Here is a 105,773-nt window from a genome sequence, read left to right on the forward strand (position 1 = left end):
GGTGTCATTTTTGCAAAAAATTATCATTTTCTCAGGCTCATATCTTGCAAACCGTTTTGAATTTTGATTTACTCTCGAGGCAAAGTTGTAGCCCTTGAAAAATAACAAAAATTGTGAACATATAAAATCAATAAAGCTTCATCTTCAAGTTGAAAAACGCAAAAAACTTTAAAAAATTCAAAATAAATTTAGAAATAAATTTGTTTAAAGCTGCCTAAAAGCATGCTTTAGTTTATAATAATTTATGGCCCAAAACACTTAATTCCTTTAGTTTTTTCTTACTAACGGTGTTAAGAATCATTCCTAGGAAGTTCATATGTTCTAGAAGGTTGTTTATTGAGATCTTAGGTACATTTTTGTAGTTGATTGTTTCCTTGAATTTTGAACAGTTTGCTATCTATTGACCTGAACAGGGAAAAAAAGACAAAAAAAAATTTTTTTGAAGTTTTTTGCGGTTTTGATCTTGAAGATGAAGTTTTTTTGATTTTATATGTTCACAATTTTTGTTCTTTATGACAAAGGCTACAACTTTGCCTCAGAGAATAAATCAAAATTCCGAACTGTTTGCAAGATATGAGCCTGAGAAAATTATCACTTTTTTGCAAAATGACACGGATGCCCAAATCTTTAGAGGGCCCATAAAACAAAGTGCATGACTTTGGGCCTTTTTTAGGTCTTTTATTACCTAGTGGTGTCCGTATATGATTATATTTCCATGACACAAAAAATTTGAATGTTTGTATGCAAATTTAAATGGATTTAAACATTAAATTTGTTACATTTTGTTTAAGTTATATGAATTATTTGGCCATTATGATATTTGTTGGTTATAATTCAATGTCTATTTATATAAAATATTATACAATTATGGCAATATTGTATTATTTTTCATTTAATTACTAGATATTCCTAAACAAATGTATAAACTAATTAGATAAATGTTGCAATAAATGATATTTTAATGTTGGAAAATTTAACGTGGGTTATGGCAGAAATTCTAAAGCAATTTGTAAATGTTTTGTGGCTATTTTAGATAATTAAGATCCTTAACTTATTTATTACAAATATTATAGTTTATTTCATAAATGTTTTACACAAAATATGTCATCAGCATCAGCCATCAACATTCTCTATACCTCCTCCGCATATTGCAAAATTTGCAATTATGTGCCTAGAATTTTTCTGATAATTAATTCATTCATTTATTTTCGTATAAATAAATAGCCAACAAATTTAGAAAGTGTGTAGAAAATAGCTTAAATTACCAAGGGAACCGTTAAATATTTAATTTTTTTTTTATAAAAATTTTACATAAAACGAATCAATTTTCTATAGTTCTTTTCAATTACCCAACATGTAACAGCTGCTGCAACATTATGACAATAATAAAACTGAATATCAAATGTGTTTTATTTAATAAACGAGCTAAAATAGCAAAAGTCTTTGTTTAAACTAAATTAAAAAAAACAAGTAAGAGAGCTATATTCGGCTGTGCCGAATCTTATATACCCTTCACCAAAGATAAATATTAAAAATTTTTTTGCCGAAACAATTCGCAGAGAAATTACTTAACGTAGTGCAATATTTTTGAAGGACGTGGCATTAAAGTGGCAAATTTGTGAATTTAATGAAGATATTGGCTTCAAATTTTGTTTGTAAAACCAAAAATTAACACGTCTAAACAAAACAAATAGTTCGGAATAAATGTGGATCAAATTGTTCCTAATATTTGCAATTCTATTAAAATTTTGATAAAAATTTTAGTTTTTGAAACTCAGTAAATATCACTGTGAGTCATGGAAATATAACCATATATGGATATCACTACGTGATTGGGACCCCAAAGATTTGGTGCCTCGGTGTCATTTTTGCAAAAAAGTGATCACTTTCTCAGGCTAATTTCATGCAAACAGTTCGGAATTTTGATTTACACTCTGAGGCAAAGTTGTAGCCCTTGTCATAAAGAACAACAATTGTGAACACTTAAATCAAAAAAAATTCATCTTCAAGATCAAAATCGCAAAAAACCTTAAAAAATTCTAAATAAATTTAGAAATACATTTTTTTTAAAGCTGCCTAAAAGTATGCTTTAGTTTATAATAATGTAATAGTTTATGGACCAAAACACTTAATTCCTTTAGTTTAAACGGTGTTAAGAATCATTCCTAGGAAGTTCATATGTTCTAGAAAGTTGTTTATTGATATCTTAGGTACATTTTTGTAGTTGATTGTTCGCTTGAATGTTGAACGGTTTGCTATCTATGGACCTGAACAGGGGAAAAAGGTAAAAAAATCTAATTTTTTTAAAGTTTTTTGCGATTTTGATCTTGAAGATGAAGTGGTTTTCATTTTATGTGTTCACAATTTTTGTTCTTTTTGACAAGGGCTACAACTTTGCCTCAGAGTGTAAATCAAATTTATATGTTAACAATTTGTGTTCTTTATGACAAGGGAGTGATGTACTGTGTAATCAATAATAAAATCTTTATTTATTAACAAAACTCATTGAAATTTCACAATGTTTTTAGAATTTGTTTTTCTAAATAATATAGTGTAAAAAACTTATCAAAATGTCAAAGGGTATTCCGCAATTCCTAAAAATTGGAGCGAAATTCCCAAAAAATTTAATTTTTTACAATTTTACCCATATGGTGCACATTTTCTTCAGGGCAAAGAAAATACTTTGGGGATAAATTGGAAATTCATCAAGGTTTCCAAATTTGCTTTTGGTTTTCTGATCACAGTTTTGGGATTTTAGAACATATGGCCAAAAGTTAAAATTTAAATAAAAACAAGTATGAAAGTATTGTCGGTCAAGCCCGACCATGTAATACCCTACACTAAGTAAAAGAGCAAAAACATTTTTCTTTTAAAATTTCAATAATTTATATTTTTGAGAGATTTTCGGAAGTGGGCTTTATATGGGGGCTATGACCAATTAAGGATCGATCTCCATGAAATTAGGTAGTGTGATTTATGTCTATATGAAAATTAACTATGTTGAATTTTGTGTGTATACCAACATTTTTAAGCGATTTATGCACGTTAAAGTGATTTTCGTAGAAATATGGGACCTATGACTAATTATGGACCGATCGTAACAAAATTTGGTGACATGAATTTTGTATATATAAAACTTATTTGGAGCCGAATTTGTGGAGATACATATATAAATTAAACATTTATGACCGATAAAGTGCAATTTCGGAAGGACATTTGTATGGGGGCTAGGTGAAATAATGGACCGATTTCAGCCAGTTTCAATAGGCTTCGTCCTTGGACTGAAAAAATAGTATGTACCAAATTTGATCGAAATATCTTCAAAATTGCGACCTGTACTCTGTGCACAAGGTTTACATGGACAGCCAGCCAACCAGACGGACGGACGAGCGGACATCGTTTAATAGGTGGGTGTTAGACTAATATTTTTGGGCGTTACAAACATTTGCACAAACGCATTATACCCTTCCCACTATGGTGGTGTAGGGTATAACTAGGTCAAATTCCAAAGGACGTAGGGGCGACATGTTCAAAAAGAAGGACATGTTTTTATACCCTTCACCTTCGTGAGAAGGGTATATATAAGTTTGTCATTCCGTTTGTAATTTCTACATTTTTCATTTCCGACCCTATAAAGTATATATATTCTGGATCCTTATAAATAGCGGAGTCGATTAAGCCATGTCCGTCTGTCTGTCTCTCCGTCTGTCTGTTGAAATCAATTTTCTGAAGACCCCAGATATCTTCGGGATCCAAATCTTCAATAATTCTGTCAGACATGCTTTCGAGAAGTTTGCTATTTAAAATCAGCAAAATCGGTCCACAAATGGCTGAGATATGAAGAAAAAACCAGGACAACCTCGATTTTTGACCTATTTTTTGTCATATATCTGGATTACTAAGAGATTAACATAGACAATATGGATATCTAATGATAGATATTTCGAAGACATTTGCAACGCGTTTCAACGGCGTATATAAGACAATAAGTAAGTTGGACCTACAATGGGTCAAAATCGGAAAAAAAATTTTGAACCCGAATTTTTTTTGTTCACCAAAAAAAGTTGAGAAAACAAAAAAAAAATTTAAAATTTAAAAAATTTTGTTTTTCCAAAAAATTAAAAAAACAACTTTGGAAAAAAAATTTTTGTTTACCTAAAAATATTTAAAATTTTTGTTTTGAAGTATAATTTGGTGAAGGGTATATAAGATTCGGCACGGCCGATTATAGCACTCTTACTTGTTTATACTAAAATGTTCTCCGTAAAATTGTTATATGTTCTTAAAGAAAGTTTTTTTAATAAAAAGAGTTAAGTCACCTTTTCGGGCAAAAAAACAGCAAAAATCTAAAATTTTTGGAATTTTTATATTGAAAATCGTTTATTTTTGGATCCATAATTGATATTGCTTTGAAATTTGTTGTATATAATTGGTAATTTAGTTTTCTAACTAGCAAAAGAAATTCGAGTCCTTTAGATTAAAAAGTACGACCTATATTTTTAAAAAATCGGACTAAGGTATTGCAAAATTTTAAAATTTCAATATTAAAAAACCCATAAAGACCTAGATGAACACTTTCCAATAATATAAAAATCATTGAAATCGGAAGGGAATCAAAAAAATGGCACGTGTTTAAAAATTTTACATATCGAAGGCACCCCACTTTGAGCCCTCATAGCGCCGCCCCTGAAGCATTTGCAGGGCCCATTTTAATAACTTAAACTTTAATACTCCTGGTCTATGCCTACAGACCAGCCGTTTGGAAATCCAACGTTTATTTCCAAAAAATTTTGATTCTGCCCCACTGTGCAGTGTTAATTTTCTCTTATTAACACATAAGGTAGACATGATATATATCAGTGGATAGGGAATTTTGTCTGTTTTCCAAAACTATATATAAATTTTGAAAATTACAAAATTCATGGAATACTTTTTTGAAAAATATTTCTATTCAGTTTTTGCAAAGATACACATTTTTCAAATTGAAATTAAATTTTTATTTATAAAAATTTTTTAATGAAATTTTTTTTGTTATATAGATTTTTCTATTGAAAATGGGAAAATAAAAACAAATTTTGAAATTTGTTATCAGGAATCCCGCTATTCCCAAAAAAGTTTTGAAAAATTCCAAAAATGGATTTTTTTAGTTTTTTTGCTATAATATTAATACCAGAGGCGGAATAATCGGATCCCTTTACAAAATAATTAAGAACATATTTAACCATCCAAAATGGGTTATTGTATTTTGAAAATGAATATTCGATTTGAGAATTTCTATCCTAAAATTTAATTTTACATAAAAAATATGCGTTTTTTGAATGGACCTGGTTTACCTAGGGGATCAAATATTTCAAATTTTTTTTCATTTAAAATATTTTGTGTAAAGTTAGCTTTTCAAAAAGTATAAATTCCTTATACATCTTCCTGGACACTTTTTAGATAACTTCAAAAGAAAAAAGTACTTTTTTCCAAAACTAGTAAAAAATCGTTTTTTTAATTTTTAAATTCAAAGGAATATAACTTTGGAGTCAGTCACGATTTGTAAACAACTCTTTTTTTTGACATCTACATTTGTTGTTAGTCCAATAAAAGAAAAAAATGGATAAAATCGGGTAACATTTGTAACCGCTGTTATCAAAAAACTGGAGTAGGGTGGGCAAAAATATTGAAAATTTAATTTTTAAAAGCGAATATCTCCTAAGTTATAAGAGATAATTGATAGCTATTTATATGTGTAATTTGGATCCATTACGATAACCCGAAGAGTAAGATATCATATGTGAAGCCCGGCCAACCAGCCGTAACAACAACAAAGCCAAATATCCATGGCGCTAAGTGTTTGGTGGGAGCAAATTACAAACTGAATGACAAACTTATATTTTTACCCTTAAAACTCATGATGTAAAGTATTAAAAGAAAAATAAAAACTAAAACGGAAATTAATATTGTCAAATGCACACATTATTGCAGCAGCATAGTTTATTCTCATGCCATGACAGCCAACATGACAGCTAATAAAGACAGTTTTACATAAAATTGAAAATTTTTTCTCTGGGAAAAGTGAAAGGATCTTAATGTCCTTTAATGCTCACACACATTTACAATATTTATGAGCTGTAAGGGAAAACATTTTGCTAAGGCCCAGCTCTGACTAGTCATTTATTTCAATTAACTCGAAGGACATACAGTTTTCTTTTTTTATTTAAAGCCAAGTCATTAAAAATTATTGACTACAAAGCAAAACATTAAAGAAAAAGGTTTGGTTACTATATTTTCCAACAAATAACCACACCATCCTTGTGGTATGCAACACATTTTCAATTGTTTCATTTATTTATGCCCCTAGAAACACACACTACTCTCCCAAACCTAATACCTGGAACATAACTAAAGAATATTGCATTCCTTAATAATAAAGCATGAAATAAAGGCTAAAAATATCACATATCCTGAGACATTAACTGGCTGGCATTATGAAAATCACGTACTAATTTTAAAACTCAATTCTCTACAAGGCTGAAATGAAGCTACATGCCAGGCATTATTTCTTGCAAAAACTTAGTAGCAGAAAGAAAGGATACCAAAATTTTGTGTCTGTATATTTCTTGTGGTTTTAGTTTGTTTATTTTTACATATACATATTAAATGTTGAAATGTAAATGTGTGAATATAATTTTTTATTTCTGCCATATTTTTTCGGTTTTGTCACTTGCCTTCTCTCCTTCCTCTCCCTGTAAATTTAAATGTAAAACACCTAAATATGTGGCATAATGTTATTTTCCTTTACACCTACAAACACACTTTTCCATTACACAAAGTGTGATTTTTTTATTTTCGGTTTTTGTGTGAAAATATCAGGACATTTTTGCTAAGCTTCTTGGGGATTTGCACTTTAGTATCTAATGTGGATGAATATATAAAAAAAACAGTAGAACAGTGGTAAATATAATTAAGCAGACTACGAAAAATCTATTTCATAAAGTAAAGGTTTTATTTATGGTAAATTTAGTTTTCTGTAGAGCATAAAATATGCCTCAGCATTTTGAAAAAACGTTCCATAGATCAGAAAATGTATCTCAACATGTTGAGTAGTATTCAAGAGAGTGGAAAATGTGTCGCAACATGTTGAGATGTTTTGTATAGAGTAGAAAATGTGTCTCAACATTTCGAGAAGTTTTCTATAGGGTATAAATTGTGTCCCAACATGTTTAGATGTTTTCTGTCGAGTGGAAAATGTGTCTCAACATGTTGAGATGTTCTCTATATTCTAAAAAATGTGCGTCAACATGTTGAGCCATTTTCTATGGATTATAAAATGTTTCTCAACAGCTTGAGATGTTCTCTATAGAGCAAATAATTAGTCTTGATATGTTCAAAGGCTTTTTATATACATGTTTTTGTAGAGCAGAAATATAATGGACATTGCATGGTAATGAAGTGGAATTGCCTAGATCTAAAAGAATGTAATTAATGAATACTTCCTATCAAAATTTGTTATCGAAGGTAAAATAATAGAGTTATTAGCGATTTTAAGTTAAATTTGAACTATTTTTTTTCATGCTAAATTTTTGGGGTAATAAATGCGAAATTAACCCTAAGCTCTCTTTTGTTGCGTCTTATTTCTAACTTTCTGGTTGAATTTTCCATTTTGGTGTATTCAGGGTATTTAGTAAAATTTCACGGATAATATTTTTGCGGAACATTTTAACCCCTTAAATGCCTGTTTTAATGGTGTTTTTTTAAAAGAAGGACAAAAAAGACCCATGCCTTGAGGATTTATAGGGTTAATATATTCTACAAAAATTTTCTCCGTAACATTTTACATAAATTTGCTGAACAGATTTTATACCTAAAATATAAGGATCACATGGTTTCTTATGCCGATTAACAATCTATATATATAAAAGAGTAACGTTACTGACTGACTGAATGACTGACTGACTGATTCATCATCGCACAGCCCAAACGGCTGAAGCTAGAATCACGAAATTTTAACTGTGGGTTCCTCCCTCCTCAAAACGATCCGATAAGAAGGGATTTTTGGAAATTCGAACGTTTAGGGGGTAAAAAAGGGTAAAAACGGGTAAATTCGGTAACCTTATATCTTCAAAACTAATAAAGATACAAAAAAACTTAAAATAGCATGTTACTCCATTTAAAAAATAAGCTGACAGGTGTTTCGTACTTTTTGGAAATTCGAAACCTTTAGGGGAGAAACGGGTAAAAACTGTATTTTGGTACTTTTTTTGCACCCTATGTATCTTTTAAACCAATAAACAAAGAAACAAATTTTAAATCGTATTCTTTAATTAACAAGAAATAAAAAATATAAGTTTGGTACTTTTTGGAAATTCGAACCCTTAAGGGATAAAAATTGTGTTTATTTTTGGTACTTTTCCATAAAATATGTTTTTCTATAATTTGACATAGACATACGAATATTTTATTATGAGCTCCCACCACGATACAGAAATTTATTTGAGTTAAATTTTACCAAAGCAATGGGGATAAAAAAGGTACCAAAAAGGGGATAAAATCGGGAAAATACATTTTATTGAAATTATTAAGCCAATTTTGATAATTTTTTAACATTGGTTCCTGGATTCGTACAAAAATTAACTAACAGGGTGTTATTTGGAACTCGAGTACCAAGGTGTATATTGGGCCAAATCCGGGTAAACAGTTTGGTACTTTTTTTAAAACATATTTTTTCTTGGGCACATTAACACAGATTTTAATATTTTGAGACATGTCTGTAGCATAAACAATTTTGGCAAAATGGAATATTTTTAAAGTTCGAACTTGATTGTTTCAAGGAAGAAAAGGGAAATTTGTACTTTTCTCCTAATGGTACTTTTTTTAATATTTTAAATTATTTCACTTATCGACATTAAAGTTAGCTGATATGTATCTGAGTGAAGTTTGTGTTAGGAATAGGGTACAATATTTAGGTACCAAAATGTGAGAACTGAACTATAGGTACTTTTTTATTCATCTAATGGTACTTTTTGAATTTTATATGACAATGGACTTAGAAACATGAAATTAAGTGAGTGTGAATTTTAGGGGTAGACTTTTTGGTACTTTTTCTTTAATCGAATGGTACTTTTTGTATTTTCTTCACCAATGAACCAAGAAACATGAAATAAAGCTTACATGGGCCAGAGTGGGTGGGAATCCACAAGTGTCTGCTTTTTGGTACTTTTTCTTTATTCTAATGGTACCTTTTTGAATTTTCTATAATAATGGACCTAGTAACATGAAATTAAGCGTATATGGTCCTAAGTGAGTGAGAATTCTAGGGGAGACTTTTTGGTACATTTTCTTTATTCGAATGGTACTTTTTGTAATTTCTTCACCAATGAACCTAAAAACATGAAATTAAGCTTATACGGACCGGAGTGAGTGGGAATCTACAAGTGACTGCTTTTTGCTACTTTTTCTATATTCTAATGGTACTTTTTGAATTTTCTGTAATAATGGACATATAAATATGAAGTTAAGCATATATGGTCCTAAGTGAGTGAGAATTCTAGGGGGAGACTTTTTGGTACTTTTTCTTTATTCGAATGGTACTTTTTGAAATTTCTTCACCAATGAACCAGAAACATGAAATAAAGCTTATATGGAACCGAGTGAGTGGGAATCCACAAGTGGCTGCTTTTTGGTACTTTTTCTATATTCTAATGGTACTTTTTGAATTTTCTGTAATAACGGACATAAAAATATGAAATTAAGCGTATATGGTCCTAAGTGAGGGAGAATTATAGGGAGAGACTTTTTGGTAATTTTTTTATTTCTAATGATACTTTTTTGAATTTTCTATAACAATAGACTTTTTGGTACTTTTTCTTTATTCGAATGGTACTTTTTGTAATTTCATCACCAATGAACCTAAAGCCATGAAATTAATCTTATATGGACCCGAGTGAGTGGGAAACCACAAGTGGGGGATTTTTGGTACTTTATTAATTTTTTGTAATAATGGACATAGAAATATGAAATTAGGAGTATATGATCCCAAGTGAGTGAAAATTCAAGGGCATACTTCGTGGTACTTTTTTTTATTCTCATGGGTACTTTTTTGAATTTCCTATAATAATGGACCTAGAGTTTCCAAAAAATCGAAGAATTTCAAAACCGCGGTTTCGGTTTTGTGATAATTTATTAAATATTATGTATTATAGAAACAAAATTAGTTGATAATATAGGAAATGATATACAAATCTAAAATTCAAACTTGACGTGTTATGGTTTAGTGAATGCGAATTTAAAAGTGATAATCAATGGTAATATTTCCTTATTGCAATGGTACTTTTTGAATATTTTATAATAATAAACCTAAAAATTTAAAATTAGGAACACATTTTGCATTTTCTATAATAATGGACCCAGAAATATGAAATTAGACATTTACAATTAGATTCACAAAGTGAGGCTTGATAGTACTATTTCTTTCTTCTAATTGGGGTGGCGAAGCGCACCGGGTCAGCTAGTAAACTTATAAAACGTATAAAACTCCGATACACGTGTCTTTTTTTTATATCCTCTATCAAAATTTATTGGTCGGGCCTTGTAATTTGGGAAAAAAAATTGATTTTGTTGTATAGTGTTATTGGGTGTATGACTTAAACGTGCATGATTTTCAATAGATGGCTTGTCTTTTTAACGCAGTTTTTGTTTTTAATAACTTATATGTCATTTTAAAGGTTACACATTTGTCATTTATTCTCACTTAGATATTGAACATAATAGTGTAAACAAAAAATTTGTATTTTGCTTAGAAAATATCGGACTTTGTACCAACAAAGCGTCATATGCGGGAAGTTTTGCATTACTTCTTTAATTTGAAAAAATCTTATATACCCTTCACCAAATTATACTTAAAAATTTTTTTTTTAAAAATTTTTAGGTAAACAAAATAATTTTTTTTTTTCAAAATAGTTTTTCAAAAATTTTTTTTCCAATTTGTTTTTTTAATTTTTTTTAAAAAATTAGGAAAAAGAATTTAACAAAAAAAAAATTTCTTGACAAAAAAAATTCGGGTTAAAAAATATTTTTTCCTTATTCTCAGCCATTTGTGGGCCGATTTTGTCGATTTTAAATAGCCGGAAGAATTTCCGATATATAGATGTATGAATCATGTATGTAAGTTATTTGGGGGCTACGGAAAATTAATTTCAACATACAGACGGACGGACGGACAGACGAATAGACGAATATTGCTATATCGAATTCGCTATCTATAACGATCTAGAATATATATACTTTATGGGGTCGCAAATGTACAAATTACAAACGGAATGACAAACTTATATATAACCTTGCCACTCATGGTGAAGGGTATAAAAAGTTCGAGCAGAATTATAAAAATAAATAAATAAACCTAAATAACTCTTGACCTAAAAGTGATAACCTACATATGTACATCTTTTTGTAGAACTTCTCCGGGAATATTTATGTTTTAAATATCAGCTCATTCTGATCATTGATAGATTTATGGAGATTTTTTAAAAAAAAATGTGAGACCCAAAGTGTCATTTAATTTTTCTAATTAACCGTAAAGAGCTTTACTTACAACTTTGGTATCCTTGTAGACCCTCACTGATATTTTTCGCAAAAATTTTCGTGGAATATTTTAATCCTTAAATGTCCTTTTTGAAAGGATTTTTTTTTGATTTTCTCGAAAAAGGGGTTAAATTGACCCCTACAGAGTTCCTCATAAAATTCCAGCATATAACTCTGACAATAAGAATTCTCTCAGACCTTAACCTACAACATTTTTTTCATTTAGTAAGATTTGACCCTCTGTAAAAAAAAATTCAGACAATCTGGACTATAAGATTATTCAACAAAAATTATCTATTCAACATGCCCTTTCAGAATTATAGGGTTGCTATTCTGTTGTAATCAAAAAGTCTCAATTTGTTGGACAGCGTAATTGGAGGCATTGCTCCATGAAGACTATTGTCAATCTCAACGAGAGCTTGCAAAATCATTGGATGTTATCATATTCTCTTTTACCTTTTAAAAACTATTATTTTTAAAAATGTACATTTTTAAAAATATAATTTTGAAAAAGAAACTTATTTAAAAATGTACTTTTTAGAAATACATATAATTTATTGTTAAAATATTATTTTTAAAATGACACTTTTGAAAAAGTACTTTTCATATAAAACATTATTGGTACTTTTTGACAAAAATTTTAATAAGTACTTTTAGTATTTAAACAAAAATAAAAAGATACTTTTTTAGAGATTCATTTTATTGAAAAATAAGTTTACATATTTTTAAATTGGTGTTTTTAAAAATATTATTTTTAAAAAGGTACTTTCATTGTAATAAAGGTACTTCTTATGTAATTTTTTAATACGTACTTTTTTAAAAATATTACTTTTTTAGAAATGTTATTTTTTGAAAAGGTACTTTTTAAAAATATTATTTTTAAAAAGACACTTTTGTTAAAATATTATTTTTAGAATGACACTTTTGAAAAAGTACTTTTCGTATAAAACATTTTGGTACTTTTTGACAATATTTTAAAAATAACTTTTAGTAAACATACTTTTTTAAAGATTCAGTTTATTGAAAAATTAGTTTATTTTTAAATTAGAACTTTTTAAAAATATTATTTTTGAAAAGGTACTTTCTTAAAAATATTCTTTTTATAGGTACTTTTTCAAAAATATTATTTTTAAAAGGTGCATTTTAAAAATATAATTTTTTAATAGGAACATACTTCTTAAAAAATATTATTTTTGAAAATGTACTTTTTTTTAAATATTATTTTTGAAAAGGTACTTTTTTAGAAATATTATTTTTAAAATGGTGCTTTTTTAAAAATAATATTTTTAAAAAGGGAAAAGCTACTTCTTTGAAAATATTATTTTTAATGGGTACTTTTTTAAAAATATGTATTATTTTTTAAAAGATACTTCTATAAAAATATAAATTTTAAAATGACACTTTTGTTAAAATATTATTTCCAAAATTATACTTTTGAAAAAGTACTTTTCATATTTTGGTACTGTTTGACAAAATTTTAAAAAGTATTTTTTGTATTAAAACAAATAAGAGAGCTGTGCGGAATCTTATATACCTTTCACCAAATTATACTTCAAAATAAAAATTTTAAATATTTTTAGGTAAACAAAATTTATGGTTTTTTTATCCAAAGTTGTTTTTTTTATTTTTTGGAAAAAAAATTTTTGAATTGTTTTTTTAAAATTTTTAAATCTAATAAATTTAAAACAAAAAAAATTTAAATTTTAAATTTTTTTTTTTTGTTTTTTTCAATATTTTTTAATATTTAGCAAAAAAAAACTTTTGGTGAAAAAAAATTCGGATGTAAAGGTGTTTGAAATATCTGTCATTAGCAGGGAAACCGGAAATATGCTCTAAAAAAAGCGTTTTAGGCGCTTTAAATATGCAGTAAAAACTTTAAAATATGCTCTTAAAATTTAAAAAATATGCTCTTAAAAAAACAAACTTTTACATAATTTTTAACCAAATTTACTTAAATTTTCAAATAAAAATCGTTGTCTATTGGATCTGAAAACATTTTTATACATAGAAAATGTTCTTTCGACATCAACTGATGTTACAGGAGCAAATTTAAAATACAATATTTCTTTAACACTTAGAACGGTTAAGTTTGAATTATTAAAATATTATTAAAATAGTGCTTATTTTATATTAAAACAAGTAAGAGAGCTATATTCGGCTGTGCCGAATCTTATATACCCTTCACCTAATTATACTTCAAAATAAAAAATTTAAATATTTTTAGGTGAACAAAAATTTTTTTTTAGTTTTTTAATTTTTTGGAAAAAAAATTTTTTTTTTTTAGGTGAACATTTTTTTCAGTTTTTTAATTTTTTGGATAAAAAATTTTTTCGAATTGTTATTTTAAATTTAAAAAAAAAAAATTTCGGTTTTTTTAATTTTTTTTTTTTGGTGAAAAGCCATCTATTTTTCAATTTTGAATTTTAAACAAAGGAAGTAAAAACCTGTAACTCAACAGCGAAAAATAAGTAAGACAATATTTGTTTTTGATAAAGTTTTGATAAAAAATATGCTATTAAAGAGTAAAATATGCTCTAAAAACGCAAAATATGACATAAATATGCTCTTAAAACAAATATATGCAAAAATATGTATTTAAGGGTAAAATATGCAAAAACATGCACTAACAAATCGATGCCAAAATAGTTAAATAGTTCTGAAACGTGTAAATATCTTATCCATGTGCTCATTAGACTCACCAGAATAAACATGCATTTGCATATTTTGGTTTCCCTGGTCATTAGATATCCATATTGTCTATTAATGATTCAGCCATTTGTGGACCGATTTTCTCGATTTTAAATAGCAACCGAGCCGGAAAAATTCCGGAGATATTGATGTATGTATCGTGTATGTAGGTTATTTGGGGGCTTCGGAAAGGTGATTTCAACAGACAGACAGACGGACGTGGCTTAATCGAATCCGCTATCTATAAGGATCGGAATGACAAACTTATATATACCCTTCTCACGAAGGTGAAGGGTATAAAAAAATAAAAAGATACTTTATTTTTATAATATAATTTTTAAAAAAAATCCCCTTATTCAAAAATTTTGTATTTGTACATCTTGCTTAATTTTCCTTTATCACCTGTCTGTTTACGAAATATTCCACTGTTGCTTAGAAACGTATACAAAACGTAAATTGAATACAAGAACATATTTACAAACCAGGTCTTAATCTTATGGGAAATTATTTAGTTACTACTGCTGCTCGCACTGACATCTGCACAATGTTTAAGTACATATTCGAACTTTAATATTAAAGACAATAAGAAAACAACATAGCCAAAAATAAACCACAAACAACAAATAGCTGTAATAATAAATAACTGGTTGCTGGTCTAAATAAAGAAATCTAAGAATAATAATACCATGGTAGCGTATGAGTGTTGTAAAATATGTTGGTAATAAAATATTACTCATACGCAAGTAGTTTATTTATTACTTAGTAGAATAAAAGCTGATGTTGATAAGCAATTGATATGGTCAAAACTGATCAAATTAAGGCTTATTTTAGTCAGTTTAACTTCAAGGCTGCAAGCTGAATATCTAAAAATCCATAAAACAAAATTAATGGCTTGATGAACCTTGAATATTAAATAAATAAATATTTATTTATTATTAAATTTGAACACTTTATTTTCATTTCTTTTTTTGTATTTTCCTGTGAGATAAAACAAAATTTCCAGTGAATTAAGCCTAAAGAATGGTAGGGATAAAAAGGAGATGGAAAAAAATCTGTAAAAATCACTTGAATTCATAGACTTTTGTTAAGCAGATTTCTTTTGTGGGCATGATATTGGTGAGGGTAAGTTAGCATTTCCTAGAAAATTTGTTGTGTTATTCTTAGGAAATAATTTTTGCCCTTAACTTCAATTTACTTACAACATTATTTTTCTAACGTTGCTATTATTTTTATTTTTTATTTTTTCTCTCCCCCCTTTTTCCCTTTAAAAACGGAAAAGCAACAGGATGTACACCAAGTGTAAAATGTGTTTTTATCAAACAACAATATTTCCCTCCGGCACTGCATAATAAAGAAAGCTTAACCGAACAAAAATAACCAAGAAATGTCTTGGAAATAATAGAAATAATTTCATTTTAACATTTTGTAGCCCCAAACCACAGCAACCAGCCAGTCGGTGGCAGTAACCATTCGAAGAAAGCTGAAACTGACAAAAACAGGCGTCACCTCAACTGGAGCAAAACAATACAAAGCAACACCACTTTTGCTATTTTTTTCTTTTTTTATTTCTTTTAGCCAAATTCATGTCTTAATGCCTGTAAACAGCTAAGGAAGTTGTAATTTTTTTTTTTGTTTTCAAATTGAAATACAATTTAGAAAAATCTTTTAAGGTAAAATGTTTTTAGCTTGCCAAGCAATAACATTAAGCCAGTAGAAATTATATACAATATTTTTTTCATTTTAATAAAAAACTGAAAATTGTTCTATTCTCCAAAGAAAATAAGCCATAAAAAAGGGGTAATTTTACGTGCATTATTAACAGCAATTTCATAAAATTTTACGACATCCTTGAGTACAGACTCTCTCTCTGTCTCATTCTGCGGCAAACATTCTCACTCACTAACACCAGTGAGTATGATTGTCTGTCTAAGTATTCCTACCATTTATATTAATATTTTGGTAATAAATTTCATATCCTGCAAACTCACACAGACTCCTCAACCCTTGTAAGCCCATATTAAAGTTTCATTGTGGTTAGCGTTTCTATTTTTCAACATGTTCCCAGCATGTCCCACTGTGTAATACTGCTGTAAGTATGTGAAATATTTTTATTACAAATATGAAAAATAATTTAATAGAAGCAAAGTGCAGCCGGGGATTTCCAAAAGCAAAACAATTTAAGAAAATTTGTCAGAAACTGACAAAATTTCTGGCACCAACAATTTAACAAAAAATGCTGTAATAACAGAAAATGTTAAGTCAAATTAAACACAATTTTTTAAAGAAAATCTCAGCTACATAAAGACTACACAAAATTGTTTATAGAAAATCGAAGCTAAATACAAACTGGATACAATTTTTTGGAGAAAATCCCATTTACATGAAAACTAGACAACATTTTCTTAAGAAATCTACCTCCACAAACAAAATTTCCTAAAGAAAATTCCATCGAAAATCAAAGCTAAGTAGAAACTAGACACAATTTTCTATTTAAAATCAAATTTGAATTTCTATACAAACAATATTCTCTATAGAAAATCGAAGCTAACTACAAAGTACACAAAATTTTCTACAGAAAATCGAAGCTAAATAGAAACTAGACAAGACTTTCTACAGAAAATCAAAGCTAAAAGCAAACTATTGGGTGTATGACTTAAAAATGCAGGATTTACAATAGATGGCGTAACTTTTGAACGCAGTTTTTGTTTTCAGATTTAATTTATTCAGAATAACAAAGTTTTCGAAAATTTCCAGAAGTTTGTACTTCATTAATTTGAACAAGTAAGAAAGCTGTATTCGGCTGTGCCGAATCTTATATACCCTTCAACAAATTCTACTTTAAAATACAAATTTTCAAAATTTTTAGGTAAACAAAAGTTGTTTTCAAAATTTTTCAAAAGTTTTGAAATTTTTTTTATTTTTGAAATTTTTTTTTAAATTTATTAGTAAAAAACAAATATGAAAATCATTAAGCTAAGTTTAACTCCTTATTTTTTTAGTTTACTTATTTTTTCATTTATCTTTGGCTTGTGTTGTCAATTCTGTATATTATTCTTTAAGAAATGTTAACTAAACTTAGATTTTTGCAGTTTAAGCTTAGTTTAACTAAGCTTAATTAAAGTTTAAGCATTTACATTAGCTACAAAGGTTTTTAGTTGATGTTGCTTAAACTTAGTTTTTTGCAGTTAAACTTAGTTTAACCAGGCTTAATTTATGTTTTAGCATTTACATAAGCTTCAAATTGAAAACCGAGCTAATAAAGATATCACTCAAAGGGGTTTAGTTTAACAAAGTACATCAAGAGTAATTAAGCTTAGTTTAACTTTTGTTTTTGGTGTTTATTTATTTTTTTCTCTCAGCTTATGGTTAGCTTTTTTATAATTTCTTTAGTTTTTTAAGTTATTTTGCTTAAATTTATTTTTTTGCAGTTTAAACTTAGTTTAACTAAGCTTAATTAAAGATTTAGCATTTACATTAGCTGCAAATTGAAAACCGAGCTAATAAAGATCTCACTCAAAGGATTTTAGTTTAACAAAGTACATCAAGAGTAATTAAGCTTAGTTTAACTTTTGTTTTTAATGTTTATTTATTTTTTTCTCTCAGCTTATGGTTAGCTTTTTTATAATTTCTTTAGTTTTTTAAGTTATTTTGCTTAAACTTAGTTTTTTGCAATTTAAGCTTAATTTAACCTGGCTTAATTTAAGTTTAAGCATTTATATTAGTATCAAATTGAAAACCAAGCTAATAAAGATATCACTCAATGGTTTAGTTTAACAAAATACTTCAAGAGCAATTGAGCTTAGTTCAAGTTTTGTCATTGTTGTTTTTTATAATTGCTTTAGTTTTATAGGTTATATTGCTTAAACTTAGTTTTTTTGCAGTTTAAGCTTAGTTTAACCTGGCTTAATTTAAGTTTAAGCATTTATGTTAGTTGCAAATTGGAAAGTGAGCTAATAAAGATATCACTCAAAGGTTTTTAGTTTAACAAAGTTCTTCAAAATAAATTAAGCTTAGTTTAACTTTTGTTTTTAATGTTTACTTATTTTTCTTTTAGCTTATGGTTAAGTTTTTTATTATTTCTATAGTTTTTAGTTTCTGTTGCTTAAACTTTGTTTTTTGCAGTTTAAACTTAGTTTAACCAAGCTTAATTTCAGTTTAAGCATTTGTGTTAGTTGCAAATTGAAAAGGGAGCCAAAATAATTATCACTCAAAGGTTTTTAGTTTTACAAAGTACATCATGAGCGATTAAGCTTAGTTTATCTTTTGTTTTTAATGTTTATTTATTTATTTATTTATTTTTTTTTGCTTATGATTAAGTTTTTTATTATTTCTATGGTATTTTGGGTTATATTGCTTAAACTTAGTTTTTTGCAGTTTAAACTTAGCTTAACTAAGCTTAATTTAAGTTTAAGCATTTACATTAGCTGCAAATTGAAAGCCGAGCTAATAAAGATATCACTTAAAGGTTTTTAGTTCAACAAAGTTCTTCAAAAGCAATTAAGCTTAGTTTAACTTTTGTTTTTAATGTTTATTTATTTTTTTCTTTTAGCTTATGGTTAAGTTTTTTATTATTTCTATGGTATTTTAGGTTATTTTGCTTAAACTTAGTTTTTTGCAGTTTAAACTTTGTTTAACCTGGCTTAATTTAAGTTTAAGCATTTATGTTAGTTGCATTTATTTTAGTTTGCTGATTTTAAATAGAAAACTTCTCGAAAGCATGTCTGGCAGAATTATTGAAACTTGGATCCCGAAGATATCTGGGGTCTTCAGAAAATTGATTTCAACAGACTGTCAGACAGACAGACGGACATTGCTTATTTTAGCATCAATCGTATATCTTTATACACGCATATTTTAGCTTCAATCATAGGTCTTTATACAGTCATATTTTAGCTTCAATCAGAGCTCTTTATACAGTCATATTTTAGCTTCAATCAGAGCTCTTTATACAGTCATACTTTAGCATCAATCGTAGGTCTTTATACAGTCATATTTTAGTTTTAATCGCAGGTCTTTATACAGTCATATTTTAGCTTTAGTTTTATGTTTTATACAGTCGTATTTTAACTTCAATAGTAGGTCTTAAGTAAGTCATATTGTACCTTAAGTTGTAGGTTTTATACAGTCATATTTTAGTTTCCATTATAGGTCCTTAGTGAGTCTTATTTTTCTTCAATTCTAGGTCTTTGCATAGTCTTACTCCCTTAACAAAATTTTAAAATCCACGTTAACCTTCTTTTAATATTCACTTTATAGCAATAGTATGGCTCAATTTAGTTTTCTCTATATATTTTAACATTATTTTTAATATAGCTTATAAATTTCCATGGAATTGCCCATAAATGTGTGAAAGAACACAATAAAAATGTTTGGTATAAAAACCTTTGTAATGAAAATTGTACAACTCTTCCAATGTTACCTTCACAAATTTAAACAAGTCGGTTACAAGATTCGTTGTTTATGGTCATGTTAAACATCTTCATTTTATATTTTGGTAATAAAAAACAGAGTTATATTCCTACATGCAATATTACACTCGGCCATTAACAAAAGGTCAAGATTATTATAGAGCAGAGAATAAATAAAGGGGTTTTAAAGAGGTAGGGGAATTAATAGAGGTTTTTAAATAAGACAAGTTGATTGTATAAAATGAGAAAATTAAAGAAAAAATTTTAAATTAAAATTCCACAAATCCACAACAGCGCCGCGCCTACAGACGGTATATACGGATCATATTTCTTCAAGAAATGATGTAGATAGTTACCGTACCATGATCAATGATTTTTTGTTTTAAAATATGGATTACATTGAAATCAAAATTTGGCAAGAAATGACCTGTCAATTGGCCTCCAAGGTTGAGCAATTTGACCATTCTCGATTATTTTCTGTGAGGCTAAGTGAAATCACTAGCTTATTCTGACAAATCAGCAACAATTGACGGCTTGGAGGTCAACATTGTTCTGTTTATTTTAGACATTTGGCCAGCATTGCACAGTGGGGGAATTGAAAAAAAAAAGTGGAAATAAATCTGTAACTTCTAAACGAATAGCACGATTTTAATAAAGTTCTTCATGGCTATAGAGGAGGTGTTGATAAGTTTTAGTTTTGAATTTGGGCTTATAACACCAAGGGGGGCCCGAGCCACAATGCCCCAAAGTGGGACACCTCGGGTATATCAAAAATTAAAAATGATGCCAAATTTTTGTTTGCGATCCGATTTGAAAGATTTTTATATATATGGAATGTACTAGACGAGATCTACAAAAAACATTGCTTTAGCCATATATTATCTCTTATAGTTATTCGCATTTGAAAAGTAAAATTTTATATAATTTAATTTACCCACCTTTTTCTGGTTTTTTGCTAATAACGGATCCAATTCTTTCCCCATTTTCTTGAAATATAATTTTTTGAATTAAAAATACATGTATTAATAATGGTAAGAAAGAATTGTTTAACACCTCTACTGAGTTAAAAGTTATGTGCATTGCTCGAAAAAGTGAGCCAACGTCGGACGTCCAGATCATCCCAAAATTATTTTCAAATTTAATTTTAATTTTTGATTAAAATTTACTTTTTTGTATAATTTTTTACAACATCAAGTTCAAGAATTTATCCGCTAAATAAGATAACAATCGATGTGCTTCGTTACACATCCATATTTGTAGTGAATATTACATAAACTTTTGAGCCTTCACTTAAGCAATTCATAATAAATTGTGGAATGCAAAGCTAATATACTCTTGATACTGCGCATGTCCTAAGAAAAGAGACTAGAATTCGGTAGAATTGGTCAAAACTGGTGTAGAACTAAACTAAACATGAAATATTTGGTTTAGTTAAGTTCTAAACCTGTTAAGGAATGCATTCAATCATTTTATAGAAAGCTTTAAGGAGTTATTCAAAAGTATGAAAAGAGTGTCTAGACTTGAATCAGCTAAGGTTTTTAAAAGAACTGATAGAAAAGAAAATGTTGCCAGTTTGTAACTATCTACAATTTTTTATGGAAAATGTTGACAGTTAGTTATTAGCTACACGTTTCTATAGAAAATGTTGCCAGTTTTTAACTATCTACAATTTTCTATAGAAAATTGTAGATAGTTAAAATGTTGCCAGTTTGTTGCCATCTACAATTTTCTATAGAAAATGTTGCCAGTTTGTTATTAGCTGCAAGTTGCTGTAGAAAATGTTGCCTGTTTGTAACTATCTACAATTTTCTATAGAAAATGTTACCAGTTTGTAACTAGTTACAATTTTCTGTAGAAAATGGTGTCATTTTGTTATTAGCTACAATTTTCTATAGAAAATCTATTTCTTAAATCGAAAAAATGTTGGAGGCTTTTTAAACCACTGCACTATTTTGATGTATTGCGATTCCAGTAATACAAAACTGGTAAAATTTTTAAATTCCATGAATAGATTTTTTTTAAAAAAATTTTTTTTTTCTAAAATTGTGAATTTTTTTAAATGTTTCTCCACATAATTTATGATAACTCAAAAACGGTTAGCCCGATATTATTGAGGTAAACTTCAAAATGTTCAAATTTACATAACCTTTAATCCGGTTATATATTGCGTTTTAATCGGCTCAGTAGTTTCGGAGTTATAACAACAAATTGAAGCAAAAAATATATTTTTTATGTAAAAATATCCAATTGTTTTGTTTTAAAAAAAATCATGAAAAATCGAAATTACAAAATTTTTTATTTTTTATTTTTCATTACAAATCAATTAACATAATTATTTAGTACTTTTTTTAATTTTTTAAAAAAGTAGTATTTCTACTACTATTTTTAAAACCTATGAAATTGAAATTTTTTCCTTGATTTTAATTTTTTTAAATGAATAAAAGTATTTAACTTATTTTTTCAGTGCTTTTTCCATAATTTAGAAATTTTACCTTAAAAAGAAGTATTTTTAGTACCATTTTGAAAGTAGCTTAAATTACAAAATGTATTATTTTTCATTTAAAAAAAAATTTGTATTTCTACTACTATTGAACTTTTGAAATTTAAAATTTTTTCCTAGACTTAAATTTGTTTAAATGAATAAAAATATTTAACTTATTTTTTCAGTACTTTTTCCATAACTTAGAAATTTTTTTTTTAAAAAGTAGTATTTTTCGTACCATTTTGAAAGTAGCTTAAGTTACAAAATTTATTATTTTTCATTATTAATCAGTTAACATTAATATTTAGTACTTTTTTTAATATTTAAAAAAAAATTATATTTCTACTACTATTTTTAAAACCTTTGAAATTTTAATTTTTTTCTTAGATTTAAATTTGTTTAAATGAATAAAAATATTTAACTTATTTTTTCAGTACTTTTTCCATAACTTAGAAATTTTTTCCATAAAAAGTAGTATTTTTAATACTATTTTGAAAGTAGCTTTAATTACAGAATTTATTATTTTTCATTATTAATCAGTAAACATTATTATTTAGTACTTATTTAAATTTTTGAAAAAAGTATTATTTCTACTACTATTTTTAAAAGCTTTGAAATTTTAATTTTTTTCCTAGATTTAAATATGTTTAAATGAATAAAAATATTTAACTTATTTTTTCAGTACTTTTTCCATAATTTAGAAATTTTTCTTTAAAAAGTAGTATTTTTAATACTATTTTGAAAGTAGCTTTAATTACAGAATTTATTATTTTTCATTATTAATCAATAAACATTATTATTTAGTACTAATTTTAATTTTTAAAAAAGTAGTATTTCTACTACTATTTTTAAAAGCTTTGAAATGGAAATTTTGTACGTGATGTAAATTTGCTTAAATGAATAAAAATTATTTTTTCGGTAATTTTTCCATTATTTAGGAATTTTTACACAAAAAGTAGTAGTTTTAGTATTATTTTGAATGAAGCTTAAATTAAAAAATTCATTATTTTTCAAAAGCTGAACATTAACTACTCAATTTTATGTATATCAAACAAAAAAGTTAAATTTTGTGAAAATGAGCGAATTCACTTAATTGTGAATACATTAAAAAATATTCAATTGATTTTTATCTTCAATACCTCATTTTGTTCCTATTATACGCGGCTTTACGACAAAGTAATAAGTCTGAACAATTTCTGCCGTTTTCGATTTTTCATGATTTTTTTAAAACAAAAAAATTGGATATTTTTACACAAAAAAAATTTTTTTTGCTTCAATTTGTTATTATATCTACGAAACTACTAAGCCGATTAAAACGCAATATATACGTAAAAGATTGTACATAGCATGGGGAAAATGTTTTCACTATTCATTCAATCGAAAAAAGAACATTAACTACTCAATTTTATATATATCCAACAAAAAACTAAAATTTTGTGAAAATGAGCGAATTCACTTAATTGTGAATAAATTCGAAAATAAAAAATCGATTTTTATAATCGATATCTCATTTTGTTCCTATTACATGTGGCATTGCTACAAAGCAATAAATCTAAATAATTTCTGCCGTTTTCGATTTTTCATGATTTTTTTAAAACAAAAAAATTGGATATTTTTATATAAAAAATATATTTTTTGCTTCAATTTGTTATTATAACTCCAAAACTACTAAGCCGATTAAAACGCAATATATATACGTAAAAATTTGTACATAGCATGTGGAAAATGTTTTCAACATTCAATCAATCGAAAGCTGAACATTAACTACTCAATTTTATGTATATCAAACAAAAAACTAAAATTTTGTGAAAATGAGCGAATTCACTTAATTCTTAATATATTCGAAAATAATCAATCGATTTTTATGATCGATATCTCATTTTGTTCCTATTACAGGCTGCTTTTCGACAAAGTAATAAATTTAAATAATTTCTGCCGTTTTCGATTTTTTATGATTTTTTTAAAACACAAAAATTTGCTATTTTCACGAAAAAAATATATTTTTTGCTTCAATTTGTTATTATAACTCCGAAATTACTGAGCCGATTAAAACTCAATATATAACAGGATTAAAGGCTATGTAAATTTGAACTTTTCTAAGTTTACTTCAATAATATCGGACTAACCCTTTTTGAGTTATGACAAATTATGTGGAGAAACATCTACAAAAAATTTAAAAAAAAATCTATCCATAGAATTAAAAAATCTTACCATTTTTGTAATTTTGTAATCCAATTTTATTTCAATAAATAAAACTCCTCCTTAACAGTTTTTTTTTTATTAAAATGATCTTTATTTTTATAATATTTTTTTTCTTTTGTTATTCTTTTATTCCATATAGATTTATTAATTGTTACTGTACATATTTTTTTATAATTATGACCACTTAGATATAAATTAGATTTGAAAACTTTTTCATTATTTCGGTTTGTAATAAATTTGTTTTTTAAACATGAAAAAAGCTTAAAAACTATGGCAGATTTAATTCAATTTATAATGTGTTTCATATTTTTTATATTTTTTTGTTTTAATTTAATATTTATTATATTAAATTTGGGGTTTTAAGAAGACTGTTTGACTTTAGACTTAGACTTTACATTACTATAATTTAAATATTTTGTTTTATTTATAAAATAAAATTAATTTTATATTTAAAATTAAATTAATAATACATAATGTTGGTTTTACTATAAACTTTAAAAGAAAGAAGAATTTTTCTTTCTTTATTTTATATTTGTTTTTTAAATTATACATTATTTTTTTATGAAAAAGTACAAAATAATTGCTGTTTTTTTATTATTAAAATACTATAAATGCTTCAACTGGTATGAATTGTATGGCCGCTTGTCTAGCTGTTGTTTTTCTTTAAGTGTATCTATCCATTTTATTTACAAAGTTTTAATGGCGGCTGTGCATGTTTTTGCATGTCTCTAATGAAGGGTTAATGTTTCTTAAAATTACTTTAATGAGTACTTGGTTTTATATGTAAATATTTTTTAGTTTATTAAATGGCGTCAATTAAATAGAGTTTGGAGAAAGTTAAAGTTGGCCTTTTTTGGCTTTTCTGGCCTTCTGTCGAGCAAATTTTCTATAGCAAATCTGGCCTTCTGTCGAGCAAATTATCTATAGAAAATCTGGCCTTCTGTCGAGCAAATTTTCTATAGAAAATCAGGCCTTCTGTCGAGCAAATTTTCTATAGAAAATATTACCTTCTGTCGAGCAAATTTTCAATAGAAAATATTGCCTTCTGTCGAGCAAATTTTCTATAGAAAATGTTCACTTCTGTCCAGCAAATTTTCTTAAGAAAATGTTCACTTCTGTCCAGCAAATTTTCTTAAGAAAATGTTCACTTCTGTCCAGCAAATTTTCTATAGAAAATTTTGCTTTCTGTCCAGCAAATTTTCTATAGAAAATGTTGCTTTCTGTACAGCAAATTTTCTATAGAAAATGTTGCTTTCTGTCCAGCAAATTTTCTATAGAAAATCTGGCCTTCTGTCGAGCAAATTTTCTATAGAAAATCTGGCCTTCTGTCGAGCAAATTTTCTATAGAAAATCTGGCCTTCTGTCGAGCAAATTTTCTATAGAAAATCTGGCCTTCTGTCGAGCAAATTTTCTATAGAAAATCTGGCCTTCTGTCGAGCAAATTATCTATAGAAAATCTGGCCTTCTGTCGAGCAAATTATCTATAGAAAATCTGGCCTTCTGTCGAGCAAATTTTCTATAGAAAATCTGGCCTTCTGTCGAGCAAATTTTCTATAGAAAATCTGGCCTTCTGTCGAGCAAATTTTCTATAGAAAATCTGGCCTTCTGTCGAGCAAATTTTCTATAGAAAATCTGGCCTTCTGTCGAGCAAATTTTCTATAGAAAATCTGGCCTTCTGTCGAGCAAATTATCTATAGAAAATCTGGCCTTCTGTCGAGCAAATTATCTATAGAAAATCTGGCCTTCTGTCGAGCAAATTTTCTATAGAAAATCTGGCCTTCTGTCGAGCAAATTTTCTATAGAAAATCTGGCTTCTGTCGAGCTAATTTTCTATAGAAAATCTGGCCTTCTGTCCAGCAAATTTTCTATAGAAAATCTGGCTTCTGTCGAGCAAATTTTCTATAGAAAATCTGGCCTTCTGTCGAGCAAATTTTCTATAGAAAATCTGGCCTTCTGTCGAGTAAATTTTCTATAGAAAATCTGGCCTTCTGTCGAGCAAATTATCTATAGAAAATCTGGCCTTCTGTCGAGCAAATTATCTATAGAAAATCTGGCCTTCTGTCGAGCAAATTTTCTATAGAAAATCTGGCCTTCTGTCGAGCAAATTTTCTATAGAAAATCTGTCCTTCTGTCGAGCAAATTTTCTATAAAAAATCTGGCCTTCTGTAGAAAATATTGCCTTCTATGAAACAAAACTTTTTACTTCTTTAAACCCTTTTTTAATTATGTTTTCTCTATCAATATGTTTATTTTTCATTATAATTTTAAAACATTTATTTAATATATCATGAAAAATGAAAAGTGTTAAACACGATTCGAATTTTTATTGTTAATTTTAAGTAAATACTAAATTTGTTTTATACACTGTAAGAAAATAGCTATGAAAACATTATTATATAAATATAGAGAACGTATTTGAAATAATGGCTTGAAAAGATTTCAGTTTTCTTACGAATTTTAAAACTTTTCTTTTCAAAGATAGAAAGATGTTGTAGATTAATAAGAAAGGCAGTAATTCTTCAAACTCGGTGCCTCTCTTAATGTTTGTTTGTCTTTGCTTAATTATAATAAATAAGTTTTTTTATTTTTTTTAATATTTAATTTAAATTTATATATAGATTTATGTAAATATGTAAATATTTTTATAATATTTATGATGTATTTTCTTTATATGTATAAATTTATTCGTTTATGTTTATGAGGCAGTAAAACTTAAGTAAAATTTTTGGCTTTTATTCTCTTTTTCGTTTTGTTTTTTTCACTAAATTTATAATAAATGCAAATTATTCGAAATAAATTACTAAATCTCACTCATTTTATTTATCCAGACTTTGTATGGCTTTGCTTAAAGCCGAACCCAATTGACTAAATGAGGGTCGTTCCTTGGGATTGACATTCCAGCAAGTGGTCTGTAAGAAAAGAGAGAAAAAGTAAATTATAAATTGTCTTTAACTATATTAAGCCTCTTTCTGAACTCACCAATATTTCCTTAAGACTATCGGGTGTATTCTCAGCACACTGCCACTCCAATTTACCCGTCTGACTTCGTTGTATCACCTCTTCGTTGCTCAGCTCTTCGAAGGGCAATTTTGTGGCCTGTGTAAAGAGTTCCCATACCACAACACCAAATGCATAAATATCACTCTTGGTAGTATATTCATCCTCTAGTATGCATTCGGGAGCCAACCATCTTACGGGCAGTAGGGTGTTGCGATGTTTAAAGTATTCACGATTGTATTTGTCTTTGCTTAGAGCGGGATATGAGACCTTAACAATGAAATCACTGGAAATAATGCAATTGCGGGTGGCCAAGTCTCTGCAAATGGGAGAGAAAATAAAGTGTTAATAAAACAAATAAATAAAAATATTATCTATAAAAAATTTAACCCACAAAAGGCCAGACATTCCACAGAAAATTTGCTTCACAGAAGGCCAGATTTTCCACAGAACATTTGCTTCACAAAAGGCCAGATTTTCTATAGAAAATTTGCTTCATAGAAGGCCAGATTTTCTATAGAAAATTTGCTTCACAGAAGGCCAGATTTTCTATAGAAAATTTGCTTCACAGAAGGCCAGATTTTCTATAGAAAATTTGCTTCACAGAAGGCCAGATTTTCTATAGAAAATTTGCTTCACAGAAGGCCAGATTTTCTATAGAAAATTTGCTTCACAGAAGTCAACATTTTCTATAGAAAATTTGCTTCACAGAAGGCCAGATTTTCTATAGAAAATTTGCTTCACAGAAGGCCAGATTTTCTATAGAAAATTTGCTTCACAGAAGGCCAGATTTTCTATAGAAAATTTGCTTCACAGAAGGCCAGATTTTCTATAGAAAATTTGCTTCACAGAAGGCCAGATTTTCTATAGAAAATTTGCTTCACAGAAGGCCAGATTTTCTATAGAAAATTTGCTTCACAGAAGGCCAGATTTTCTATAGAAAATTTGCTTCACAGAAGACCAGATTTTCTATAGAAAATTTGCTTCACAGAAGGCCAGATTTTCTATAGAAAATTTGCTTCACAGAATGCCAGATTTTCTATAGAAAATTTGCTTCATAGAAGGCCAGATTTTCTATAGGAAATTTCCTTCACAGAAGTCAATATTTTCTATAGAAAATTTGCTTCACAGAAGGCCAGATTTTCTATACAAAATTTGCTTCACAGAAGGCCAGATTTTCTATACAAAATTTGCTTCAAAGAAGGCCAGATTTTCTATACAAAATTTGTTTCACAGAAGGCCAGATTTTCTATACAAAATTTGCTTCACAGGAGGCCAGATTTTCTATACAAAATTTGCTTCAAAGAAGGCCAGATTTTCTATACAAAATTTGCTTCAAAGAAGGCCAGATTTTCTATACAAAATTTGTTTCACAGAAGGCCAGATTTTCTATACAAAATTTGATTCACAGAAGGCCAGATTTTCTATACAAAATTTGCTTCACAGAAGTCAATATTTTCTATAGAAAATTTGCTTCACAGAAGTCAATATTTTCTATAGAAAATTTGCTTCATAGAAGTCAATATTTTCTATAGAAAATTTGCTTCACAGAAGTCAACATTTTCTACATGAAATTTGCTTCATAGAAGGCAACATTTTCTACATGAAATTTGCTTCACAGAAGGCAACATTTTCTACATGAAATTTTCTCAACAGAAGGCAAGATTTTTTATAGAAATTTTATAAGAATATGCCATAACTTTATAAGTTTTTTTTTTATAAAAACCTCCTTTAACTTACTTGTGAATAAATCTTGCCCTATAAATGGCATCCATGCCTCTAGCTATTTGATAAGCTACAGCCAAAACCTGTCCTGTCTGCAATGGAGGTGGTGAGGAGGAATTTGTGGATGTATTAACCTTGCCGGCAGTGGCCAATAAAAATTGTTTCAGATCTCCCTAAAAACAAAACAAAAGCAACAATTAATATTGTTTCTTATATCAATCTCTAAACCAAAAACTCACCCAATCAGTGTATTCCATAACCATATAATGAGGATCCTTTTCCCGACACAAACCGTACAACCTCACCACACCCTTGTGCGTTAAAGTGCGGAACATTTCGATTTGCCGGCGAAACTCTAAACAAATATTATCATCCTTGACCTTATTTAAAGCCTTAACCATAACCAATTTATATTCATCAGCGTTGGCATTGCCTTGACCATCTCCCTCACTGCTGCAGGTTTCATGTTCCTCTTTGATTTCCTCTATGTCATCCATGGAGGTTTTAGATCTTCTCTTTTCCACGGTAGTGGAGGTGGTGGCCGCCGAACCATTGCCATTATCACTGTTGCTATTCTTCTCGGTATCGGTGTCTTTGTCATCGGTCTGTTTGATGAGCGATGCCTTAATTTTACCCACAAATACATCGCCGAATTCGCCGCGTCCCACTTGCAGCAGTTCACTTATGCCCGAACGGGGAAAACTTAATTGATCGTAGGCATTTGATTTTTTGGAGGCTTTCGAATGATTACTGCAAGCCGTATCATCAGATTTTTGGGCATCATGCCCTGAGGTGCCTTTGGAATTGATATTGCCATTCGTTTTGCGTGTTTTAACCGATTTATTCTCCGATAGGCAGGGTTCATTTTCAGCCAACTTATCAGCTTCACCAGCCTCGGGATTTGCTTCATTCAAGCGGGCTTTGCGAGCCTGGCGTCTGTAGCGGCACCAAATCATAAGACCCACTACCAAAATGATATAAGCAAAGGCCACAGACATGGTTATCAGAACCGCTCTAGTGATAAGGAAGCCTTCCTGTTCTCCTTCTCCCAAAGGATAGCCATCGGCAGCTGAAATTTATTTAATACAAAAGGAAAGTTAATATCGGCATCTTAATATCGTTAAAGCCGTTTTTACTTACGTTTCACTATAAATCTCACTTCATTTCTTTTAAGGCCCGCACTATTGCCTATAGTACAACCATAACTACCCTCATCTTCCATTTGAACATTGTGTATTTCCAAAGTGCCATTCTCCAGGAATCTAAATCTCTCACGATCTGTATTATTCTCACTCAGATACTCCAAATCCTTGTCCCATTGTATGGTGGGCTTAGGATCTCCCGTCGCCTGGCAATGCATAATGGCCACTCCGGACTCAACACTTTCTATGGGTCCTTCGGGTGCCACCAGGAAACGTGGTGCCACCACTACGTTTATGCTAACGGTGGCATTAATTTGTCCCTGGCCATTTGAGGCCACACAAGTGTAGTTGCCACGTTGTTCGGCCGAAACATTTTTAAATGTTAAAGTACCATTAATGTCCTCTAGAGAATCTGGTAAGTCATCTTTGAAATCCTAAGGAGGAGAAAAGAAAAGGATGAGCAAATGAAATATAATAAAAGTAAATAAAAGTTTGCAAAAAGTAAAAAAGAACAGTTGTTGAAAGTTACAAGTTGTAAACAAAATATGAAGTTAATAGAAAATCTTTCTACAGCTTATTTAAAATGTAAGGAAAAAAGCAAAGTGGTGGACGAAAGAAGGAATAAAAAAGATAATTAAACATTTTAAAGCTTCAGAAAATATGCTGGACTGAAGGACAGATTTTCTATATAAAAATTTGCTGGACTGAAGGCCAGATTTTCTATATAAAATTTGCTGGACTGAAGGCCAGATTTTCTATAGAAAATTTGCTGGACTGAAGGCCAGATTTTCTATAGAAAATATGCTGGACAGAAGGCCAGATTTTCTATAGAAAATATGCTGGACAGAAGGCCAGATTTTCTATAGAAAATTTGCTGGACTGAAGGCCACATTTTCTATAGAAAATTTGCTGGACTGAAGGCCAGATTTTCTATATAAAATTTGCTGGACTGAAGGCCAGATTTTCTATAGAAAATTTGCTGGACTGAAGGCCAGATTTTCTATAGAAAATATGCTGGACAGAAGGCCAGATTTTCTATAGAAAATATGCTTGACAGAAGGCCAGATTTTCTATAGAAAATTTGCTGGACTGAAGGCCACATTTTCTATAGAAAATTTGCTGGACTGAAGTCCAGATTTTCTATAGAAAATTTGCTGGACTGAAGGCCAGATTTTCTATAGAAAATTTACTGGACTAAAGGCCAGATTTTCTATAGAAAATTTACTGGACTAAAGGCCAGATTTTCTATAGAAAATTTACTGGACTAAAGGCCAGATTTTCTATAGAAAATTTACTGGACTAAAGGCCAGATTTTCTATAGAAAATTTACTGGACTAAAGGCCAGATTTTCTATAGAAAATTTACTGGACTAAAGGCCAGATTTTCTATAGAAAATTTACTGGACTAAAGGCCAGATTTTCTATAGAAAATTTACTGGACTAAAGGCCAGATTTTCTATAGAAAATTTACTGGACTAAAGGCCAGATTTTCTATAGAAAATTTACTGGACTAAAGGCAAGATTTTCTATAGAAAATTTACTGGACTAAAGGCCAGATTTTCTATAGAAAATTTACTGGACTAAAGGCCAGATTTTCTATAGAAAATTTACTGGACTAAAGGCCAGATTTTCTATAGAAAATTTACTGGACTAAAGGCCAGATTTTCTATAGAAAATTTACTGGACTAAAGGCCAGATTTTCTATAGAAAATTTACTGGACTAAAGGCCAGATTTTCTATAGAAAATTTACTGGACTAAAGGCCAGATTTTCTATAGAAAATTTACTGGACTAAAGGCCACATTTTCTATAGAAAATTTGCTGGACTGAAGGCCACATTTTCTATAGGAAATTTGCTGGACTGAAGGCCACATTTTCTATAGAAAATTTGCTGGACTGAAGGCCACATTTTCTATAGAAAATTTGCTGGACTGAAGGCCACATTTTCTATAGAAAATTTGCTGGACTGAAGGCCACATTTTCTATAGAAAATTTGCTGGACTGAAGGCCACATTTTCTATAGAAAATTTGAGGACTAAAGCCCAGATTTTCTATAGAAAATTTGCTGGACTAAAGCCCAGATTTTCTATAGAAAATTTGCTTGACAGAAGGCCAGATTTTCTATAGATAATTTGCTTCACAGAAGGCCAGATTTTCTATAGAAAATTTGCTTCACAGAAGGCCAGATTTTCTATAGAAAATTTGCTTCACAGAAGGCCAGATTTTCTATAGAAAATTTGCTTCACAGAAGGCCAGATTTTCTATAGAAAATTTGCTTCACAGAAGGCCACATTTTCTATAGAAAATTTGCTTCACAGAAGGCCACATTTTCTATAGAAAATTTGCTTCACAGAAGGCCACATTTTCTATAGAAAATTTGCTGGACTGAAGGCCACATTTTCTATAGAAAATTTGAGGACTAAAGCCCAGATTTTCTATAGAAAATTTGCTTGACAGAAGGCCAGATTTTCTATAGATAATTTGCTTCACAGAAGGCCAGATTTTCTATAGAAAATTTGCTTCACAGAAGGCCAGATTTTCTATAGAAAATTTGCTTCACAGAAGGCCAGATTTTCTATAGAAAATTTGCTTCACAGAAGGCCAGATTTTCTATAGAAAATTTGCTTCACAGAAGGCCAGATTTTCTATAGAAAATTTGCTCCACAGAAGGCCAGATTTTCTATAGAAAATTTGCTCCACAGAAGGCCAGATTTTCTATAGAAAATTTGCTCCACAGAAGTCCATATTTTCTATAGAAAATTTTCTCCACAGAAGTCCATATTTTCTATAGAAAATTTGCTTAACAGACGGCCAGATTTTCTATAGGAAATTTGCTTCACAGACGGCCAGATTTTCTATAGGAAATTTGCTTCCGAAAAGGCAACATTTTCTATACAAAATTTGCTGGACAGAAGGCCAGCATTTTCTATAGAAAATATGCTGGACAGAAGGCCAGCATTTTCTATAGAAAATATGCTGGACAGAAGGCCAGCATTTTCTATAGAAAATATGCTGGACAGAAGGCCAGCATTTTCTATAGAAAATATGCTGGACAGAAGGCCAGCATTTTCTATAGAAAATATGCTGGACAGAAGGCCAGCATTTTCTATAGAAAATATGCTGGACAGAAGGCCAGCATTTTCTATAGAAAATATGCTGGACAGAAGGCCAGCATTTTCTATAGAAAATATGCTGGACAGACCTCAGCTATTTATTTATAAAATAAAATCCTTTAACATTTTTAAATTCTTCACCACATTTACTTGCAACTCCTCCAATCTTTTTATAGCTTTAACCCTTTTTCTATGTTGATTTAACAGGACTACTTTGCCTGACCAAAAATAAAAAAATAATCCAAAGTAATATTAGGAATGTTATATGGTATTTTGCTTCTTTAAAATATATATTTTCTATTTTTTCACCATATTTCCTCTGTTTTCTAGTAAATAGTTTTTTGCTAAAATGCCCAGTGGTCATTGACTTTATTTGTTTGAAATAAAATTCCATTGCATACTTCAAGCACGAGAGTATTAGTATGTTTTTCACATAAGTGGAATAAAATACTCCACTAAGCTCTTTATTTTTACTTTTTTTTATTATTTTTTGTTCGAATTTTTTTGCCCGCTTCGAGTATTTTACATAATATCTTTAAGTACGTTGTTCAAATGAAACTAATTTTGTTAGATTTCTTTTTTTTCTGTTCAGTTGTTTGCAGTTTATTTGCCAAACTACCCTTAAGTAGTTTTCTATAACGGAGGGACAGTGGTGAGGAGGGACAAAAAGGAGCTCTTGCTTCTCAGACTCTTACAAAATTTTACAGTTATTTAAGGAAAAATCTCCTTGCGAAGCAATAACAATATTCTCTACAATCCTCTCTTCTCTCCATACTCGGAGAAATCCTGAATCTATTTCAAAAAATATACTTCCAAAGAGACAATGTCCAAGTACTTTAAATTTTGATCAGAATACTGATTTAACAAAGTTAAGATCTCCTCTCCTCCTTTATTTAGAGAGTGTAATCATTTCTTGAATCTCGGGAAAGTTCGTAGTTCCTTATAAAGAAACTCCATTAAGTGAATCAGTAGTTTGGTCTTATCTTTTATATCTAGACATCTTCAAACGAATTAGTTCAAGTATTTTGAAACGTATGGCTCTATAAATCCTTCTACTAAAATCTCTTTTCTCCTAAAGTTCTTAACAAACCACTGTCTATCTTACTTTCTTTCTCCTTCGCTTTATTGTCCAAGTGTTGTAATACAACAGGAGAAAAAAAAACAAGTATTAACTTTAACTACAACAAAAGACGAACTTTTTTTTGAATTCCATTCTACCATTTCACTTACCTTAAGCCATTTAACTTGTGGTGCTGGTGTTCCCTGTGCCTTGCAATGTACTTTGCCCACCGAACCCAATTCGAGATTCTTCGAAGTAGGTTGTGGCATGAATTTCAATTGTTCAATGACTTGCAATTCACCCGGCTCCGAAGTAGAGGGACGATAGCCTTCCACAACGATTTGACACACATATTGTCCAGCATCACTGGCAATCACACTGGTAAATATTAGCGAACCATTTTCTTTGGCTATCGATACTCGAGCATCTTCACGTAACATGGGATCCTTGTTGGACTCCACCAAACGTTGAGCATTTGTCTGTTCGGCCACATCAATTTGACGAAAGATTTTGCCATCCTTACGCCATTTCAATATAACATCTGCTGGTTGTTTTTGTGAATTTGTATAGGCACAGGTTAATTCAGCTGCATCATTCTCCTTAACCACAACTCTTTTCAGGGGGCCTTGTTTAATTTGAACATCAGCCTCAGGCAGTTTATTATCATCTCCACCCCGTTTGCCGCGACACAAAAACATATTTTTCATACTTTCCGGCATAATGTAGTTTTTCTTGAGACGCGGTATACAATTGCGTGACGATTCGTAATGTTCGGATTTTGTGGCTGACCATTTGAGTATGTAACCCTTGCGACTGATGACTCTACCGGCAGCATTTGCGGCAATACAGCGATATAGGCCAGCATCTAAACTACTGGGATTGTGTAGAATGAGACGATTTTCTTGTAGTTCAATGTTCTTTAGAGTGCTAAGTTTTTCGCTATTGCGAAACCATTCAATTTCGAGCAGACCATCGCCCGAGGAGGCCTCAACATGACATTTTAGTGTGACTTCGTGGGCACGATTGCTTAGGAGCTGTACAGAAGCAGTTTGTATCCCTGGAAAGAGTTATAAATAAACATGGTATTGGTGAGTAAGATGTACATTGGACACAATTAACTTTAAAAAAAAAACTTAAAAAATTAGCTTTTTTAGCAATTTCGAAAATTTAAAATTATGTTCGAAATTTTCGAACATATGAAAATGGGTTAAATAAAATAAAAAACTACACTTATGGCATAATTTTGTAAGCTAAACCACTTAAAAATAGTTTTTATAACATTTAGGAAAATTCGAAATTAAGTTCGAAAGTTTCGAATATGATAAAATTGATTAGAAAATGCAAAAATATCCAGATTTTATAAAAGTTTTGCATAAAAACACTTAAAAATTACAATTTAGACCAATTTCGAAGATTCGAAATTAAGTTCGAAATTTTCGAACATATGAAAATGGCTTTAAATAATATAAAATGGTATTATTTTGTTTAAAAAAATAGTTTTTATGTCTTAAAAATAGTTTTTATAGCAATTTCTAAAATTCGAAATTAAGTTCGAAAGTTTCGAATATGAAAAATTGGTTAAACAATGCAAAAATATGCAGATTTGATACAAGTTTTGAATAAAAAAGCTTAAAAATTGCAATTTATACCAATTTCGAAAATTCGAAATTAAGTTCGAAATTTTCGAAGATATAAAAATCGGTTAAATAATAAAAAAAAATAAACAAAAGGTACAATTTCGCAAACAAAACCCTTTGAAAATAGTTTTTATAACAATTTCGAAATTTTCAAATATGATAAAATTTTTGGGAAAATGCTAAAAAAATATGCAGATTTTATAAAATTTTTAAATAAAAAACTTAAAAATTACAATTTATTGCAATTTCGAAAATTAAAAATTAAGTTCGAAATTTTCGATCACATGAAAATGGGTTAAATAATAAAAAAAATACACATATGGTATAATTTTGTAAGCAAAACCACTTAAAAATTGTTTTTATAACATTTTCTAAAATTCGAAATTGAGTTCGAAATTTTCGAATATGAAAAAATTTATTGAAAAATGCAAAAATATGCAGATTTCATATAATTTTTTAATAAAAAAGCTTAAAAATTACAATTAGGACAAATTTCGAAAATTCGAAATTAAGTTCTAAATTTTCGAACATATGAAAATGGGTTTAAATAATAAAAAACAAACACATATGGTATAATTTTGTAAAAAAAAAAAATTATATAGCTTAAAAATAGTTTTTACAACAATTTCGAAAATTCAAAATTAAGTTCGAATGTTTCGAATATGATAAAATTGGTTAAAAAATGCAGAAATATGCAGATTTGATTCAATTTTTGAATAAAAAACCTTAAAAATTAAAATTTAGACCAATTTTGAAAATTCGAAATTAAGTTCGAAATTTTCGAACATATGAAAATGGGATTAAAAAGTAAAAAAATGCTTATATGGCATAGTTTTGTAAACGAAAACCCATAAAATTTGATTTTATAACAACAACGACAATTCTAAATTAAGTTCGAAATTTTCGAATATGAAAAAAATCCAAAAATATGCAGATTTGATACAATTTTTTAATTAAAACACATAAAAATTACAATTTAGGCCAATTTCGAAAATTCCAAATCTTCGAACATATGAAAATGGCTTTAAATAATATAAAATTTTATTATTTTGTTTAAAAAATTAGTTTATATAGCTTAAAAATAGTTTTTATAACAATTTCGAAAATTCGAAATTAAGTTCAAAAGTTTCGAATAAGATAAAATTGGTTAAAAAATTCAGAAATATGCAGATTTGATGCAATTTTTGAATAAAAAAGCTTAAAAATTACAATTCAAAAAATACTTATATGGATAATTTTGTAAACTAAAACCCTTAAAAATTGTTTTTATAACAATTTCGAAAATTCGAAATTAATTTCGAAAGTTTTGAATATGATAAAAATTTTTGTAAAAATGCAAAAATATGCAGATTTTATAAAATTTCTAAATAAAATACTTAAACATTACAATTTAGACCAATCACGAAACTTAATAATTAAGTTCGAAATTTTCGAACATATCAAAATGGATTTAAATAGTAAAAAAATACTTATATGGCATAATCTTGTAAACAAAAACTTTTAAAAATTGTTTTAATAACAATTTCGAAAATTCGAAATTAAGTTCGAAAGTTTCGAATATGAAAATTTTTTTGGAAAAATGCAAAAATTTGCTGATATGATACAATTATTTAATAAAAACTCTTAAAAATTACAATTTAAACAAATTTGGAAAATTCGGAATTAAGTTCGTATAATTTTTCAAAAAAAAATCCTTGGAAAATTCGAAATTAAGTACGAAAATTTTAAAACAGGCTTCTATAATACAATTAACGAATAAAAACACCTTGAAAACTAGATTTTACAGCAATTGGAGTAAAATGAGCAACATTTTTGTATTAAAGAAGGATTTTGCATATGATAACCAATAAATAATAGTTTTGGCCAATTTCGAAGATTCGATATTAAGTTCGAAATTTTAGAAAATTATAAAATTAGTTGAATAACCCAAAACCTAATAATTAAAATTTAGAAATTTTCGAACTTAGGTAAAATTGCTTAAATAAATCAAACCTAGGCTTATATAATACAATTAACGAACAAACCCATTAAAAATTAGATTTTACAGCAATTTCGAAATTTTCGTCCATATGAAATTGAAGTAAATTGAGCAAACTTTTTATTTAAGCCAAGTTCGAAAATTCGATATTAAGTTCGAAATTTTTGGAAAATTATAAAATTAGTTGGATAAAGCAAATTAACAAAAGAAAAAACTAATAATTAAAATTTAGAACAATTTAGAAAATTCGAAATGATGTACGAAATTATGCAAAATTTACATATTTATGAAGGGGTTTGTATATTAAAAGCAATGAATGCCAATTTCGAAAATTCGAACAAAAACTTTAAAAATTCAAATTAAGATCAACTTTGAAAATTCTAAATTATGTTCGAAATTTTCGAACTTATGCAATACCTGCATATTTTTTGAAGGGGTTTGTATATTAAAACCAATAAATAATATTTTTGGGCGATTTCGAAAATTCTAAATTTTAAAAAAAATTATAAAATTGGTTGAATACAGCAAATTAACGAATATAAAATCTTAAAAATTAACATTTAGATCAACTTCGAAATTATGTTTGAAATTTTCTAGCTCAGGCAAAATTTGCATATTTAAAATGCGGTTTGTTTATTAAAACCAATGAATAAATTTATTAGCCAATTTCGAAAATTCGAAATTAAGTTCGAAATTTTTGAAGATATGAAATTCAGGTATATAGAGCAAACTTTTTATTTAAGAAGGTTTTTGTATATGAAATCCAATAAATTGTTTCGAAAATTCGATATTAAGTTCGAAATTTTTGAAAATTATAAAATTGGTTGAATAAAGCAAATTAACGAACAAAAAACCTTAAAAATTAAAATTTAGACCAACTTCGAAAATTTCTAACATACATACTATATACAATTTGTATAATAAAGAAGGGATAAGTATATTAAAACTCAATAATAATATTATTTGAACAATTTCGAAAATTTGAAATTAAGTTTGAGATTTTCGAATATACGGAGCAAAATTTTTATTTAAGAAGTTTTTCGAAAATTCTATATAAAGTTCGAAATTTTCGAATATATGAAAAAAAGAGCAAACTTTTTATTTAAGAACGGCCAGTTTCGAAAATTCGATATTAAGTTCGAAAATTATAAAATTGGTTGAATAAAGCAAATTAACGAACAAAAAACCTAAACAAATTAAATTTAGACCAACTTCGAAAATTCGAAATTATGTTCGAAATGTTAGGACAAATTTGCATATTTCAGAAGGTTTTTGTATATTAAAACCAATAAATTATATTTTTTGGTCAATTTCGAAAATTCGAAATTAAGTTTTATGTTTTCGAACATATGAAAATTTGATAAATTAGCCAACATTTGCAGATTTATGAAGGTTTTCTTTCGTATATAAATATGTTTTTGGACACTTCGAAACTAAGTTCGACATTTTCGAATATAACAAAAATCCATAAAATCGATTATTTTACAAAAAAAAATATTAGTAAAAAAACCAAATAAAACACTTATTTCATGAAAAATATTATTTCTAAAAAAAAAACGATAATATGAAAAAATCACAAAAAAATAAACACAAATTTCCAAAAATTTCAAATTTAATCAAAACAAGTAAGAGGGCTATATTCGGCTGTGCCGAATCTTATATACCCTTCACCAAATTATTCTTCAACATAAAAATTTTAAATATTTTTAGGTAAACAACATTTTTTTTTTTAATTTTTTGAAAAAAAATTTTTTTTTTTAATTTAAAAAAAAAAAATTTTTCAAAAAATTAAAAAAAATAAATTTTGTTTACCTAAAAATATTTAAAATTTTTTTAAAATTAAAAAAAAAAAATTTTTTTGATGAAAAAAAATTCGAGTTAAAAAATATTTTTTCTGATTTTGACCATTGTAGGTCCAACTTACTATGGTCTTTTATACGTCGTTGCAAAGGTCTTTGAAATATCTACCATTAGATATCCATATTGTCTATATTAATGACTTCGTAAAGCAGATATATATCAAAAATTGCTCAAAAGTCTGATTTTAAATATATATTTGAAAAGTTTTGAGTAAAACTTCTATAATTTTTTTTATTCTAATGTGAAAAATTAGATATTTTTCAAAAATTCATAAAAAATATTTCCAACTAAAAAATGCCAAATATTTTTTTATATAATGTTAGCGAACACTATGAACTTCAAAAAAAATTTAAGAATATATATAAAATAATAATATATATTATCAAAATTTTGTAACAAACTTGAATATTTTTTTTATTTTTTTTCACTCTAATTTAGAAGATCAGATTTTATTCAAAAATGCATAAAAAATATTTGTAAACAAAAATAGTGAAATTATTTTTTATGGAATGATAGTAAATGCAATGGTCTTCAAAAAAAAAATAAGAACATGTATAATCATTAATATATATTTTATTTATTTATTTATTTTTTGGGTGAAAAAAAATTCGGGTTAAAAAATATTTTTTCCGATTTTGACCCATTGTAGGTCCAGCTTACTATGGTCTTTTATACGTCGTTGCAAAGGTCATTGAAATATCTATCATTAGATATCCATATTGTATATATTAATGACTTAGTAATGCAGATATAGGTCAAAAATAGCTCAAACATCGAGGTTGTCCTGGTTTTTTCCTCATATCTCAGCCATTTGTGGACCGATTTTGCTGATTTTAAATACGAAACTTTTCGAAAGCATGTCTGACAGAATTATTGAAGATTTGGATCCCGAAGATATCAGGGGTCTTCAGAAAATTGATTTCAACAGACAGACGGACAGACGGACATGGCTTAATCGACTCCGCTATCTATAAGGATCCAGAATAAAAATATTTATAGGGTCGAAAATGAAAAATGTAGAAATTATAAACTTATATATACCCTTCACACGAAGGTGAAGGGTATAAAAACATAATAAAATCGCACATATTCCAAAAAATTGCCAATTTGGCATGAATCGCTTAGTAAAAACACAACGCCAATATTACTGCAATTAAACTCTTATTTCATTAAAGGATCCTAAATTTCAGAAAAAATATTTGTTTTCTCTAAAAACGCAAGTTTCATAAAAAATCGCTAAAATGACATAAATCGGGTTTTGACTCAAAATTATACTCTAATTATATTAAATAAAAATAATTATTTCTAAAGAAAACATTCTTTTTATTCAAGAAGGGAAAATAAAATTTTTAATTTATTTATTACATTTTAATTTCAGTGTATTCTACATTCAGTACATCTTATACCCCTCCCCTTTAAACATTTTCGCTTTAAACACTTTAAATACTTAAACTATTTTTTGTTTTTGTTCATTTTGGTTGTTTTGTTGCAAATAGCATTTTCGCTCATTTGCAACAATTATTTCTTAAATATTTTTGCATACTTTTGTCTGCTGGAATAAATACTATTTAAAAATTCCTCATGTCATTTACTTTACTTCCCCACAACAACTCTGCTGGCTGTTTTCAACAAAATAAAACAAAACAGCAACAGCAATAATACCTATATTATAGACTACAGAGAGGGCTAGATGGAGGTGGAGATGGATGGATGGATGCATAGAGTAGCGGATGTAGAGTTTACATTTACTGAAATGTTGTTAGTTTTAAGATTCTCCTCATTTTTGGTTTTGTTTTTTTTTTATACCCTTCACCTTTGTGAGAAGGGTATATATAAGTTTGTCATTCCGTTTGTAATTTCTACATTTTTCATTTGCGACGCAATAAAGTATATATATTCTGGATCCTTATAGATAGCGGAGTCGATTAAGCCATGCCCGTCTGTCTGTTGAAATCAATTTTCTGAAGACCCCAGATATCTTCGGGATCTAAATCTTCAATAATTCTGTCAGACATGCTTTCGAGAAGTTTGCTATTTAAAATCAGCAAAATCGGTCTATAAATAACGGAGATATGAGCAAAAAACCGGGACAACCTCGATTTTTTTACCTATTTTTGATCTATATCTGGATTACTAAGTCATTAATATAGACAATATGGATATCTAATGATAGATATTTCAAAGTCCATTGCAACAATGTAGATAAGGCTATAGTAAGTTGGACCTACAATGGGTCAAAATCGGGAAAAATATTTTTTAACCCGAATTTTTTTTCTTAAAAAAATTTTTTTGTCATACATTTTTTTTCAAAAAAAAAAAATTTGAAAAAAACTTTTTTTAAAAAAAATTAAAAAACAATTTCAAAAAAAAATTTTTTGAGAAACAATTAAAAAAAAATAAATTTTGTTTAACTAAAAATATTTAAAAAAATGTATTTTCAAGTATAATTTGGTGAAGGGTATATAAGATTCGGCACAGTCGAATATAGCTCTCTTACTTGTTTTTTATTTTGTTTCTCTACATGTTTGGTTGGCATTTATTTGCAAAGAAACTTTTGTATACAAAACGTATGCACAGTGGGGTCGATGGTAAAACAAAAGTGGTGATAAATATGAATCTTGTAAACTACTGAAGCGATTGCAAAATGATATATGAAAGAATCGTAGAGGAGTAACATCCTGTAGAATTAGTCAAAGTCGAACATCTCTGGCTAGCTTGTAACTTGTACAAAAATGACCAGATTTCAATGAATGCAACTTTCTTCTATGATTCGTTCATACATCATTTTGCAATCACACTTTTTTACGATCGTCCCCACTGTGCGTACGTTTGTTTGTAGCTTCGTTTTGCATATTTTCTGGATTTGAATTGTTTTTCTCGTAGTCGTAGTCGTCATCGTCGCTGTTGTTGGTGTTTTGCACAAAATAAATGAATTTCTAGCCTGCAGTAAATTGCAAAATTCATGACAACATTTACGATTGTTATGGAAATGCATTAAGTGCAATTTATTGTACGCTTAAACAAATTTTCTATGCTAAAGTGTAGACAATTGTACAGAGCATGAATATGTACGAATGAATGAACGAATGTATGTGCCACATTTGAGGCACGAACCTGCTGCAGAAGGGCAGCCAGCATGAGTTGTGCTGTTTTGTGGGGCTGTAAAAATACATGTTTGCTACTTTTGCTGAAGTTCAAACTCAAGTGGTTTTTGTGTTGTTAAATTTTTGTACTGAATTCTGCTTGTATTTAAAGACAAAAACTGAAATATCCAAAGCAGGTTTGTATATAAACAATGTATCCAAAGAAAAAGCAATTGGTTACTTTATACCTCCCAGGTAATGTATAAGGTAGTCAATTGTCACTTTAGCAACTCTAGGTAATCTATAAAGTAGACGATTGAAACCTTTATTTTTAGACACTATTCTATAAAATAGAATCTTCTATATTATTATTTTTTTCATTTTGTCCTACCACAAACTGTGATTACCCTTAAATAATTTTATGTGTGTGACAATCAGTTGTGGTGTCACCACTTCTAAAAATGCACATTGCACTTCAATATGTCTCTTGGTTTATTTTTTTTTTTGTTTATCAATAATTTCACTTTTAAAAGCCGCCTCTGTTTGCTAAAGCTTTTGCCGCCACCTCGTTTATTTTGTTCGTTCAAATATTATCTATAAAATTTGATAAGAAATGAAAAAAACATACAAATTGAACACCTTTCATCATAAAATAAACATGTTCCAGTATTTGACCAGACAAAAAATGTTATAAAAATTTGGGTTTAATTTTGAAAAGATTTTATCTATATTTTATCGACAGTAAAACTTAACAAATGGTAGTTTTATTTGACAAGTGTCAAGTACAGGATATATTTAATTTTATTTTAGAATTTGGTAAAATAATTCTAAAATATTTATGTTGAAAATTTTAAGATGAATTTATAAGAACATTATCAGCCCAATTATGAATAAAAATTCCGCGGGAGTTTTTTCCCTTTTCTCATTTTTCCTATTCAATTTCAATGAGAAAAAACTCCCGGGGAACAAACTCCGGCTGAATTTTTTATTCATAATTGGGCTGTATATATAATTTTAAAATACAAATTAATTAAATTTATCGCTTAAGAACAACATGAAATGGTGGGAAAACTTTTATGTTTTATTGAAAAAACATTGATGTTTGTTGGAAAATTTTTAGAATATGGATTATTGTTTTTCCCATATTTTAAATTTTTTTGAAAGCTCTTGTTGTTATCTTTTATTCTATAGAAAATAATTTTGCAAATTTTGTTTACAAATATTTTTTATGAATTTTTGAAAAAAGTATTATATTAGAATGAAAAAAATTCCAAAAAACTACTGAAGTTTTTTCAAAATTGTTAAAATATTTATTAGTGACTATACAAGTTCTGATTATTTTTTGAAAACCATTGTATTCACTATCATTCCATCAAAAATACTTTTGCTAATTTTGTTTACAAATATTTTTTATGAATTTTTAAAAAAATCTAATCTAATTATAGTGAAAAAAACTAAAAAAAAAATATTCAAGTTTGTTACAAAATTGTAATAACATATAGTATTATTTGTCTCACATTTTAAATTTTTTTGAAAGCTCTTGATGTTAGCTATTATTCTATAAAAAAATATTTTGCTAATTTTGTTTACAAATATTTTTTATGAATTTTTGAAAAAAAAATATTATTTTGTATACTTGAAAGAAAAAAATTCCAAAAAATTATACAAGTTTTTGCAAAATTTTTAAAGTATTTATTACTGGTCTTACATAATCTTATCTTTTTTTTTGAAGACCATTGCATTTACTATCATTCCATAAAAAATAATTTCGGTATTTTTGTTTACAAATATTTTTTATGAATTTTTGAAAAAAATCTAATCTCATTAGAGTGAAAAAAACTAAAAAAAAATATTCAAGTTTGTTACAAAATTTTGATAATAATATATATTTTATATATATTCTTTAATTTTTTTTTAATGTCTAGAGTGTTCGCTATCATTATGTAAAAAAATATTTGGCATGTTTTAGTTAGAAATATTTTTTAAGAATTTTTGAAAAACAACATTATAGGGAAAAAATTACTTATTTTTGCAATAAATTAAGAAAAAAGAGTTTAAATTAGTAGACTATATAAAATTTTTTATTAGATTCTAGATTTTTTTAAATAAATTTTAGAGAAAATAAAGAAATGAAATTTTTTTTCTTCACAAAATAATTAAGAAAAAAAATTAATTTAAAAATAGATTTTATTGAAATTTTCAAATTATTTTCTCATTAATAGATAGATAATATTATAAGCTACTGGGAAAAAATAAAAAATATAAAAAATTTACAAATTTAATTTTTCATATTCTTTTCAGTTCAATCACTTGTTGTACATTCTTTTGGTTTTTGAATTTTAGGAAAAAGAAATACTTATTTTTGCAATAAATTAAGAAAAAAGTGTTAAAATTAAAAGACTAATAAACGTTTTTATTAAATTCTAGATATTTTTAAATAATTTTTAGAGAAAATAAAGAAATGAAATTTTTTTTTCTGTACAAAAAAATTAAGAAAAAAAATTATTTTAAAAATAGATTTTATTGAAATTTTTAAATTATTTTCTCATTAGTAGATAGATAATATTACAAGCTACTGGGAAAAAATAAAAAATATAAAAAATTTACATATTTAATTTTTCATATTCTTTTCAGTTCAATCACTTGTTGTGCATTCTTTTGGTTTTTGAATTTTAGGAATAAGAAATACTTATTTTTGCAATAAATTAAGAAAAAAGTGTTGAAATTAATAGACTACATAAATTTTTTTATTAGATTCTAGATTTTTTTAAATAAATTTTAGAGAAAATAAAAAAATTAAAAATTTTTTTCTTCACAAAATAATTAAGAAAAAAAATTTATTTAAAAATAGATTTTGTTGAAATTTTAAAATTATTTTCTCATTAATAGATAGATAATATTACAAGCTACTGGGAAAAAATAAAAAATTTAAAAAATTACATATTTAATTTTTCATATTTTTTCAGTTCAAGCTATTTTTTGTACTTTCTTTTGGTTTTTGAATTATAGGAAAAAAATTACTTATTTTTGCAATAAATTAAGAAAAAAGTGTTGAAATTAATAGACTACATAAATTTTTTTATTAGATTCTAGATTTTTTTAAATAAATTTTAGAGAAAATAAAAAAATTAAAAATTTTTTTCTTCACAAAATAATTAAGAAAAAAAAATATTTTAAAAATAGAATTTATTACAATTTTAAAATTATTTTTTCATTAATCGATAGATAATATTATAAGCTACTGGGAAAAAATAAAAAATATAAAAAATGATAATATTTAAATTTTCATATTTTGTAGTTGTCAGTGGCACAAATGTAAATACTCGCGTAATTTAATTGAATTTGGCTCTTTTGAAGAAATCCAAAGATGTGGTTTAAAATTAAACTAATTACATTTAAGGAAAATATGATAATTATGTTGATGATGACTACAATGTTGTTATTATTCTAACAACTAACAATAACAATACGCACGTTTGTTACGTTAAAGGGGGGAACAATTTGATGCAGGTTGTATATTTCAGAGACATGAAAATTGATTTGAGTGTTGAAAGATCTAACAAATTGTTTATACGTGTAACTATGTATGTAACTAGTGTTATGTGTGCGTGAGTAAATGAATAAGTACAATGAACATGTGCAAGAGAGTGTGAGTGTGGAAGTGTGTTTGTGTTTAGATGTGTGATTTGAAGAGTGTTTGTTTAATAGAACACACACAGACAAATAACAACAAATGTTTTGTTTACATTTTGTAAATAATAGACAAACAAGAAATCGCTGTTACAATAAACCCCCCAACATAACAAAAAGGCAAAATTGATTAGATAATTTCTTTAAAAAAAAATTCTATTTACAAAATCTAATGAATATTTTTATTTGTCTATTTACATTTTTTGTTATGGGAAAAACCATAAAAAATCATATTTTCGAATTTAATTAATTTATCATTTGGGTTTAATTTAAAAATTCCTGTTTTTGATTTCAAATTAAATAAATACCCCTAGAAATTGTATGAGTTTTTAGGTTAAATCAATGATTTTGGGAAAGATAATGATGCACATTTTAATTAACCCCCTTAACTTAAATAAATATTTTTTTAAAATTATTAATATTTTTGAATTTTTCATGGTAGCTCATATTATTATCTATCAAATAATAAGAAAAGATTTGAATAATTTTAATGAAATATATTTTTTTAATAATTTTTTGCTTAATTTTTTTTTTGTAGCAAATTTATCTTCATTTTGTAATTTCTTTAATATTTCACATAAAAAGTAAAAAATGGTGGCTTAGTGTGTTTATTTAAATAAGTATTTGTTCAATTTTTAAAAAAAAATTACTAATTTTTGTCACTGAACTATAAAATCAATAGAACTAAGAAGAATTGCTTGAAATCTTTAGTACGAAGTTTGTGCCAAAGTTAAAGAAAAATATATAAAATATTTTTGTTTATTTTTAAATGATTGAATAGCTGATAATATTGTCTATCTTTAGAAAGAAAAATATTTTCCCAATTCCATTTAGAAATATTTTTTTTAAATTTAATTAAATGTTTTCAAAAACTAATACAATTTTTTTTACTAAAATTGACAAAGATTGAGGGAACATTTTAAAAATATATGTTATTTTTTTAAAATTATTTTCGAATGTCTGAATAGCCCATACTATTGTCTATCTTGAGATAGAAAAATATTTTAAGATTTTGTAAAAAAAATATTTTTTTTTAATTTTTGAAAAAAAATAAAAATTTTTTTAAACAAATTTTAATAAAAAATAATAAAAAAATGTTTGGTTTAATTTAAATATTTTACCAAATTAAGGGTTAATTGAAATTACGCTAAAGAAAATTAGAAAAAATATGCCGACAGAAGTTTGGCAGTTTTAAAAATTCCATCATTTAGGGGATTTAAACGGGCAATAACCTTTTTAATCGTATTAACATATAAATAAATGTTAAACTGTCTTTGTCTCTAATGAAAAAATAACTAAAAATGTATTTGATACTTTTTAAAAAGCGTTAAAAATTATATAGTTTTTTTGGTACTTTTCTAACATATTTATTCGAGATAAATTGATCTAGCAACATGAATTTCTTATTAAAATCAACTGCTATGTTGAAATTTTGTCCCAAGATTTAAAAAATTTTCTTAATCCTGCATTTTCTACCAATTACTGAACAAATTGTTTGATATTTATGATTAAAAGTAATAATTTTTTACATTTTCAAAAAGTAACTTTTAAAAATTTAAAAAAAAAAATTTCAAATATTTTAATGTTTTTTTAATTTTTTCAATAGTTCATATTTTTGTCTATCAGCTAAAGAAAAAATAATTTCAAAATTTTAATGACAACTATTTTTTAAATAATATTTTTTCTTAATTTTTTTTGTAAGAAATTTCTTTTTTTCATTTATAATGTTGAAATTTTGTACAAATATTTAAAAACAAATTGTTAATCCTGGGATTTTCTATCAATTACTAAACAAATTATTTGATAATTATGATTAAAAGTTATAATTTTTCACATTTTCAAAAAGTAACTTTAAAAAATTTAAAAAAAAAAATGTCAAATATTTTAAACTTTTTTAATTTTTTTCAGTAGCTTATATTTTTGTCTAACAGCTAAAGAAAAAATAATTTCAAAATTTTAATGAAAACTATTTTTTAAATAATTTTTTTTCTTAATTTTTTTGTAAGTACAAATTTTTTTTTTCATTTATAATGTTGAAATTTTGTACAAATATTTAAAAAAAAAATTGTTAATCCTGGGATTTTCTATCAATTACTAAACAAATTATTTGATAATTATGATTAAAAGTTATAATTTTTTTACATTTTCAAAAAGTAACTTATAAAAATTTTAAAAAAAATTCTAATTTTTTAATGTTTTTTTAATTTTTTTCAGTAGCTCATATTTTTGTCTATCAGCTAAAGAAAAAATAATTTCAAAATTTTGAATGAAAACTATTTTTTTAATATTATTTTTTCTTAATTTTTTTTAAGTACAAATTTTTTTTTCATTTATAATGTTGAAATTTTGTACAAATATTTAAAAAAAAATTGTTAATCCTGGGATTTTCTATCAATTACTAAACAAATTATTTGATAATTATGATTAAGAGTTATCATTTTTTACATTTTCAAAAAGTAACTTTTAAAAATTTAAAAAAAAAATGTCAATTTTTTTAATGTTTTTTTTAATTTTTCAGTAGCTCATATTTTTGTCTATCAGCTAAAGCAAACATAATTTAAAAATTTTAATGACAACTATTTTTAAAATAATTTTTTTTCTTAATTTTTTTGTAAGTAAAAATTTTTTTTCATTTATAATGTTGAAATTTTGTACAAATATTTAAAAAAAAAATTGTTAATCCTGGGATTTTCTATCAATTACTAAACAAATTATTTGATATTTATGATTAAAAGTTATAATGTTTTAATTTTCAAAAAGTAGCTTTTAAAATTAAAAAAAAAAATGTAAATTTTTTAATGTTTTTTAATTTTTTTCAATAGCTTATATTTTTGTCTATCAGCTAAAGACAAAATAATTTAAACATTTTAATGAAATCTATTTTTAAAATATTTTTCTTTCCTAATTTTTTTGTAAGAAAAAATTTTTTTTCATTTCGAATTTTACTTCAAATATATTTAAAAAATCAATAATCTAATAAAAATTATGTCTAAAAATTCTTTAATTCTATACTTTATTCATAATTTATTGAAAAAGTAACCCATTTGTGCCATTACATTCAAAACCCAAAAGAAAGTAACAAGAATTTCCAGAATATTTAGTACTAATATTGACAAAGTTTGTGGGAAATTTTTGAAAAATATATATTAATTTATATCATTTATTTTTAAATGCCTAAGTAGCTCATTGTAATATCTATCTTGAGATAGAAAAATATTTAAAGATTTTTTATAGAAAATATTTTTTTTTAATTTTTGAAAAAATTTCCCAAAAAAAAAATTGTTAAGCTTTTTAACAACCAAACTAAAAACAACATTTCCATATGTCTCTTTATACAATTTTTACAAATATATTTTATTTTGTATAATTTCCTTTTAAAAAAACGTCTGCAAATTCTTATAGGCAAAATAGGCTTCTTTAATTTATTAACTGATTGCTTTTTATCAATTCAATTTCTTACATTGCCAAAAGTTTTTCTCTTTCAAACATATTTTTTTCAATTAAAACGAAAACCATATTAAATGAAACTTCTTTTCCAGCAGCAGGTAGCAAACATTTGCACATTGCCAAACTTAAATGAAAAAATAAACAAATTTAATGTTTCTCGTTTTTGTGCCCATGTTTTTTACCCGAGTTAAAGAAATGTACAACATGTATTTTAATTTTTAAAATTATATCTTTTTCTCTATTTTGCTGTTGTAAGAAACAAACGAACGAACAAAAAAAATCATCTACAATATTAAAATCTCCCCCCTTGAGCACTGTAGACAATCAACGCCAACAAATATGCTAGACAACCGAATGTTGTTTTTGCGTTTTTTTTGTGCTCAACACAGTTACAGAAAAGATTGAAATCTTTTTTTTTTGGATGACACGAAAAATTGGTCAGTGAAAACATGAGAAAAAGTTTATTCATTTACAGTGCTTGTATTTGTAAACTATACTGAGAGAAAGAAAACACCAAACTTCCACTCCTCATTGATGTTTTACTCAGAGAAGCAAAGGATATTGTTCAAATGCGTTCAATGTAGATGTGAAAACACGAGCAATAAAATGCCGATCACTGATTTAAAGTCTTTGCAGACGAGTGCCTAAATCTTTGAAAATTTGTTTATTTGTTAAAAAATTTTACAGAATTTTCTCTTCAATTCCATTAATTTTAAACAGAAAACTCTTTTATAAAATCCTTTAACCAGTGATAACATTCCTTTACACCTCTTGCCATACAACTCTCGTGCCAACTTTAAACCCAACAACAACGAGTTTGAAAAAAACACAAAACAACAACAAAATCATAATCATCACCATCATCATGATGATGATGATGTCGTTGTCGGTGTAAAACATGAGGCAGGCAGAAGGCAGCAGGAGCAGGAACAGCAGCACCAGAAACTGAAACAAGTCAATGGTGAAAGTTAAAGTTTGAAGTCTATCACAAATATAAGGGTTGTTGTTATTGTAGTTGTTGTTGTTGCTGCTGCTGTTATTGCTGCTATCGCTTTTGTTGCTGCTGATGTTGTTGTTTTTATTATTATTTGTTACACAGACTGGTTAAACATTATCAACCACTTTGCCAACCCAAACAAGGAGCACAAAAAAAAATAACAAACCCAAGAGAAGAACAACCCAACCACCACCCTCTCAGAAAGAATACATTTTTTTTCATACAGTTACAGTCATGATTTCTCTGACTCAGTCACAATCAATTTGTATACACAAGTCTGTCTAACTGTCAGTCTGTCTGTAGAACAAAAAAAAGCAGCTGATGTTTAAAATTTAAGAAAAAGAAGGTCTTGCAGGATCTTCTGTTTAAACCGGATTTTAGCTTCAATCATAGGTCTTTATACAGTCATATTTCAACTTTAATCATAGGTCTTTCTAGAGCCATATTTTAGCTTCAATTAAAGGTATTTTTACAGTCTTATTTTAGCTTCAATCGTTGGTATTTATACAGTCATATTTGAATAATTGTGGTTATTAGGAAATTACTTTGAAATTAGCCGATTAAATTATTCGAATAATTTGTAAAATTTCAAAATTCATTTAAGAATAATAAATGTTTCTTTTCAATGAATATATTTAAAATTTTTATTCGATTAATCGATTAAATTATTCGAATAATTTTTATAAAAATCACTTCGACATTAATTTGAAGTAAATTTAATTTTAGAATAATAAATTTTTAATGGATTTTTTTTTTAAATATTTAACCGATTAATCGATTAAATTATTCGAATATTTTTTTTTAAATTTGGAATTTTTTTTAAATTTGAACTATAAATATTTAATAAGCGTTTCTTCAGAAGGACGTTTTAACTTTTATTCGATTAATCGTTTAAATTATTCGAATAATTTTAAAAATTGAGCATTTTTGCTAATTTAAGTAAATTATGTTTTAGAACAATAAATGATTTTTTCTATGGAATTAACATAAAAATTTAACCGACTAATCGATTAAATTATTCGGATAATTTTTCAAAATTTACTCGTTTACATATTTTTTTTAAATAAATAGCGTTTTAGAATAATAAAGGATTCTTTCTAGTGAATTCACTACAAAAAATTAACCGATTATTCGATTAAATCAACCGAATAATTTTGAAAAATTTATATTTTACATAACTTCAAAGTAAATTTTGTTTAGAATGCTTCTTACTATGGAATTTATTTAATATATAAAACCGATTAATCGATTAAATTATTCGAATAATTTTAAAATACGTTACATCTACATAATGTTGAAGCAAATTTAGATTTAGAATAATACATTTATTTTAATATTTAACCGATTAATCGATTAAATTATTCGATTTTTTTTTTTGAAATTTGGAAATTTGTTTGAATTGAACTATAAATATTTAATGAGCACTTATTTTCTATGAAATTAATATAAAAATTTAACCCACTAATCGATTAATTATTCGGATAATTTTTGAAAATTTACTCGTTAACACATTTTTTTAAATAAATAGCATTTTAGAATAATTAAGGATTCTTTCTAGTGAAGTTACTAAAAAAAATTAACCGATTATTCGATTAAATTAACCGAATAATTTTGGAAAAATTATATTTTATATAACTTTGAAGAAAATTTTGTTTTTGAATGCTTCATTCTATGAAATTTATTTAATATATAAAACCGATTAACCGATTAAATTATTCGAATAATTTTAAAAAACATTACATCTGCATAATGTTGAAGCAATTTTAATTTTAGAATAATACATTTATTTTAATATTTAACCGATTAATCGATTAAATTATTCGAATATTTTTTTTTTTAATTTTGAAAATTTTTGGAATTTGAACTATAAATTTTTAATGAGCACTTATTTTCTATGAAATTAATATAAAAATTTAACCGACTAATCGATTAAATTATTCGGATAATTTTTAAAAATTTACTCGTTTACATATTTTTTTTAAATAAATAGCATTTTAGAATAATAATGGATTCTTTCTGGTGAATTCACTAAAAAAAATTAACCGATTATTCGATTAAATTAACCGAATAATTTTGGAAAAATTATATTTTATATAACTTTGAAGAAAATTTTGTTTTTGAATGCTTCATTCTATGAAATTTATTTAATATATAAAACCGATTAATCGATTAAATTATTCGAATAATTTTAAAAAACATTACATCTGCATAATGTTGAAGCAAATTTAAGTTTAGAATAATACATTTATTTTAATATTTAACCAATTAATCGATTAAATTATTCGATTTTTTTTTTAATTTGGAAATTTGTTTGAATTTGAACTATAAATATTTAATGAGCACTTATTTTCTATGAAATTAACATACACATTTAACCGACTAATCGATTAAATTATTCGGATAATTTTTAAAAATTTAATCGTTAACATATTTTTTTAAATAAATAGCATTTTAGAATTATAAATTAATATTTCTAGTGAATTTACTAAAAAGAATTAACCGATTAATCGATTAAATTTACCGAATAATTTTTAAAAATTTATATTTTACATAATTTTAATAATTTGGAAATCAAGTTAAAAAGTTTTTTTAACTTTTATTCGATAAATTATTTGAAATTGGGAAATTATTTTGAAATTAATCGAAAATTTCAAAAATTCATTTGAGAATAATAAATGGTTATTTTAATTTTTTATATTTAAAATTTTTATTCGATTAAATTATTCGAATAAAATCACTTCTACATAAATTTGAAGTAAATTTAATTTTAGAATAATGATTTAAAAAATATTTAACCGATTAATCGATTAAATTATTCCAATATTTTTTATAAATTGGAAATTATTTTTTAAATTTTAATTGCGTTTCTTTAAAATTAAGTTTTAAGTTTTATTCGATTAACTTACAAAATTTAACCGACTAATCGAATAATTATTCGAATAATTTTTAAAAATATAGTCCTTTAAATATTTTTTTAATTAAATAGCGTTTAAGAACATAAACGATTCTTTCTAGTGAATTTACTGAAAAATATTAACCGATTAATCGATTAAATTAACCGAATAATTTTTAAAAATTAATATTTTACATAACTTCGAAGTAAATTTTATAGTAGAACGCTTCTTTCTATGAAATTTATTTTAAATATAAAACCGATTAATCGATAAAATTTGTCGAATATTTTTTTTTTTAAATTTAAGAACAATAAATTCTGAATTTTAATGAAAATTCTTAACATATTTGTATGATTTATATTATTCAAATAATTTGTTAAATTCTTAAATAGAATTTACTCAAAATATTTAATCGACTCTATTATACGAATAATTTGGAAAAACTTAATAATTTATGCCTTTTGATATATAATTAATCGTTTAAACTAACCGAAAAATTTTTAGAATCTGACACTTTTACATAGTTTCTAAGTAAATTAAGTTTTAGAATAATAAACTGCTCTTTCTATGGAATTTACCTCAAATATTTATTCTATTAAATTATTCGAATAATGCTTCTTATTATGGAATTTTCTTCAAATATTTAATCGATTCGGTTAAATTATTCGAAAAATTTCTAAAAATTTACATTTTCACATATTTTTTTAGTAAATTATAGAATTTTCTTAAAATAATTAAGCGATTAACCGGTTAAATTATTCGAATAATTTTTAAATTTTTTTATTCGAATACATTTTGAAATTTGAAACTTTTACAAAGTTCTATGAAATTTCCTTAAAATATTTAATCGATTAAATTCTTCGAATAATTTTTAAAAACGAATTCACATATTTTTGAAGTAAATTTAATTTTGGAATAGTAAATGCTTCTTAATATTAAACATACTTAAAATATTTAACCGATATTAGATTAAATTATCCGAATACATTTTAAAATTTTAAACTTTTACATAGTTTTTAGGTAAATATAATTTCTGAATAACAAAAGCATTTTTTATAAGGTTTGCTTAAAATTTTAATCGATTAAATTATTCGAATAATTTACATTTTACATATGTATATTCGAAGAAAATTTCTTATTATGGAATTTTCGTAAAATATTTATGCGATTAATCGATTAAAACATGTTTAAATATTTTATTCGAAAATTAGTAACAAAAAATAATTTTTAGAATTCGACACTTTTACATAGTTTCTAAGTAAATTAAGTTTTAGAAAAATAAACTGTTTTTTCTATGGAATTTACCTCAAAAATTTATTCGATTAAATTATTCGAATAATGCGATTCGGTTAAATTATTCGAATAATTTCTAAAAATTTACATTTTCACATATTTTTTTTAGTAAATTATAGAATTATCTTAAAATATTTAAGCGATTAACCGTTTAAATTATTCGAATAATTTTTAATTTTTTTTTCGAATACATTTTGAAATTTGAAACTTTTACAAAGTTCTATGAAATTTCCTTAAAATATTTAATCGATTAAACTATTCGAATAATTTTTAAAAACGAATTCACATATTTTCACATAAATTTAATATTGAAATAGAAAATGCTTCTTAATATTAAACATACTTAAAATATCGATTAAATTATTAAATTTTGAAATTTTTTATCCGATTAAATTATCCGAATACATTTTAAAATTTAAAACTTTTATATAGTTTTTAGGTAAATATAATTTCTGAATAAAAAAAGCTTTTTTATAAGGTTTGCTTAAAATTTTAATCGATTAAATTATTCGAATAATTTACATTTTACATATGTATATTCGAAGAAAATTTCTTATTATGGAATTTTCGTAAAATATTTATCCGATTAATCGATTAAAAAATTTTGAAATATTTTATTCGAATAATTTTTTTTAAAATTTGTAACTTTTACGTAGTTTTTAAGTAATTATAATTTTTGAATAACAAAAGCTTTTGTTCTAGGAACTTTCCTTAAAATATTATTCGATTAAATTATTCGAATAATTTTTAGAAATTTATGAATACTTATATTTTGAAGTAAATTTAATTTTAGAATATTAAATGTTTAACCGATTCAATTAAAAAAAAATTTGATTTTTTTCAGAAAATTAGTTTATGTAGTTAAAATTTCTTTAACCGATTAATCGATCCTTAAATTGAAAACCACATAACATGTAAACTTTTACTTAAATCTCCATTTAAACAATAAATGTCCTTGCAAATATTATTTCTAGACATTTACTGCTTTTGTTCCTTTTTAACAAAACCCAACAAAGGAATCATATGCTAACTAAACAAAAGAAATTACTTATAGGTATAACAAAAAATATGAAATCAACTAAATCAAATCCAAATTGAATTGGAGATATAACTTTCAACACTTTTGAAAATAAAGAAAGGAAAAAAACCCTCTTGAACTTCGTGTAAATTATACATCATTAAAAAATTGTTGAACTTTTCAAGAGGGGGGTTAAAACTGTTTAGCAGCAGCAATAACGACAACAAAATTAACACTAACGGGAGTGAAAGAAAAATCCTACAAATTAAACCTACAACACCAGAACAACAACATGACATCATGTCAAACAATTGTTCGTCAACAATTTTGTTAAATCATTTTAACAAACACAACACAACATTGACAGAAGAGACAGGATGTTAAGTGGTTGTATTTAGTTCGACGCACACAACAAATTATTTTTAGGTAGTTTTAGAGGGTAGTTAGGTAATCGAATAAAATTTGGTTACTCGTTGGTTAGTTATAAGATAACTAATTTTTGACAGAAATATGAAATTTATGAATAATGGAAACAGAGAGAACCACAGTTGAAAACCCAGGATGTGATGTGAAACAGTTTTTATAGTGTTGAACCCCTTTTAAATTAATGGTTACTAACTTATACCGATTACTTTAAAATTATCTACGACAACACTACTTTTACTAGTTTAACATGATTAAGATTTCATATGACAGCAACAGCAACAACAATGTTGATTTTGACAATGTGTGCGAATGAGTGAGTGAGTGATTGACTGTCGGTATAGCAGAGTGAGTAAAGTTAATGTCACTTTATCTAACTTAATGTAAGTTTGTTTGGGTATTTTTTAACGACCTACTACCCTTAAAATATCTTACACACACACTCACTACTTAGTATTCCTCAAACTCTCTACTCCTGCTCCTTATCTAAATACATATGTATCTGTGTATATATCATTCCCATTTTACCCATACAATGTTAATTTGATTTAGACATAATAACAGGGAATTATACGGTTTGATTAATCACTTAAAGGCAAAGCAGAGAATTCTATAAAATCGAGCAACAACAAAGAAACCATAAAAAATATGATAGAATTTTATGAAAGAAATGTCTAAAATATTTTGATTTAATCTAAATTATTTACATTGTTGTTGGGTTAAGGAAATTATATTGTATAATAATAAAAAGACAACAACAACAAAGTTGTAACATTTAACGCCAATCATGTATTTTATTACTGTTGGAAAGAAGTTTTTTTTTATTGACATGATGTCACTCAGTCAAAAATTGTGTGTGAAATTTAAGAGATGGCTGGCAATGTTGAATAATTTTAACCCAATTACCTCAATAATGAATCGAATAATCTTCAATTTAAAATTGATTTTAAATAAATTATCAATTTCAATACAATTAGTAGACTTAACTCGCTAAAGTTATTCGATTAATTGATTAAATTAACCAAATACTTTTTAAGATCTTAAATATTGAACATTATTTTAATTAACTAAGCTTGATACGCTATTACTTAATATTTTTAGGAAATTAGCTCTTTATGATTATTCGAATAATCGATTAAAATTAACGAATAAATTTGTAAGTTTACTTTTTTTTATTGTTTTAGTTAAATTAATAAAAACTATTTAACAAATTATTTATCCGATTAATCGAATAAAATTATTTATTCGATTAAATTAAACGAATATGCTTTAAATTTTTAATTGTGTTTAGATAATTTAAACAAAAATAATGAACTTTATTCGATTAATCGAATAAAATATTTTATTCGAATAATCGATTAAAATAAAAATTGGAAATTATTTTAAGTAATTAAGCTTAATACACTACCAATTATTCTATTTAGGGAACTAGCTCTTTATGGTTATTCGAATAATCGATTAAAATAAACGAATACATTTTTTATTGTTTTTAGTTAAATTAACTATTTAAATTTTTTTTAGAAATTAATATTAATCGAATAAAATAATTTATTCGATTAATCGATTAAATTAAGAGAATTTTTTTTTTAGTTTTTATTTAATAAAATATTTAAAAAAGAATTAAATTTATTCGATTAACCGAATAAAATATTGAAAATTATTTTAAGCTATTAATCTTAATGCCCTACTAAGTAATTAATCATTTTTGGGAACTAGCACTTTAGATTATTCGAATAATCGATTATAAATAACGAATAAATTTTTAAGTTAACCTTTTTTATTTTTTAGTTAAATTAATAAAAACTGTTTAACAAAAGTTTTAAAAAAATAATATTTATACGATTAATCGATTAAAATAATTTATTCGAATAATCGCTAAAATTTAATGACAATTTTTTATTTAATAAAATAATTAAAACAAATAATTAAATTTATTCAATTAACCGAATAAAATATTTTATTCGAATAATCGATTAACATAAAAATAAATATTGAAAATTATTTTCAGTAATTAATCTTTATGCGCTATTAATTAATATTTTTAGGGAATTAGCTCTTTATGATTATTCGAATAATCGATTAAAATAAACGAATAAATTTTTAAGTAAACTTTTTTATTTTTTAGTTAAATTAATAAAATCTATTTCCAAAAGAGTTTTTAGAAATTAATATTTATCCGATTAATCGAATAAAATAATTTATTCGATTAAATTAAACGAAAATTTTTTTTTATTTTTATTTTTAATTAAAAAAAATAATCAAATTTATTCGATTAATCGATTAAAATAATTATTGAAAATTATTTTAAGCAATTAAACTTTATGAGCTATTAATTAATATTTTTAGGGAATTTGTTCTTTATGATTATTCGAATAATCGATTAAAATAAACGAATCAATTTGTAAGTAAACTTTTTTAATGTTTTTAGTTAAATTAATAAAACTATTTAAAAAAGTTTTTAGAAATGGATATATATCCGATTAATCGAATAAAATATTTTATTCGATTAATCGATTAAATTATCAAAAATGTTTTTCGATTAATTGAATAAATTTTTTTTTGATTATAATAAAAATAAATATTGAAAATTAATTAATCATTTTTGGGAACTAGCTCTTTGTGATTATTCGAATAATCGATTAAAAATAACGAATAATTTTTTTTATTTTTTAGTTAAAGTAAAAAAAACATTTAAAAAAGTTTTTAGAAATTAATATTTATCCGATTAATCGAATAATTTAATTTATTCGATTAATTGATTAAAATAATTTTTTTTTTGTTTTTATTTGTATTATTTTTAGCTATTTAATAAAAAAATAAATTTGTTCGATTAATCGAATAAAATCTTTTTTGGAATAATCGATTAAAATAACCCAACCATTTTTTTAATTTAACCGTTTTTGGTTAAATTATTAAAATAATCGGGTAATGGTTCAACCAACTAACTTTTTAATAATAACTTATAAAAAAAATATGCGACTAATCGAACGAAATAATTTAATTGAATAATCGATTAAAATAAGCGAATAATATTTTTAATAGTTTTCGATTAATTGATTAATTTAATATATTTTTTTTTTAGTTAAATTAATTAAAACTATTTTAAACAAAATTTTAGAAATTAATATTTATCAGAATAATCGAAAATAATTTATTCGATTAATCGAAATTTTTTGTAATTTGTATTTAATTAAAATTTTAAAAATATAATTAAATTTATACGATTAATCGAATAAAATAATTTATTCGAATAATCGATTAAAATAAAAGTTAATAAAAATTAAAAAAAATTTTAGAAATTAATATTTATCCAATTAATCGAATAAAATATTTCATTCGAAAGTTAATAAAAATTAAAAAAAATTTTAGAAATTAATATTTATCCGATTAATCGAATAAAATATTTTATTCGAATAATCGATTAAAATTAATGAGATTTTTTTTCTAAATTTTTATTTAATAAAATTCTCAAAAAAAAATAATTAAATTTATTCGATTAATCGAATAAAATTTTTTATTCGAATAACCGTTTAAATAAAAAATATATTTTAGATAAATTAAGAAACTATTGAAACTTTTTTCTAAAAAATAAAAATTTTTTCGATTAATCGAATAATATAATCAGGTAATAACTAAATCCAATTTTTTAAACAACTTTTTGATAAAAAAATTTATTTTCGATTAATCGAATAAATTTTTTTATTCGAAGAACTTTTTGATATAACTTAGATTAAATTGTTCTTAGTTAAATTAATAAAAAAAATATGAAAAAACTTTTTCACAAATTAAAATTTATTCGATTAATCGAATAATTGTTCGAATAATCTATTACAATAACCGAATAATTCTTTAAGTTAACTTATTTTAAACATATTTTAGATAAATTACAAAAAATGTATTAATTTTTTTTCCAAAATAAAAATGTATCCGATTAATCGAATAAAGTAATCGGGCAATAGTTAAAATCAAAAATTTTAAACCAATTTTTAATAAAAAAAAATGGTAAAAAACATTTCTAAAAATTAATATTTTATCGATTAATCGAATAAAATAATTTAGTCGAATAACTGTTTAAACAACCCTATAATTTGTTGACACAACTTACATTAAATTATTATTAAATTAATAAAAAATGTGAAAAAATAGTTTTCATAAATAAAAATATATTCGATTAATCGAATAATTATTCGAATATTTATTAAAATAACCGAATAATTTTTTAAGTTAGCTTTTTTTAGATAAACTAAAAAAAAATATTAATTTTTTTTAAATAAAAATTTATCCGATTAATCGATTAAAATAACAGAATATTTTTAGGAAATAAGTTAAGTAAGTGTTTTTAAAATAAAGATGTTTCCGCTTTTATCGATTAAAATAATCGAATAATAATTAAAATATAGCATTTGTAACTAATGCTTGAAAACTTTTTAAATTCTTCAAAAATATATTTTTTAAATTTTTGTATTTTGATATACATTTAAACGATTAAATTAATCGAATAATTATTAAAATATTTGTCAATATACATAGTAACTTTTTGAAGACAAAATAACTTTATACTAGTTTCATTATCCGATTAATCGTTAAAAATAATTTAAAAAATTTTTGTTTTAAAAATAAATTCATCGTTTCACAAGAATTGTCCAAAATTCACCAAATAATTCCAAAAAAAATTTTATTTAAAAAATAAATTCGTTCCTTTTTTAATCAATTAATAAAATGTTCGCCCCCACTGTTTTAGGATTTATTTTTGCAAATCTCTATAAAATAATTATTTTATTTTTTTATCTGATTTTTATAGTTCTTTTTAGGACATTCCCTTACAAACTCGTGATTTGCTAAACTCAATGGAGCATGGAATTGCTGGAATAAAGCTAAACAAAAAAAACTCATTTAGAACAAATTCGTTATACTTGCCATAAAATAGAAATAAAAATGTTGCAAAAGTTCCCTGGTTTTATTTTTGAAATCTACAACCACACCAAAATAGAACACCATGAGACTTGGTTTTTATTTTTTGTATTTTTTTTTTTTAATAAACAAACAAAAAAGTAATAATTATCCTTAGAATCCCCATGTAGTAGATAGAAAAAGTCCTACAATTGTTTAAATGTGTCTGCATAAATACTTTACAACAACAGCAGCAGCAACAACAACATCCAGTCAAATCAGTACAAAAAATAAAAAACAAAATAAAGATAGAAAAACACCCATCTTAGAGCCATCATTTCTATTCAAACATTTCAACGTATGTAAGTTTGTATGTAAAAATGGATGTGTGTGTTTACACACTCTCCCTTCCTTACACACGAACATTGTAATAATATTGTCGAGGGAGTCGTATATTTAATGTTGTTGTTGTTGATGTTTTTTTCTGTTCAATTCTGTTTCCTTTTTTTTTGGTTTTTGTTCTACTCGGCTCGTAAAATTTTATGTGATTTTCCGAGAGACTTGTTTTGCCTTGTGCTCGTAACAGTGGTTGTTGTTGCTGTAGCTGTTACATTGAGATTTTGTTCCCTTAGTTGCTGTTAACGTAGTCGTCGTCGTTGTTGTTGTTGTTGATGTTGCTAAGCAAAAAAGTTTGTTTATATGATGATTATTACAAAAAGCAACAAAATGAAAACAAGAATGTATGAAAATACAAACATAAAAATAACATTAAATTCTGTAGCTTTTACTCTGGCTGTGTTACTGCTACTCGCTCATGTGTTGCCTACTTTTAGGTGGTTAAATGTTGGTTGGGTTGTTATTTATGGTCCTTCGCTAATACAAAACAATAATAAAAACAACATGAGTAGCATCATGCTGAAGCGAAAAACCTTCTTGTAAGACAATCAACAATTTATACAGAAAATCCATCCAACCTAAATGAATGAAAATGTCTTTTCCATTCAGAATTTAAGAACAAAAGCAGCCAGCAACAATAAACAAAAGCATAAAATGGTTAGAAACAAAAACAAAAAGTTGTAGCGAAAAAAAACAACAACAAAACAAAAACACACAAGCAACAAAAATTAAAACTTATTTATTTTCAAGATTTTATTATTGTTGTTTTTATGGGATTTTTTTTACGTTAGTTTTTATTTTTGTTTTTGTGTTTAATGACTACAGCAACAATAACAACATTTTACTGCTGCATTACAGTGCTGGAAATTAGGAATTTAATAGAAATTAAATTAGGGTCACAGCTGTAAAACGAGGAGAAAATAAAGTAAAAAGGGTCTTAAATAAAATCATAAGAAATTAAAGAATATATTTTCAATAAAAAATTCATTAAGGAAAATTGAATTTTAATGGAATTGTCATAAAGCTAAAGAACAATAAAAGACAAATTTTTTAACCATGAAACAAGATTTAAATAAATTGAAAATTCTTAATTAATTTAAAAAAAAACTAATTTAAACGTGTTTGAATTCAATAAAAAAATTTCTAATACAAAAATATTCGAATTTGCTTATTAATTTTCAACGATTAATCGATTAAAATAATAAAATTAATTGAAACAAATAATCTATTCCTAAATAAAAATAATCGAATAATTTAACAAATTAATCGAATAATCGATAATCGCATGAATTAAATGAATCGAGTAATCGAATCATAGATTAAAATAACCAAACAATCTAGTAATTGAATCAATTAATCGATTAAAATTAACGAATAATTTCTTAAATGAATTAAATATTCGATAATTAAATAATCGAATAATCAAACCTCAGATTGAAATAATCTAACAATCTGTTCAATTAATCGAATAATCGTATAAAATAATCGAATAATCGATTAAAATAATCGAATAATAAATCGTATAATCGAATAATCGATTAAAATAATCGAATAATCGATTAAAATAATCGAATAATCGATTAAAATAATAGAATAATCGATTAAAATAATCGAATAATCGATTGAAATAATCGAATAATCTATTAATCAAATCTCAGATTAAAATAATCGAATAATCTGTTGAATTCTACGAAAAGTCTTATAAAATAATCGAATAATTGATTATAACAATGTATCAATTAATCGATTATAATACATAATCGAATAATCTAAATATTCGAATCATAGCATAAAATATTGAAAGAATTGAATAATCGAATAATCTATTAAATTAAGCGAATATTCGTATAAAAGTAATCGAATCATAGATTAAAATAACCGAATAACCGATTAAATAATCGAATAACCGATTATATTAATCGAATAAACAAATCGCAGATTGAAATAATCTAACGACTTATTACATTAAACGATTAATCGTATAAAATAATCGAATCATAGGTTAAAATAATCGATTAATCTATTAAATTAAACGAATAATCGTAAGAAATAATCGCTTCATTAATTAAAATAATCGAATAGTCTACGAAATGAATCGAGTAAACCAATCATAGATTAAAATAATCTTTTAAATGAAACGAATAATCGTTTAAAATAATGGAATAACTTATTAATCGAATAATTTAAGCGAATAATTAATATATTGGAACTTTTACAGATTTTTTTAAATACATTTTTAAGCTTTTATAAGATTATCACAAAATTCGAAAGAATTGGTCTATAATATTTACCCGATTAATCGAATCAATTAACCGAATAATTTTTATTACAATAATAAATGTTAAAATTTAATATTTAATAATAGTTGACTGTTTCTAAAATGTTTGCTTTAACAATTGATCCGATTAATCGAATAATTTATTCGATATTATAAAATCTTTTCAATATTTTAAAAAAATTGCATTTTGCAATGATAACTGAAAATTTTGTTATTTTGTAAAAAGAAATTATTCGAATAATCGATTAAAATAAACGAATAATTTTTAAAATTTAATTTTCAGAAAAAGTTTTGCAATAATTTTGAATTCTGAGAAAATATATGCAGATTTTAAATGAATTTGGAAACAAATTTTATCCGAATAATCGATTAATTTAAACGAATAATTATTAAATTTTTATATAGATTTTAAATATATTTTTAGTTTTGGAATGATAAATTTAAATTTCTAATTTTTTTGTTCATAATATTTAACCGAATAATCGAAAAAATTAATCGAATAAAAATCAAAATAAAAACATTTTCTAAATTTAATATTTCAAAATTGGGCAACTAACAATTCTAGAATGATAACTGAAATTTTTTAAATTTTTTTTATCCGAATAATCGATTAAATTAAACGAATAATTAATAAAATGTAGCTTTTACAATAGTTTTTAAACAAAATTTTTTGTTTTTGAGAGATTATCACAAATTTCGAAAGAATTAGTCTATAATATTTATCCGATTAATCGATTAAATTAACCGAATATTAATAAAAATTTAATAAATTTAAAAATTTACCATTCTATAATAATTTTTAAATGTTATTGACCACTTTTTAAATTTTTTCCTTAAACAAGTGATCCGATTATTCGAATAAATTAACCGGGTAATGATTAAAATTTTATATTCTTCACAATATTTAAATAAATAGTAACTTTTCTAATGATATATAGATATTTAAGAGATTTTTCTTGTGTTAATTATCCGATTAATCGAATAAATTAACCGGGTAATAATTAAACTTTTATATTCTTCACAATATTCAAATAAATTGTTGCTTTTCTAATGATACATAGAATTTTAAGATATTTTTTTGTGTTAATTATCCGGTTAATCGATTAAATTTAACGAATAATTATTAAAATTTATTTCTCTTAAATAATCAATCAATTCTATATGATTTATGAAGATTATTAAAGAAGTTTTAGAAAATTTTTATACGAATAATCGATTAATTAAAACGAATAATTATATAAATGTGATGTTTAGAAATGGTTTCAATACAATTTCAATGTTTCTAAAAGATTAAAGTATATTTCTAAAGAATTTTTCTATAATATTTTATCCGATTAATCGTATGAATTAATCGAATAATTATCAAATTATAGTTTTCTATATAATGCATAACCAAATTATTCATATTGAAAAAGCTATTGGTCATCTGAGAAAATTTCTGTTTAAATATAATTAACCGTTTAATCGATTCAATTATAACGAATAATATTTAAAGCCTAATTTTCCAGTTTTTTTCCAGTAAACAACAAATTATTCAACTCTTTACTTTCCTACTATAAAGTTTAATTAACCTGTTTTTAGTCTAAAGGAATTTTAACTTAAATTCTTTAAATTTTTAATTCCTAGAAAATTGTAATAAATTTCAAAACCCCTTCTGCCCATTTCCATTTTACATATACAACGAGTACCATGATTATTTTAATTTATAAAGTCTAGATCAGAATTGTAATGGAAAAAAATAATACTAACAACAACAACAACTTGCAGCCAGCAAACAAATACATACAGACTTATTTATATAATAAATATGTACATTTATATGCATATATTTACTATACATACTCCCGTACATACATATGTAAATAAGTATGTATGTATATTATACATATACAAGTTGTATACAAAATTGAAGTGGTTTTTGAGCATGCATTTTGCATTCACTAGTATAAATCCTTAAGGATAATAGATGCCATAACATATATGTACATACATTTATTTATACTCATACACAAATACCAACAGTATGTACTTACTAATTTATGTTTGTATAAACATATATAGAAAAAAGTTATAGTACCTAGAAACATCAAAATAAGGGTGTCCCTGGAAATTTAATTTAATTTTACATTAACTTGAATAAATGTTGACATACAAAACTAGTTTGAAAATAAATATTTTAATAAATAATCGTAGAAATAAACTTCAAAACTAAATATATACTGAAAATTTGTTGTATCTAAACTATAAAGCTATTCAAATTATATGAATAAATTAATCGATTAATCGGAAAATTTTCGTTTAAAAATTTCCTGAAAAAAAATAAATTTTTAAAATTATTCGAATAATTGTAACGAATAATCGTATAATTTAATCGATTAATCGGATAATTTTTTTTTGGAAAATTCCATAAATCTTGTATAATTAATTAATTAACTAACTATTTAATGGATTTTATTTTTGAAAATATGAAATTTTAATAATTATTCGTTTAATTTATTCGATTAATCGTGTAATTAAAATTTGTAAATTTTTTAAAAAATTTTAATTTTTTTTTAGAAAACTTTGCAATTTACTTAAATATGTTCTTAAAAAGAAAAATTTTCATTCTTTATTCATTAAGTTTAAACGATTAATCGAATAATTATATTATGTAAATTCTTTAAAATTTATCCTGATCCTTAGCAAAATAATTTTGAGCTTTAAATTAGGTTTTAACATTTAAATTTATGCAATTATTAGTTTAATTTAATCGATTAATCGCTTAAATTTTATTTTAAAATTCCAAAATTATTCTGTAAACAATTAATTATTTATTTTAATATAATTATTTGAAGACTATGAAATTTACATAATCATTTGATTATTTTATTCGATTAATCTGGTAATTAAATTGTGTAAATTATCTAAAAATTTTACATTATTTTTAAGAAAATTTAACAATTTACTAAAATATGTCCTTAAAAAGCTACATATCTATAACAATTCTTCAAATTTAAACGATTAATCGAAAAATAACATTCAATAAATTCATTACAATTTATGCAAATTCTATCCAAATTAATTTTGAACATCAAAATTGTTTCCAGAACTAAAATTATTTTAATTATTCGTTTAAATTAATCGATTAATCGTATAAAATTTATTTACAAATTCTATAAATATTTTATAATCAATTAATTAACTATTCAAATACAGTTTATTGGGAAAATATGAAATTTAAATAATTATTCGTTTAATTTATTCGAGTTATCGTTTAATTAAAATTTGTAAATTTTCGAAAAAAAATTTAATTATTTTTAAAAAGTTTCACTTCACTTAAATATGTTTTTTAAAAGAGAAATTTCTATAATTATTCGGTTAATTTATTCGAATAATCGGATAAATATTTATTCGAATAATCGGGTAATTAAAATTTGTAAATTTTCTCAAAAATTTTAATTATTGTCACAAAACTTAACAATTTATTTAAATATATCCTTAAAAAGTTAAATATCTATAATTATTCGGTTAATTTATTCGATTAATCGTTAAATTATATCGTCTAAATTCTTTAAAATGTTTATTTATCATTTCCAAAATATTGTAGCGCTTCAACTTGTTCAAAAAATTAAAATTTTAAAAATTATTCGTTTAAATTAATCGATTAATCGTATAAATTTTTTTGGAAAATTCCATAAATTTTTAATAATCCATTAACTAACAATTTAAATACAATTTTTGGGGAAAACATGAAATTTAAATATTTATTCGTTTAATTTCTATAATTATTCGGTTAATTTATTCGATTAATCGTAAAATTATACAGTATAAAATCTTTAAAATGTATCTTAATTAATTCCAAAACATTTAAGAACTTCAAACTTGGCGAAAAAATTAAAATTTTACAAATTATTCGTTTAAATTAATCGATTAATTGTATAAATTTTATTTGAAAATTCCATAATAATTTTTAATAATCCATTAACTAACCATTTAAATACAATTTTTGGGGAAAACATGAAATTTAAATATTTATTCGTTTATTTTTTCTAAAAAAATTTAATAATTTTTAGAAAACTTAACAATTCACTTAAATATGTTTTTAAAAAGTGAAATTTCTTTAATTATTCGGTTAATTTATTCGATTAATCGAATAATTATTTAGTCTAAAATCTTTCAAATGTATCTTAATTAATTCCAAAACATTTAAGAACTTCAAACTTATCCAAAAAATTAAAATTTTACAAATTATTCGTTTAAATTAATCGATTAATCGGATAAATTTTATTTGAAAATTCCATAAATTTTTAATAATCCATTAACTAACCATTTAAATACAATTTTTGGGCAAAACATGAAATTTAAATATTTATTCGTTTAATTTATTCGAATAACCGGTTTATTAAAATTTGTAAATTTTCTATAAAATTTTAATTATTTTTAGAAAACTTAAAAATTCACTTAAATATGTTTTTAAAAAGTGAAATTTCTTTAATTATTCGTTTAATTTAAACGATTAATCGTTAAATTATATTGTCTAAATTCTGTAGAATTTTATTCAGATTCTTCCTAAACTAATTTAGAGCTCTAAACTTAAAATGTACATAATTATTCGTTTAAATCAATCGATTAATCGTATAAAATTTATTTAAAAATTCCACAAATCTTGAATAATATATTAACTAACCATTTAAATACGTTTTACGGGAAAAATGTGAAATTTAAATATTTATTCGAATAATCAATCGGGTAATTAAAATTTGTAAATTTTCTAAAAAATTTTAGTTATTGTCACAAAACTGAACAATTCACTTAAATATGTTCTTAAAAAGAGAAATTTCTATAATTATTCGATTAATTTATACGAATAATCGGATAAATATTTATTCGAATAATCGGTTAATTAAAATTTGGAAATTTTCTACAAGTTTTTAATTATGTTTAGAAAACTTATTAATTTACGTAAATATGCATTTTATAAGTTAATTTCTGTAATTATCCGATTAAATTTAATCGATTATTCGACTAATTATATTATCTAAATTCATTAAAAATTTTAATTTTTATTTCTAAAATATTGTAGCGCTTCAAACTTGTTCAACAAATTAAAATTTTAAAAATTATTCGTTAAATTAATCGATTAATCGTACAAAATTTATTTACAAATCCCATAAATCTTTAATAATCTATTAACTAACCACTTAAATACATTTTTTGTGGAAAATATGATATATAAATATTTATTCGTTTAATTTATTCGAATAATCGGTTAATTAAAATTTCGAAATTTTATAACTTTTTTTAAATTATTGTCACAAAACTTAACAATTTACTTAAACATGTCTTTAAAAACTTAAATTTCTTTAAATATTCGTTAAATTTATTCGATTAATCGAATAATTATATAATCTAAAAGCTTTAAAAATTTCATTATTATTTCTAAAATAATATAACGCTTCAAATTTGTCCAAATAAAATTAAAATAATTATTCGTTCAAATTAATCGATTAATCGTATAAATTTTATTTAAAAGTTCCATAAATATTTAACAATCCAATAACTAACCATTTAAATAAATTTTTTTGGTGAAAATTTGAAATATAAATATTTATTCGTTTAATTTATTCGACTAATCGATTAATTAAAACTGGACAATTTTCTAAAAATTTTACATTATTTTGAGAAAACTTAACAATTTACTTAAATATGTCCATGAAAAGTGAAATTTCTATAATTATTCGGTTAATTTATTCGAATAATTGGATAAATATTTATTCGAATATTCTTGTAATTATTAAATTCACTTAAATATGTTTTTAGAAAGTTAAATTTCTTTAATTATTCTTTCAATTTAATCGATTATTCGAATAATATTAATGTCTAAATTCTTTGAAATGTATTTTAATTAATTCCAAACAATTTTAGAACTTCAAACATGTCAAAAAAAAATTTAAATTTGAAAAATTATTCGGTTAAATTAATCGATTAATCGGATTAATTTTTTTTTAAAATTTCATAATTTATTAACTACATAATTAATTGTTTGGGAAAAACATGATATATAAATATTTATTCGTTTAATTTATTCGAATAATCGGTTAATTAAAATTTGGAAATTTTCTAAAATTTTTTAATTATTTCTAGAAAAATTTACAATTTAATTCAATATATCCTTAAAAAGTGAAATTTCCTTAATTATTCGTTAAATTTAATCGATTATTCGAATAATTATATTTCCTAAATTCTTTAAAATTAGTTTTAATCATTACCAAAATAAACTGGAACCTGAAAATGATTATCAAAAATCATTATTCGAATAAATCAATAGATTTATTTCTAATATCCTAAGCAATTACAAATTATTGGACCCTTATAAGTCTCTTAAATATGATATTGGTACCACATGGACATAGTCCTTTATTCGATTCTCCATAGTTTTTGTAAAATCCCCCCAATTTGTACACAATTATATATCTTTTTTACCTTTTAAATAAAGAAATATAAATCTCTTTAAACACAGGAAATGAACCTCAAAACATACGTAGTTCACGAAGCAAAACTTGCTTGGTAGACATAATTTTGTCACGTGCATTTTGGGTTAAAAACATAAATCTTATGAGTTTTTTTTTCTTCTTACATTTTGCCTTGTTAGCTTTCTCTGCCAACATAATTGGAAAAAAGTCTAACTGTCTAGGTTTAGATTTGGAAAAAAAAAATGAAACGAAACGAAGAAAAAAAAAACCATACAAATATGCAAATATTGTTATATTTACTTACTAGTATGTACTTTAAATTACATACATTTGTACATTTGTAGGAATATATTTATGTATAAGGAGTTAAAAATACTTACATATGATGCTTAAACGTGCTGGAGGTGAGGCCTGACGTGCTCCACTTGCCACATTTGTGGCAATACAAACATAATCGCCAGCATCACTGTCCCGACTAACCGAATCTATATGTAAATCGGAGCCATTTTGATAGATACGGGAAGTGTTGGTGAGTAAGTGGCCTGGAAAATAGAAAAAAATATAAAAATCAGCATTTATTTAAATTCTCCTTATTATAACTATCAGTTTAATCAAGTATTAAAACTTATTTTCCACTTACCATTCAAAGTCCATGAGTATATCAAACCCCTAGTGGGCGTGGCATGACAATTGAAATCCACAAAATCTCCCTCAGCTATAGTTTGACTTTGGGGTAAGGTCAAGAATCTGGAGGAAGATTCCGCCACACAAAATGCTAAAAAGAAAGATAAACAACAACAGCAAAAATTATAAAAAACAGTCACACATTTAATATAAAAAAAAAAACAGAAAAAACTCGTAAGTAATAAAAAGAAAAAGGAACAAACAAAAAAAAGCCTTTTTTGCCTTAACTAAAAATGCTGGGCAAATAATTATTTAATGGCAATCACACGTTACGCTACGCTATATTAAGGTGGGTTGTAATCAACAACATCATCGACATCATCTGTACACAGCATCTTCAACATCTCATGGTCATCATCAGACCGAATAAGGAAGAAAAAAAAAAACATATTTCTCCATAGCAAGAAGTTGACTGTAAAAATGTTGGTAGATGCTGTATGATGTTCATCATATTGATGTTGTTGTTTAGTGGAGCCAAATATTGAAGCTTTTAAAGGAGAGTGGACTCAAAAGTTCTCATAATGATATACATATATGATATATAAGAAAAAATTAACTGTAACTTACAGAATATTAAAAAATAATTAATAATTATTCGTTAAAATTAATCGATTAATCGGATAAATTTTGTTTAAAAATTCCATAGATCTTCAATAATAATTAAATTGACATTTTATTTGGAAAACATGAAATTTAAATAATTATTCGTTAAATTTATTCGAATAATCGGTTAATTTAAATGTGTAAATTTTCTACAAATTTTTCATTATTACAAAAATACATAGAAATTTATTTAAATAAAGTTTTTAAATGTAAAATTTTTACAATTATTCGTTAAATTTAATCGATTAATCGAGTAATAATATGGTCTAAATTCTTTAAAAATTAACACAATATTTTTCAAAATATACTTGAACTAGAAAATCATGCCCAAAAGAAAATTTTCATAATTATTCGTTTAAATTAATCGATTAATCGAATAAATTTTATTTACAAAATCTATAGATCTCGAATAATCAACCACTTAATTACATTTTAGAACTTGAAAATTAAGTCCAAATGTAAAATTTTAACAATTATTCTTTAAATTTAATCGATTAATCGAATAATAATATTGTCTAAGTTCTTTAAAATGTATCTAAATTCTTCTCAATATAAACTAGAACTTGAAAACTAAGCAAAAAACAAAGTTTTTATAATTATTCGATTATAAAATAATTATTCGTTAAATTTATTCGAATAATCCGGTAATTTAAAAATGTAAATTTTCTAAAAAATTGTTTTTATTACGAGAAAACATAGCAAATTACTTAAATATGACTTTGAAAGGTAAAATTCTTACAATTATTCGTTAAATTTAATCGATTAATCGAATAATAATATTGTCCAAATGCTTTAAAAATTAACACAATCTTTTTCAAAATATACTTGAACTAGAAAATCTTGCCCAAAAGAAAATTTGTATAATTATTCGTTTAAATTAATCGATTAATCGAATAAATTTTATTTACAAAATGCATAGATCTCCAAAAATCAACCATTTAAATGCATTTTAGAACAAGAAAATTATGTCCAAAAGAAATTTTTATAATTATTCGTTTAAATTAATCGATTAATCGGATAAATTTTGGATTCAAATTCTATAAATCTGAAATAATCAAATAATCAACCAATTGAGTGCATTTTATTGGGAAAATAAGAAATTTAAATAATTATTCGATAAATTTATTCGAATAATCGGGTAAATAAAATGTGTAAATTTTCTAAAAAAATTTAATTATTTTTAGAAAACATAACAATCTACTTAAATATGGCTTTTGAAAAGTAAACTTTTTACAATTATTCGTTAAATTTTATCGATTAATCGAATAATACTGTTGTATAAATTCTTTAAAATTTATCTAAATCCTTCTCAATATAAACTAGAACTTGAAAATTATACCCAAAAGATTTTTTTTATAATTATTCGTTTAAATTAATCGATTAATCGAATAAATTTTATTTACAAAATGCATAGATCTCCAAAAATCAACCATTTAAAGCATTTTAGAACATGAAAATTCTGTCCAAAAGGAAATTTTTTTAATTATTCGTTAAATTTAATCGATTAATCGTATAATAAAATTGTCTAAATTCTTTGAAATTTACCTTATTCCTTCTCAAAATAAACTATAACTTGAAAATTAAGCACAAAACTAAATTTTTATAATTATTCGATTAAATTAATCGAATAAATTTTATTTAAAAATTACATAAACCTCTCATTATCAATTAATTAAAATTTTAAATGCATTTTATGGGAAAAACAAAAAAAAATTAAATAATTATTCGTTAATTTATTCGAATAATAACGCAATTTAATCGAATAATTAAAAATATATTCCAAAAATGTTTAACTATAACAAAAAAAACTTAAATATTTAATTAAATATGGCTTTGAAAAGTAAAATTTTATCAATTATTCGTTAAAATTAATCGATTAATCGAATAAAATTATTGTTTAAATTATTTAAAATTTATCTTAATCCTTCTCAAAATAAACTAGAACTTGAAAACTAGTTCCAAGAGAATTTTTTTTATAATTATTCGTTTCAATTAATCGATTAATCTTTCAAATAATATTTAAAAATTTCATAAATCTCCCATTATTAATTAATTATATTCTTATATATATTTTATTTGGAAAACATGAAATTTAAATAATTATTCGTTGAATTTATTCGATTAATCGGGTAATTTAAAAATGTAAATTTTCTAAAAAAATTGTGTTTATTACAAGAAAATTTAACAATTTACTTAGATATGGCTTTAAAAAGTTAAATTTACATAATTATTCGTTAAATTTAATCGATTAATCGAATAATTATATTGTCAAAAGTCTTTAAAATGTATCTTTATCGTTAAAAAAAATCTTAAGTTTGAAAATTAGTAACAAGTGACCATTTTTAATAATTATTCGAGTAATTTAATCGATTAATCGTTTAAATTTTATTTACAAATTTCATAAATCTCCCATAATCAATTAATTATATACATAAATATATTTTATTGGGAATACAAAAAATTAAAATAATTATTCGTTTAATTTACTCGAATAATCGGTTCATTAAAAAGTGCAAATTTTCTAAAAAAATTTAATTATTTTTAGAAAACTTAACAATTTACTTAAATATAGCATTAAAAAGTATAATTTCTATAATTATTCGTTTAAAAGTAATCGATTAATCGGATAAATTTTATTTTTAAATTCCATAAAACTCTCGTTTTTCAAACATATTTTATTTTGGAAAACATGAACTTCAAATAATTATTCGATTAATTTATTCGAATAAATTATTCGAGTAATCGGTTCATTAAAATTTATAAAATTTCTAAAAATTTTCACAATTTACTTAATTATGTCTTTAAAAAGTTGAATTTCTGTAATTATTCGTTAAATTTAATCGATTAATCGTATAATTATATTGTTTAAATTCATTAAACTTGATCAAAATTCTTTCCAAAACAAACTGGAACTTAGAAATGATTCGGTTAAATTTTATTTTAATATTTATAGGTTTTTCTATAGAAAGACTTTTGGATTGCCTTCGTAGTCCATATTTAAGCGTACTAGTTCTTAAAACATTACAATTCATCATGGCCATTGATTAAAACTCCACACATTTAGGCATTTATGGGTATATTTAAAACAAACCCTAAATGTACAAAAAAACTAAAACTGAAAAACACAAAAATCCAAGCAAATGGTGGAGAATGGCAAAAAAAGCTGAGAGAAAAAACTACTCATACATATTGAACTGTTCATGCATAAAGAATCGATTTAACCATTAACTTCTTATGGTCCTTTGGATGTAGCATATCAACTCAATGACTAACTAACTGGCTGACTGACTAGCAGGCTCACGGACGGGCAAAACTAACTCAGCATTTCTACCCAGAAATATTTGACTACAAAAAAAAACTAAAGGCAGTCAGACAGACTCACATGCTTTTAGCACAGCAAAAAAAATATTCGACAAACTTTAAGACACATCAAACAAAGCAAAAAAACCAAGACAAATATTTAGTAAATAAAAAAATTACAAAACAGATAGAGAGTGAGAAAGAAAGACAGCCAGACCGCCTGACAAACCAACCAACCCAGCAACTTTTCTGCTGACAATATGACACACGTACTACAGCTACGCTTAAGTTAAAGCCAGTTTAGAGTAAACTGTGAGATCCACCATATTCATACGTCCGACCGACCGACCTCTTTTAAGGAATTCACTAATTCAGCGAAATTCCTTGTGTCTTTTTCATCTTCATATTTACATTGTGGTAGTTGTAGTTGTTGTTGCTGTTACTGGTGTTATTTCGGTTTCTGTTCATTATTTTCTCTGGGTTATGCCAGCAACAAAAAAAAATAAGAAGAAAAAAACTTCTTCGAAAACCAGCAAATGTGTGAAGACTAAAAGCACATTCAGGAATACATAACTAGGAGTACGAGAGCCAGTACATTTGTATGTAGGGAGATATAATGATAGGGTTTATTATGCTGACACGTCAAGTTCGACGTCAAAAATGTTTTTAAAAGCGAAGATAGAGAAAAAGAAACAACTGAGAAATGATAAGCAAAGATATAGAAATTGTAAGCAAGTCAAAACGACTTAAGGGGAGCCCTTCTACAAAAACTTATTTAGGAAATATCGAAACAAATTGTATATTGTAAATGTTTTCTATAGAAAACTCGAAATATCTCAAATTTTTCTACAGAAATTTACTTCCAAAGAAAATTTAAAAAAATTATTCGTTAAATTTAATCGATTAATCGTTTAAATTTTATTTACAAATGCCATAAATATCTTATAAACAATTAGTAAACTATTTAAATACATTTTCTTGGGATATCGTGAGATTTAAATAATTATTCGTTTAATTTATTCGAATAATCGGTTCATTAAAATGTAAAAATTTTTCACAAATTTTTAGTTATAGCAAGAAAACTTAAAAATTTACTTAAATATGTCATTAAAAACTGAAATATCTAAATTTATTCGTTAAGTTTAATCGATTAAATTAAGCGAATAATTTTTTAAAATTTTTTTTAAATAAACTATTTAGTACATTTGATTTGGAAAACATGAAATTTCAAAAATTATTCGATTAATTTATTCGAATAATCGGTTCATTAAAATGTAAAAATTTTCCACAAATTTTTAATTATAGCAAGAAAACTTAAAAATTTACTTAAATATGTCATTAAAAACTGAAATATCTAAATTTATTCGTTAAGTTTAATCGATTAAATTAAGCGAATAATTTTTAAATTTTTTTTTTTTAAATATTTTTCAAGATCTAAATTATTTTGGGAAGGGCTAGAAAAATTTAAAATTTATTTAACCGATTATTCGACTAAATTAATCGAGTAATTATTTGAATTTCATGTTTTCCAAATAAAATATATTTAAATGGTTAAATAATTGATTTTTGGTGATTTATAGAATTTTAAAATAACAATTTTGCAATTTTTTCAGTATAATTATTCGATTAATCGTTTACATTTAACGAATAATTATACAAATTTAGCTTTTTTATGTATTATTAAAGTAAATTGTTAAGGTTACTTGTAATTATAAACAAATTTAATAAAATGTGCACATTTAGTTAACCGATTATTCGAATAAATTAATCGAATAATTTTTTAAATTTCATGTTCTCCACATAAAATATATTTAAATGGTTAATTAATTGATTTCTGGAAATTTAAAGAATTTTAAAATAAATTTTTTCAGATTTTTTCAATATAATTATTCGATTAATCGTTTACATTTAGCGAATAATTATAAAAATTAAGGTTTTAATTAATTATTAAAGAAAATTGTTAAGATTTCTTGTTATAATTAAAAATTTGTAGAAAATTTACACATTTAGTTAGCCGATTATTCGAATAAGTTAATCGAATAATTATTTAAATTTCTTGTTTTCCAAATAAAACATATTTAAATGCTTAATTAAGTGATTACTGGAGATTTAACTTCGTTTACTTTTAACGAATAATTATATAAATTTAGCTTTTTAATGTATTATTGAAGTAAATTGTTTAGGTTTCTTGTAATAATAAAAAAAATTGTAGAAAATTTAAACATTTAGTTGAACGATTAATCGTATAAAATAATCGAATAATTATTTAAATTTCATGTTTTCCACATAAAATGTATATAAATGGTTAATTAATTGATTTGGGGGAGATTTAAAGAATTTTAAAATAAATTTTTTCAGATTTTTTCAATATAATTATTCGATTAATCGTTTACATTTAACGAATAATTATAAAAATTAAGCTTTTTAATTAATTATTAAAGTAAATTGTTAAGGTTTCTTGTTATAATTAAAAATTTGTAGAAAATTTACATATTTTGTTAGCCGATTATTCGAATAAGTTAATCGAATAATTATTTAAATTTCATGTTTTCCAAACAAAATATATTTAAATGGTTAACTAATTGATTATTGGAGATTTAAAGAATTTTAAAATAAAATTTGTCCGATTTTTTTATAAAATTATTCGATTAATCGTTTACATTTAACGAATAATTATAGAAATTTAGCTTTTTTATGTATTATTAAAGTAAATTGTTAAGGTTACTTGTAATTATAAAAAGTTTTAGAAAATGTACACATTTAGTTAGCCGATTATTCGAATAAATTAATCGAATAATAATTTAAATTTCATGTTTTCCAAAAAAAATGTATTTAAATGGTTAATTAATTGATTACTGGAGATATAAAGAATTTTAAAATAAAATTTTTTCCATTTTTTATATAATTATTCGATTAATCGTTTACTTTTAACGAATAATTATAGAAATTTAACTTTTTAATGTGTTATTGAAGTAAATTGTTTAGGTTTCTTGTAATAATACAAAATTTGTAAAAAATTTACACATTTAGTTAGCCGATTATTCGAATAAGTTAATCGAGTAATTATTTAAATTTCATGTTTTCCAAATAAAATATATTTAAATGCTTAATTAATTGATTTCTGGAAATGTAAAGAATTTTAAAATAAATTTTTTCAGATTTTTTCAATATAATTATTCGATTAATCGTTTACAGAAATTTAGCTTTTTATGTATTATTAAAGTAAATTGTTAAGGTTACTTGTAATTATAAAATTTTTTAGAAAATGTACACATTTAGTTAGCCGATTATTCGAATAAATTAATCGAATAATTATTTAAATTTCATGTTTTCCAAATGAAATATATTTAAATTGTTAATTAATTGATTACCGGAGATTTAAAGAATTTTAAAACAAAATTTTTTCGATTTTTTTAATATAATTGTTCGATTAATCGTTTACATTTAACGAATAATTATAGAAATTTAACATTTTAGTGCCATATTAAAATAATTATCATTTCTTGTAGTAATAACAAATTGTAAGAAAATTACACATTTTAATTAGCCGATTATTCGATTAAATTAATCGAATAATTTTTTTTATTTTCCCAATAAAATGTATTTAAATAGTAAATTATAGAAAAATGGAAATATCGTAAATATTTCAATATAAAAACCTTTAATTTTGATGTCAAAATTTTAATATCTCATAGTTTTTCTATGTCAAGGTTTGACAGTCCTGTTTACTTTACAAAGTTTTCAATTAATTCCTTACTTTCCACAAACAAAGTTTCTATCTTTTTAGAAAAAAAATGTCTTTCAAAGCAAGTAATTTTAAAGTACAACGTCCTCCTCAAACTTATAGCAAATGGACATTTGTCTACTACTTCTGCTCTTATCCTATGAAAAGCATAAAGAGAATCCCAAAAAACAACACAAAATATTTTAGTTTAATTACAACAAAAGCCACTAGTCGTTAATATCCTTTACAAAACTGAAAAGAAATAATAACTATGAATTTCTCTTTCATAATTTCCAGTCCCTTTTTGGTAACAAACAACTGTTTGCTCATCCCTGCTTAAAAAGATTATGGCCATTTACTTATTAACTTATTTGTGAAATGAAATGTTTGAAAAAAAAACCCAGAAAAACAGTAGCAAAAACCACCCCTCTTTGTGAAAATGTATAAAAACACATGAATGACTGATGAAATCAGCATAATTATGCTGTTAAAAAGTGATAGTTTTTGTGTCATACTTGAGACACAAACTACTTGGGAAATCTGCCGCTTCCTTCTCTTTAGTCTAGATTTACGCATTTCAAAACAAAAATGTGTATTCCTTGTTACACATGAATGTGTGTCCTTTGTTTTTCCTGGAAATTCAGTGTTAGTCCTTTGTAACAATTGTTACAATTCAATTTTCATGGTCTACAGGATTCCTATAGTGCAAATTATCTTTCTGTGCGTTTTATTTTAGTTTAATTTTTAGTCATTATGAGTTTTTTTTTTTGGTATTTGTTTGAAGTAGTTCTCAAGTATTTCCACATTGTTATTCAATTGTTTTGCTTGCAAAATGCTGCTCTTTATGATCTCAAGTACCTACACACAGTAGATTATTACTACTATTATACCTAGTCCTTGGCTTGTTTATAATTGGTGCTATAACGTTGCTACCATAGAGAGAGGGAGTGAGAGAGAGAGCTAGTGCTTCAAAATATTGGTAATTGAGAAACATTGTGTGTGTAAATCTTTGAATTATTAAAAAGCTATTTTGGAGAATTGGAAAAATGTGTATTAAATCTTTAACAATATTTCAATTTTCAATTCTTGGAATTCTGTTAATGAGAGCACTGATAGATCTATGATTCGGGAACGACATCAAAACTACGAACGAATGTTTGTTGCTAGTTTTGTCTATGTTATTAGGAGACAATTTAAGGTGGCAATGTAACAAATGGATCTTTAACTACATTCGAATGCTTAGTTTGTGTTTATTCTCTAATAGATTTGCAATAATTTGCCTGTAATCGTTACTCTTTGTATTGGAACTATCAAAGTTTTTTAATACCTCTTACGTTGTATGCCTTCCATATTTAAGAGACCAACAATTATGCCTTAGCGTACACACATCCCCAAACATCGGATCGCAACGCAAATAAGTCTCCTGGTCCAGATGGCATACCAGTCCTGGTCTCGAATCAGTGCTCTTCGACGTTAACTCGTTCATTAACTAACCTTTTCAGCAGTTCATACCGAGCTTTCCGCGACGTATTTCCAATATGTTGGAAGGTTGCTAAAGTTACGGAGAGTATGGTAAACTACCATCTGGTGAAATATTTGGAGTCCAACAATTTAATTAATGGCTTTCGTAGAGGATGCTCTAGCCTTCCTATCGGAAAGTAAAGTGGTGGCTCTAGATATTTCCAAGGCATTCGATAGAGTGTGGCATGGTGCGATAAATGCGATCTTAATAAACGAGTTCAAGATCAATTCAGGTGCAAGACTCCCTTCTTTCTCCTAATCTATTCCATAATTTTCTAAACGACCTTCTACGTCAAACTTCTAACCTATCTATTCTTTTATAGATGACAGCAACATTTTCCAGTCATATTCATTCAGTTATAGGCCAAGCTTGTCGAAGATTGGGGCAATGAGGCAAAACATAAATGATTTCCTTAATCGGGACCTTGTGATAATCTCTGAAGTGTTGCATGTTGACACAAAAATGAACGACAGACCATGGCGCTTCATCTGTATTTATGGATGGTGTAAATATTGTGGATTCAGACGCTGATTTTCTGTGCATATGAATACAATGTGATGTCCGCTGGTCTAAATATATTTCGAAAGTGTCGAAAGAAGCATTAAAGTGTCACGGTTTTGTGAAACGGTGTAGGAATAACTTCACTCCGGCCCATACATGAGAGGAGATCAGATCCTCCCATGTATGGGCCGGTGCTTCAAAGTCTATTTTGGAGCTTCTCGATCGCGTACAGGGCGAAGGTGACAGTAAGGTATCCAACTCTATTGATTCGATACTAAAATGGAATAAGTTCTGATAAAATTAGGGATCTTGTTCCTGAAACCCGCAAATTTTTATGTAATACACGTTTTCCATGAACAACACATCACTTTGTGGTGGTTTGGATAGTAGTCCGCACATCACACTTATGTGGAAAAAAGTTATCGCTAAAGTCTTTCTTGTCTCTTTCATTGTAGGAAAGTTCAAATCGAATATCTACAAAAACTACTCCCTCTATCCTCCCTGCCACAACCTTTTTTTCCAGTACCAACATAATGCTTTGCATGAGTAGGGGTCATCCCCTGGGTACAGGTCCATGAAGAAAATAAACCTAAAAATAACGAGATTCAAATGCCTCTCCAATAGATTCAAATTGTGATCAAGGAAATTAATGATTATGGAAGCTGCAAATAGAAGCTTCCATGATTATTAAACATATTAAGAAGTCGTCGTCATTCATCTATTAATCTTCTTCATCTTATTCTTCGACAGAAACTATTTCTTGGGTTTTAGAAAAGATTTTTCTTTGATTGTTTGGAGGAAATCCTGATAAAAAAAAATCGATCTTCAAAGACGAATTCTAGTGCTTTGGACCTTCATGAACCGTCATTTAACTTTTGGTTTAGAAGCAATGTCACTCTAACAATCATTATTTCGCTTATTTTTATTGCTCTTTCTATTAGACTTCCACTGTTGTCATCCTTCATTAACCTTCTATTATTCTCCTTCAAACATGAAAAATCAAAGAAATCTAATCTGAAGACGGCAGCCGATTACAGTTAATGAAAAAATACAGAAGGAAATATTCAATGAAGATCTACATTCGGCCACTCTCTTTGTTGTAATTCACAAAACTATTTGCAATAATTCAAGCAACATAAGCTGTAAAGCAGAGATTTTTTTGGATCAGATATTAGAAGATTTCTAAAGGAAGACCAAATAACTTCAAAAAATATATATCGCACCCGGATGTAGTACGAATGATGACGAGGATAAAATTTATTTTGGATTTCATCCCAGAAGTTGCTGCAGTTTTTGTACGACCATATATTAAAAGGTTGATGTAGGAGCCCCAAATAACTTCATTAAATGTTTGTCTGTTCAATATTCAGTTCGAATGTCGTATACGTTCTTCATTATCTTATTTACTGTCTTTGAATAACGACGAATATCGATTTCTTCCATCGATATAGTGGTTTTTGTACGACCAGATATTAGAAGATTAATATAGGAGTACCAAATAACTTAATTTAATGTTATCACTCCCGGATGCAGTACGAAGGTCGTATATGTTCTTCATTCCTTCTTCATCGTCTTCGATGACGACAAAGCTCGATTTATTCTTCAGGTTAAGCAACACAAGCATCAAAGTTGTGGTGTTTGTGGGACCAGACATTAAATGCTTGATGTAAAAGGTTATATCCTAGGAAGTTTTGAACAATATGCTTGAATTTTCCTAAACCAGTGTTCCAGGAAAACTGTCCCTACATTAATTTTCAAATATTTAAACCGACATAAACAGAAATTGTCACAGGGAAATATGGGATATACTTTTATCAAACAATTAAAATAGTTATAAAATAAATCCTGATGAAAGTTTCGCTTTATTTCTTTGATCTGAAAAAAAGAGAAGCTGAAGCACACCGAAGCTTATGGCGAATGATTTGTGATTTTGACACGGAAGTCAAATATTGAAAATTTGTAGGCCAAGATTTGGAGGCATTACTCCAGGAAGACTGTTGTAAAACTCAACAAGAGCTTGCTAAATCATTGGGACCCACTCAAGTAGCAATTTCAAAACTTTTGCGAGCAACAGGATTCATCCAAAAGCAGAGATGATTTTTGCGGTTCAGAAGTGGTGATTTTAACACGGAAGACAAAGACTGAAAGTTTGAAGGCCAAGAATTGGAGGCATTACTCCATGAATATTGTTGTCAAACTCAACAAGAGCTTGCAAAATCATTTGGAGCTACTCAAGCAGCAATTTCAAAACTTTTGCAAGCAACAGGATTCATCCAAAAGCAGAGAAATTGGGTACCATACTGAGAGACCTCGGAAGACAATTTTTATGTATGATATGCTGCTTGAATGCTATAAAATAAAATCTTTTTTGCATCGAATCATTACTTGTGATGAAAAATGGATCCATCACAATAACCCGAGGCGTAAGAAATTGTATGTGAAGCCCAGCCAACCACACGAATCGTTAACAAAGCCAAATATTCATGGCGCTAACATAATTCTCTGTATTTGGTGGGACCAAACGGGTCCTATCTATTACGAGCGGCTGAAATCTGGCCACCCCTTTACATGGAGGGAACCTGTACAGAACGCAACTGATTCGTTTGAAGCGAATATTCGCCGAAAACTCAGAACCCCCAAATATGCCGAAATTGGCTTGATTCGTTCTTTGCCTCAAGAGAATCGGCACCAAAAGGGTCCTTTCTATTATGAGCTGCTTAAATCTAACCAGAATATGGAATATCCAAATGCAACTGTTTCGTTTGAAGCGAGCATTGGCCGAAAAACGCTCAGAATATGCAGAGAGACTTGAAACCGTAATATTCCATCATAACAATGCTCGGCCATATGTTGCAATACCTGTTAAAAAGTATTTAGAATGATGTATTGGGGAAATTTTGCCTCACCCCCCTTTTAGTCCAGACCTTGCCACGTCCGACTACTATTTGGTTCAAGGACACGCTTCACTGTTGAACAGAGTATACGATATTGGCTTAATTCGATCTTGGCCTTAAAAAAAATCGACATCAAACGGGTCTTATATATTATGAGCTGCTAAAATCTGGCCAGATCATCACAGGGAACCTGTACCGAACGCAACTGATTCATTTGAAGCGATCATTCTCCGAAAAACACTCAGAATATGCGAGCAGACATGAAACCGTAATATTCCATCATGACAACGCTAGGCCATATGCTGCAATATCTCTTAAAAAGTATTAAGCATGAAGTGGTTGAGAAGTAGTCCAGACCGTGCCCCGTCCGTTTACAATTTCTTTCGATCGATGCAAAACGATCTCTCTGGGATACGATTCACTTCAAAAAAGAGTATCCGAAATTGGCTTGACTTGTTCTTGGTCTCACGAGAATCGCCACCAAAAGGGTCCTATCAATTATGAGCCGCTGAAATCTGGCCAGACCATCACAGGGTACCTATACCGAATGCAACTAATTAGTTTGAAGCGAACACTGGCCGAAAAATGCCCACTATATGCGGCCAGACATGAAACTATAATATTCCATCATACCAATGCAATAGATATTAAAAAACTATTTAGAAATAAGAGGTTGAGAAATTTTGCCTCAATAGCCTTATAGTTCAGACTTTAACCAATCTGAATACTATTTGTTTCGATCGATGCAGACCGCTCTCCTGGCATAAGCTTCACTTTGGAATAGAGTATCCGGCTTATATAGAGTATTGGCTTGATTCGTTCTTGGCCTCAAAAGATGAGCAGTTCTATTGGCTCGGAATCCATATGTTGCCAGAAAGATGGAAAAAGGTCATAGCTAACAATGGTTAAAACTTTAAATAGATTTATATAAACGCTCTCTCTGGAATACGCTTCAATTCAGAACTGAGTATCCGAAATTGGCTGGTTTCGTTTTTGGCCTCAAAAGATGAGCTGTTATTTTAGCTCGGAATCCATATGTTGCCAGAATGATGAGTAAAGGTCATAGCTGATAATGACCAATACTTTGAATAAATTTATATTGTACGAATGTCTCAGAATAAAAGCTAAAATTTCGGAATAACATCCCATTTTTAAGTATTTTTTTCCAAAAACTTTTTTTACTATCTGAATTTTCATACATATTTATTTACATAATTAAATCTATTTTACTTACTTTGCAAACTCAAGATTAAAAGCCAACCAGCCATTAACCAAGATATGTAGACATCCATGTTGATTTTCGTTTAATCCTTTTTTTAAAGTAAATTTCCAAACTTGGCAATTAAAATCCTTTTGTTTATAGATAGATTCAAAATGAATTAAAACTCCTCTTAATAATCCTTAAGCATATCTCTTCGTAAATATTTGTTCAAAATGTGTTAAAAATATTTTCAGCAAATATGACAGACAGCCAGCCAGCAGGTAAAGAGTTTTCTGTTTTTCAATAATTATAATGATTATTTTGTCTGCGCAAATTTATAGCAGATTTTATAAAATGCACTTTTCTTATGAGTTGTCGGGAAGAGATGAGTGATGGAGCTGAAGCAGGAGCTGGAGTTGTAAATGCAAACAATTTGAATTTATGTCTGGCAGACAGTAATATTTTTTCTTTCACTTTTTTTCTTGTAAAACACTGTTCCTTTACATTACTTTTGTATTATTATTTTATGTACCTTTACTCCGGCTAAAGGTTTTTTATTTGTTATCGGGCTACAACTTTTTTTTCAAAAAAAAGAGTGTAAACATTTGTAGGTATGTTTGTTATAATGTTGGAGTATTTATTTTCACTTAATATTAATTGATATTTGGATAGTTATAAAAAAAGGAAAGGAAAAACCTTATTCATACACAATTTTCTATCTTTTAAAGCCGGTGTATTGGAAAAAACGTTTTTTTTAATCATTTAATGCAGCAATTGGCTACACTGCTTTCTACACACAGCCAAACACACTCACTGTTAATGAACGCACTCACTTATTGTCCGTCTATGGATCCGTGTCTGTCTCTGACAGATCCCTGTGTGTTTATGTTATAGATGTGTGTTGTTGTTATTATTATTTTTTTTGCCTTTTTTATGTTGGTGTCATAAACTTCAAAGGCAGCTATAAAAAAAATAAATGTTTAAGTAAATATTACTTTAATGCACATTTTATCTATAGATTGTAGTACCACCAACCATGCACCTTTCCATTAATGTATTTTTATAGCGTTTGTAGAATTCTCTTTTCTTTCTTTAAAACCTTTAAATTTTATGGTCTTTCAACAAAGTTTTATGATTTCACACATTTTTTTATTTATTAATATCATAAACACAATAATGATTAATGTATTTTTAAACTTCCTTTTTTAAATCCCAACAAAAATATCTTTAGTTTAGACAGACAATTTTAAGTTTTGCTTTTATTTAGCCAGCCATATTTTGTTGTTTTTGCTTTTATCCTTTTTAATACATAAAACATACACTTTTTTATTAAAGATTTTTTTTTTACTTCGTTTTTTTTCAATTCTTATTTATATTTATTGTATATACAATATGCTGCCTCTTCTTCTTTTTTCTTGTTTTGTATTTGTGCTTCACTTATACACACACACAAACACTTAGTTTAATTAAAACCGTACACATTAAATCTTCCGTTAGTTACAACCGCTTACTAAGAACCAACAACGAGAACTAATGAAAGAATCAAACTGCATCATGTTAAACCCTCTCAGTTTACTGTAATAAACACACAAACACACACACACACTCAGCCAACCGAACTCACGCACAAACTCTCTTTTACACACGAACATACTCACATACATTCGTACTCACGGTGACTAACAGGAAAAAAAGCCGGTTCTTTATTTACGAATGCAGCAACAGGAAAAACGGGGCTACCAGATTTACAAACATGTTGAAGATTAGAGTAAAACAGTTTTCTATAGAAATTTCACTTTAAAAGTAACTTTTCTATATAAATATGACTACAATAGACTCTTTTCTATAGAAATATGTATTTTAAACAATATTTTGTATAGAATATTGTTTTTTTCACAAAATTTTCTATAGAAAAAGGACTTCTACAGACAATTTTCTATAGAAAAGTGTCTTCTACAGACAATTTTCTATAGAAAAGTGTCTTCTACAGACAATTTTCTATAGAAAAGTGTCTTCTACAGACAATTTTCTATAGAAAAGTGTCTTCTACAGACAATTTTCTATAGAAAAGTGTCTTCTACAGACAATTTTCTATAGAAAAGTGTCTTCTACAGACAATTTTCTATAGAAAAGTGTCTTCTACAGACAATTTTCTATAGAAAAGTGTCTTCTACAGACAATTTTCTATAGAAAAGTGTCTTCTACAGACAATTTTCTATAGAAAAGTGTCTTCTACAGACAATTTTCTATAGAAAAGTGTCTTCTACAGACAATTTTCTATAGAAAAGTGTCTTCTACAGACAATTTTCTATAGAAAAGTGTCTTCTACAGACAATTTTCTAAAGAAAAGAGTCTTCTACAGACAATTTTCTAAAGAAAAGTGTCTTCTACAGACAATTTTCTAAAGAAAAGTGTCTTCTACAGACAATTTTCTAAAGAAAAGTGTCTTCTACAGACAATTTTCTAAAGAAAGTGTCTTCTACAGACAATTTTCTATAGAAAAGTGTCTTCTACAGACAATTTTCTATAGAAAAGTGTCTTATATAGAAAATTTTCTATAGAAAAGTGTCTTCTATAGACAATTTTCTATAGAAAAGTGTCTTCTATAGACAATTTTCTATAGAAAAGTGTCTTCTATAGACAATTTTCTATAGAAAAGTGTCTTCTATAGACAATTTTCTATAGAAAAGTGTCTTCTACAGACAATTTTCTATAGAAAAGTGACACAATTTTCTATAGGAAAGTTTCTTCTACAGACACTTTTCTATAGGAAAGTTTCTTCTACAGACAATTTTCTATAGAAAAGTTACTTCTACAGACAATTTTCTATAGAAAAGTGTCTTCGATAGACAATTTTCTATAGAAAAGTGTCTTCTATAGACAATTTTCTATAGAAAAGTGTCTTCTATAGACAATTTTCTATAGAAAAGTGTCTTCTATAGACAATTTTCTATAGAAAAGTGTCTTCTATAGACAATTTTCTATAGAAAAGTGTCTTCTATAGACAATTTTCTATAGAAAAGTGTCTTCTATAGACAATTTTCTATAGAAAAGTGTCTTCTATAGACAATTTTCTATAGAAAAGTGTCTTCTATAGACAATTTTCTATAGAAAAGTGTCTTCTATAGACAATTTTCTATAGAAAAGTGTCTTCTATAGACAATTTTCTATAGAAAAGTGTCTTCTATAGACAATTTTCTATAGAAAAGTGTCTTCTACAGACAATTTTCTATAGAAAAGTGACACAATTTTCTATAGGAAAGTTTCTTCTACAGACAATTTTCTATAGGAAAGTTTCTTCTACAGACAATTTTCTATAGGAAAGTTTCTTCTACAGACAATTTTCTATAGAAAAGTTACTTCTACAGACAATTTTCTATAGAAAAGTGTCTTCTACAGACAATTTTCTATAGAAAAGTTACTTCTACAGACAATTTTCTATAGAAAAGTGTCTTCGATAGACAATTTTCTATAGAAAAGTGTCTTCTATAGACAATTTTCTATAGAAAAGTGTCTTCGATAGACAATTTTCTATAGAAAAGTGTCTTCGATAGACAATTTTCTATAGAAAAGTGTCTTCTATAGACAATTTTCTATAGAAAAGTGTCTTCTATAGACAATTTTCTATAGAAAAGTGTCTTCTATAGACAATTTTCTATAGAAAAGTGTCTTCTATAGACAATTTTCTAATGAAAAGTGTCTTCTATAGACAATTTTCTATAGAAAAGTGTCTTCTGTAGACAATTTTCTATAGAAAAGTGTCTTCTGTAGACAATTTTCTATAGAAAAGTGTCTTCTATAGACAATTTTCTATAGAAAAGTGTCTTCTATAGACAATTTTCTATAGAAAAGTGTCTTCTATAGACAATTTTCTATAGAAAAGTGTCTTCTATAGACAATTTTCTATAGAAAAGTGTCTTCTATAGACAATTTTCTATAGAAAAGTGTCTTCTACAGACAATTTTCTATAGAAAAGTGTCTTCTATAGACAATTTTCTATAGAAAAGTGTCTTCTATAGACAATTTTCTATAGAAAAGTGTCTTCTATAGACAATTTTCTATAGAAAAGTGTCTTCTATAGACAATTTTCTATAGAAAAGTGTCTTCTATAGACAATTTTCTATAGAAAAGTGTCTTCTATAGACAATTTTCTATAGAAAAGTGTCTTCTATAGACAATTTTCTATAGAAAAGTGTCTTCTATAGACAATTTTCTATAGAAAAGTGTCTTCTATAGACAATTTTCTATAGAAAAGTGTCTTCTATAGACAATTTTCTATAGAAAAGTGTCTTCTATAGACAATTTTCTATAGAAAAGTGTCTTCTATAGACAATTTTCTATAGAAAAGTGTCTTCTATAGACAATTTTCTATAGAAAAGTGTCTTCTATAGACAATTTTCTATAGAAAAGTGTCTTCTATAGACAATTTTCTATAGAAAAGTGTCTTCTATAGACAATTTTCTATAGAAAAGTGTCTTCTATAGACAATTTTCTATAGAAAAGTGTCTTCTATAGACAATTTTCTATAGAAAAGTGTCTTCTATAGACAATTTTCTATAGAAAAGTGTCTTCTATAGACAATTTTCTATAGAAAAGTGTCTTCTATAGACAATTTTCTATAGAAAAGTGTCTTCTATAGACAATTTTCTATAGAAAAGTGTCTTCTATAGACAATTTTCTATAGAAAAGTGTCTTCTATAGACAATTTTCTATAGAAAAGTGTCTTCTATAGACAATTTTCTATAGAAAAGTGTCTTCTATAGACAATTTTCTATAGAAAAGTGTCTTCTACAGACAATTTTCTATAGAAAAGTGTCTTCTACAGACAATTTTCTATAGAAAAGTGACACAATTTTCTATAGGAAAGTTTCTTCTACAGACAATTTTCTATAGGAAAGTTTCTTCTACAGACAATTTTCTATAGGAAAGTTTCTTCTACAGACAATTTTCTATAGAAAAGTTACTTCTACAGACAATTTTCTATAGAAAAGTGTCTTCTACAGACAATTTTCTATAGAAAAGTTACTTCTACAGACAATTTTCTATAGAAAAGTGTCTTCGATAGACAATTTTCTATAGAAAAGTGTCTTCTATAGACAATTTTCTATAGAAAAGTGTCTTCGATAGACAATTTTCTATAGAAAAGTGTCTTCGATAGACAATTTTCTATAGAAAAGTGTCTTCTATAGACAATTTTCTATAGAAAAGTGTCTTCTATAGACAATTTTCTATAGAAAAGTGTCTTCTATAGACAATTTTCTATAGAAAAGTGTCTTCTATAGACAATTTTCTATAGAAAAGTGTCTTCTATAGACAATTTTCTATAGAAAAGTGTCTTCTATAGACAATTTTCTATAGAAAAGTGTCTTCTGTAGACAATTTTCTATAGAAAAGTGTCTTCTGTAGACAATTTTCTATAGAAAAGTGTCTTCTGTAGACAATTTTCTATAGAAAAGTGTCTTCTATAGACAATTTTCTATAGAAAAGTGTCTTCTATAGACAATTTTCTATAGAAAAGTGTCTTCTATAGACAATTTTCTATAGAAAAGTGTCTTCTATAGACAATTTTCTATAGAAAAGTGTCTTCTATAGACAATTTTCTATAGAAAAGTGTCTTCTATAGACAATTTTCTATAGAAAAGTGTCTTCTACAGACAATTTTCTATAGAAAAGTGTCTTCTATAGACAATTTTCTATAGAAAAGTGTCTTCTATAGACAATTTTCTATAGAAAAGTGTCTTCTATAGACAATTTTCTATAGAAAAGTGTCTTCTATAGACAATTTTCTATAGAAAAGTGTCTTCTATAGACAATTTTCTATAGAAAAGTGTCTTCTATAGACAATTTTCTATAGAAAAGTGTCTTCTATAGACAATTTTCTATAGAAAAGTGTCTTCTATAGACAATTTTCTATAGAAAAGTGTCTTCTATAGACAATTTTCTATAGAAAAGTGTCTTCTATAGACAATTTTCTATAGAAAAGTGTCTTCTATAGACAATTTTCTATAGAAAAGTGTCTTCTATAGACAATTTTCTATAGAAAAGTGTCTTCTATAGACAATTTTCTATAGAAAAGTGTCTTCTATAGACAATTTTCTATAGAAAAGTGTCTTCTATAGACAATTTTCTATAGAAAAGTGTCTTCTATAGACAATTTTCTATAGAAAAGTGTCTTCTATAGACAATTTTCTATAGAAAAGTGTCTTCTATAGACAATTTTCTATAGAAAAGTGTCTTCTATAGACAATTTTCTATAGAAAAGTGTCTTCTATAGACAATTTTCTATAGAAAAGTGTCTTCTATAGACAATTTTCTATAGAAAAGTGTCTTCTATAGACAATTTTCTATAGAAAAGTGTCTTCTATAGACAATTTTCTATAGAAAAGTGTCTTCTATAGACAATTTTCTATAGAAAAGTGTCTTCTATAGACAATTTTCTATAGAAAAGTGTCTTCTATAGACAATTTTCTATAGAAAAGTGTCTTCTATAGACAATTTTCTATAGAAAAGTGTCTTCTATAGACAATTTTCTATAGAAAAGTGTCTTCTATAGACAATTTTCTATAGAAAAGTGTCTTCTATAGACAATTTTCTATAGAAAAGTGTCTTCTATAGACAATTTTCTATAGAAAAGTGTCTTCTATAGACAATTTTCTATAGAAAAGTGTCTTCTATAGACAATTTTCTATAGAAAAGTGTCTTCTATAGACAATTTTCTATAGAAAAGTGTCTTCTATAGACAATTTTCTATAGAAAAGTGTCTTCTATAGACAATTTTCTATAGAAAAGTGTCTTCTATAGACAATTTTCTATAGAAAAGTGTCTTCTATAGACAATTTTCTATAGAAAAGTGTCTTCTATAGACAATTTTCTATAGAAAAGTGTCTTCTATAGACAATTTTCTATAGAAAAGTGTCTTCTATAGACAATTTTCTATAGAAAAGTGTCTTCTATAGACAATTTTCTATAGAAAAGTGTCTTCTATAGACAATTTTCTATAGAAAAGTGTCTTCTATAGACAATTTTCTATAGAAAAGTGTCTTCTATAGACAATTTTCTATAGAAAAGTGTCTTCTATAGACAATTTTCTATAGAAAAGTGTCTTCTATAGACAATTTTCTATAGAAAAGTGTCTTCTATAGACAATTTTCTATAGAAAAGTGTCTTCTATAGACAATTTTCTATAGAAAAGTGTCTTCTATAGACAATTTTCTATAGAAAAGTGTCTTCTATAGACAATTTTCTATAGAAAAGTGTCTTCTATAGACAATTTTCTATAGAAAAGTGTCTTCTATAGACAATTTTCTATAGAAAAGTGTCTTCTATAGACAATTTTCTATAGAAAAGTGTCTTCTATAGACAATTTTCTATAGAAAAGTGTCTTCTATAGACAATTTTCTATAGAAAAGTGTCTTCTATAGACAATTTTCTATAGAAAAGTGTCTTCTATAGACAATTTTCTATAGAAAAGTGTCTTCTATAGACAATTTTCTATAGAAAAGTGTCTTCTACAGACAATTTTCTATAGAAAAGTGTCTTCTACAGACAATTTTCTATAGAAAAGTGTCTTCTACAGACAATTTTCTATAGAAAAGTGTCTTCTACAGACAATTTTCTATAGAAAAGTGTCTTCTACAGACAATTTTCTATAGAAAAGTGTCTTCTACAGACAATTTTCTATAGAAAAGTGTCTTCTACAGACAATTTTCTATAGAAAAGTGTCTTCTACAGACAATTTTCTATAGAAAAGTGTCTTCTACAGACAATTTTCTATAGAAAAGTGTCTTCATTCACAGATACTTTTCACAGATACTCTTCTATAGAATAAAGACACTTTTAAAATTTGAAACTAAAATCCTTTTATTTGCATTCAGCGATTTTTCTGCCAAAAATCACCAAACTATCTTGAACTCTGGCCACAAAGTATGCAACATAAATACTTTGTTCTCTCTCTTTCTAAAACTCTCCCCTGCTTTATTTCAAAACATAAATTGAGAGTTTGTAAATGTTTAAAATAAAATGCTCTCACTCCCGTTAGGTTCCTGTTATTCCCATTAACTTCATCTTTTTGTTCGCAAGAATCTCAAGTCATTGAAAGGTGTAAAAACGGCCACTGTTAAATTCAAATAAGATTTTCGAAATGGCGACTCTCTTATGGAAACTTTAAATAAAAAGTGGATTTATTTTTAATAATTTGTTTAACGATTGTTTATAATATTATGGTATGTGTGTGTGAAGAACATTTATCTCCTTCGTCTATGGGATTTTTTAGTTTTGTTGTTTATAATAAAAATATATTAGTATTTATTTCTCATAAACAAAACCAGGATCATGTTCTTTTATTTTATTTTTATTACTATTACTTGTTTTTTGTAGTTTTGTATGGAATTTGTTTTGTAGCAAGTACCTATCTTTCCTTTGGATTTTGATATGTGTTTTTTTAGATTTTTATAAGTTCTTTTTATTTTCTTTACTTCCGAAATTTACAACCGCATCTAGAATAAATATACAATGAAAACTAAAACACAGGCAAAACTAAAACTGTTTAAGATCAGTAGCGTAGCTAGGGAGACTTGAAATTGAGAAATGGTCGTTCGAATAATCAGGATTTGAAATGGAATTGAACTGAATTTGAGAATAATATTGAGATAGAAATAATCGTTTATAATGAGAAAATTAAATTGAAGCACAGCAAAAGATCAGTTTTGATCAATTTAGATAAATGTGATTTCACGATCCGAAATGAAAACCTTTGTATTTCCAGCAATGAATTTAAAAACAATTCTACTCACCACCAAAATTTAACAGCAATAATAATGCGTAACTGACCGAATATTAAATAAAGGTTGCTAAACAGATCATTGGGAATATATATTTTTGAAGAAAATAGATTTTAAAGGGACCCCTCCTTCTCTCTGCCATCGACTTCAAGCTGAATTTACTCTCCACTAAAATTTAGTAGAAGTTGGAATAAAATTAGTTGAATCCAGAATAGTACCTCTAAAATTTATAAAATATTGATCAAAACCTTGTAAACTGATCATAGAGAATCACTTCCTTTAAATATTATTTAATAAAAACCCCTTCCTTCTTCATTTCCCCTCCTTTTCACCACATCCCTGCAATAATATATACATCGAAATGAAAAGTAAGCAAAACAATTTACTTAAAATTTTAACGATTCTCATTTCATTTTATTTCGTTGTTATTGCGGGTGGCAATGACGATCATGATGATGCTGCTGTTGTTGCCTCTACTAATACCAGCAATAATAAAGCTAATCATCATCGTGAGCAGCAGCAGCATGATCATTTATTTGATCTTGCAACAAAAAGTGTGCATACAATTACTCGTACTAATTAAATGCATGCGTACGGTATGATCGTTGGTTCGTTCGTTCCTTCATTTATTTTACTTCAATCAATCTTTGATCTTTGGAGGCTGCTGGCGGTGGGGAAGAGAGGCATCCAAACAAAAAGAGAAACACATTTATATTATATTGCCTATAAGGAGATGATGCCTCATGTTGATGAAACATTTGTATGGTAATTTGTATTTGGATTTTTTTTCTTCTAGATTTTGTTGTTGTTGTTTTTCTTTTTATTGCACTTTTATTGAAGTTCAGGAGTCAATGATCGTCTGCTGTTGTTGTTTCTGTTCATTCTGCTGCCATGTAAGTTTTTGTTACTCGCACATTTATCAAAGGAATTTTGTTTGGCCATGGCTGGCTGTATTTGTGGATAGGGGAGTTGTGGATGCAACAAATAAAAACTCAAAGCCCATAAAACTAGCAACTAATTTGATTTTATTTAAGTTTTTTTTTTTTTTTGTTCTTTGTTTAGTCTATTGTGGTTATTGTTCGTCATGTTCTGGTACTTTCATAAATTCAATCATTCACTGCAGCACTTCAAGATTGAATTGTGATTTTTTATGGCGAAATTAAAAGAAATAATGTTTATTCAAGAACAGTTTTTTATTAAGCAGAACTAAGATCAATGAAGAAATAGTTGTAAGAGAGACGGAGATAGAGATAAAGATCTTATTTCTTTGTCCAGTCTATGGCTGAAAGCAAACAGTTTAGTTTACTTAAATTTGTTTAATTTGACATGAAAAGACAACCACATCGATCACAAATATTATCTCAATTTCAGCAGTTTTAAGACACATGAAAGTTAACTGCAACACAAGGACTCCGGAAAGAAAATCTAGAAATCCATTTATTAATTGGCGATTCTGAACTTGGTGATTTGAAAATAGTTCTGTTCTTGTTCTAGTTCTGTTCTAGTTCTGTTCTAGTTCTGTTCTAGTTCTGTTCTAGTTCTGTTCTAGTTCTGTTCTAGTTCTGTTCTAGTTCTGTTCTAGTTCTGTTCTAGTTCTGTTCTAGTTCTGTTCTAGTTCTGTTCTAGTTCTGTTCTAGTTCTGTTCTAGTTCTGTTCTAGTTCTGTTCTAGTTCTGTTCTAGTTCTGTTCTAGTTCTGTTCTAGTTCTGTTCTAGTTCTGTTCTAGTTCTGTTCTAGTTCTGTTCTAGTTCTGTTCTAGTTCTGTTCTAGTTCTGTTCTAGTTCTGTTCTAGTTCTGTTCTAGTTCTGTTCTAGTTCTGTTCTAGTTCTGTTCTAGTTCTGTTCTAGTTCTGTTCTAGTTCTGTTCTAGTTCTGTTCTAGTTCTGTTCTAGTTCTGTTCTAGTTCTGTTCTAGTTCTAGTTCTGTTCTAGTTCTGTTCTAGTTCTGTTCTAGTTCTGTTCTAGTTCTGTTCTAGTTCTGTTCTAGTTCTGTTCTAGTTCTGTTCTAGTTCTGTTCTAGTTCTGTTCTAGTTCTGTTCTAGTTCTGTTCTAGTTCTGTTCTAGTTCTGTTCTAGTTCTGTTCTAGTTCTGTTCTAGTTCTGTTCTAGTTCTGTTCTAGTTCTGTTCTAGTTCTGTTCTAGTTCTGTTCTAGTTCTGTTCTAGTTCTGTTCTAGTTCTGTTCTAGTTCTGTTCTAGTTCTGTTCTAGTTCTGTTCTAGTTCTGTTCTAGTTCTGTTCTAGTTCTGTTCTAGTTCTGTTCTAGTTCTGTTCTAGTTCTGTTCTAGTTCTGTTCTAGTTCTGTTCTAGTTCTGTTCTAGTTCTGTTCTAGTTCTGTTCTAGTTCTGTTCTAGTTCTGTTCTAGTTCTGTTCTAGTTCTGTTCTAGTTCTGTTCTAGTTCTGTTCTAGTTCTGTTCTAGTTCTGTTCTAGTTCTGTTCTAGTTCTGTTCTAGTTCTGTTCTAGTTCTGTTCTAGTTCTGTTCTAGTTCTGTTCTAGTTCTGTTCTAGTTCTGTTCTAGTTCTGTTCTAGTTCTGTTCTAGTTCTGTTCTAGTTCTGTTCTAGTTCTGTTCTAGTTCTGTTCTAGTTCTGTTCTAGTTCTGTTCTAGTTCTGTTCTAGTTCTGTTCTAGTTCTGTTCTAGTTCTGTTCTAGTTCTGTTCTAGTTCTGTTCTAGTTCTGTTCTAGTTCTGTTCTAGTTCTGTTCTAGTTCTGTTCTAGTTCTGTTCTAGTTCTGTTCTAGTTCTGTTCTAGTTCTGTTCTAGTTCTGTTCTAGTTCTGTTCTAGTTCTGTTCTAGTTCTGTTCTAGTTCTGTTCTAGTTCTGTTCTAGTTCTGTTCTAGTTCTGTTCTAGTTCTGTTCTAGTTCTGTTCTAGTTCTGTTCTAGTTCTGTTCTAGTTCTGTTCTAGTTCTGTTCTAGTTCTGTTCTAGTTCTGTTCTAGTTCTGTTCTAGTTCTGTTCTAGTTCTGTTCTAGTTCTGTTCTAGTTCTGTTCTAGTTCTGTTCTAGTTCTGTTCTAGTTCTGTTCTAGTTCTGTTCTAGTTCTGTTCTAGTTCTGTTCTAGTTCTGTTCTAGTTCTGTTCTAGTTCTGTTCTAGTTCTGTTCTAGTTCTGTTCTAGTTCTGTTCTAGTTCTGTTCTAGTTCTAGTTCTAGTTCTGTTCTAGTTCTGTTCTAGTTCTGTTCTAGTTCTGTTCTAGTTCTGTTCTAGTTCTGTTCTAGTTCTGTTCTAGTTCTGTTCTAGTTCTGTTCTAGTTCTGTTCTAGTTCTGTTCTAGTTCTGTTCTAGTTCTGTTCTAGTTCTGTTCTAGTTCTGTTCTAGTTCTGTTCTAGTTCTGTTCTAGTTCTGTTCTAGTTCTGTTCTAGTTCTGTTCTAGTTCTGTTCTAGTTCTGTTCTAGTTCTGTTCTAGTTCTGTTCTAGTTCTGTTCTAGTTCTGTTCTAGTTCTGTTCTAGTTCTGTTCTAGTTCTGTTCTAGTTCTGTTCTAGTTCTGTTCTAGTTCTGTTCTAGTTCTGTTCTAGTTCTGTTCTAGTTCTGTTCTAGTTCTGTTCTAGTTCTGTTCTAGTTCTGTTCTAGTTCTGTTCTAGTTCTGTTCTAGTTCTGTTCTAGTTCTGTTCTAGTTCTGTTCTAGTTCTGTTCTAGTTCTGTTCTAGTTCTGTTCTAGTTCTGTTCTAGTTCTGTTCTAGTTCTGTTCTAGTTCTGTTCTAGTTCTGTTCTAGTTCTGTTCTAGTTCTGTTCTAGTTCTGTTCTAGTTCTGTTCTAGTTCTGTTCTAGTTCTGTTCTAGTTCTGTTCTAGTTCTGTTCTAGTTCTGTTCTAGTTCTGTTCTAGTTCTGTTCTAGTTCTGTTCTAGTTCTGTTCTAGTTCTGTTCTAGTTCTGTTCTAGTTCTGTTCTAGTTCTGTTCTAGTTCTGTTCTAGTTCTGTTCTAGTTCTGTTCTAGTTCTGTTCTAGTTCTGTTCTAGTTCTGTTCTAGTTCTGTTCTAGTTCTGTTCTAGTTCTGTTCTAGTTCTGTTCTAGTTCTGTTCTAGTTCTGTTCTAGTTCTGTTCTAGTTCTGTTCTAGTTCTGTTCTAGTTCTGTTCTAGTTCTGTTCTAGTTCTGTTCTAGTTCTGTTCTAGTTCTGTTCTAGTTCTGTTCTAGTTCTGTTCTAGTTCTGTTCTAGTTCTGTTCTAGTTCTGTTCTAGTTCTGTTCTAGTTCTGTTCTAGTTCTGTTCTAGTTCTGTTCTAGTTCTGTTCTAGTTCTGTTCTAGTTCTGTTCTAGTTCTGTTCTAGTTCTGTTCTAGTTCTGTTCTAGTTCTGTTCTAGTTCTGTTCTAGTTCTGTTCTAGTTCTGTTCTAGTTCTGTTCTAGTTCTGTTCTAGTTCTGTTCTAGTTCTGTTCTAGTTCTGTTCTAGTTCTGTTCTAGTTCTAGTTCTGTTCTAGTTCTGTTCTAGTTCTGTTCTAGTTCTGTTCTAGTTCTGTTCTAGTTCTGTTCTAGTTCTGTTCTAGTTCTGTTCTAGTTCTGTTCTAGTTCTGTTCTAGTTCTGTTCTAGTTCTGTTCTAGTTCTGTTCTAGTTCTGTTCTAGTTCTAGTTCTGTTCTAGTTCTGTTCTAGTTCTGTTCTAGTTCTGTTCTAGTTCTGTTCTAGTTCTGTTCTAGTTCTGTTCTAGTTCTGTTCTAGTTCTGTTCTAGTTCTGTTCTAGTTCTGTTCTAGTTCTGTTCTAGTTCTGTTCTAGTTCTGTTCTAGTTCTGTTCTAGTTCTGTTCTAGTTCTGTTCTAGTTCTGTTCTAGTTCTGTTCTAGTTCTGTTCTAGTTCTGTTCTAGTTCTGTTCTAGTTCTGTTCTAGTTCTGTTCTAGTTCTGTTCTAGTTCTGTTCTAGTTCTGTTCTAGTTCTGTTCTAGTTCTGTTCTAGTTCTGTTCTAGTTCTGTTCTAGTTCTGTTCTAGTTCTGTTCTAGTTCTGTTCTAGTTCTGTTCTAGTTCTGTTCTAGTTCTGTTCTAGTTCTGTTCTAGTTCTGTTCTAGTTCTGTTCTAGTTCTGTTCTAGTTCTGTTCTAGTTCTAGTTCTGTTCTAGTTCTGTTCTAGTTCTGTTCTAGTTCTGTTCTGTTCTAGTTCTGTTCTGTTCTGTTCTAGTTCTGTTCTAGTTCTGTTCTGTTCTAGTTCTGTTCTAGTTCTGTTCTAGTTCTGTTCTAGTTCTGTTCTAGTTCTGTTCTAGTTCTGTTCTAGTTCTGTTCTAGTTCTGTTCTAGTTCTGTTCTAGTTCTGTTCTAGTTCTGTTCTAGTTCTAGTTCTGTTCTAGTTCTGTTCTAGTTCTGTTCTAGTTCTGTTCTAGTTCTGTTCTGTTCTAGTTCTGTTCTGTTCTGTTCTGTTCTGTTCTAGTTCTGTTCTGTTCTAGTTCTGTTCTAGTTCTGTTCTAGTTCTGTTCTAGTTCTGTTCTAGTTCTGTTCCTACTTTCTAGTTCTTTTCAAATATGAAATCTTTGACAAATTTTTCAAATTACTTTTGAATACTTAGGGTTGGGGGAATACAAATCTAAATCACCATTTCAAACTTGTCAGCCATCTTTGAATTGCCAGGGCTTTACTTGATGAATAACTATTATTTACTGCCCAATTTCAAGCAACCGTTCTTAGTTCCATCCCAAATTTTACTGAACCATAAATTATGACTTTTTTATTGTTCATCAAAATTATTTACCGATATGAAAAGTTATTACTTTTTTTGTTTACTCATTTAGTTGTTGTTGCCGTTGATGTAGAAGAAGAAGAAGAATAAGAACAATTTATGCTGATTATTGAAAACTTTTGTTCGTCATTTAAAGCAAGTTTACGACTTTTTTATGGCAACATTTCATGACAGACAGCAACAAGAATTAAACTCTGGAAACACTCACTGTCACTGCTCCATACAAGCAGCCAACTATAATAAAAACAATTTTATATTTTCTGTATACAAATCTGCTTCCACTGCTTTTACTGCTGCTGCTCGGTTGCGATATGTTTGTTGTTTGTCCTGATAAAGATAGCAAAAGCGACAGGACTCTCGCCTCTTATGAACGAATCTTAAGCATAAATATCACTTTATGACACGAAGTAGTAAAAAAAACAGTAATGTTCAACTAAAATGAAAATAAACATGGTGGAGTAGAAGAACAACAACAGCTAAACTGAACAGAACTGAACTGAAATTAAAGGATATTAAATGTTTTCATACATTTTTCTGGTTGTTGTTAAACTGTTTTTTTAAAAAAACACATGCGTAAAGGACCTCACTACAATACACAAATTCTACATTCATAAGTATCCAAGTGCTAGCAGCAGTATGAGTTGTAAGTAAGTAGCACGAGGATATTGGTAGAGTGGGATTTCATTTTTACGACAAACACGAGTCAAACATAAAATTGTCTTAAAATTTTCAACAAAAACATCAACAAAATACATACAAATGTATTAAAATTTTATACAAACACACATCCTTACTTATGTATATAGATGTATACATTCATATAATATGTAAAACGAAGTATGTACTAAATACTTTGTATTCGAAATTTTATATTTTTTGTGCTTTAGCTAAAAGTGCTAAAACCAACAGTGGGTCAAATTGTGAAAAGAATTGGCAAAATTATCCATTTCACAAAAGATAAAAGCAATGTAACTTTTCAATACTCCCAACACAAGACGCCTCTTTGGGGAAATTTTTGTTTTGATATTAACTGTCATGATGTTGGTTCTAGTTCAGTTTTAGTTCTGATCCTATTTCTGTTCCTAATTCAGTTCTACTTCAGTTCCTAGTCCTATTCCTATTCGTAGTTGTGTTCCTTGTTCTATTTCTAAATCAGTTCCCAGTTCTGTCCCAAGTTGTGTTCCTAGTGCTGTTTATAATTATGTTCCTAGTTCTATTCCTAGTTCTGTGCCTAGTTGAGTTCCTTGCTCTGTTCCTAGTGCTCTTCCCTGTTCTGTTGCTAGTTCTGTTCCTACTTCAGTTCACAATTCTGTCCCTAGGTCTGTTCCTAGTTGAGTCCCTAGCTCTGTTCCTAGTGCTCTTCCAAGTTCTGTTCCTAATTATATACCTAATTCAGCTCCCAATTATGTTCCCAGTTGTGTCCCTAGTTCTGTTTCTATTTATGTTCGTAGTTGTGTTCCTAGTTCTGTCTCTAGTTGTGTTCCTAGCTCTTTTCCTAGGTCTGTTCGTAGTGCTGATCCTAGTTGTTTTGTTCCTAGTATTAGTGTTCCTAGTTCAGTTCTTGTTCAGCTTCTAGTTCAGGTATTAATACAGGTTCTAGTTCAGGTTCTAGTTCAGGTTCTAGTTAACTCAAGTTCAGGTTCTAGTTCTGCTTCAATTCCAGGTTCTATATCAGGTTCTAGTTCAGGTCCTAGTTCAGGTTCTAGTTCAGGTTCTAGTTCTGCTTCTATATCAGGTTCTAATTCAAGTTCAGGTTCTACTTCAGGTTCTAGATCAAGTTCTAGTTCAGTTCTAGTTCAGTTCTAGTTCAGTTCTAGTTCAGTTCTAGTTCAGTTCTAGTTCAGTTCTAGTTCAGTTCTAGTTCAGTTCTAGTTCAGTTCTAGTTCAGTTCTAGTTCAGTTCTAGTTCAGTTCTAGTTCAGTTCTAGTTCAGTTCTAGTTCAGTTCTAGTTCAGTTCTAGTTCAGTTCTAGTTCAGTTCTAGTTCAGTTCTAGTTCAGTTCTAGTTCAGTTCTAGTTCAGTTCTAGTTCAGTTCTAGTTCAGTTCTAGTTCAGTTCTAGTTCAGTTCTAGTTCAGTTCTAGTTCAGTTCTAGTTCAGTTCTAGTTCAGTTCTAGTTCAGTTCTAGTTCAGTTCTAGTTCAGTTCTAGTTCAGTTCTAGTTCAGTTCTAGTTCAGTTCTAGTTCAGTTCTAGTTCAGTTCTAGTTCAGTTCTAGTTCAGTTCTAGTTCAGTTCTAGTTCAGTTCTAGTTCAGTTCTAGTTCAGTTCTAGTTCAGTTCTAGTTCAGTTCTAGTTCAGTTCTAGTTCAGTTCTAGTTCAGTTCTAGTTCAGTTCTAGTTCAGTTCTAGTTCAGTTCTAGTTCAGTTCTAGTTCAGTTCTAGTTCAGTTCTAGTTCAGTTCTAGTTCAGTTCTAGTTCAGTTCTAGTTCAGTTCTAGTTCAGTTCTAGTTCAGTTCTAGTTCAGTTCTAGTTCAGTTCTAGTTCAGTTCTAGTTCAGTTCTAGTTCAGTTCTAGTTCAGTTCTAGTTCAGTTCTAGTTCAGTTCTAGTTCAGTTCTAGTTCAGTTCTAGTTCAGTTCTAGTTCAGTTCTAGTTCAGTTCTAGTTCAGTTCTAGTTCAGTTCTAGTTCAGTTCTAGTTCAGTTCTAGTTCAGTTCTAGTTCAGTTCTAGTTCAGTTCTAGTTCAGTTCTAGTTCAGTTCTAGTTCAGTTCTAGTTCAGTTCTAGTTCAGTTCTAGTTCAGTTCTAGTTCAGTTCTAGTTCAGTTCTAGTTCAGTTCTAGTTCAGTTCTAGTTCAGTTCTAGTTCAGTTCTAGTTCAGTTCTAGTTCAGTTCTAGTTCAGTTCTAGTTCAGTTCTAGTTCAGTTCTAGTTCAGTTCTAGTTCAGTTCTAGTTCAGTTCTAGTTCAGTTCTAGTTCAGTTCTAGTTCAGTTCTAGTTCAGTTCTAGTTCAGTTCTAGTTCAGTTCTAGTTCAGTTCTAGTTCAGTTCTAGTTCAGTTCTAGTTCAGTTCTAGTTCAGTTCTAGTTCAGTTCTAGTTCAGTTCTAGTTCAGTTCTAGTTCAGTTCTAGTTCAGTTCTAGTTCAGTTCTAGTTCAGTTCTAGTTCAGTTCTAGTTCAGTTCTAGTTCAGTTCTAGTTCAGTTCTAGTTCAGTTCTAGTTCAGTTCTAGTTCAGTTCTAGTTCAGTTCTAGTTCAGTTCTAGTTCAGTTCTAGTTCAGTTCTAGTTCAGTTCTAGTTCAGTTCTAGTTCAGTTCTAGTTCAGTTCTAGTTCAGTTCTAGTTCAGTTCTAGTTCAGTTCTAGTTCAGTTCTAGTTCAGTTCTAGTTCAGTTCTAGTTCAGTTCTAGTTCAGTTCTAGTTCAGTTCTAGTTCAGTTCTAGTTCAGTTCTAGTTCAGTTCTAGTTCAGTTCTAGTTCAGTTCTAGTTCAGTTCTAGTTCAGTTCTAGTTCAGTTCTAGTTCAGTTCTAGTTCAGTTCTAGTTCAGTTCTAGTTCAGTTCTAGTTCAGTTCTAGTTCAGTTCTAGTTCAGTTCTAGTTCAGTTCTAGTTCAGTTCTAGTTCAGTTCTAGTTCAGTTCTAGTTCAGTTCTAGTTCAGTTCTAGTTCAGTTCTAGTTCAGTTCTAGTTCAGTTCTAGTTCAGTTCTAGTTCAGTTCTAGTTCAGTTCTAGTTCAGTTCTAGTTCAGTTCTAGTTCAGTTCTAGTTCAGTTCTAGTTCAGTTCTAGTTCAGTTCTAGTTCAGTTCTAGTTCAGTTCTAGTTCAGTTCTAGTTCAGTTCTAGTTCAGTTCTAGTTCAGTTCTAGTTCAGTTCTAGTTCAGTTCTAGTTCAGTTCTAGTTCAGTTCTAGTTCAGTTCTAGTTCAGTTCTAGTTCAGTTCTAGTTCAGTTCTAGTTCAGTTCTAGTTCAGTTCTAGTTCAGTTCTAGTTCAGTTCTAGTTCAGTTCTAGTTCAGTTCTAGTTCAGTTCTAGTTCAGTTCTAGTTCAGTTCTAGTTCAGTTCTAGTTCAGTTCTAGTTCAGTTCTAGTTCAGTTCTAGTTCAGTTCTAGTTCAGTTCTAGTTCAGTTCTAGTTCAGTTCTAGTTCAGTTCTAGTTCAGTTCTAGTTCAGTTCTAGTTCAGTTCTAGTTCAGTTCTAGTTCAGTTCTAGTTCAGTTCTAGTTCAGTTCTAGTTCAGTTCTAGTTCAGTTCTAGTTCAGTTCTAGTTCAGTTCTAGTTCAGTTCTAGTTCAGTTCTAGTTCAGTTCTAGTTCAGTTCTAGTTCAGTTCTAGTTCAGTTCTAGTTCAGTTCTAGTTCAGTTCTAGTTCAGTTCTAGTTCAGTTCTAGTTCAGTTCTAGTTCAGTTCTAGTTCAGTTCTAGTTCAGTTCTAGTTCAGTTCTAGTTCAGTTCTAGTTCAGTTCTAGTTCAGTTCTAGTTCAGTTCTAGTTCAGTTCTAGTTCAGTTCTAGTTCAGTTCTAGTTCAGTTCTAGTTCAGTTCTAGTTCAGTTCTAGTTCAGTTCTAGTTCAGTTCTAGTTCAGTTCTAGTTCAGTTCTAGTTCAGTTCTAGTTCAGTTCTAGTTCAGTTCTAGTTCAGTTCTAGTTCAGTTCTAGTTCAGTTCTAGTTCAGTTCTAGTTCAGTTCTAGTTCAGTTCTAGTTCAGTTCTAGTTCAGTTCTAGTTCAGTTCTAGTTCAGTTCTAGTTCAGTTCTAGTTCAGTTCTAGTTCAGTTCTAGTTCAGTTCTAGTTCAGTTCTAGTTCAGTTCTAGTTCAGTTCTAGTTCAGTTCTAGTTCAGTTCTAGTTCAGTTCTAGTTCAGTTCTAGTTCAGTTCTAGTTCAGTTCTAGTTCAGTTCTAGTTCAGTTCTAGTTCAGTTCTAGTTCAGTTCTAGTTCAGTTCTAGTGCAGTTCTAGTGCAGTTCTAGTTCAGTTCTAGTTCAGTTCTAGTTCAGTTCTAGTTCAGTTCTAGTTCAGTTCTAGTTCAGTTCTAGTTCAGTTCTAGTTCAGTTCTAGTTCAGTTCTAGTTCAGTTCTAGTTCAGTTCTAGTTCAGTTCTAGTTCAGTTCTAGTTCAGTTCTAGTTCAGTTCTAGTTCAGTTCTAGTTCAGTTCTAGTTCAGTTCTAGTTCAGTTCTAGTTCAGTTCTAGTTCAGTTCTAGTTCAGTTCTAGTTCAGTTCTAGTTCAGTTCTAGTTCAGTTCTAGTTCAGTTCTAGTTCAGTTCTAGTTCAGTTCTAGTTCAGTTCTAGTGCAGTTCTAGTGCAGTTCTAGTTCAGTTCTAGTTCAGTTCTAGTTCAGTTCTAGTTCAGTTCTAGTTCAGTTCTAGTTCAGTTCTAGTTCAGTTCTAGTTCAGTTCTAGTTCAGTTCTAGTTCAGTTCTAGTTCAGTTCTAGTTCAGTTCTAGTTCAGTTCTAGTTCAGTTCTAGTTCAGTTCTAGTTCAGTTCTAGTTCAGTTCTAGTTCAGTTCTAGTTCAGTTCTAGTTCAGTTCTAGTTCAGTTCTAGTTCAGTTCTAGTTCAGTTCTAGTTCAGTTCTAGTTCAGTTCTAGTTCAGTTCTAGTTCAGTTCTAGTTCAGTTCTAGTTCAGTTCTAGTTCAGTTCTAGTTCAGTTCTAGTTCAGTTCTAGTTCAGTTCTAGTTCAGTTCTAGTTCAGTTCTAGTTCAGTTCTAGTTCAGTTCTAGTTCAGTTCTAGTTCAGTTCTAGTTCAGTTCTAGTTCAGTTCTAGTTCAGTTCTAGTTCAGTTCTAGTTCAGTTCTAGTTCAGTTCTAGTTCAGTTCTAGTTCAGTTCTAGTTCAGTTCTAGTTCAGTTCTAGTTCAGTTCTAGTTCAGTTCTAGTTCAGTTCTAGTTCAGTTCTAGTTCAGTTCTAGTTCAGTTCTAGTTCAGTTCTAGTTCAGTTCTAGTTCAGTTCTAGTTCAGTTCTAGTTCAGTTCTAGTTCAGTTCTAGTTCAGTTCTAGTTCAGTTCTAGTTCAGTTCTAGTTCTAGTTCAAGTTCTAGTTCAGTTCTAGTTCTAGTTCTAGTTCAGTTCTAGTGCAGGTTCTATTTCAGATTCTATTTCAAATTCTAGTTCAAATTCTAGATTTTTTCTGAAACATTTCACAATCCTACCCACTGTCAGCCGGACTATTAACGACAACAACATAAGTGTGAGTGTTGTTGTTGGAATGGTGCGGGTGGTAAGCAGGCTTTTTGGAGTTCGTTTTAGGTTTTAATCCTGACAATGATACTCTCTAATGACGATTATGGGAAGGTTGGCCAAAAAGCAA

General features: G+C 26.9%; 1 protein-coding gene across 1 annotated transcript; it reads right to left on the reverse strand.

Moving 5' to 3' along the window:
* Positions 1-27,077: 27,077 nt before the first annotated feature.
* On the reverse strand, positions 27,078-85,295 carry otk (off-track). Its single transcript, XM_065512453.1, has 9 exons — positions 85,182-85,295; positions 71,360-71,494; positions 71,100-71,261; positions 34,554-35,440; positions 30,211-30,646; positions 29,310-30,139; positions 29,086-29,243; positions 27,328-27,664; positions 27,078-27,257 (listed from the first exon to the last, which is right to left on the reverse strand). Exons 1-9 carry the CDS (start codon positions 85,237-85,239, stop codon positions 27,165-27,167), a joined length of 3,096 nt encoding a protein of 1,031 aa, XP_065368525.1. The 5' UTR covers positions 85,240-85,295; the 3' UTR covers positions 27,078-27,164.
* Between the last annotated feature and the right edge of the window lie 20,478 nt (positions 85,296-105,773).

Source organism: Calliphora vicina, chromosome 5 (assembly GCF_958450345.1).
Source record: "Calliphora vicina chromosome 5, idCalVici1.1, whole genome shotgun sequence".
NCBI lineage: Eukaryota > Metazoa > Arthropoda > Insecta > Diptera > Calliphoridae > Calliphora > Calliphora vicina.

Excerpts from the sequence above, each read along its gene's own strand:
- otk (XM_065512453.1), bottom strand. The coding sequence starts at position 85,239 with ATGGATGTCTACATATCTTGGTTAATGGCTGGTTGGCTTTTAATCTTG. Across the intron at positions 71,495-85,181 it reads TTTAATCTTGAGTTTGCAAA|CATTTTGTGTGGCGGAATCT; the intron begins GTAAGTAAAATA and ends CTTTCTTTTTAG. Across the intron at positions 30,140-30,210 it reads AGTGAGATTTATAGTGAAAC|CTGCCGATGGCTATCCTTTG; the intron begins GTAAGTAAAAAC and ends AATAAATTTCAG.